A 140,681-nucleotide genomic window follows, 5' to 3' on the forward strand; every position below is an offset into this window, starting at 1 on the left:
TATTACATTTTTATGTGGTGTTAAATGGTATAGAAGTGAGATTTCGGACATTTGGGCACTATTTTCTGTTATGGAATTCACAGTCGGGAATAACAGTTTTTATATTTCGATAGATCGGGAATTTAGGAAGCAGCGATACCCAACATGTTTGTGATTTTTACTGTTTCAGAGAAAGAGGGGTGATTTGAATTTTGAATTTATTTTTTTTTAACTATTTTTTTTTAGGGTACTTTAACCCTAGTTAACCCGAGTTTTAACACATTATTATTAAATGTGCCACTGGTACGCTGTAACGACTCTGCAGAAACCATACAGCTTCGGGACTTGTGCGTGCAGGTGTTAGGATTGGGTGTTTGCTGCAATATAAAACACACTGCCATGCAATGTAAAAATGAACTGAAGAATGCAAGTGTTTTTACATGTTATAATATCCAACAAGAACAACGGCACCACCTAGTGTCTTCTCTGAAGAACTGTTCAGCAACCATATGCTCAAAATATAGTGTCCTGTAAAACGACCTGCTTGTGGTGACCAGAAAATATATATCGAATAGGCGGTGCTCTAGTCCTAGGCATACAGTTCAACAATAATTCGATGTGGGAGAAGGAATGGACAGCACTCACCAATCTTCAATAAAATCTTCTTACTCTTTATTCATATCACAGGAACAATTGCATACTCACAATGATGCGTGCAAGAGAGGGGGGAGATTGAGGCAGAATGCCTGTGGTCGGTGGCAACGATCGTTTTGCGCAAAGTCGCGCTTCTTCCGGCCATGTATAGTATGTGACTGTAACCTGAAGAGTTTACGGATGAAGGCTGAGTGCTCCCACATGTTCACCCAATGAAACAACAAATCCAAAAACAAAAAAAGGTTTGCGTCATTTTTATTTGGGAAAACCATCATTACAGTATAACAAAATGTTGTTTTTTTCCCCCTATTTTGTGCAAAGATGATTCCCTGCAAACACATCTGATGCAGTAGTAGTTTACACAAAGTTTTTTTTTTACTATAACAAAAGCAACTAAACCTCAGATAACAGAGGTATCATACGCAACACACTGCCAAAGCAGCTGACCCCTACAATAAAATAAAATACCATGGAAATCAGAAATCCTTGTGTTTTATGTAGATCCTGAGCAATGGCCTGCGGCATATTACTACTACCCTGCTTGCTCAGGAGGAACAAGATTAAAACACAACTCAAAATAAAACAAAAGCAGCGTCATGGATTTATATTAAACAAAAAAAAAAAGTTTTGATGTTTTTATACAAGTTTTTGTCTTTGTATTTACTTATCCTGTACTCATCCTGAATTACATCCTTCAGGATCATGTGTTATGCTCCAGAGCTGCACTCACTATTCCATCGGTGAAGTCACTGTACGTACCCTGCACTATTTCACAGCTACTTCAACAGAATAGCGAGTGCCGAGTGGAATCTCAAGATTAATACAGGATATGTAATGCACTTACAAATATGTAGATGTTTGTAGAAGATGTGGTTCACAGATGAAAAACATTACACATTACCCTGATCAAGATATCATCTTCAAAGAAAGTCAGCCCTTCAACAAATGTGGCTGCACCCTCATGTTATATACGTACAAAGCTGTACAATTCAGTTACATCACATGCACTCAACTTCCCAGCTCCGTGATGCAAAATTTATAAATTTTATATAAGGAAAAAAATGTCAAATGAAGTTCTTTCTTTTGAGGTGTCCAGGTATGAGCTCACACAGATCATGTCCAGTAAACGTGGCTCATACAATTGCATACTGTGAATATAAAAGTTCTCTTATCTTGTAGAAGTCCTCACATATGCAGCCCTCCAAACCAATACGGCCCGTTTCAGTCTGCAAACAGAGAAAGAACACACAGGGTCAATAAAATCTACTTTCTTGCTTCAAAGCCACAGCCATGACTTGGAGCTTACATTTCAGATAAAAAAAACTTCCCTTCATGCTATGCACCACATGTATATGTGTTTTGACCTCGCCACTCAAGAGAGTGATTGCATTGTCAGAAAGGGGAACCAGGGGGGTGCACACTACACCTAGCACGTCCTCGGCCACCTCTGATGGAGCTCAGCCGCAGATGACCACCAGAGCGGCAGGAGCTGGAACAGCCTCCACAGCCAGCACTGCAGGAGCAGGTACGAAGGGGAGAGAAGCTGCAGCAGCCGCCATCTTGCCTGAGGGTCCCTCATTGCAGGATATATTTGAGGTAGTCACACAGAGTGGGGCTGCTATAAGTGCCTTGGTCACCCAGATTGGTGGTCTATCTGAAGATGTGGGCCATATTAGGCATGATTTACGGAAAGTTAATGAAAGAGTGCGGGAGGTGGAGGACCGAGTAGGGGTCCTGGAAGATAAGATACCGCCAATACAGTCCAAAGCAGATGATTTGGAAAATCGCTTACGGAGGAATAATCTGCGTTTGATTGGAATACCTGAAAAAGCGGAGGGGCAGCGACCTGCTGAGTTCTTAGAGGAGTGGTTTACTACCCAGTTTGGCAAAGATACCCTGATCCCTCTATTTGCTATTGAGAGAGCTCATCGGGTACCGGCCCATGCACCTCCTGTTGGCGCCCCTCCGCGGCCGCTTATTCTCCGGCTTCTCCATTATCGGGATAGAGATATAATTCTGCGGGCAGCTAGAGATAATCCTGCTCTTAAGATTGGAGGACGTCGGGTGTCAATATTTCCGGATTTTTCAGCGGAGGTCCAGAAGAAAAGGGCACAGTATTTAGATATCAAGAAGCGGTTGAGAAGTCTGCAGCTACCCTATGCTATGTTATACCCGGCACGTCTGAGGGTTGTGGCTCTTGATGAAACGCATGTGTTTACTACACCGGAGGATGCGCTGAATTGGCTGGATAATAATGAGAACAGATTGAGGTGCAGAGATCCTGAGTAAGAACTCTGGCAACACCTGCTGGTCATTGTGGATAAAACCCTCCTTTTTACTCTTTTGCTATGGAATATAAAGGAAAAGATCAAGAGGGCGTTGGAAAAAGTTGTCTTTCAGTTCTTTGTTCACTACGGGACTTGCTGTTGAATACCCGGGGGCTATGATATGTTCGGGAGAAGAAACTACTTGTGGTTGTGTCATTTGAAGACCCCTTGATTTTGGTTGCGGAGCTGAGAATCGGCTTCAGGTTTTATACATCATCAATACCCCATTCCCTCTTACGGGGGGAAATGTCTAGAATGTGTATGTGTATCTATGTTTATATGTTTTTTGTTACAAGTTTAGTTGTGGGGAAAATGTTTAAAGCAGACATAGAGACTACAAGTATATATAAGATTTGTGTACCTATGGATCAACTGTTTACTTGTGATAGAGAGTGGAATGTTTCAATGTTATTTTTACATATTGGAAAATGGCAAATGTATTTAATGTGCTGTTTTGGAATGTGCGGGGATTAGGAGACGCTGCCAAGAGATGTGCGGTATTTTCTACACTGCAACGATATCAACCTGCAATTTGGTGTTTAGCAGAAACCCATCTAGTAAAAGATAATGTGTCCACTGTTCATAAAGCATGGATGTCTCACGAATTTCATTCTACATATACCACCCACTCTCGTGGAGTTAGTATATTGATACATCGCTCCATCCCATTCACCTGCTTGGAAAAAATGATTGATTCAGAAGGCCGCTTTGTGTGCCTTAAGTGTAAGCTATACGGAACATTGCTGTACCTAACTGCCATATACATCCCTCCTCCTTTCTCTAGTGTTATCTTGAAAAGGGTAATATCTTTTATGGCAGCGTCTCCTGATCTTCCGGTTTTAATAGTGGGGGATTTTAATAATTATCTGAATCCTTATTTAGATAAACATCATACAGGGTCAATACAGCCAGATGCTCCCCCTACAATGTTAGCGAGATTGTTGCAAAAATGTGGTCTAAATGATATTTGGAGGATTCACAATCCCTCAACAAAACAGTACTCGTGTTACTCGAGCTCCTATAGATCATTATCAAGGATAGATCTGGCAGTTGGATCTGACCATCTGCTTGCTGTTAAGGGAACTGTAGAGTACCTCCCACGTAGCGTGTCCGATCACAGCCCATTAAAAGTGAGCCTTAAAATGGGGGAGAGGGAATCAAGACACAGTCTACTTTGGCGGTTGAATCCTTTTTGGTTGCAGCTGGTGGAAGGAGCTGCGGGCACGGCAAAACTTATAGAAGAGTTTCTATGCCTTAATACTAACTCGGCATCGCAAGAAGCGGTGTGGGAGTGTTTAAAAGGGATGTTGAGAGACCACTACTTCTATAAAGTATGCGCACATAAGGCGGCCAGTGCCACTGTCACTAAATCCCTATCACAGGCAGTTGTGGTGGCAGAATCAGCATATGTGACAGATCCATCCACAGATAAAGAGAAAAAGTGGGTTGAGGCTCAGGAGCACTACACGGAGCACATCCGACTGATGGCGGAAAATAAACGGTTGTTCTCCAAACAGAAATTCTTTGTAGAAGGGGAGAGTGCAGGTCATTTGCTGGCAACGATTATACGGTCCCAACAGGGTACATCTCATATAGCGGGATTGAAAGATAGAGCTGGTACTATTCTGACTTCAGACACGGACATTGCAAATAGATTCTATGAGTACTATAAAGGAATTTACCAATCCCAACTGACAATATCAAGAGAGGAGTTGAGGACGTATGTTGCAGGTGTATCCCTACCTAGACTCACTTCGGAGGTTAGAGATCAACTAGAGGGTCAGGTCACTTTAGAGGAGCTGGAAGAGGCTCTGGCAGACTCAGCCAATGATAAGGCACCGGGGTGTGATGGATTGCCGGTGGAACTGTATAAGCTACATAAGGACCTACTGTTGCCGCCATTGGTGGAGTTATTTAAAGAAGCATTTATCACAGGCTGCTTACCAAGATCAATGAGAGAGGCCATGATTGTTCTGATATTGAAACCAGGGAAGGAAAGTACAGACCCTGATTCTTATAGACCTATATCTTTATTGACGGTCGATGTTAAACTGTTGGCGAAAGTGCTTGCTAGGCGTCTACTACCGGTGATCTCAGCCTTAATTCATGAGGACCAGTCAGGCTTCATGCCTGAAAGATCTACAGCAATTAATCTTAGACGCCTATATTTGAATATTCAGAGAGGGGTCGAGTGTCAGGGTGTTCCAGCTGTGGTCTCACTCGACGCTGCCAAGGCTTTTGACAGCGTCGAGTGGGAATATCTATGGGTGGTGATGGAGAAGGTGGGCTTTGGACCACAATTTATGACATGGGTACGTCTTTTATATTCACAACCAAGTGCAAGAATTAGGGCGAATGGATGCTTGTCAGATGCGTTCCAATTAGGAAGAGGCACAAGGCAGGGCTGCCCCCTTTCTCTGCTCCTTTTTGCGATAGCTATAGAGCCCCTGGCTAGTTTAATAAGGAGTTCGCCTAATATACAGGGCTTCCCTATAGGCTCTGGAGAGGAGCGCATCTCACTGTATGCTGATGATGCCCTGTTATATTTGGGAGATGTGGACAGCTCTATAAGCCCAGTTATGGAGGTGATTAAACAGTTTGGGGATAGGTCGGGCTTGAGAATTAATTGGGATAAGTCTTATATTCTCCCATTGGCGGTGCTGTCGCTGGAGTCTCCGGTCCACGCGCTGCCCCTTCGGGTAGTTCAAAAATTCAAATACCTTGGAGTTACGGTGTCCCCGAACCCCAGGGATTACATTGAGGATAATATAGCGCCCCTAATGAATAGGTGTAGGGATAAGGTTAACACATGGTGTAGGCTACCCTTGTCCATGATAGGTAGGGGTAATTTAATAAAAATGGTGCTTATGCCTCAGCTGCTTTATATCCTCCATAATACGCCCGTATGGATACCATTTAGGGTATTCTACAGTATACAGAGTATGTTCCGCGAATTGCTCTGGAAAAAGGGTACTCCTAGGATTAAAATTGAAACCCTGCAGAGAGCCAAGGATAATGGAGGTCTGGCTATCCCAAACACATGGGTCTATTTCTTAGCAGCACAAGCACAACATTTAAGAGGTTGGGAACAGGGAGGGGATGGTTCGGTACCTAGCGGGAGACTGGTGGCATCTATAACTGGCATGACACCGCCAATAGCGGCGATAGAAATAGGAAGTACAGGAGCGCATGGAGGATTGAGATGCCCGACTTTGGTCCTTATGTCAAAGATATGGTCCAAGATTAAGGATATGGTGGGGGTTCAGGGTCATAGTGAGTATTTTCCTATATGGCATAATCCCCGGTTACCTGAGATGTTCAAATTAGAGGGTTTCTCGCCATGGGAGGGTAAAGGAATATGGTTTGTGCAGCAGTTATTAGATGGAGATAATCTCAAATCTTTTGAACAACTAAGAGAAACCTTCAATCTGCCACACACACAATTCTATAAATTTTTACAACTGAGACATGCATATGAGAAGACTGTAAAGGATGGGATGCTTCAATTGTCAAATCACAGTACACTGAGGTTGATAGTGGGAAGGGGCCCGAATAAAGGAATTATATCTAACATTTATTCTAGTCTCCTGGGAGAATACCTAAAAGGACATCCCCTCACGATAAAAGGAAAGTGGGAAGCAGAGGTAGGGGAAATCTCAGATTCCCAATGGGAAGAAATCTTAGAGGGAACACCATTATTATCTCCATCAGAGGCCCAAAGATTATCTCAAATCTATCTCCTGCATAGGGTATACAAGACACCAAGCCTGCTCCATAGGATAGGGGTACGACCTGACTCTTGTTGTCCTAGATGTTCGTCCCCAGATGCCAAATTATTCCATATGCTATGGGAGTGTAAGGAGCTGGAGGAATTTTGGAGACAAGTCTTACATGTAATCCGGAAAGTGCTGTCGGTGGACCTAGAGCCGGATCCGAGGACCTGCTTGTTAGGATTAATCGAAAATGATAATATGGCGGGATTACTATGCTATGTATACAAAAATTATTATATATGGCACGCAAGTCCATAGCGGCTCGATGGATCCAGACTTCGGCACCCACGATACAGGAATTTATAAATAAGGTTAACAGTATAATTAGATTGGAGTGGGGGGTATATTTGAAAAGAAAATGCCCCAAAAAATGTGATAAGTTATGGGGAAGGTGGATGAACACGACTGGAATTCCGAATAGGGCCCTGATAGACTTACGCAATAGCTCTCAATACCAATTGATGACTGTGGCTGTCTGAAGATATCTATGACAATCTCTTAAAGGGGAAAATAACTATCGTAGGTACTTGTTTGTGGGATGAAAAAAATCCCTGCTCTCTAGGCATGACTTGTGTAGAAGATCCAATTGGTCATTAGACTTGATTAATAAATGTGGTCTCTATATGTCTGCTGTGGGGAAGGTGGGCGGGGGAGGGGGGAGGGGGTTGTTTCTTATTGTTTTTAGTCCTTGCAACAGTGCGTTGTTATAATGTTGTAAAAAAAAAAAAAATTACAATAAAAATGTTTTGATCAAAAAAAAGAAAGGGGAACCAGGCACCAGAGAGCTATTTTTACTAGGGGATATTCTGGCAACATCTGCTCCTTTAGCTTCTTATGCCTAGGGCTCCATAGGTGTTAATGGATCCAGGCACAGGAAGCTTAAAGTAGAGCATATCCTGCCAGAGGAAGGGGGGGGGGGGGTAAACATCAGTATGTAAGTGTGCTTGGTTTGCAATCCTTCATCCTGGTGCTAGCTTTCCTTTAATGTGCTACAATTTGGACCAACTTAAGGTATAAAGAATACCAATTTAAGGTGGTGTACACTTACATTCTAAATATACATCAAGGACACTTACTCATAGATCTAGACACTGCAACTGTGGTAATTTTCTTATATTTGTGAAACATGGCCTGCTAAAATCAACTTTTAAAATTATGCTTATAAGCCAGAAAAGCCACTGATGGGTGTTACCAGAGCTCCTCCATGCTACACTTTCACCATGTCACCCTTCCCTCTCTGCCTGATGTAATCTCACAGCAGCAAAGGATGTTTCAGAACACAATGGGGGAGTGTAACAGCCTGTAAAACTATAGCACAGTGGGGCTTCTTAGAAAATCAACATTTCAAATTCTGCTAAGGAAAGAGGCCGTGGATAACAAATATAAAACAATTACCACATCTTCCTGGTTTATCACGTTGTGGTATATGTTTTTTTTTTTTATGTTAACATTAGACAGGATTAGCAAAATATGTATATGTGAAGTAATAGAGAACCTTTAAGGAGCTTCTGTGTAATCTGACACGGTGAGTTTTTGTTTTGTTAGCAAGATAGAATTCTAAACAGATGCTTAGTAAAAAGCAGATTAGGCAGAAAAGCGTGGGCCAAGGAAGCACGTGCTATAATAATTACCTATAAACTACCGATTTATGCAAAATTAGTAGAAACCATTGTTACCATTTAAATATATCCTACACTTAACACCCCAGGTTTAAGTCTTAGGTCTTTTAAATAATAGCCCCCACACACTACTTACCCTCCGAACGGCAACCACATTGTTGCAGACGAGGACACCCCCCACAAATTCTGCCTGGATTCCTTCACGGAGAAGTACTTGCTTGAAATCAGACAGTCTGGGCTCATTCATAAACACAGACTGATGGCCAGGAACCTGGGAAGTCATATGACACATATTAGTTGCCTTTATTACCTACTTAAAAGAAATCTACCATCAAAATCATAAACAAGGGGCACTTACTCATAGATCCAGACACTGGGACTGTGGAAATCTTATATTTGATATGACTTTCTTACTTCTAAAATGAACTTTCAAAATCATTCCAATGGGCCTCTGGGGCTCTGGTGGGCGTTTCCACAGCCCCCCAGTGCTGCAGCTTCACAGACTGTTACAATACGCAGAACATGGGGAGGGGAGCCCTGCTCTGCTCATTGTAAGAGCCTCTGAAAAGACATCCCTGAGGGGCTCTGGAAACAACCCACAGAACCCCTCAGGCTGATTAGTTTAATGTAAAAAAAATTATTTTACAAGGAGTAAGGCCATTGATAACAAGTATAAGAAGATTACTACAGTCACAGTGTCTGGATCTATGAGTACGTTTCCCTGGTTTATCTTGATGGATTTTGATGGTAGATTTTCTTTAATGATTACTCTGTTTAGCTGAATGTTTCATGAACACTGAAAAGCTGGTGTTAAACTATCTGCACATGTTGCCGATTGACATGTGGAAAAATTGCATGAAAATCTGCATCAAATATGCAGTTTTTAATGTCCATTTAAGTTTTAATTTTTTTTTACCCATTTTGTCTCACCTGACATCATTTCAAGCAAAAATCTGCAAATAAACCATATCATGGTGCGGTTTTGTAGCAGATGTCATATTTTCAGATGTCCACAGACTTCAATCCATGAGGATGCAGAAGAAAAGTGACTAGAACATTATAAGATTTTCCGCATGGAAAATTTACTACATTACATTTTTCAAATCACATTCACTTTAATTTTAGTTTATGATGGAGCTTTTCTGCAAAAATATCAGTGCGTTATCCACAACATGTGCAGATAGCTTCAAGGATATAACCAGCGTTGACTATTTAGCAAATTTTTGTAAGCAGAAGCCTGTATATTAATATACATTTAAGAAAAAATACTTTTAAATATACTTTACTAAATGTACATACTATGCATTCCATTTATAACCAGGACCTTTATTTGCCAACGTGAAAACGTTAAAAAGACATAATACATTCAAAGACAGGAAGTACAGATTTTAAAACTAAGCTATATAGAATGTCTGTGTACCTCAATACTTGGTAATGGTTCTAGAGTGGGAATGACTTCACTTTCCTCTGAAAATTCTTTCTCATCATCATCAAACAGGCTCTTAATGGCTTTCTGCTGAGCGATGGTGCTGGCATCAATGGCTGGAGTATCCACTTGCATTTCAGAGTCTTCAACTTCCTCTTTTAACTCACCATCTTCCAGAATAACTCCTGTATCTACTTTTGAAACCCGCATATCCAGAACACCATCAATCCAGGCCAGCTCAGTGTCTTTTGCTTTGCAGAACTTGAGGGAACTGACAAGGGAGTCCTTTAATCTGACCTGTATGGAAACAGAAATCAAAACAATAAGCAAATAGTACTCTATACGTGGAAATTACATTCAGGTCTGGGTGGGTCTCTAACATATTGATATACCATTACACCATCTAAATGGCATTGCTGGTGATCTTTCATACACAAACTAGAATACCAAGAAGGGTTACAATCATGCTTAGAGATATTGAATATTGCGCTATTTTTTCTCTTTTATACCCTAAAATTGACACATTGAGATAGATCTGCATCCTTTTTTCCTAGGCAACCTACAGTATTTTTCAGATTATAAGGCGCGCCGGAGTATAAGGCGCACCATCAATAAATGCCTGCTGAAACGTCTAGGTTCATATATAAAGGCGCACCGGTGTATAAGGTGCACCAACAATAAATGCCTGCTGAAACTTCTAGGTTCATATATAAGGCCCAACGGAGTATAGGGCGCACCGGAGTATAAGGCGCACCGGAGTATAAGGATGAATGACCAGCAGGTGGCAGACCTGTGCACAGTTCAAGGCAGCTGTTGTCTGTAAGTACGGTTTATATATAAGGCGCACTGGACTATAAGGCGCACCTTTGATTTCTGAGAAAATCAAAGGATTTTTGGTGCGCCTTATAGTCCGAAAAATATGGTAAATAGTTATCGCAACTGTTTTTTTTTTTTTTAAATTATACATATATATTTATTACAAAAATGTTTCAATTGATCAGATCAAAACCAAGCTTAACTGGATAATGGTTTGTATAAACTATGTTGTTTATACACAGCTAAAACAGTTCCTTACACTGTACTGAAGAGACAACCAGGTTGAAACAGCACTGTCTACAGTTGGGAATCTGTTCCTTCTGGAATAGATATACTGGTTTGGTTTTAATCCCGCATCATGTTATTAGGCTTCCTGAAAGTCATGCTTGATGTTTAGGGGGCTGCCTTACAAGGCAGAAAAGGGGGGAAATGTTTTACTTGTCCCATCCTGGAAAATGTATTTGCATAATTCCCAGAATCCCCTAGTGGAGCATCAATGGTTATAAGCCTCCACACGCCTGCAAGGCAGCCTTGATGGGCAAAGTCTCTGGAAGGAGAACTGTTACTTCCCAATGTTATGTCATTGCTGGATTTATAAAATGTAAAATAAAAGGTGTTAAAATTGTAGGAAATTAAAAATGCAAAATACATACAGAATTTTTTATTTTGTGGTGCAATGTCCCTTTAAACCGCAAAACAATCCAAATGTACAGACATAACTAAAATTAACACATTACCTGGTAAATGTGTGTTTCACTTGTTGCATCCACGGTCTCATGAAGCTTAGGGGTGTAAACTTTAATATCTTTGCCTCCGAAAGCTCGGCAAGCCTCAGCAAGGTCCTGGCTTGCTTTAGGTGGCCCATGGACAATTACAAGTTGACGGGGCTTCATTTGGTTGATAATTTTCTTGATGGAGTCTCCATCTGAGCGGCCTTCATAATCAATGTATGTGACCCTGGCTCTGGATACAAAATTAAAATCTATCTGGATAAAACAGAAATCTGTATGGTATCCACAACACTCTTTAATACATTGAAAAAAAATGTGTAAATCACCGGTTACGGGTCATAGCATTACACTTCTGTTTTAGGATACAAAGACGAGAGATATTGCAAGATTTTAACCTGCACTGTAAGCATTAGGAAGCTTTACCCATGAAACCATTTTTTACTATCACAACGCCCCTTTTACTTTAAAATAAAGCAACCACGTAGACTACAAATCTCTTACTGTGTCTACTACAAGTCATGTTTGTAGAAGTCTTAAAAGGTGTATTCCCTTAAAGGGAACCCGTCACTTCAATTTTCACAAATACAGCTAGTGACAGGTTTCAATAGAGCCCCATTAATCAACTGATACCCTTCTTTTAGCTAAACATTGTTTCCCTCACATCCCCATAAAACTTTATAATCCTGCTTTCAGCTCTAGAAGTGGATTTTATGGGGATGTGAAGTAAACAATTTTAGCTTAACCTGCCACTAGCTGTATTCTTGAAAAGTGTGGTGAGGGGTTCCTTTTATAGGCTGAATAAAGAATTGCTCTGACACAGCACCAAAAAAAATAAAATAAAATTCACTGGGCTACTTTGGAATCTTTAAATTGAATGGAGAGTAGGCACACATGAGAAACTCTACATTCAGACTTGCTATGGGAAAGGTATCAGCAGACCCCCATTCTCAAGATGAAGTTACTCATTACAAATCCAGAATGATTGGAGATCACATACAGTGGGTTCTGAATGTCCCTTATAAGCCTTCGGAACTCCACTTTCTCTCACTCATTAAAATTACAGCCCTTAACTGAATGACTCACTTGATCTCCATTGCCTCTGTTGCGGAAACACATTTTGTAGGAACATCCGATAAATCTTGGTCCATTGGTTCCTCCCCATTGGTCATCCCGGATTCCAGTTTGTTCTTCTCTTCCTCTGTGGCTTGGAGTTCAGGAACTAAAAAGTCTTCAGGTCTATATTAAAATATTGAAGAGATGAACAAAACATTTCACAAATCAAATTAGATCGCACAGGAAGAGTAGCAAGTGGTCCCTTACTTTATAATTTCTCCATATTCATCCCATTTTATTCTTTCTTCAGGGGCAGGGAACATGGGATGAGACTTTTTTGCCTGCTTAAAAAAGCTGCCTTTCCTGCTGCCCTCATTCTTCATCATCAAGTCATGTTTGGTCTTGTGGGTCATGGGCTGGTCAATGTCTTCTTCTGCATCGCTCTCATCACTAGAATCAATGTCTGCTCTACATAAAGAGGCAGAAGATGATTAGAAAGATGAAGCTGGAAAGCAACTTTAAATCTACAGGTCTGACAAGCAGTACATACTCCTTGGACTGTTCCAGTTTTTTGGCAGCCTCCTTTTTCAGTTTTTCTTTTTCCAGGTATTCTTCAAGCTCTCTGCCTTCCAGTTTTACTCGTTTCCTAAGCTGCATGAAAAATGTACATGCTTATTTATAACAGGAGCATGCGTAACAAACAGTAAAGCGAGATAAAGATAATTCGAAGTAGAGAATCACCGCCCTCTGGTGGCACACAACATCCATGTATCACTCAGAGAAAACTCAATTAACACCTTAGTTAATTTCTAATTGAGCTATATTACCTCCATATCTATGATCTTTTCTGTAGGGTTGTCAATCAGAAACCGAGTAAGAGTCCCTGGAGTGGTCCTATACGTAAGTATGACAGAGTTTTTGGGGTCTTGGCACCACTGGATGAACAGCTCTCTGGAGAAACCACACTCAAGGTCAGGCTGGCTGGCAAGTACAACCTTAGGACTAGGGACACGAGCAAGATCAGCAAAGCCATGACAAAGGGACAAGTGACGGAACTGAAAGGGATTGTTTCTCTTATCTTCAAAACATCTCATGAGCTTATCACTCATCCACTCCACCTGTTAAGAGAGCAAACATTGTAATAAGAAAGTAAAAAAAACAACAGTCTAGGGAAAACTTGTATAGAAAAAGAGTTTCAACATTTTGTTCATTATGTACATTAATATAGATATACAAATAACTCTGGATAAAAGAGTTTAACTTTTGTTTCATATTTTAATGCAAAATATGTAGTACTGTAATATTTGGTGCAAATTACTTTTACACCTTTTAAAAAGTGTTTTTATTTTAATTATTCTATTTGTTTGGTTCCAGTAAGAGACCAGAACAAGCAAACTCGTAATTGCTGATGCAATTGCTGTATTGCAGTGTACTGTGTTGGAGGGTGCCCTACAGAGAAGAATGGCGTTACTCAAACAATCCTAGAAATAAATATATTTGCAACATATTTAATTATTTGTGGCCGTGAATATAGATTAAAAAATAATAATAAATCATAATTTATGGAAAATGTATACAGTATTAATAACCTGCAAATCTTCCTTCTTTGCAACTATGGATAGAAGATAACCTAACCATAATACCCCTTTAATGACTGGCATAATAAGGGGTATCAGCAATCAGCAAGGGCTTTAATAACATAACTTCTATTATGGTGAGAATTACGGAAAACATTTGTCAAAAAGCCACAACAGTTTATATACCTAATGATTCATTTAGATCAAAATATAATGTTTTGTCTGTTCAGCTTTATACTTCTGGGAAAAATGTAAATATGTTTGCCGGGATAGGACAAAATAAACAATGCGTCTTTTTGTAACCTTGAAAGGCAGCACTCTTAAAAACAGAACCTGTCACCACATTTTCACAAATACACATAGTGAAAGGTTCCCATAGAGCCCTAGTAACTAACAGAAATCATTCTTTTAGCTAAAAATTGTTTCCCTCACATCGCCATAACATCAACTTTATGTTATATTTGCTGGCATCAGTGGGGATGTGTCCTACGTGGCTATCCAACTACTCCTCCCCTTCCATGCCTCAAAGTTTGCACCACTTCATGTCATGTGACAAGGGTTTCATCTAAGGCCCTGTTAAATCTGCAATGTCTACCCCATGTATGTATCTGATCACATGAAATCACAGCATGCCTCCAGGGAGGCTCTGGAGGAGTAGAAGTCCATAGAGGCATGCTGTGATCAGATACATACATGTTGCAGATGTAACAATATTTTAGAGGACATCACCCTGGCTACATTACTTTAAGTGCTGTAAAATTACTTTAAATGATGTAATAGAGCTCTTGCTCTCAATGGTCCATACATCAGCACATCATAGTACTTTGAATAATAATAATCTTTATTTATATAGCCCCATCAAATTTCGCAGTGCTTTACAAATCACTGAGACCTGTCAATCAGGAACAGGGAGGCGTGCAATGCAAGTAACCACTTAAAATGCAGGGCCTCATTGGACGCGCATCAGTTGAGTTGCATTTAAGTTTACAAACTAATTTTGCAAGGAAAGGAACCATTTAAAAAGCATTGTTTTTCTCCCTAATCATAGTTTTTTAAAAAAAGTATTTATCTTGGGTGGGTTTATTTCAATGCCAAGTTCTCTTGAACACCATGCATGGCTTTCAAGAAGCCTAATGACACGATGTGGGATTAAAACCCAAATCAGTATATCTATTCCTGAAGGAACAGATCCCCAACTGTAGACATCGCTGTACAATGTTTCGACATGGTGTGTCTCTTCAGTACAGTGTAGGGAACTTGTTTGGCTGAGTGAGAGGCTATTGACTAGTGTCAGCTTGCCACTCACCTGAGACTTTGAGAACTCCACCACATTGTAGCTGACATTATTGAGAAGGGCTAAAGAATAGACTCCAAGGCCAGCATCTTTAGTTCTCCAAATCTGGTCAAGAAGCTGTGCAAGCTCCAAGACTCTTCCAGCAGTGTCAACTGCAATTAACACATTTCCATCTCCTCGCAAGGTCTCCAGTACATTTGCTGCAAGAAAAAAAAAACATGCAGTGTATACAATATTATGACCAAATTATACTCCAGTGATATCCACTTTAATATTACAAAATACAATGAGAAACCTACCAATCATAATCAAGTGGGCCTCTGTATTTAAAACATCTCTGCATTTACTGTTTACCCACATACTTTAAAAGGACCACTACTATGTTTATTTTCTATAGAATAACCATTTTATATCCTGCAGTCATCATGTAGCTCCAGCATTATGCATGTACTAGTAGGTTACACAAAGCTTTAAATAGATAACACAGATAACCAACAGAACAAAATTAAGTCCATACTGAATATGTAACAAATTAAGGATTTATTGACAAGAACAGTAATAACAAGGTTTATACATACTGAGCAGTTGTTCATCACGTTGTTTTCTTCTCGGTTGTACATAAGTGGCATTAAAGCAGTCAGTGATGAGCAGGGATGGCCGACTGATCATCTCCAAAGAACAACCATTTAAGTGTCTGAGAAAGAGACAAGACAATGTTTTATAATCTGTGCAGCTGCAATAAAACCTTGTTACACTCTTAACAGTTATGGCTTACATCTCCCTCTTGTGATTAAAGTCCACTGCATAAACAATCTCTTCCTCTCCATCCTTCACAATTTTCCATATTGTTCCTCCTATCATATGACCAGCTGGTAACGGAGTAATAGACAAGCCATGACCTTTCCCTGCACAAAAATAGTTTTAAATTATAAGATTACAAAAACAAATAGAATAGAAAGGGATGTCCAATGAATATGCATCTACCAGGCTGATGTTCATAAAATTGCTCTCCTTTCACTTTACCAGCCAGCACTTTGTGTTGAGAAAAACACTTCAAATGCAGCGATTGGCTAAGGTCAGCTGATCAGTCTGGGTTCAAGTGTCAGCATCTTACCCAGCAGATCCTGAGGCTAGGTGATCAATCAAAACCTGCTACCATATATGTGAGATCTCGCCCATCTACCTATAAAAATTAAAAAAAATCACCTCCAAAGTCATATGAAAATTAACAGAGAAGAATTACATTTATCCTCAGAGGAGTCAAGTTTAGAGGCTGCAGGGAGAGTGTCATTTCAGATGCCCATAGCTTCGGTTCTATATCACCTAGAACCATGCTTTTCATATGAAAAGTAAGAACCTCATCTTTCAGAACGCATCAGGTTGTATGGTTCTGTGATCTAACAAACTGGATATACAGGTTGCCAGCTATTTCTTTCTCTGTCTAGCTCACAGAAACACAAATCTAAAGTGATCTGAAATATCAAAGGAAAGGGGCATCTGAAGTGATGGAGCAGCTTCTAAATTTGACTTATCTGAGGCAATTCTGACTCATCTCTGCTCATCATCATATTTACTTAAGAGGTAAATGGGTGAGATAACATGAAACATGGAATTCTAAAGACAATTCATATCCTATCTGAGGAAGATAGTAGCTTAAAGGGGTAAAATCTGTTTACAGTACAAAAGATAAGAGCTTTACCTTTTAAGTGTACAATTTGAGAAAATTTTAGTTGTTGTATTTTATCAAATGCGGAGTCCACATCATCCAGAGTGTACAGGTTGAAATCTTCTGTGTTATGTCGAGACTGAAACAAGAGACTGCAGTTTTCATCTTGCACATGTGAGCAGAACAAGTCATAAAGACAAAGAAAACACAGATGCTTTATTAACCTGATACAGATCATACATGAACATCTGACCCATCTTGTACACAGGGATGGTGGCGTAGATAGCGCAGTTTAAGCCCAGTTTACCAACTGCATATGGGAGCGCTCCTAGGTGAAGGGGATCTGGATGAGAGAGCAGGACTGCATCTACTTGGTGGACATATCTAGAGATCAAACAGAAAAAAAAATAGGTAAAAGGGCTAGTCCACCTTTATGCAAATGCATAATTATAGCAATTTGTAACTATTGTTTTAAATCAATTATAGTTAAAGGTTTTCCCATTAATGACATGTACCCCCTTCCGTCAGGACAGTGCATAAGTATCAGATTTGGGCAGGGGGTTCCCCTAATGGACACTGAGCTGGAAGTGTAATAATAGTGCCAATATTTATAGTGTGGGCCACCCACAATCAGACATTTATCCCGTATTCTATAAAAAGAGGGATAAGGGTAATTTATGGGAAATCCCTTTAAAGGAAATCTACCATCCAAATTAAAGGGAACCTGTCACCAGGAACCTCATTTTTCACTAAAGACAGGTTGCAGAAGCTTATTACACTCGCAGTGCAAATCTGCCTTTCTGCCTTTTCTATGCATTTGAATTACAATGTAATTGTGAGTTATAACTTACTCTTGCTCCAGGACTTTGGACACTAAACCTAAGTGTCAATTAGGTTTAGATGCATTTCAAAAAACAACATGTGCCTTGTCTGTTATTTACTCCTCAGAGCTTTGTGCTCCTGTCTAGCTCCTCCTGCTTCTTCTCAGAGGTCACAGCCTGGTCAGTCTGACATCAGTGGGGGAGGGACAAACTGTACAGGAGCACAAACATGGAGACAGCCTGCAGCTCAGACAAGATACATGTTTTTTTGAAATGCATCCAAACCAAAGTCCAGCCCCTGTGACTACCCCAGGATTTTGTCAGCATGCAAGAGTAAGTTATAATTGTATTGTAATACAAATGCTTAGAAAAAGCAGAGGCGCATGTTTGCACTGCAGGTGTCATGGGCTTTTACAATCTGTGTTTAGTGAAAAATGAGGTCCCTGGTGACAGGTTCCCTTTCAGCATGGATAAACCACGGGCACTTACTCACAGATACAGGCATTGTGACTTGTGATAATTTATTTAAAGACTTACAAACAAATTTAAAATGGTACTGTCTTTGGGATTGGGGTTGTTTAATGTGGTTCAGGTCCCTGGAGGGAATCTAAGCACATTTTGCATTATGTGCAGATTTGCCTCACAGCATTTCCACACTGCATATCAGAGATTTATGACATTTCCCCACACAATATGTGGAAATGTCTGCAGCAGATTAGCTTTATTGCTGCAGACTTTTGTATCTGTAGCAAAAAAGTGATCTGTAACTTATTAATGCAGAAACTAAATTCTCCAATGTAAAGGTATCAATGCAAGTTCACTGGACGGGTACAGGAAAAGTAATGTATGCATGTAGATTTGCTGTTTGTTATTTATCTACACCTTAAACGTGCAATAGATTGAGAAAAAAAAAAAGAAAATTAAGCAGTCTTTATTCTAACACATCAGTTAAAAGGAGAAACATACTTTTTGATGGATTCAATAATGTCCATGGAGAAGTTCTCATCCCAGCCACAATCAAGGAGAAAGCGAAACTCGTCAACCTGTAGCAAGTAGCAGAGAGCAGACTCCTCCTGTGCTCCGGAGAGCGTTGTCAGTTTGATGATGGACGTCATTCTTCAGGATCCTGAAATATATATGTATAATTTTTTTATAAACGATTACATTGAATCTTCACAGCTCCTGCATTCTCTATGGAAAACAGTAACATTCATCTATGGCTAAGAGCATAACATATAAACTGCTCCTAGTGCCACCTTTACATTGCTAGGTATGGCTCATATTGTATATAAATGTGATTACATTAGAGTTTTGTGAGATTTTGGAAAACCGCAAGGGGTTGTAAAATTTGTTTTCCTTTTATAAAAAAAAAAAAAAGATTCTCAAGTGTCAATTAGCCTGGGTTCACCGCTGTGCTTGGCAGGTTCGGTTACACATCCAATTTTAATAACATCACATTTCAGTCTTCGGATCACCGTTTCAATTAACGTTAACTATCTCTAGGTCTATCCATAAGTTTAACAGTTTTGCAACACTTTAACAAACCTACTTCCCAATATTAACTCTGCTTGCTGGCAGAGAAGAGGAATCTGTTTTTAATTCCTGCCTTTATAGTTTCCCCGCCTCATGATAGCCTTATTCACCAACAGCAAGAAAACTACATGGTTAGGGGCTGAAATACAGAGATATGACTCCGTCCCCCACACTGACCAGTCCCCGCCTGACAATGGCCTTCTTCTGACTCCATATTGTTACCATTGTGATAGTGCCCTCAGATGCACCCGCAGCCTTGATGCCAGGATACAACACACTGTACCTGTCACACAGACAAGAGAGGAGAATCCCCGGTATCACGGCCCTCAACCCCCCATTCACCGGCCTCCCAGGCTACAGCACGAAACACAAGCTCCCGCCAGCCCCCTGGCCGCCACTGCGCATGACCGGATCTAGCCCCGGGCAGTCCATGTCACATGAAAGGGGAAGTGTGAAACGCAAACTACCACGAAAGGAACTTTACTGGTAAATCCGTCCTATCCCGCGCAGTGTCTCGCTTTATCTGGAAACATATTATCCCGATTCCATGCTGAGAGTGCTAGTACTATGCTATAACAGTCCGCCCCTCTAGGCTTAACAGTGGTCTCGTCCAGTGTCCTCTCTGGTGTTCCGGTCGCACAGTGACAGGTGAGGACTGACCTGAACGGCGGAGCGGGGGAGGGGATACCGGAGAAAGAACACTAAGCGGAGGTTAGTTAAACTAAGGTTTATGACTGAAGGGGGGTCCTGGGCCTGTATCAAATTTTGTAGATTATAAAGTGTTAATAGATCTGTTTACAATGGTTCTCTGGCTTGAGGAATTCCCGAGGATTCATTTCAGGGAAATACTTCGGGGAATGTATCAGCGGGGGTCTTGAGAAACATGTAATGCTGGGAAGGAGACCTCAGATGTGGAGGAAAACGCTGGGGCAGAGGTAACCATAAGGCCGTGTGCACACATTCCATTTAGAACCTCGGTTCTAATACCCAGGGGAGGCGCTCAGCTTTTAGAAAACCGCAAGTGACTGCATTTCAGCTGAAGAGGATGGCATGAGTGGCATGTGAAGAATACAAAACACTTTGTGTTTGGAAGGCCAAATTCCCATGCTGTGTTCTGAGGCGAAATGTAAATGCAATGTTACCTCAGCATGTGGTAATTGTGGAAGCTTTTGAATTGCATCTCAATATGCATCACTGGAAACGCACATGTGATTGGGCCAAGCCCATCTATGGACGTTTGCGCTGCGTTTATAAATTAAAATGGAGCTCGTGAAAGCAGCCTTACAATGTATTTACCTACTCTTGTTTCAGAGTTGCGTCTTTCTCCTGTGTTTTGGTGCGCCCCAGATGTTGCTGAGGCACTGGCTGAAGCAGGTTCCAATGGCCCAGTTGCAGTGCCAAAAATCTCTCGAGACACTGGCAGCTGGTGTAAGAAATTCAATCGTGGTCTGTGTTGCATTTTAAAATGCAATAAAATTGGAGGAGCTTGGCCTGATCGCATTGCATCTACGTTTCTTTTACATAAACACAATGTTTACACTGTTACCAAATGTTAATACACTGAAATAAGGCCAATCTCCTCCTTACAACCTTTAAATTGTGTGTGAACAGATCTACAGCATATAACCGTGTAACCACTTCAGCAAAGAGAGCAGTGCCAAGAAGCTGGGCAGAATGAGAGGCATTTATCAGGACTTCTATACCAGAAACTGGCATAGAATCCCTGAAATAATTGAAATGCCTTTTATGCAAGCTCCACGCCAATGGGGCGTGAAGGGGTTACGGGTTGTGGTGGGTTGGACTACTGCGGGGCAGGTATGGGAACCACCTTTGCGTTGCCTAGTGGTATTTTCACAAAATGACACCAGCTAGCAGCTTGTGTCGTTTTGGCCACCCACTGCATCTATCAATAGGCCTAAACCAGCGTATGATAAATCTCCCCCAATATGAGCATATGGTAGAGTTATGCAACTTTATTCTTTTATTACTTTTCCACACAATGGTGGACAGTTTCACAGTTGATTAATGTATTTACCTTTCTTCCCAGCCACCATGGTGAATATTATTACACATATCCGAGAAGGGTGGACGTATGCACTGGTGCCCCTAGGAGCTGTTGTTGGATACTATCTTGATAGATGGAATGATTCCAGGATGAGTCTTTTCAAGAATAAAAGTAAACTTTTCCAGAGGTAAGGCCATCCTTGTTTTCTTTGGGGTCTGGCAATGTGCATAGTACTGGTATGCTGGAAGTGTTGTACCACAGAAAAATAATATCATACACATAAAATATAGTCTTTGTGTAATGAAAACTTCATCAAATTTCTGAGGCTTGACATTTCATATTGCAACACTACAGTAATATATATATCATATTCAATTAAAAACACTCTTGTAATGATTCATAGATTTTGTTACAGTTGTATGCAGTTTAGACAACCCTCTCGGAGGTGAACAGAGCAGACACACTTTACTTGCACACCTACATTGTAACATACTACAGACCCTATTCTTGATTTACTGTTTTTTTGTTTTCTTATTCCTTTTTTTTTTCTTCTCTCTGCAGGGAACTGAAACACAATGAAGAGGCATGGAAGTAAAACTAGGAGGCTGCTACAGCAATATTGTAATGATCAAAAGTCATGTTCTTCAAAGTTTAAAGCACACAATATAATAAATGGTATTTGGAGTAAAAGTATATCCTCAATATTACTTGGTGAAGATAGACAATGTTCACCTGGTTCTTGTCTAGGTCTCCTGCAATGTGCTGTTTTGATGCCACATGAGGGGGGCAACCTGGGCTCAAATAAAGAAAAAATGTTTATCATTCAATGTTTTTTGTTTGTTTGTTTTTTTTCTGGGTGGTCTAGAATCCACTCTTACCCTAATAAGAGCTTTTCTTAGTACTGACCTTCGCTCTACCTGGGCCTCAAGATTTGATAATACTTGGAGCTCCAATCTTGGCTCATAGTGTCATACCCCGATACGGTGGTGTTGCACACTGGGATGTTTGGAGTTAACATGTTTTTAACATGTAACATGACTTTGTTTTCTTTGAAGTCACTAAGATCTCTCATAAATTGGTATTTTTTCCAATTTTGTATAAATGTAAGTTAATAAATTATGTACATCGACTTTTGTAAAATCTTTTCTTTCAACTCAAACAAAGCTTGCTCCCACAATAGCCAACATAGAAACGGTGATCTTACAGTAGGAAATATTGTTATAGTAGTACCACAGTAGCCAATATAGTAACTGTGCCTCCATATTAACAAATAAAGAGGGTGTAAGAAAAAGTGTGGAATGGTGGAATACATAGCAAAATACACATTGGATTGAAAAAATTAAAAAATGTGTCATATATTTTTCAAAAATCTATCCAATGAAACCAAGCACCTCATCTGCCCATCCCTTAGGCGGGGGCAACTTAAAAACCTTAAAGGAAACCTACCATTTCAAATGGTAGGTTTAAGCTGTAAACACCGAGCACCAGCTCAGGGTGAGCTGGTGCCGGTGCTTAGTTTCGTTAAGCTTTTTAAACTTTATAGCAGAAGCCGCTTCGGCTTGCGGCATTTCCTATGTAGGCGCGCGCACGATCGTGCGCACGCAGCGCCGAAGCAGTTTATGCTATAAAGTTTAAAAAGTGTTAAAACCGCGATACCGCGGTTTTAACACTAACGAAACTAAGCACCGGCACCAGCTCACCCTGAGCTGGTGCTCGGTGTTTACAGCTTAAACCTACCATTTGAAACGGTAGGTTTCCTTTAAAGGGTATCTACTACTAGGATGAAGGATTGTATGCAAATGAACCTGAGGGGCTCCAGGTTCCATAGGTATTAATGGAGCGTGGAGCCCCACAGACTCATTTCTATACAGTTTTTCATCCTGGTGGTAGATGTCCTTTAAATGGGAACCCCCATTTTTATCACAGTTTCAGATTCCCCAGGAAAAATTACATTGATTTAACCTAGAGCTTTTTCAATTTTGGTGACGGCTGGCACTCCCAACGCCAAAAGTCCAAATGTGTTGAAAAAGGGGTTATTTCGATAAATACACGAGATTCAAAATCTGAAAATAGACATATGCAATTCTTTTTCTAAGAGCCATGTTACCAAATTTAAGCACTTATAGAAAATCCCCATCTTCAGAAGGGAGGAAATTTAAAGTGTAACCGTCATTCTGAGCAAAAAAAAAAACTAAAATACATAATTCTGCTCTAGGTGTCCCTGGGAATCATTCCTCAAAGTATTTTGCCTCTCGGTCCTCATTTAGTACCTTTTTTTGGCCCATAACAACCAGGGTTTCCAGCTCTCAAAAAAAAACTACAATCGGCAAGATGGAGGACTTCTCCCGAGCTGCACCAATTCCATGGAATACCGAACCCCCAAAGCTTCAAACGTGCTCTTAAAACCCATTTATTGAGGCAGGCCTATCACACTCGCTAACCGCATGCAACCTGTAACTCTCTTTATTAACCAATTCTAGGTACTTCTCATGTCTGTTTTCCAGAAAATGTCAGGTTCCTATTGTTTCATATGACGGTTTGTACTCAGTAATGTCTTGTTTTATTTGAATATGCTCCCCAGAATCTGTCACTTTCTAAAGATTCTTATAGTGTCCAGTCATACAAGAGAATAGAACACATATGTATTGCATTAGGAGGTGGCGGTATTGGGGGTTCTATGGCGATTATGTGAGCCTCACGGTTTTATAGTTCAGGTGCAGTACTGCCGACAACCAACACCCCGATTTATTTGTTGTGCCATAAGGATGTACATACATCCCCACAATTGTTGTGTGAATGCAGCTTAATTGTGAAGGCCCAGTTTTATCCTCTTAATGCGTTATTACCTTCACGTATATCATAATTCCATTAAAGGGAACCTACCACCACGATTCTACCTATAAAAGGTAGAACAGGTGGTAGGTGGATGTAAGGGTCGTGAGGATAGCTCTTTTTAGAGCTAATCCTCACGTCCCCGCTAACTTTTGGTAAACTTTATTGAACTAATATGGAAATTTAGTTATGCGGCTACTGGGGCGTACAGTAGCCGGGCACGAGGCTACACAGCGCGGCTACTACACGCCCCAGTAGCGACATTACTCCTCCTACCCTGTTGTGTGCGGCGCACAGCTCCTCGTAGCTGCGCGCCCTCATCCGTCATGATGGCGTTCTGCGCATGCGCAGGGTAGGAGGAGTAACGTCGCTACTGGGGCGTGGAGTAGCCGCACTGTGTAGCATCCTGCCCAGCTACTCCACGCCCCAGTAGCCGCAAAACTAAATTTACATATTACTTCAATAAAGTTTACCAAAAGTTAGCGGGGACGTGAGGATTAACTCTAAAAAGAGCTATCCTCGCGTCCCTTACATCCACCTACCACCCGTTCTACCTTTATAGGTAGAATCGTGGTGGTAGGTTCCCTTTAAATATGTATGAAGAGGGTTGACAAGCGGTACCCTCTCCATACACGGTGAGCAGTGGTGGATTAAGTGTCCCATTGCCTTTTCACACAACTAGGGCCCCCTCCCCACCGCCCAAACCAACATGTGCCCAGATGTTAGGACTTTGAATACTACTCTATATCCTTAATCCTACAATGTTCATAAAAGTAATTTAATGATGAACTTCAAACCTGCCCTTATAACCCGTCTACTTAGGAAAGCCAATCACATGTATTAGATATGGACTTTTGCTGTGTGCCAAGGTTGATGCCACACATGGCATTTTTGCTCTGTTTGTAAGCATCTTAATAGATGAACAGATTCAAAGCTGCCAAATGCATGGTATGGTTTTTAAAACGCATGCTTAACCCCTTTCCGATTTTAGGGCACTTCTATAAAGAAAAGAGGAGACTCAATAAGGAAGACACTTTAATATAACAGATTTTATTACACATTTTGTTAATAGAGTCAGTAATTGATTATTTTACATAGTAAAACAATTCCTGCTCTGCTACATGGAACTACAAGTCCCAGCATGACTTGTAGTTACATCCTGGACAGATCTCCAGAAAGCTAAATGCAATGATGTACAAGTGATTGCTTTAGAGAAATGTTTTCTCCCAATATGAGGGCTCCATAAGGTTTTTGGCCATTTTAAAACTCCATTGCAGTGATCCTTATTTTTCAATACCTCATTTCAATCCCCCACAAAGTAGATAACCCCATACAAGGGCCATTACACTCCTCCTGTTCAGCCATATGTAAGTTGAGGCAGGCCCCGCTGGTCAGATCTTCCCAACGTCCATGGACCTATTAGAACACTGAGCATCTTAAAAAAAGAAACTTTATAAGATATAAAATCACATAAACAGCATAAAGGAGAGTTCACTGTATAATGCAAACATCCACTATAAACAATCTGGCGGGACAGGAGGGGCGTAGAAATTTGCTGGACAAGCAGGTCTCTGGATGATGCTGTTCCGGGCGCTTGAACCACTTGCCCCTACAGGTCAGGCACCACACGGGTTGGCAGTAGAACTGCTGGCACTCTCCTTTGTTGGGCACGTAGCAGTACTTCACAAGCTTGATGTTGGCGTTAGTCTGCATACAGCCGATACAGGGCTCCAGTTCCCGGAATGAGTAGTTACAGGTATAACTTGTACGTACCTGATGACAAAGGGGATATGCAACACCCCTGCCAATATATGGGCAGAGGAGTAGCGAATAAGGCCCTCAACCTGTTAGAACCCATCTAGTGAGTCTGATCAACTCATAAAGAGGGAATGCAGTAAGTCTCAGGTAATCAGCAGCTGTAGATTCTGCCTGAACAGGCAAGGGTTAAATGGATGCGATTCTGTCTACCAATTGTATTGCACCATGTACACTGGAGTGTCATTGGAGAGTTAGCCACCGCCTGACCAGGATAACAAAACCCCTGAAAAGGGAGGGGCAAGTCCTCTTTTCCAGCCACCTCTGACCAGAGAGGTCAGTCAGTTCCAGAGATCTTAGCGCACATGCTCTTACCACAGGCCTCAGCTCTCACTATAGAGCACATCATGTCAGAGGAGAGAAACTGTCTGCGCACCATCAGCACTAACACTCAGCTAAACCCAGGATAAAAGCTGCACCTTCCACAACTGAACACAGCTCCATCCCAGCCTGCATCTGCTACCAGGCTGGTGACCAAATTCCTGAGGACCACTCCAGTAGTCTGTAATGTACCAATGGGGGGGTATTGGTGCTAATGTACCAATGGGGGGGTATTGGTGCTAATGTACCAATGGGGGGGTATTGGTGCTAATGTACCAATGGGGGGGTATTGGTGCTAATGTACCAATGGGGGGGTATTGGTGCTAATGTACCAATGGGGGGGTATTGGTGCTAATGTACCAATGGGGGGGTATTGGTGCTAATGTACCAATGGGGGGGTATTGGTGCTAATGTACCAATGGGGGGGTATTGGTGCTAATGTACCAATGGGGGGGTATTGGTGCTAATGTACCAATGGGGGGGTATTGGTGCTAATGTACCAATGGGAGGGTATTGGTGCTAATGTACCAATGGGGGGGTATTGGTGCTAATGTACCAATGGGGGGTATTGGTGCTAATGTACCAATGGGGGGGTATTGGTGCTAATGTACCAATGGGGGGGTATTGGTGCTAATGTACCAATGGGGGGTATTGGTGCTAATGTACCAATGGGGGGGTATTGGTGCTAATGTACCAATGGGGGGGTATTGGTGCTAATGTACCAATGGGGGGGTATTGGTGCTAATGTACCAATGGGGGGGTATTGGTGCTAATGTACCAATGGGGGGGTATTGGTGCTAATGTACCAATGGGGGGGTATTGGTGCTAATGTACCAATGGGGGGGTATTGGTGCTAATGTACCAATGGGGGGGTATTGGTGCTAATGTACCAATGGGGGGTATTGGTGCTAATGTACCAATGGGGGGTATTGTGCTAATGTACCAATGGTGGGGTATTGGTGCTAATGTACCAATGGGGGGGTATTGGGGCTAATGTACCAATGGGGGGTATGGTGCTAATGTACCAATGGGGGGTATTGGTGCTAATGTACCAATGGGGGGGTATTGGTGCTAATGTACCAATGGGGGGTATTGGTGCTAATGTACCAATGGGGGGGTATTGGTGCTAATGTACCAATGGGGGGGTATTGGTGCTAATGTACCAATGGGGGGGTATTGGTGCTAATGTACCAATGGGGGGGTATTGGTGCTAATGTACCAATGGGGGGTATTGGTGCTAATGTACCAATGGGGGGGTATTGGTGCTAATGTACCAATGGGGGGGTATTGGTGCTAATGTACCAATGGGGGGTATTGGTGCTAATGTACCAATGGGGGGTATTGGTGCTAATGTACCAATGGGGGGGGTATTGGTGCTAATGTACCAATGGGGGGTATTGGTGATAATGTACCAATGGGGGGGTATTGGTGCTAATGTACCAATGGGGGGTATTGGTGCTAATGTACCAATGGGGGGGTATTGGTGCTAATGTACCAATGGGGGGTATTGGTGCTAATGTACCAATGGGGGGGTATTGGTGCTAATGTACCAATGGGGGGTATTGGTGCTAATGTACCAATGGGGGGGTATTGGTGCTAATGTACCAATGGGGGGGTATTGGTGCTAATGTACCAATGGGGGGGTATTGGTGCTAATGTACCAATGGGGGGGTATTGGTGCTAATGTACCAATGGGGGGGTATTGGTGCTAATGTACCAATGGGGGGGTATTGGTGCTAATGTACCAATGGGGGGGTATTGGTGCTAATGTACCAATGGGGGGGTATTGGTGCTAATGTACCAATGGGGGGGTATTGGTGCTAATGTACCAATGGGGGGGTATTGGTGCTAATGTACCAATGGGGGGGTATTGGTGCTAATGTACCAATGGGGGGGTATTGGTGCTAATGTACCAATGGGGGGGTATTGGTGCTAATGTACCAATGGGGGGGTATTGGTGCTAATGTACCAATGGGGGGGTATTGGTGCTAATGTACCAATGGGGGGGTATTGGTGCTAATGTACCAATGGGGGGGTATTGGTGCTAATGTACCAATGGGGGGGTATTGGTGCTAATGTACCAATGGGGGGGTATTGGTGCTAATGTACCAATGGGGGGGTATTGGTGCTAATGTACCAATGGGGGGGTATTGGTGCTAATGTACCAATGGGGGGGTATTGGTGCTAATGTACCAATGGGGGGGTATTGGTGCTAATGTACCAATGGGGGGGTATTGGTGCTAATGTACCAATGGGGGGGTATTGGTGCTAATGTACCAATGGGGGGGTATTGGTGCTAATGTACCAATGGGGGGGTATTGGTGCTAATGTACCAATGGGGGGGTATTGGTGCTAATGTACCAATGGGGGGGTATTGGTGCTAATGTACCAATGGGGGGGTATTGGTGCTAATGTACCAATGGGGGGGTATTGGTGCTAATGTACCAATGGGGGGGTATTGGTGCTAATGTACCAATGGGGGGGTATTGGTGCTAATGTACCAATGGGGGGGTATTGGTGCTAATGTACCAATGGGGGGGTATTGGTGCTAATGTACCAATGGGGGGGTATTGGTGCTAATGTACCAATGGGGGGGTATTGGTGCTAATGTACCAATGGGGGGGTATTGGTGCTAATGTACCAATGGGGGGGTATTGGTGCTAATGTACCAATGGGGGGGTATTGGTGCTAATGTACCAATGGGGGGGTATTGGTGCTAATGTACCAATGGGGGGGTATTGGTGCTAATGTACCAATGGGGGGGTATTGGTGCTAATGTACCAATGGGGGGGTATTGGTGCTAATGTACCAATGGGGGGGTATTGGTGCTAATGTACCAATGGGGGGGTATTGGTGCTAATGTACCAATGGGGGGGTATTGGTGCTAATGTACCAATGGGGGGGTATTGGTGCTAATGTACCAATGGGGGGGTATTGGTGCTAATGTACCAATGGGGGGGTATTGGTGCTAATGTACCAATGGGGGGGTATTGGTGCTAATGTACCAATGGGGGGGTATTGGTGCTAATGTACCAATGGGGGGGTATTGGTGCTAATGTACCAATGGGGGGGTATTGGTGCTAATGTACCAATGGGGGGGTATTGGTGCTAATGTACCAATGGGGGGGTATTGGTGCTAATGTACCAATGGGGGGGTATTGGTGCTAATGTACCAATGGGGGGGTATTGGTGCTAATGTACCAATGGGGGGGTATTGGTGCTAATGTACCAATGGGGGGGTATTGGTGCTAATGTACCAATGGGGGGGTATTGGTGCTAATGTACCAATGGGGGGGTATTGGTGCTAATGTACCAATGGGGGGTATTGGTGCTAATGTACCAATGGGGGGGTATTGGTGCTAATGTACCAATGGGGGGGTATTGGTGCTAATGTACCAATGGGGGGGTATTGGTGCTAATGTACCAATGGGGGGGTATTGGTGCTAATGTACCAATGGGGGGGTATTGGTGCTAATGTACCAATGGGGGGGTATTGGTGCTAATGTACCAATGGGGGGGTATTGGTGCTAATGTACCAATGGGGGGTTATTGGTGCTAATGTACCAATGGGGGGGTATTGGTGCTAATGTACCAATGGGGGGGGTATTGGTGCTAATGTACCAATGGGGGGTATTGGTGCTAATGTACCAATGGGGGTATTGGTGCTAATGTACCAATGGGGGGTATTGGTGCTAATGTACCAATGGGGGGGTATTGGTGCTAATGTACCAATGGGGGGGTATTGGTGCTAATGTACCAATGGGGGGGTATTGGTGCTAATGTACCAATGGGGGGGTATTGGTGCTAATGTACCAATGGGGGGTATTGGTGCTAATGTACCAATGGGGGGGTATTGGTGCTAATGTACCAATGGGGGGGTATTGGTGCTAATGTACCAATGGGGGGGTATTGGTGCTAATGTACCAATGGGGGGTATTGGTGCTAATGTACCAATGGGGGGGTATTGGTGCTAATGTACCAATGGGGGGGTATTGGTGCTAATGTACCAATGGGGGGGTATTGGTGCTAATGTACCAATGGGGGGGTATTGGTGCTAATGTACCAATGGGGGGTATTGGTGCTAATGTACCAATGGGGGGTATGGTGCTAATGTACCAATGGGGGGGTATTGGTGCTAATGTACCAATGGGGGGGTATTGGTGCTAATGTACCAATGGGGGGGTATTGGTGCTAATGTACCAATGGGGGGGTATTGGTGCTAATGTACCAATGGGGGGGTATTGGTGCTAATGTACCAATGGGGGGGTATTGGTGCTAATGTACCAATGGGGGGGTATTGGTGCTAATGTACCAATGGGGGGGTATTGGTGCTAATGTACCAATGGGGGGTATTGGTGCTAATGTACCAATGGGGGGGTATTGGTGCTAATGTACCAATGGGGGGGTATTGGTGCTAATGTACCAATGGGGGGGTATTGTGCTAATGTACCAATGGGGGGGTATTGGTGCTAATGTACCAATGGGGGGGTATTGGTGCTAATGTACCAATGGGGGGGTATTGGTGCTAATGTACCAATGGGGGGGTATTGGTGCTAATGTACCAATGGGGGGTATTGGTGCTAATGTACCAAGGGGGGGGTATTGGTGCTAATGTACCAATGGGGGGGTATTGGTGCTAATGTACCAATGGGGGGGTATTGGTGCTAATGTACCAATGGGGGGTATTGGTGCTAATGTACCAATGGGGGGGTATTGGTGCTAATGTACCAATGGGGGGGTATTGGTGCTAATGTACCAATGGGGGGGTATTGGTGCTAATGTACCAATGGGGGGGTATTGGTGCTAATGTACCAATGGGGGGGTATTGGTGCTAATGTACCAATGGGGGGGTATTGGTGCTAATGTACCAATGGGGGGGTATTGGTGCTAATGTACCAATGGGGGGGTATTGGTGCTAATGTACCAATGGGGGGGTATTGGTGCTAATGTACCAATGGGGGGTATTGGTGCTAATGTACCAATGGGGGGGTATTGGTGCTAATGTACCAATGGGGGGGTATTGGTGCTAATGTACCAATGGGGGGTATTGGTGCTAATGTACCAATGGGGGGGTATTGGTGCTATGTACCAATGGGGGGGTATTGGTGCTAATGTACCAATGGGGGGTATTGGTGCTAAATGTACCAATGGGGGGGTATTGGTGCTAATGTACCAATGGGGGGGTATTGGTGCTAATGTACCAATGGGGGGGTATTGGTGCTAATGTACCAATGGGGGGGTATTGGTGCTAATGTACCAATGGGGGGGTATTGGTGCTAATGTACCAATGGGGGGTATTGGTGCTAATGTACCAATGGGGGGTATTGGTGCTAATGTACCAATGGGGGGTATTGGTGCTAATGTACCAATGGGGGGGTATTGGTGCTAATGTACCAATGGGGGGTATTGGTGCTATGTACCAATGGGGGGTATTGGTGCTAATGTACCAATGGGGGGGTATTGGTGCTAATGTACCAATGGGGGGGTATTGGTGCTAATGTACCAATGGGGGGGTATTGGTGCTAATGTACCAATGGGGGGGTATTGGTGCTAATGTACCAATGGGGGGGTATTGGTGCTAATGTACCAATGGGGGGGTATTGGTGCTAATGTACCAATGGGGGGTATTGGTGCTAATGTACCAATGGGGGGGTATTGGTGCTAAGGTACAATGGGGGGTATTGGTGCTAATGTACCAATGGGGGGGTATTGGTGCTAATGTACCAATGGGGGGGTATTGGTGCTAATGTACCAATGGGGGGGTATTGGTGCTAATGTACCAATGGGGGGGTATTGGTGCTAATGTACCAATGGGGGGTATTGGTGCTAATGTACCAATGGGGGGGTATTGGTGCTAATGTACAATGGGGGGGTATTGGTGCTAATGTACCAATGGGGGGTATTGGTGCTAATGTACCAATGGGGGGGTATTGGTGCTAATGTACCAATGGGGGGGTATTGGTGCTAATGTACCAATGGGGGGGTATTGGTGCTAATGTACCAATGGGGGGGTATTGGTGCTAATGTACAATGGGGGGGTATTGGTGCTAATGTACCAATGGGGGGGTTGGTGCTAATGTACCAATGGGGGGGTATTGGTGCTAATGTACCAATGGGGGGGTATTGGTGCTAATGTACCAATGGGGGGGTATTGGTGCTAATGTACCAATGGGGGGGTATTGGTGCTAATGTACCAATGGGGGGGTATTGGTGCTAATGTACCAATGGGGGGTATTGGTGCTAATGTACCAATGGGGGGGTATTGGTGCTAATGTACCAATGGGGGGGTATTGGTGCTAATGTACCAATGGGGGGGTATTGGTGCTAATGTACCAATGGGGGGGTATTGGTGCTAATGTACCAATGGGGGGGTATTGGTGCTAATGTACCAATGGGGGGGTATTGGTGCTAATGTACCAATGGGGGGGTATTGGTGCTAATGTACCAATGGGGGGGTATTGGTGCTAATGTACCAATGGGGGGGTATTGGTGCTAATGTACCAATGGGGGGGTATTGGTGCTAATGTACCAATGGGGGGGTATTGGTGCTAATGTACCAATGGGGGGGTATTGGTGCTAATGTACCAATGGGGGGGTATTGGTGCTAATGTACCAATGGGGGGGTATTGGTGCTAATGTACCAATGGGGGGGTATTGGTGCTAATGTACCAATGGGGGGGTATTGGTGCTAATGTACCAATGGGGGGGTATTGGTGCTAATGTACCAATGGGGGGGTATTGGTGCTAATGTACCAATGGGGGGGTATTGGTGCTAATGTACCAATGGGGGGGTATTGGTGCTAATGTACCAATGGGGGGGTATTGGTGCTAATGTACCAATGGGGGGGTATTGGTGCTAATGTACCAATGGGGGGGTATTGGTGCTAATGTACCAATGGGGGGGTATTGGTGCTAATGTACCAATGGGGGGGTATTGGTGCTAATGTACCAATGGGGGGGTATTGGTGCTAATGTACCAATGGGGGGGTATTGGTGCTAATGTACCAATGGGGGGGTATTGGTGCTAATGTACCAATGGGGGGGTATTGGTGCTAATGTACCAATGGGGGGGTATTGGTGCTAATGTACCAATGGGGGGGTATTGGTGCTAATGTACCAATGGGGGGGTATTGGTGCTAATGTACCAATGGGGGGGTATTGGTGCTAATGTACCAATGGGGGGGTATTGGTGCTAATGTACCAATGGGGGGGTATTGGTGCTAATGTACCAATGGGGGGGTATTGGTGCTAATGTACCAATGGGGGGGTATTGGTGCTAATGTACCAATGGGGGGGTATTGGTGCTAATGTACCAATGGGGGGGTATTGGTGCTAATGTACCAATGGGGGGGTATTGGTGCTAATGTACCAATGGGGGGGTATTGGTGCTAATGTACCAATGGGGGGGTATTGGTGCTAATGTACCAATGGGGGGGTATTGGTGCTAATGTACCAATGGGGGGGTATTGGTGCTAATGTACCAATGGGGGGGTATTGGTGCTAATGTACCAATGGGGGGGTATTGGTGCTAATGTACCAATGGGGGGGTATTGGTGCTAATGTACCAATGGGGGGGTATTGGTGCTAATGTACCAATGGGGGGGTATTGGTGCTAATGTACCAATGGGGGGGTATTGGTGCTAATGTACCAATGGGGGGGTATTGGTGCTAATGTACCAATGGGGGGGTATTGGTGCTAATGTACCAATGGGGGGGTATTGGTGCTAATGTACCAATGGGGGGGTATTGGTGCTAATGTACCAATGGGGGGGTATTGGTGCTAATGTACCAATGGGGGGGTATTGGTGCTAATGTACCAATGGGGGGGTATTGGTGCTAATGTACCAATGGGGGGGTATTGGTGCTAATGTACCAATGGGGGGGTATTGGTGCTAATGTACCAATGGGGGGGTATTGGTGCTAATGTACCAATGGGGGGGTATTGGTGCTAATGTACCAATGGGGGGGTATTGGTGCTAATGTACCAATGGGGGGGTATTGGTGCTAATGTACCAATGGGGGGGTATTGGTGCTAATGTACCAATGGGGGGGTATTGGTGCTAATGTACCAATGGGGGGGTATTGGTGCTAATGTACCAATGGGGGGGTATTGGTGCTAATGTACCAATGGGGGGGTATTGGTGCTAATGTACCAATGGGGGGGTATTGGTGCTAATGTACCAATGGGGGGGTATTGGTGCTAATGTACCAATGGGGGGGTATTGGTGCTAATGTACCAATGGGGGGGTATTGGTGCTAATGTACCAATGGGGGGGTATTGGTGCTAATGTACCAATGGGGGGGTATTGGTGCTAATGTACCAATGGGGGGGTATTGGTGCTAATGTACCAATGGGGGGGTATTGGTGCTAATGTACCAATGGGGGGGTATTGGTGCTAATGTACCAATGGGGGGGTATTGGTGCTAATGTACCAATGGGGGGGTATTGGTGCTAATGTACCAATGGGGGGGTATTGGTGCTAATGTACCAATGGGGGGGTATTGGTGCTAATGTACCAATGGGGGGGTATTGGTGCTAATGTACCAATGGGGGGGTATTGGTGCTAATGTACCAATGGGGGGGTATTGGTGCTAATGTACCAATGGGGGGGTATTGGTGCTAATGTACCAATGGGGGGGTATTGGTGCTAATGTACCAATGGGGGGGTATTGGTGCTAATGTACCAATGGGGGGGTATTGGTGCTAATGTACCAATGGGGGGGTATTGGTGCTAATGTACCAATGGGGGGGTATTGGTGCTAATGTACCAATGGGGGGGTATTGGTGCTAATGTACCAATGGGGGGGTATTGGTGCTAATGTACCAATGGGGGGGTATTGGTGCTAATGTACCAATGGGGGGGTATTGGTGCTAATGTACCAATGGGGGGGTATTGGTGCTAATGTACCAATGGGGGGGTATTGGTGCTAATGTACCAATGGGGGGGTATTGGTGCTAATGTACCAATGGGGGGGTATTGGTGCTAATGTACCAATGGGGGGGTATTGGTGCTAATGTACCAATGGGGGGGTATTGGTGCTAATGTACCAATGGGGGGGTATTGGTGCTAATGTACCAATGGGGGGGTATTGGTGCTAATGTACCAATGGGGGGGTATTGGTGCTAATGTACCAATGGGGGGGTATTGGTGCTAATGTACCAATGGGGGGGTATTGGTGCTAATGTACCAATGGGGGGGTATTGGTGCTAATGTACCAATGGGGGGGTATTGGTGCTAATGTACCAATGGGGGGGTATTGGTGCTAATGTACCAATGGGGGGGTATTGGTGCTAATGTACCAATGGGGGGGTATTGGTGCTAATGTACCAATGGGGGGGTATTGGTGCTAATGTACCAATGGGGGGGTATTGGTGCTAATGTACCAATGGGGGGGTATTGGTGCTAATGTACCAATGGGGGGGTATTGGTGCTAATGTACCAATGGGGGGGTATTGGTGCTAATGTACCAATGGGGGGGTATTGGTGCTAATGTACCAATGGGGGGGTATTGGTGCTAATGTACCAATGGGGGGGTATTGGTGCTAATGTACCAATGGGGGGGTATTGGTGCTAATGTACCAATGGGGGGGTATTGGTGCTAATGTACCAATGGGGGGGTATTGGTGCTAATGTACCAATGGGGGGGTATTGGTGCTAATGTACCAATGGGGGGGTATTGGTGCTAATGTACCAATGGGGGGGTATTGGTGCTAATGTACCAATGGGGGGGTATTGGTGCTAATGTACCAATGGGGGGGTATTGGTGCTAATGTACCAATGGGGGGGTATTGGTGCTAATGTACCAATGGGGGGGTATTGGTGCTAATGTACCAATGGGGGGGTATTGGTGCTAATGTACCAATGGGGGGGTATTGGTGCTAATGTACCAATGGGGGGGTATTGGTGCTAATGTACCAATGGGGGGGTATTGGTGCTAATGTACCAATGGGGGGGTATTGGTGCTAATGTACCAATGGGGGGGTATTGGTGCTAATGTACCAATGGGGGGGTATTGGTGCTAATGTACCAATGGGGGGGTATTGGTGCTAATGTACCAATGGGGGGGTATTGGTGCTAATGTACCAATGGGGGGGTATTGGTGCTAATGTACCAATGGGGGGGTATTGGTGCTAATGTACCAATGGGGGGGTATTGGTGCTAATGTACCAATGGGGGGGTATTGGTGCTAATGTACCAATGGGGGGGTATTGGTGCTAATGTACCAATGGGGGGGTATTGGTGCTAATGTACCAATGGGGGGGTATTGGTGCTAATGTACCAATGGGGGGGTATTGGTGCTAATGTACCAATGGGGGGGTATTGGTGCTAATGTACCAATGGGGGGGTATTGGTGCTAATGTACCAATGGGGGGGTATTGGTGCTAATGTACCAATGGGGGGGTATTGGTGCTAATGTACCAATGGGGGGGTATTGGTGCTAATGTACCAATGGGGGGGTATTGGTGCTAATGTACCAATGGGGGGGTATTGGTGCTAATGTACCAATGGGGGGGTATTGGTGCTAATGTACCAATGGGGGGGTATTGGTGCTAATGTACCAATGGGGGGGTATTGGTGCTAATGTACCAATGGGGGGGTATTGGTGCTAATGTACCAATGGGGGGGTATTGGTGCTAATGTACCAATGGGGGGGTATTGGTGCTAATGTACCAATGGGGGGGTATTGGTGCTAATGTACCAATGGGGGGGTATTGGTGCTAATGTACCAATGGGGGGGTATTGGTGCTAATGTACCAATGGGGGGGTATTGGTGCTAATGTACCAATGGGGGGGTATTGGTGCTAATGTACCAATGGGGGGGTATTGGTGCTAATGTACCAATGGGGGGGTATTGGTGCTAATGTACCAATGGGGGGGTATTGGTGCTAATGTACCAATGGGGGGGTATTGGTGCTAATGTACCAATGGGGGGGTATTGGTGCTAATGTACCAATGGGGGGGTATTGGTGCTAATGTACCAATGGGGGGGTATTGGTGCTAATGTACCAATGGGGGGGTATTGGTGCTAATGTACCAATGGGGGGGTATTGGTGCTAATGTACCAATGGGGGGGTATTGGTGCTAATGTACCAATGGGGGGGTATTGGTGCTAATGTACCAATGGGGGGGTATTGGTGCTAATGTACCAATGGGGGGGTATTGGTGCTAATGTACCAATGGGGGGGTATTGGTGCTAATGTACCAATGGGGGGGTATTGGTGCTAATGTACCAATGGGGGGGTATTGGTGCTAATGTACCAATGGGGGGGTATTGGTGCTAATGTACCAATGGGGGGGTATTGGTGCTAATGTACCAATGGGGGGGTATTGGTGCTAATGTACCAATGGGGGGGTATTGGTGCTAATGTACCAATGGGGGGGTATTGGTGCTAATGTACCAATGGGGGGGTATTGGTGCTAATGTACCAATGGGGGGGTATTGGTGCTAATGTACCAATGGGGGGGTATTGGTGCTAATGTACCAATGGGGGGGTATTGGTGCTAATGTACCAATGGGGGGGTATTGGTGCTAATGTACCAATGGGGGGGTATTGGTGCTAATGTACCAATGGGGGGGTATTGGTGCTAATGTACCAATGGGGGGGTATTGGTGCTAATGTACCAATGGGGGGGTATTGGTGCTAATGTACCAATGGGGGGGTATTGGTGCTAATGTACCAATGGGGGGGTATTGGTGCTAATGTACCAATGGGGGGGTATTGGTGCTAATGTACCAATGGGGGGGTATTGGTGCTAATGTACCAATGGGGGGGTATTGGTGCTAATGTACCAATGGGGGGGTATTGGTGCTAATGTACCAATGGGGGGGTATTGGTGCTAATGTACCAATGGGGGGGTATTGGTGCTAATGTACCAATGGGGGGGTATTGGTGCTAATGTACCAATGGGGGGGTATTGGTGCTAATGTACCAATGGGGGGGTATTGGTGCTAATGTACCAATGGGGGGGTATTGGTGCTAATGTACCAATGGGGGGGTATTGGTGCTAATGTACCAATGGGGGGGTATTGGTGCTAATGTACCAATGGGGGGGTATTGGTGCTAATGTACCAATGGGGGGGTATTGGTGCTAATGTACCAATGGGGGGGTATTGGTGCTAATGTACCAATGGGGGGGTATTGGTGCTAATGTACCAATGGGGGGGTATTGGTGCTAATGTACCAATGGGGGGGTATTGGTGCTAATGTACCAATGGGGGGGTATTGGTGCTAATGTACCAATGGGGGGGTATTGGTGCTAATGTACCAATGGGGGGGTATTGGTGCTAATGTACCAATGGGGGGGTATTGGTGCTAATGTACCAATGGGGGGGTATTGGTGCTAATGTACCAATGGGGGGGTATTGGTGCTAATGTACCAATGGGGGGGTATTGGTGCTAATGTACCAATGGGGGGGTATTGGTGCTAATGTACCAATGGGGGGGTATTGGTGCTAATGTACCAATGGGGGGGTATTGGTGCTAATGTACCAATGGGGGGGTATTGGTGCTAATGTACCAATGGGGGGGTATTGGTGCTAATGTACCAATGGGGGGGTATTGGTGCTAATGTACCAATGGGGGGGTATTGGTGCTAATGTACCAATGGGGGGGGTATTGGTGCTAATGTACCAATGGGGGGGTATTGGTGCTAATGTACCAATGGGGGGGGTATTGGTGCTAATGTACCAATGGGGGGGTATTGGTGCTAATGTACCAATGGGGGGGTATTGGTGCTAATGTACCAATGGGGGGGTATTGGTGCTAATGTACCAATGGGGGGGTATTGGTGCTAATGTACCAATGGGGGGGTATTGGTGCTAATGTACCAATGGGGGGGTATTGGTGCTAATGTACCAATGGGGGGGTATTGGTGCTAATGTACCAATGGGGGGGTATTGGTGCTAATGTACCAATGGGGGGGTATTGGTGCTAATGTACCAATGGGGGGGTATTGGTGCTAATGTACCAATGGGGGGGTATTGGTGCTAATGTACCAATGGGGGGGTATTGGTGCTAATGTACCAATGGGGGGGTATTGGTGCTAATGTACCAATGGGGGGGTATTGGTGCTAATGTACCAATGGGGGGGTATTGGTGCTAATGTACCAATGGGGGGGTATTGGTGCTAATGTACCAATGGGGGGGTATTGGTGCTAATGTACCAATGGGGGGGTATTGGTGCTAATGTACCAATGGGGGGGTATTGGTGCTAATGTACCAATGGGGGGGTATTGGTGCTAATGTACCAATGGGGGGGTATTGGTGCTAATGTACCAATGGGGGGGTATTGGTGCTAATGTACCAATGGGGGGGTATTGGTGCTAATGTACCAATGGGGGGGTATTGGTGCTAATGTACCAATGGGGGGGTATTGGTGCTAATGTACCAATGGGGGGGTATTGGTGCTAATGTACCAATGGGGGGGTATTGGTGCTAATGTACCAATGGGGGGGTATTGGTGCTAATGTACCAATGGGGGGGTATTGGTGCTAATGTACCAATGGGGGGGTATTGGTGCTAATGTACCAATGGGGGGGGTATTGGTGCTAATGTACCAATGGGGGGGTATTGGTGCTAATGTACCAATGGGGGGGTATTGGTGCTAATGTACCAATGGGGGGGGGGGGTTATTGGTGCTAATGTACCAATGGGGGGGGGGTTATTGGTGCTAATGTACCAATGGGGGGGGGGTTATTGGTGCTAATGTACCAATGGGGGGGGGGGGGGGTTATTGGTGCTAATGTACCAATGGGGGGGGGGGGGTTATTGGTGCTAATGTACCAATGGGGGGGGGGGTTTATTGGTGCTAATGTACCAATGGGGGGGGGGTTTATTGGTGCTAATGTACCAATGGGGGGGGGTTTATTGGTGCTAATGTACCAATGGGGGGGGGGGTATTGGTGCTAATGTACCAATGGGGGGGGGGGGGTAGCAACATCATGTGTGTGTGGGGGGGGGGGGGGGGAGTACCGAGAAGTTCAGATATGTAGGGGAAAACACTCACCGACGGCACAGCTGCACGAAGTGCATTAAGAACCCCGCATGGTGCGCACTCACCCCAATAACGCAGCCGTGGCCCGCGTACATGATAGTGGATGAAGCCACGTTCTCGCTCACTAACCCGCCGGACAGCAGCTTCTGCTCGGTTATCCCGGCCGAGTGGATCTCATTGGCGGGAAACATGAAGCACACGGCGAACACCACGTGTAAACGTCCCGCCAAACTCTCCATTGCTGTGAGACGGCGGGAACATGTGCACACTTCCGGCCATGAAGGCGGCCGGGCATCGTGGGAGTTTTTATGTTGACATGGCAACCAATCACAGAACCGCATTCATTTCTTTTGGAAATGAAAACTGATCTGTGATTGGTTCTTATAGACAAGGATAGTTTTGTTTTTTTAATGACAGAATGTATAAACTGTACTGTATGTATCCATGTATAAAGAAAAAGACTGCAGATCATCACTGAGTTCAGTCTTTAATAAGAGAATTGTTTTAAATAAAGGAGCCTAATCTGCTCCAAGTCTATTATAATATGGTCAGACCACTTGGACTGGTCAGTGTGAACATGATCTCTTGATGGTGCTCTGGCAATACTTGCATACTTGAAAAAATGCATCTTATTTGCATGTTGGCTTTTTTAATGGGTTTTTGGTTAAAGTGTCTTAATTTGGCATTTTTGTCTGTGTTTTTTGGAGAGGCGTTTTTATTTCGGTCGTCAAAGCAGTTGAAAACGCATGTGTTTGTGGTCTCCGTTTTGAAACGCATGCGATTACATGCACAAAGCATAGAAAAAAAGATCACTGGTCTTTTACAAAGTCCAAGAGACACAGCTGAATGCAATTAATAAACATCAAGCAATGCATTTGAACATTTGAAAAACCGCATAAGGCTGGCGCCACACGTAGCGCTTTGTCTGCGCTCGCAAACGCAGACAAAGTCGCGCCCATCGGAGCGGGCCTCGGCCCGATCGCATCGGCGTTTCTATGGAAACGCCTACCCTCGGGAACGAGCCGCCGGTGTTTTGCTTTAATTTAACGCGAAACACCGGCGGCTCGTTCCCGATCGCAGGCGTTTCCCTGGAAACGCATGTGCGTTCGGGCCGAGGACCTTCCCCTGTGCGCTAGCGTCGCGTTTTGACGGACGCCTAGCGGTACGCGTGACCGCGGCCTAAGTGTCAAGTCACACGTGGCGTTTTTAGATTGTTTTTAGGTAGTGCGTTTTCAGATCGTTAAAACACGCATTGTTTTTTTTTTAAATGCATGTGTTTTTTTGAAAACGCAGCCGTTTTTGTTCGGAAAACCAAACCAAATTCGGAAAACCAGACAAAAACAGATGCGTTTTCAAAAAACGGATGCCTTTTTTAACGATTTAACTAAAACCAACTAAAAATGTAACTTAAAAAGGCCGTTTTTGGGCCGTTTTTAAGCAGTCCGTTAAAATCCGCATGCGGTTTTTTTTTAATGCATCCATTGATCACCTTTCCTCAGCTGTTGTATATGCGTTTCAAACGCAATGAAAACGCGGGTCAAAACACAACGTATGAACGCGCCCGTACAATGAGCGGTGGCTCACTGTAATGAATGATATGCAAAAACACCATATACTGCAATACAGTAGCATTGCAGTATATGGTAGGAACAATCGAACCATCTAGGGTTAATGTACCCTAGAGGGTCTAAAAAATTGTGAAAAACAACAAGAAAAAAAAAAAATGTAGAAAATTAATAAAATATTCAAAATTCAAATCACGCCCTTTTCCCTAGAACTGATCTAAAATATAATAAACAGTAAAAAAAATCACAGACACATTAGGTATCGCCGCGTCCCAAAATGCCCAATCTATCAAAATATATAACGGTTATGACCGGCGGTGACCTCCGAAACGGGAAATGTCGCCAAATGTCTGAAATGCGACTTTTACACCTTTTAACATGACATAAAAAAATTTAATGAAAAGTGATCAAAATGTTGCACAGTCCTCAAAATGGTAGCAATGAAAACGTCGGCTCATTTCTCAAAAAATGACACCTCCCCCAGCTCCGTAAACCAAAATTAAACATTCGTTTAATTTTTGAAAATGTATTAAAACGCAATAAAACCTGTATAAATTTGGTATCACCGCGATCGTACCGAACCAAAGAATACAGTAGAGGTGTTATTTGGAGCGCAGAGTGAAAGTCGTAAAAACTGAGCCCACAAGAACATGACGCACATGCATATTTTTTTTCAATTTTTCTGCATTTTTTTTTTTGTTAATAAATAACATCACAGGAAAGTAAAGTTTGTTCCGCACAAAATAAGCCCTCACACAGCTCTGTACACGGAAAAATTAAAAAGTTGTGGATTTTTGAAGGTAGAGAACGAGAAATGAGCAAAAAAATCCTGCGTCCTTAAAGGGGTATTCCCATCTGGGCATTTACATTTAATTAAATTCATTTGCCATATGTAAACATTTCTTCAATTGGATGTTATTAAAAAAAAATGTTCCTGTGTGAAGATAATTTCTCATAAATGTAGTTATTCTGTCCCTTAGAAACGAGATAGCTTCCTCGGATACGACCACGTCACACTCTGGCAGCGGTGGCCAGACTTGCGCTATAGAGCCCTGCCAGACCACCAGGATTCAGCAATCATTACCACAGGACGGCTGTAGGACCTGCAGCAACTCCCCAGACATTTCATATACAATAAGCTTTTTTTTCTTTGTGCACTCAATCTATCAGACGTGGCCGTATCCGAGGAAGCTATCTCGTTTCTAAGGGACAACATGGTTACATTTATGAGAAATTATCTTCACACAGGAACATTTCTTTTAATAACATCCAATTGAAGAAATGTTTATATTTGGCCGATTAATGAAACTGAATGTAAGTGCCCAGATGAGAATACCCCTTTAAGGGGTTAAAATAGCGTTAACACATATGTTTGTGAAACACGTGTGTTAACACTGTGTTAAGGCCGGTGATGCATGTGGCATTTATGTTGCGATATTGAAAACGCATGTGCTTGATGTAGGTTATTTGCATGCAGTTGTGTATCTTGGAATTTGTAAAAACACAGTGATTGTGTTCTCCATGCTGTTTGAGCATGTAATCACATGAGTTCCAAAACGCAGATCACAAACACATGCGTTTTCAAAAACCAATATGAAAAGCAAGGATGCAAACATGAAAAGAAAAAAATGCACCTAAAACAGCACGTGTGTCACCGGCGTAACACATGCATTTTGTAAACACAATAGGGCACATTTACTTACACGGTTCATTCACAATCCAGCGGCGCGTTCTCCGACGCTGATTCGGGCTCTGCCAGGATTCACTAAGGTCATGCGCCCGATGTCCACCAGGTGTCGCTGCTGCTCTGAAGTACGCCGGAGTTCACCTCCTCCGTTTCGGTGTATGTGAGTGCTATTCTAGCGACACAAATTCTTTTTTAAATTCCACGTTTTTTCCTAGTGGTATTTTCACAAAATGACACCAGCTAGCAGCTTGTGTCGTTTTGGCCACCCACTGCATCTATCAATAGGCCTAAACCAGCGTATGATAAATCTCCCCCAATATGAGCATATGGTAGAGTTATGCAACTTTATTCTTTTATTACTTTTCCACACAATGGTGGACAGTTTCACAGTTGATTAATGTATTTACCTTTCTTCCCAGCCACCATGGTGAATATTATTACACATATCCGAGAAGGGTGGACGTATGCACTGGTGCCCCTAGGAGCTGTTGTTGGATACTATCTTGATAGATGGAATGATTCCAGGATGAGTCTTTTCAAGAATAAAAGTAAACTTTTCCAGAGGTAAGGCCATCCTTGTTTTCTTTGGGGTCTGGCAATGTGCATAGTACTGGTATGCTGGAAGTGTTGTACCACAGAAAAATAATATCATACACATAAAATATAGTCTTTGTGTAATGAAAACTTCATCAAATTTCTGAGGCTTGACATTTCATATTGCAACACTACAGTAATATATATATCATATTCAATTAAAAACACTCTTGTAATGATTCATAGATTTTGTTACAGTTGTATGCAGTTTAGACAACCCTCTCGGAGGTGAACAGAGCAGACACACTTTACTTGCACACCTACATTGTAACATACTACAGACCCTATTCTTGATTTACTGTTTTTTTGTTTTCTTATTCCTTTTTTTTTTCTTCTCTCTGCAGGGAACTGAAACACAATGAAGAGGCATGGAAGTAAAACTAGGAGGCTGCTACAGCAATATTGTAATGATCAAAAGTCATGTTCTTCAAAGTTTAAAGCACACAATATAATAAATGGTATTTGGAGTAAAAGTATATCCTCAATATTACTTGGTGAAGATAGACAATGTTCACCTGGTTCTTGTCTAGGTCTCCTGCAATGTGCTGTTTTGATGCCACATGAGGGGGGCAACCTGGGCTCAAATAAAGAAAAAATGTTTATCATTCAATGTTTTTTGTTTGTTTGTTTTTTTTCTGGGTGGTCTAGAATCCACTCTTACCCTAATAAGAGCTTTTCTTAGTACTGACCTTCGCTCTACCTGGGCCTCAAGATTTGATAATACTTGGAGCTCCAATCTTGGCTCATAGTGTCATACCCCGATACGGTGGTGTTGCACACTGGGATGTTTGGAGTTAACATGTTTTTAACATGTAACATGACTTTGTTTTCTTTGAAGTCACTAAGATCTCTCATAAATTGGTATTTTTTCCAATTTTGTATAAATGTAAGTTAATAAATTATGTACATCGACTTTTGTAAAATCTTTTCTTTCAACTCAAACAAAGCTTGCTCCCACAATAGCCAACATAGAAACGGTGATCTTACAGTAGGAAATATTGTTATAGTAGTACCACAGTAGCCAATATAGTAACTGTGCCTCCATATTAACAAATAAAGAGGGTGTAAGAAAAAGTGTGGAATGGTGGAATACATAGCAAAATACACATTGGATTGAAAAAATTAAAAAATGTGTCATATATTTTTCAAAAATCTATCCAATGAAACCAAGCACCTCATCTGCCCATCCCTTAGGCGGGGGCAACTTAAAAACCTTAAAGGAAACCTACCATTTCAAATGGTAGGTTTAAGCTGTAAACACCGAGCACCAGCTCAGGGTGAGCTGGTGCCGGTGCTTAGTTTCGTTAAGCTTTTTAAACTTTATAGCAGAAGCCGCTTCGGCTTGCGGCATTTCCTATGTAGGCGCGCGCACGATCGTGCGCACGCAGCGCCGAAGCAGTTTATGCTATAAAGTTTAAAAAGTGTTAAAACCGCGATACCGCGGTTTTAACACTAACGAAACTAAGCACCGGCACCAGCTCACCCTGAGCTGGTGCTCGGTGTTTACAGCTTAAACCTACCATTTGAAACGGTAGGTTTCCTTTAAAGGGTATCTACTACTAGGATGAAGGATTGTATGCAAATGAACCTGAGGGGCTCCATTGGTATTAATGGAGCGTGGAGCCCCACAGACTCACTTCTATACAGTTTTTCATCCTGGTGGTAGATGTCCTTTAAATGGGAACCCCCATTTTTATCACAGTTTCAGATTCCCCAGGAAAAATTACATTGATTTAACCTAGAGCTTTTTCAATTTTGGTGACGGCTGGCACTCCCAACGCCAAAAGTCCAAATGTGTTGAAAAAGGGGTTATTTCGATAAATACACGAGATTCAAAATCTGAAAATAGACATATGCAATTCTTTTTCTAAGAGCCATGTTACCAAATTTAAGCACTTATAGAAAATCCCCATCTTCAGAAGGGAGGAAATTTAAAGTGTAACCGTCATTCTGAGCAAAAAAAAAAACTAAAATACATAATTCTGCTCTAGGTGTCCCTGGGAATCATTCCTCAAAGTATTTTGCCTCTCGGTCCTCATTTAGTACCTTTTTTTGGCCCATAACAACCAGGGTTTCCAGCTCTCAAAAAAAAACTACAATCGGCAAGATGGAGGACTACTCCCGAGCTGCACCAATTCCATGGAATACCGAACCCCCAAAGCTTCAAACGTGCTCTTAAAACCCATTTATTGAGGCAGGCCTATCACACTCGCTAACCGCATGCAACCTGTAACTCTCTTTATTAACCAATTCTAGGTACTTCTCATGTCTGTTTTCCAGAAAATGTCAGGTTCCTATTGTTTCATATGACGGTTTGTACTCAGTAATGTCTTGTTTTATTTGAATATGCTCCCCAGAATCTGTCACTTTCTAAAGATTCTTATAGTGTCCAGTCATACAAGAGAATAGAACACATATGTATTGCATTAGGAGGTGGCGGTATTGGGGGTTCTATGGCGATTATGTGAGCCTCACGGTTTTATAGTTCAGGTGCAGTACTGCCGACAACCAACACCCCGATTTATTTGTTGTGCCATAAGGATGTACATACATCCCCACAATTGTTGTGTGAATGCAGCTTAATTGTGAAGGCCCAGTTTTATCCTCTTAATGCGTTATTACCTTCACGTATATCATAATTCCATTAAAGGGAACCTACCACCACGATTCTACCTATAAAAGGTAGAACAGGTGGTAGGTGGATGTAAGGGTCGTGAGGATAGCTCTTTTTAGAGCTAATCCTCACGTCCCCGCTAACTTTTGGTAAACTTTATTGAACTAATATGGAAATTTAGTTATGCGGCTACTGGGGCGTACAGTAGCCGGGCACGAGGCTACACAGCGCGGCTACTACACGCCCCAGTAGCGACATTACTCCTCCTACCCTGTTGTGTGCGGCGCACAGCTCCTCGTAGCTGCGCGCCCTCATCCGTCATGATGGCGTTCTGCGCATGCGCAGGGTAGGAGGAGTAACGTCGCTACTGGGGCGTGGAGTAGCCGCACTGTGTAGCCTCCTGCCCAGCTACTCCACGCCCCAGTAGCCGCAAAACTAAATTTACATATTACTTCAATAAAGTTTACCAAAAGTTAGCGGGGACGTGAGGATTAACTCTAAAAAGAGCTATCCTCGCGTCCCTTACATCCACCTACCACCCGTTCTACCTTTATAGGTAGAATCGTGGTGGTAGGTTCCCTTTAAATATGTATGAAGAGGGTTGACAAGCGGTACCCTCTCCATACACGGTGAGCAGTGGTGGATTAAGTGTCCCATTGCCTTTTCACACAACTAGGGCCCCCTCCCCACCGCCCAAACCAACATGTGCCCAGATGTTAGGACTTTGAATACTACTCTATATCCTTAATCCTACAATGTTCATAAAAGTAATTTAATGATGAACTTCAAACCTGCCCTTATAACCCGTCTACTTAGGAAAGCCAATCACATGTATTAGATATGGACTTTTGCTGTGTGCCAAGGTTGATGCCACACATGGCATTTTTGCTCTGTTTGTAAGCATCTTAATAGATGAACAGATTCAAAGCTGCCAAATGCATGGTATGGTTTTTAAAACGCATGCTTAACCCCTTTCCGAGTTTAGGGCACTTCTATAAAGAAAAGAGGAGACTCAATAAGGAAGACACTTTAATATAACAGATTTTATTACACATTTTGTTAATAGAGTCAGTAATTGATTATTTTACATAGTAAAACAATTCCTGCTCTGCTACATGGAACTACAAGTCCCAGCATGACTTGTAGTTACATCCTGGACAGATCTCCAGAAAGCTAAATGCAATGATGTACAAGTGATTGCTTTAGAGAAATGTTTTCTCCCAATATGAGGGCTCCATAAGGTTTTTGGCCATTTTAAAACTCCATTGCAGTGATCCTTATTTTTCAATACCTCATTTCAATCCCCCACAAAGTAGATAACCCCATACAAGGGCCATTACACTCCTCCTGTTCAGCCATATGTAAGTTGAGGCAGGCCCCGCTGGTCAGATCTTCCCAACGTCCATGGACCTATTAGAACACTGAGCATCTTAAAAAAAGAAACTTTATAAGATATAAAATCACATAAACAGCATAAAGGAGAGTTCACTGTATAATGCAAACATCCACTATAAACAATCTGGCGGGACAGGAGGGGCGTAGAAATTTGCTGGACAAGCAGGTCTCTGGATGATGCTGTTCCGGGCGCTTGAACCACTTGCCCCTACAGGTCAGGCACCACACGGGTTGGCAGTAGAACTGCTGGCACTCTCCTTTGTTGGGCACGTAGCAGTACTTCACAAGCTTGATGTTGGCGTTAGTCTGCATACAGCCGATACAGGGCTCCAGTTCCCGGAATGAGTAGTTACAGGTATAACTTGTACGTACCTGATGACAAAGGGGATATGCAACACCCCTGCCAATATATGGGCAGAGGAGTAGCGAATAAGGCCCTCAACCTGTTAGAACCCATCTAGTGAGTCTGATCAACTCATAAAGAGGGAATGCAGTAAGTCTCAGGTAATCAGCAGCTGTAGATTCTGCCTGAACAGGCAAGGGTTAAATGGATGCGATTCTGTCTACCAATTGTATTGCACCATGTACACTGGAGTGTCATTGGAGAGTTAGCCACCTCCTGACCAGGATAACAAAACCCCTGAAAAGGGAGGGGCAAGTCCTCTTTTCCAGCCACCTCTGACCAGAGAGGTCAGTCAGTTCCAGAGATCTTAGCGCACATGCTCTTACCACAGGCCTCAGCTCTCACTATAGAGCACATCATGTCAGAGGAGAGAAACTGTCTGCGCACCATCAGCACTAACACTCAGCTAAACCCAGGATAAAAGCTGCACCTTCCACAACTGAACACAGCTCCATCCCAGCCTGCATCTGCTACCAGGCTGGTGACCCAATTCCTGAGGACCACTCCAGTAGTCTGTAATGTACCAATGGGGGGGTATTGGTGCTAATGTACCAATGGGGGGGTATTGGTGCTAATGTACCAATGGGGGGGGGTATTGGTGCTAATGTACCAATGGGGGGGGGTATTGGTGCTAATGTACCAATGGGGGGGGGTATTGGTGCTAATGTACCAATGGGGGGGGTATTGGTGCTAATGTACCAATGGGGGGGGGTATTGGTGCTAATGTACCAATGGGGGGGGGGTATTGGTGCTAATGTACCAATGGGGGGGGGTATTGGTGCTAATGTACCAATGGGGGGGGTATTGGTGCTAATGTACCAATGGGGGGGGTATTGGTGCTAATGTACCAATGGGGGGGGTATTGGTGCTAATGTACCAATGGGGGGGGGTATTGGTGCTAATGTACCAATGGGGGGGGTATTGGTGCTAATGTACCAATGGGGGGGGTATTGGTGCTAATGTACCAATGGGGGGGGTATTGGTGCTAATGTACCAATGGGGGGGGTATTGGTGCTAATGTACCAATGGGGGGGTATTGGTGCTAATGTACCAATGGGGGGGGTATTGGTGCTAATGTACCAATGGGGGGGTATTGGTGCTAATGTACCAATGGGGGGGGTATTGGTGCTAATGTACCAATGGGGGGGGTATTGGTGCTAATGTACCAATGGGGGGGTATTGGTGCTAATGTACCAATGGGGGGGTATTGGTGCTAATGTACCAATGGGGGGGGTATTGGTGCTAATGTACCAATGGGGGGGTATTGGTGCTAATGTACCAATGGGGGGGTATTGGTGCTAATGTACCAATGGGGGGGTATTGGTGCTAATGTACCAATGGGGGGGTATTGGTGCTAATGTACCAATGGGGGGGTATTGGTGCTAATGTACCAATGGGGGGTATTGGTGCTAATGTACCAATGGGGGGGTATTGGTGCTAATGTACCAATGGGGGGGTATTGGTGCTAATGTACCAATGGGGGGGTATTGGTGCTAATGTACCAATGGGGGGGTATTGGTGCTAATGTACCAATGGGGGGGTATTGGTGCTAATGTACCAATGGGGGGGTATTGGTGCTAATGTACCAATGGGGGGGTATTGGTGCTAATGTACCAATGGGGGGTATTGGTGCTAATGTACCAATGGGGGGGTATTGGTGCTAATGTACCAATGGGGGGGTATTGGTGCTAATGTACCAATGGGGGGGTATTGGTGCTAATGTACCAATGGGGGGGTATTGGTGCTAATGTACCAATGGGGGGGTATTGGTGCTAATGTACCAATGGGGGGGTATTGGTGCTAATGTACCAATGGGGGGGTATTGGTGCTAATGTACCAATGGGGGGGTATTGGTGCTAATGTACCAATGGGGGGGTATTGGTGCTAATGTACCAATGGGGGGGTATTGGTGCTAATGTACCAATGGGGGGGTATTGGTGCTAATGTACCAATGGGGGGGTATTGGTGCTAATGTACCAATGGGGGGGTATTGGTGCTAATGTACCAATGGGGGGGTATTGGTGCTAATGTACCAATGGGGGGGTATTGGTGCTAATGTACCAATGGGGGGGTATTGGTGCTAATGTACCAATGGGGGGGTATTGGTGCTAATGTACCAATGGGGGGGTATTGGTGCTAATGTACCAATGGGGGGGTATTGGTGCTAATGTACCAATGGGGGGGTATTGGTGCTAATGTACCAATGGGGGGGTATTGGTGCTAATGTACCAATGGGGGGGTATTGGTGCTAATGTACCAATGGGGGGGTATTGGTGCTAATGTACCAATGGGGGGGTATTGGTGCTAATGTACCAATGGGGGGGTATTGGTGCTAATGTACCAATGGGGGGGTATTGGTGCTAATGTACCAATGGGGGGGTATTGGTGCTAATGTACCAATGGGGGGGTATTGGTGCTAATGTACCAATGGGGGGGTATTGGTGCTAATGTACCAATGGGGGGGTATTGGTGCTAATGTACCAATGGGGGGGTATTGGTGCTAATGTACCAATGGGGGGGTATTGGTGCTAATGTACCAATGGGGGGGTATTGGTGCTAATGTACCAATGGGGGGGTATTGGTGCTAATGTACCAATGGGGGGGTATTGGTGCTAATGTACCAATGGGGGGGTATTGGTGCTAATGTACCAATGGGGGGGTATTGGTGCTAATGTACCAATGGGGGGGTATTGGTGCTAATGTACCAATGGGGGGGTATTGGTGCTAATGTACCAATGGGGGGGTATTGGTGCTAATGTACCAATGGGGGGGTATTGGTGCTAATGTACCAATGGGGGGGTATTGGTGCTAATGTACCAATGGGGGGGTATTGGTGCTAATGTACCAATGGGGGGGTATTGGTGCTAATGTACCAATGGGGGGGTATTGGTGCTAATGTACCAATGGGGGGGTATTGGTGCTAATGTACCAATGGGGGGGTATTGGTGCTAATGTACCAATGGGGGGGTATTGGTGCTAATGTACCAATGGGGGGGTATTGGTGCTAATGTACCAATGGGGGGGTATTGGTGCTAATGTACCAATGGGGGGGTATTGGTGCTAATGTACCAATGGGGGGGTATTGGTGCTAATGTACCAATGGGGGGGTATTGGTGCTAATGTACCAATGGGGGGGTATTGGTGCTAATGTACCAATGGGGGGGTATTGGTGCTAATGTACCAATGGGGGGGTATTGGTGCTAATGTACCAATGGGGGGGTATTGGTGCTAATGTACCAATGGGGGGGTATTGGTGCTAATGTACCAATGGGGGGGTATTGGTGCTAATGTACCAATGGGGGGGTATTGGTGCTAATGTACCAATGGGGGGGTATTGGTGCTAATGTACCAATGGGGGGGTATTGGTGCTAATGTACCAATGGGGGGGTATTGGTGCTAATGTACCAATGGGGGGGTATTGGTGCTAATGTACCAATGGGGGGGTATTGGTGCTAATGTACCAATGGGGGGGTATTGGTGCTAATGTACCAATGGGGGGGTATTGGTGCTAATGTACCAATGGGGGGGTATTGGTGCTAATGTACCAATGGGGGGGTATTGGTGCTAATGTACCAATGGGGGGGTATTGGTGCTAATGTACCAATGGGGGGGTATTGGTGCTAATGTACCAATGGGGGGGTATTGGTGCTAATGTACCAATGGGGGGGTATTGGTGCTAATGTACCAATGGGGGGGTATTGGTGCTAATGTACCAATGGGGGGGTATTGGTGCTAATGTACCAATGGGGGGGTATTGGTGCTAATGTACCAATGGGGGGGTATTGGTGCTAATGTACCAATGGGGGGGTATTGGTGCTAATGTACCAATGGGGGGGTATTGGTGCTAATGTACCAATGGGGGGGTATTGGTGCTAATGTACCAATGGGGGGGTATTGGTGCTAATGTACCAATGGGGGGGTATTGGTGCTAATGTACCAATGGGGGGGTATTGGTGCTAATGTACCAATGGGGGGGTATTGGTGCTAATGTACCAATGGGGGGGTATTGGTGCTAATGTACCAATGGGGGGGTATTGGTGCTAATGTACCAATGGGGGGGTATTGGTGCTAATGTACCAATGGGGGGGTATTGGTGCTAATGTACCAATGGGGGGGTATTGGTGCTAATGTACCAATGGGGGGGTATTGGTGCTAATGTACCAATGGGGGGGTATTGGTGCTAATGTACCAATGGGGGGGTATTGGTGCTAATGTACCAATGGGGGGGTATTGGTGCTAATGTACCAATGGGGGGGTATTGGTGCTAATGTACCAATGGGGGGGTATTGGTGCTAATGTACCAATGGGGGGGTATTGGTGCTAATGTACCAATGGGGGGGTATTGGTGCTAATGTACCAATGGGGGGGTATTGGTGCTAATGTACCAATGGGGGGGTATTGGTGCTAATGTACCAATGGGGGGGTATTGGTGCTAATGTACCAATGGGGGGGTATTGGTGCTAATGTACCAATGGGGGGGTATTGGTGCTAATGTACCAATGGGGGGGTATTGGTGCTAATGTACCAATGGGGGGGTATTGGTGCTAATGTACCAATGGGGGGGTATTGGTGCTAATGTACCAATGGGGGGGTATTGGTGCTAATGTACCAATGGGGGGGTATTGGTGCTAATGTACCAATGGGGGGGTATTGGTGCTAATGTACCAATGGGGGGGTATTGGTGCTAATGTACCAATGGGGGGGTATTGGTGCTAATGTACCAATGGGGGGGTATTGGTGCTAATGTACCAATGGGGGGGTATTGGTGCTAATGTACCAATGGGGGGGTATTGGTGCTAATGTACCAATGGGGGGGTATTGGTGCTAATGTACCAATGGGGGGGTATTGGTGCTAATGTACCAATGGGGGGGTATTGGTGCTAATGTACCAATGGGGGGGTATTGGTGCTAATGTACCAATGGGGGGGTATTGGTGCTAATGTACCAATGGGGGGGTATTGGTGCTAATGTACCAATGGGGGGGTATTGGTGCTAATGTACCAATGGGGGGGTATTGGTGCTAATGTACCAATGGGGGGGTATTGGTGCTAATGTACCAATGGGGGGGTATTGGTGCTAATGTACCAATGGGGGGGTATTGGTGCTAATGTACCAATGGGGGGGTATTGGTGCTAATGTACCAATGGGGGGGTATTGGTGCTAATGTACCAATGGGGGGGTATTGGTGCTAATGTACCAATGGGGGGGTATTGGTGCTAATGTACCAATGGGGGGGTATTGGTGCTAATGTACCAATGGGGGGGTATTGGTGCTAATGTACCAATGGGGGGGTATTGGTGCTAATGTACCAATGGGGGGGTATTGGTGCTAATGTACCAATGGGGGGGTATTGGTGCTAATGTACCAATGGGGGGGTATTGGTGCTAATGTACCAATGGGGGGGTATTGGTGCTAATGTACCAATGGGGGGGTATTGGTGCTAATGTACCAATGGGGGGGTATTGGTGCTAATGTACCAATGGGGGGGTATTGGTGCTAATGTACCAATGGGGGGGTATTGGTGCTAATGTACCAATGGGGGGGTATTGGTGCTAATGTACCAATGGGGGGGTATTGGTGCTAATGTACCAATGGGGGGGTATTGGTGCTAATGTACCAATGGGGGGGTATTGGTGCTAATGTACCAATGGGGGGGTATTGGTGCTAATGTACCAATGGGGGGGTATTGGTGCTAATGTACCAATGGGGGGGTATTGGTGCTAATGTACCAATGGGGGGGTATTGGTGCTAATGTACCAATGGGGGGGTATTGGTGCTAATGTACCAATGGGGGGGTATTGGTGCTAATGTACCAATGGGGGGGTATTGGTGCTAATGTACCAATGGGGGGGTATTGGTGCTAATGTACCAATGGGGGGGTATTGGTGCTAATGTACCAATGGGGGGGTATTGGTGCTAATGTACCAATGGGGGGGTATTGGTGCTAATGTACCAATGGGGGGGTATTGGTGCTAATGTACCAATGGGGGGGTATTGGTGCTAATGTACCAATGGGGGGGTATTGGTGCTAATGTACCAATGGGGGGGTATTGGTGCTAATGTACCAATGGGGGGGTATTGGTGCTAATGTACCAATGGGGGGGTATTGGTGCTAATGTACCAATGGGGGGGTATTGGTGCTAATGTACCAATGGGGGGGTATTGGTGCTAATGTACCAATGGGGGGGTATTGGTGCTAATGTACCAATGGGGGGGTATTGGTGCTAATGTACCAATGGGGGGGTATTGGTGCTAATGTACCAATGGGGGGGTATTGGTGCTAATGTACCAATGGGGGGGTATTGGTGCTAATGTACCAATGGGGGGGGTATTGGTGCTAATGTACCAATGGGGGGGGTATTGGTGCTAATGTACCAATGGGGGGGTATTGGTGCTAATGTACCAATGGGGGGGGTATTGGTGCTAATGTACCAATGGGGGGGGTATTGGTGCTAATGTACCAATGGGGGGGTATTGGTGCTAATGTACCAATGGGGGGGTATTGGTGCTAATGTACCAATGGGGGGGGTATTGGTGCTAATGTACCAATGGGGGGGGTATTGGTGCTAATGTACCAATGGGGGGGGTATTGGTGCTAATGTACCAATGGGGGGGGTATTGGTGCTAATGTACCAATGGGGGGGGGTATTGGTGCTAATGTACCAATGGGGGGGGGTATTGGTGCTAATGTACCAATGGGGGGGGTATTGGTGCTAATGTACCAATGGGGGGGGGGATTGGTGCTAATGTACCAATGGGGGGGTATTGGTGCTAATGTACCAATGGGGGGGTATTGGTGCTAATGTACCAATGGGGGGGTATTGGTGCTAATGTACCAATGGGGGGGTATTGGTGCTAATGTACCAATGGGGGGGTATTGGTGCTAATGTACCAATGGGGGGGTATTGGTGCTAATGTACCAATGGGGGGGTATTGGTGCTAATGTACCAATGGGGGGGGTATTGGTGCTAATGTACCAATGGGGGGGGGTATTGGTGCTAATGTACCAATGGGGGGGGGTATTGGTGCCAATGTACCAATGGGGGGTATTGGTGCCAATGTACCAATGGGGGGTATTGGTGCCAATGTACCAATGGGGGGGGGGGGAGCAACATCATGTGTGTGTGGGGGGGGGGGGTGAGTACCGAGAAGTTCAGATATGTAGGGATAAACACTTACCGACGGCACAGCTGCACGAAATGCATTAAGAACCCCGCATGGTGCGCACTCACCCCAATAACGCAGCCGTGGCCCGCGTACATGATAGTGGATGAAGCCACGTTCTCGCTCACTAACCCGCCGGACAGCAGCTTCTGCTCGGTTATCCCGGCCGAGTGGATCTCATTGGCGGGAAACATGAAGCACACGGCGAACACCACGTGTAAACGTCCCGCCAAACTCTCCAGTGCTGTGAGACGGCGGGAACATGTGCACACTTCCGGCCATGAAGGCGGCCGGGCATCGTGGGAGTTTTTATGTTGACATGGCAACCAATCACAGAACCGCTTTAATTTCTTTTGGAAATGAAAACTGGTCTGTGATTGGTTCTTATAGACAACAAGGATAGTTTTTTTTTTTAATGACAGAATGTATAAACTGTACTGTATGTATCCATGTATAAAGAAAAAGACTGCAGATCATCACTGAGTTCAGTCTTTAATAACAGAATTGTTTTAAATAAAGGAGCCTAATCTGCTCCAAGTCTATTATAATATGGTCAGACCACTTGGACTGGTCAGTGTGAACATGATCTCTTGATGGTGCTCTGGCAATACTTGCATACTTGAAAAAATGCATCTTATTTGCATGTTGGCTTTTTTAATGGGTTTTTGGTTAAAGTGTCTTAATTTGGCATTTTTGTCTGTGTTTTTTGGAGAGGCGTTTTTATTTCGGTCGTCAAAGCAGTTGAAAACGCATGTGTTTGTGGTCTCCGTTTTGAAACGCATGCGATTACATGCACAAAGCATAGAAAAAAAGATCACTGGTCTTTTACAAAGTCCAAGAGACACAGCTGAATGCAATTAATAAACATCAAGCAATGCATTTGAACATTTGAAAAACCGCATAAGGCTGGCGCCACACGTAGCGCTTTGTCTGCGCTCGCAAACGAAGACAAAGTCGCGCCCATCGGAGCGGGCCTCGGCCCGATCGCATCGGCGTTTCCATGGAAACGCCTACCCTCGGGAACGAGCCGCCGGTGTTTTGCTTTAATTTAACGCGAAACACCGGCGGCTCGTTCCCGATCGCAGGCGTTTCCCTGGAAACGCATGTGCGTTCGGGCCGAGGACCTCCCCCTGTGCGCTAGCGTCGCGTTTTGACGGACGCCTAGCGGTACGCGTGACCGCGGCCTAAGGGTCAAGTCACACGTGGCGTTTTTAGATTGTTTTTAGGTAGTGCGTTTTCAGATCGTTAAAACACGCATTGGGTTTTTTTTAAATGCATGTGTTTTTTTGAAAACGCAGCCGTTTTTGTTCGGAAAACCAAACCAAATTCGGAAAACCAGACAAAAACAGATGCGTTTTCAAAAAACGGATGCCTTTTTTAACGATTTAACTAAAACCAACTAAAAATTTAACTTAAAAAGGCCGTTTTTGGGCCGTTTTTAAGCAGTCCGTTAAAATCTGCATGCGTTTTTTTTTTTACTGCATCCATTGATCACCTTTCCTCAGCTGTTGTATATGCGTTTCAAACGCAATGAAAACGCGGGTCAAAACACAACGTATGAACGCGCCCTTACAATGAGCCGTGGCTCATTGTAATGAATGATATGCAAAAACACCATATACTGCAATACAGTAGCATTGCAGTATATGGTAGGAACAATCGAACCATCTAGGGTTAATGTACCCTAGAGCAGTGTTCCCCAACCACCGGTCCATGGCCCAAGACCGGGCCATGGAACACCTGGTTCCAGGCCGCGCTGGACCTCTGTAAAAACAAACAAAAGAAAATATACTCACCTTCCCCGTTCCCCTGCAGCAGTCTTCTCTCCCATTACTTAATTTCCATGTAAATGCACTGTTCTATTGACGGTGAGCGAAGAGAAGACTGCTGCAGGGGAACAGGGAAGGTGAGTATTTTTTTTGTTTTTAGTTCAGCTGGGATAGTAGAAGGTGGGGGGGGGGCTTCTTCAGGAAATTGGACAATATAAGCTAGGCACACAGGGAGTTATGTGGGGCATGCAAACTTACATTTTTGGCTATGAAACAGAAACCAGACTGTATCCCCCCACCTACTGGTCCCTGGAGAAAATATATGTTTACAGCCGGTCCCTGGGCAAAAAAAGGTTGGGGACCACTGCCCTAGAGGGTCTAAAAAATAGTGAAAAACAAAAAGAAAAAAAAAAAATGTAGAAAATTAATAAAATATTCAAAATTCAAATCACGCCCTTTTCCCTAGAACTGATCTAAAATATAATAAACAGTAAAAAAAATCACAGACACATTAGGTATCGCCGCGTCCCAAAATGCCCAATCTATCAAAATATATAACGGTTATGACCGGCGGTGACCTCCGAAACGGGAAATGTCGCCAAATGTCTGAAATGCGACTTTTACACCTTTTAACATGACATAAAAAAATGTAATGAAAAGTGATCAAAATGTTGCACAGTCCTCAAAATGGTAGCAATGAAAACGTCGGCTCATTTCTCAAAAAATGACACCTCCCCCAGCTCCGTAAACCAAAATTAAACATTCGTTTAATTTTTGAAAATGTATTAAAACGCAATAAAACCTGTATAAATTTGGTATCACCGCGATCGTACCAAACCAAAGAATACAGTAGAGGTGTTATTTGGAGCGCAGAGTGAAAGTCGTAAAAACTGAGCCCACAAGAACATGACGCACATGCATATTTTTTTTTCAATTTTTCTGCATTTTTTTTGTTAATAAATAACATCACAGGCAAGTAAAGTTTGTTCCGCACAAAATAAGCCCTCACACAGCTCTGTACACGGAAAAATTAAAAAGTTGTGGATTTTTGAAGGTAGAGAACGAGAAATGAGCAAAAAAATCCTGCGTCCTTAAGGGGTTAAAATAGCGTTAACACATATGTTTGTGAAACACGTGTGTTAACACTGTGTTAAGGCCGGTGATGCATGTGGCATTTATGTTGCGATATTGAAAATGCATGTGCTTGATTTGCATGCAGTTGTGTATCTTGGAATTTGTAAAAACACAGTGATTGTGTTCTCCATGCTGTTTGAGCATGTAATCACATGAGTTCCAAAACGCAGATCTCAAACACATGCGTTTTCAAAAACCAATATGAAAAGCAAGGATGCAAACATGAAAAGAAAAAAATGCACCTAAAACAGCACGTGTGTCACCGGCGTAACACATGCATTTTGTAAACACAATAGGGCACATTTACTTACACGGTCCATTCACAATCCAGCGGCGCGTTCTCCGACGCTGATTTGGGCTCTGCCAGGATTCACTAAGGTCATGCGCCCGATGTCCACCAGGTGTCGCTGCTGCTCTGAAGTACGCCGGAGTTCACCTCCTCCGTTTCGGTGTATGTGAGTGCTATTCTAGCGACACAAATTCTTTTTTAAATTCCACGTTTTTTCCTAGTGGTATTTTCACAAAATGACACCAGCTAGCAGCTTGTGTCGTTTTGGCCACCCACTGCATCTATCAATAGGCCTAAACCAGCGTATGATAAATCTCCCCCAATATGAGCATATGGTAGAGTTATGCAACTTTATTCTTTTATTACTTTTCCACACAATGGTGGACAGTTTCACAGTTGATTAATGTATTTACCTTTCTTCCATGCCACCATGGTGAATATTATTACACATATCCGAGAAAGGTGGACGTATGCACTGGTGCCCCTAGGAGCTGTTGTTGGATACTATCTTGATAGATGGAATGATTCCAGGATGAGTCTTTTCAAGAATAAAAGTAAACTTTTCCAGAGGTAAGGCCATCCTTGTTTTCTTTGGGGTCTGGCAATGTGCATAGTACTGGTATGCTGGAAGTGTTGTACCACAGAAAAATAATATCATACACATAAAATATAGTCTTTGTGTAATGAAAACTTCATCAAATTTCTGAGGCTTGACATTTCATATTGCAACACTACAGTAATATATATATATCATATTCAATTAAAAACACTCTTGTAATGATTCATAGATTTTATTACAGTTGTATGCAGTTTAGACAACCCTCTCGGAGGTGAACAGAGCAGACACACTTTACTTGCACACCTACATTGTAACATACTACAGACCCTATTCTTGATTTACTGTTTTTTTGTTTTCTTATTCCTTTTTTTTTTCTTCTCTCTGCAGGGAACTGAAACACAATGAAGAGGCATGGAAGTAAAACTAGGAGGCTGCTACAGCAATGTTGTAATGATCAAAAGTCATGTTCTTCAAAGTTTAAAGCACACAATATAATAAATGGTATTTGGAGTAAAAGTATATCCTCAATATTACTTGGTGAAGATAGACAATGTTCACCTGGTTCTTGTCTAGGTCTCCTGCAATGTGCTGTTTTGATGCCACATGAGGGGGGCAACCTGGGCTCAAATAAAGAAAAAATGTTTATCATTCAATGTTTTTTGTTTGTTTGTTTTTTTTCTGGGTGGTCTAGAATCCACTCTTACCCTAATAAGAGCTTTTCTTAGTACTGACCTTCGCTCTACCTGGGCCTCAAGATTTGATAATACTTGGAGCTCCAGTCTTGGCTCATAGTGTCATACCCTGATACGGTGGTGTTGCACACTGGGATGTTTGGAGTTAACATGTTTTTAACATGTAACATGACTTTGTTTTCTTTGAAGTCACTAAGTTCTCTCATAAATTGGTATTTTTTCCAATTTTGTATAAATGTAAGTTAATAAATTATGTACATCGACTTTTGTAAAATCTTTTCTTTCAACTCAAACAAAGCTTGCTCCCACAATAGCCAACATAGAAACGGTGATCTTACAGTAGGAAATATTGTTATAGTAGTACCACAGTAGCCAATATAGTAACTGTGCCTCCATATTAACAAATAAAGAGGGTGTAAGAGAAAGTGTGGAATGGTGGAATACATAGCAAAATACACATTGGATTGAAAAAATTAAAAAATGTGTCATATTTTTCAAAAATCTATCCAATGAAACCAAGCACCTCATCTGCCCATCCCTTAGGCGGGGGCAACTTAGAAACCTTAAAGGAAACCTACCATTTCAAATGGTAGGTTTAAGCTGTAAACGGTGAGCTGGTGCCGGTGCTTAGTTTCGTTAGTGTTAAAACCGCGGTATCGCGGTTTTAACACTTTTTAAACTTTATAGCAGAAGCCGCTTCGGCGCTGCGCGCAACGCCTGCGGCATTTCCTATGTAGGCGCGCGCACGATCGTGCGCACGCAGCGCTGAAGCAGTTTATGCTTTAAAGTTTAAAAAGTGTTAAAACCGCGATACCGCGGTTTTAACACTAACGAAACTAAGCACCGGCACCAGCTCACCCTGAGCTGGTGCTCGGTGTTTACAGCTTAAACCTACCATTTGAAATGGTAGGTTTCCTTTAAAGGGTATCTACTACTAGGATGAAGGATTGTATGCAAATGAACCTGAGGGGCTCCAGGTTCCATAGGTATTAATGGAGCGTGGAGCCCCACAGACTCATTTCTATACAGTTTTTCATCCTGGTGGTAGATGTCCTTTAAATGGGAACCCCCATTTTTATCACAGTTTCAGATTCCCCAGGAAAAATTACATTGATTTAACCTAGAGCTTTTTCAATTTTGGTGACGGCTGGCACTCCCAACGCCAAAAGTCCAAATGTGTTGAAAAAGGGGTTATTTCGATAAATACACGAGATTCAAAATCTGAAAATAGACATATGCAATTCTTTTTCTAAGAGCCATGTTACCAAATTTAAGCACTTATAGAAAATCCCCATCTTCAGAAGGGAGGAAATTTAAAGTGTAACCGTCATTCTGAGCAAAAAAAAAAAACTAAAATACATAATTCTGCTCTAGGTGTCCCTGGGAATCATTCCTCAAAGTATTTTGCCTCTCGGTCCTCATTTAGTACCTTTTTTTGGCCCATAACAACCAGGGTTTCCAGCTCTAAAAAAAAAACTACAATCGGCAAGATGGAGGACTTCTCCCGAGCTGCACCAATTCCATGGAATACCGAACCCCCAAAGCTTCAAACGTGCTCTTAAAACCCATTTATTGAGGCAGGCCTATCACACTCGCTAACCGCATGCAACCTGTAACTCTCTTTATTAACCAATTCTAGGTACTTCTCATGTCTGTTTTCCAGAAAATGTCAGGTTCCTATTGTTTCATATGACGGTTTGTACTCAGTAATGTCTTGTTTTATTTGAATATGCTCCCCAGAATCTGTCACTTTCTAAAGATTATTATAGTGTCCAGTCATACAAGAGAATAGAACACATATGTATTGCATTAGGAGGTGGCGGTATTGGGGGTTCTATGGCGATTATGTGAGCCTCACGGTTTTATAGTTCAGGTGCAGTACTGCCGACAACCAACACCCCGATTTATTTGTTGTGCCATAAGGATGTACATACATCCCCACAATTGTTGTGTGAATGCAGCTTAATTGTGAAGGCCCAGTTTTATCCTCTTAATGCGTTATTACCTTCACGTATATCATAATTCCATTAAAGGGAACCTACCACCACGATTCTACCTATAAAAGGTAGAACAGGTGGTAGGTGGATGTAAGGGTCGTGAGGATAGCTCTTTTTAGAGCTAATCCTCACATCCCCGCTAACTTTTGGTAAACTTTATTGAACTAATATGGAAATTTAGTTATGCGGCTACTGGGGCGTACAGTAGCCGGGCACGAGGCTACACAGCGCGGCTACTCCACCTACCCTGTTGTGTAGCCGGGCACGAGGCTACACAGCGCGGCTACTCCTCCTACCCTGTTGTGTGCGGCGCACAGCTCCTCGTAGCTGCGCGCCCTGATCCGTAGCCGGCTTGTCCAACAGGGTAGGAGGAGTAACGTCGCTACTGGGGCGTGGAGTAGCCGCACAACTACATTTACATATTAGTTCAATAAAGTTTACCAAAAGTTAGCGGGGACGTGAGGATTAACTCTAAAAAGAGCTATCCTCGCGTCCCTTACATCCACCTACCACCCGTTCTACCTTTATAGGTAGAATCGTGGTGGTAGGTTCCCTTTAAATATGTATGAAGAGGGTTGACAAGCGGTACCCTCTCCATACACGGTGAGCAGTGGTGGATTAAGTGTCCCATTGCCTTTTCACACAACTAGGGCCCCCTCCCCACCGCCCAAACCAACATGTGCCCAGATGTTAGGACTTTGAATACTACTCTATATCCTTAATCCTACAATGTTCATAAAAGTAATTTAATGATGAACTTCAAACCTGCCCTTATAACCCATCTACTTAGGAAAGCCAATCACATGTATTAGATATGGACTTTTGCTGTGTGCCAAGGTTGATGCCACACATGGCATTTTTGCTCCGTTTGTAAGCATCTTAATAGATGAACAGATTCAAAGCTGCCAAATGCATGGTATGGTTTTTAAAACGCATGCTTAACCCCTTTCCGATTTTAGGGCACTTCTATAAAGAAAAGAGGAGACTCAATAAGGAAGACACTTTAATATAACAGATTTTATTACACATTTTGTTAATAGAGTCAGTAATTGATTATTTTACATAGTAAAACAGTTGATCACTTGTCACTTCATGTATAATCTAATGAAAAATTCCTGCTCTGCTACATGGAACTACAAGTCCCAGCATGACTTGTAGTTACATCCTGGACAGATCTCCAGAAAGCTAAATGCAATGATGTACAAGTGATTGCTTTAGAGAAATGTTTTCTCCCAATATGAGGGCTCCATAAGGTTTTTGGCCATTTTAAAACTCCATTGCAGTGATCCTTATTTTTCAATACCTCATTTCAATCCCCCACAAAGTAGATAACCCCATACAAGGGCCATTACACTCCTCCTGTTCAGCCATATGTAAGTTGAGGCAGGCCCCGCTTGTCAGATCTTCCCAACGTCCATGGACCTATTAGAACACTGAGCATCTTAAAAAAAGAAACTTTATAAGATATAAAATCACATAAACAGCATAAAGGAGAGTTCACTGTATAATGCAAACATCCACTATAAACAATCTGGCGGGACAGGAGGGGCGTAGAAATTTGCTGGACAAGCAGGTCTCTGGATGATGCTGTTCCTGGCGCTTGAACCACTTGCCCCTACAGGTCAGGCACCACACGGGTTGGCAGTAGAACTGCTGGCACTCTCCTTTGTTGGGCACGTAGCAGTACTTCACAAGCTTGATGTTGGCGTTAGTCTGCATACAGCCGATACAGGGCTCCAGTTCCCGGAATGAGTAGTTACAGGTATAACTTGTACGTACCTGATGACAAAGGGGATATGCAACACCCCTGCCAATATATGGGCAGAGGAGTAGCGAATAAGGCCCTCAACCTGTTAGAACCCATCTAGTGAGTCTGATCAACTCATAAAGAGGGAATGCAGTAAGTCTCAGGTAATCAGCAGCTGTAGATTCTGCCTGAACAGGCAAGGGTTAAATGGATGCGATTCTGTCTACCAATTGTATTGCACCATGTACACTGGAGTGTCATTGGAGAGTTAGCCACCCCCTGACCAGGATAACAAAACCCCTGAAAAGGGAGGGGCAAGTCCTCTTTTCCAGCCACCTCTGACCAGAGAGGTCAGTCAGTTCCAGAGATCTTAGCGCACATGCTCTTACCACAGGCCTCAGCTCTCACTATAGAGCACATCATGTCAGAGGAGAGAAACTGTCTGCGCACCATCAGCACTAACACTCAGCTAAACCCAGGATAAAAGCTGCACCTTCCACAACTGAACACAGCTCCATCCCAGCCTGCATCTGCTACCAGGCTGGTGACCCAATTCCTGAGGACCACTCCAGTAGTCGCTAATGTACCAATGGGGGGGGGGGGGGGGGGGGGGGGGGGTATTGGTGCTAATGTACCAATGGGGGGGGGGTATTGGTGCTAATGTACCAATGGGGGGGGGGGGGTATTGGTGCTAATGTACCAATGGGGGGGGGGGGTATTGGTGCTAATGTACCAATGGGGGGGGGGGGGTATTGGTGCTAATGTACCAATGGGGGGGGGGGGGTATTGGTGCTAATGTACCAATGGGGGGGGGGGGTATTGGTGCTAATGTACCAATGGGGGGGGGGGGGTATTGGTGCTAATGTACCAATGGGGGGGGGGGGGGGGGTATTGGTGCTAATGTACCAATGGGGGGGGGGGGGGGGTATTGGTGCTAATGTACCAATGGGGGGGGGGGGTATTGGTGCTAATGTACCAATGGGGGGGGGGGGATTGGTGCTAATGTACCAATGGGGGGGGGGGGTTGGTGCTAATGTACCAATGGGGGGGGGGGGTTGGTGCTAATGTACCAATGGGGGGGTATTGGTGCTAATGTACCAATGGGGGGGGGGGTATTGGTGCTAATGTACCAATGGGGGGGGGGGTATTGGTGCTAATGTACCAATGGGGGGGGGGGTATTGGTGCTAATGTACCAATGGGGGGGGGGTATTGGTGCTAATGTACCAATGGGGGGGGGGGTATTGGTGCTAATGTACCAATGGGGGGGGGGGTATTGGTGCTAATGTACCAATGGGGGGGGGGGTATTGGTGCTAATGTACCAATGGGGGGGGGGGTATTGGTGCTAATGTACCAATGGGGGGGGGGGTATTGGTGCTAATGTACCAATGGGGGGGGGGGTATTGGTGCTAATGTACCAATGGGGGGGGGGGTATTGGTGCTAATGTACCAATGGGGGGGGGGGTATTGGTGCTAATGTACCAATGGGGGGGGGGGTATTGGTGCTAATGTACCAATGGGGGGGGGGGTATTGGTGCTAATGTACCAATGGGGGGGGGGGGTATTGGTGCTAATGTACCAATGGGGGGGGGGGGTATTGGTGCTAATGTACCAATGGGGGGGGGGTATTGGTGCTAATGTACCAATGGGGGGGGGGGTATTGGTGCTAATGTACCAATGGGGGGGGGGTATTGGTGCTAATGTACCAATGGGGGGGTATTGGTGCTAATGTACCAATGGGGGGGTATTGGTGCTAATGTACCAATGGGGGGGTATTGGTGCTAATGTACCAATGGGGGGGTATTGGTGCTAATGTACCAATGGGGGGGTATTGGTGCTAATGTACCAATGGGGGGGTATTGGTGCTAATGTACCAATGGGGGGGTATTGGTGCTAATGTACCAATGGGGGGGTATTGGTGCTAATGTACCAATGGGGGGGTATTGGTGCTAATGTACCAATGGGGGGGTATTGGTGCTAATGTACCAATGGGGGGGTATTGGTGCTAATGTACCAATGGGGGGGTATTGGTGCTAATGTACCAATGGGGGGGTATTGGTGCTAATGTACCAATGGGGGGGTATTGGTGCTAATGTACCAATGGGGGGGTATTGGTGCTAATGTACCAATGGGGGGGTATTGGTGCTAATGTACCAATGGGGGGGTATTGGTGCTAATGTACCAATGGGGGGGTATTGGTGCTAATGTACCAATGGGGGGGTATTGGTGCTAATGTACCAATGGGGGGGTATTGGTGCTAATGTACCAATGGGGGGGTATTGGTGCTAATGTACCAATGGGGGGGTATTGGTGCTAATGTACCAATGGGGGGGTATTGGTGCTAATGTACCAATGGGGGGGTATTGGTGCTAATGTACCAATGGGGGGGTATTGGTGCTAATGTACCAATGGGGGGGTATTGGTGCTAATGTACCAATGGGGGGGTATTGGTGCTAATGTACCAATGGGGGGGTATTGGTGCTAATGTACCAATGGGGGGGTATTGGTGCTAATGTACCAATGGGGGGGTATTGGTGCTAATGTACCAATGGGGGGGTATTGGTGCTAATGTACCAATGGGGGGGTATTGGTGCTAATGTACCAATGGGGGGGTATTGGTGCTAATGTACCAATGGGGGGGTATTGGTGCTAATGTACCAATGGGGGGGTATTGGTGCTAATGTACCAATGGGGGGGTATTGGTGCTAATGTACCAATGGGGGGGTATTGGTGCTAATGTACCAATGGGGGGGTATTGGTGCTAATGTACCAATGGGGGGGTATTGGTGCTAATGTACCAATGGGGGGGTATTGGTGCTAATGTACCAATGGGGGGGTATTGGTGCTAATGTACCAATGGGGGGGTATTGGTGCTAATGTACCAATGGGGGGGTATTGGTGCTAATGTACCAATGGGGGGGTATTGGTGCTAATGTACCAATGGGGGGGTATTGGTGCTAATGTACCAATGGGGGGGTATTGGTGCTAATGTACCAATGGGGGGGTATTGGTGCTAATGTACCAATGGGGGGGTATTGGTGCTAATGTACCAATGGGGGGGTATTGGTGCTAATGTACCAATGGGGGGGTATTGGTGCTAATGTACCAATGGGGGGGTATTGGTGCTAATGTACCAATGGGGGGGTATTGGTGCTAATGTACCAATGGGGGGGTATTGGTGCTAATGTACCAATGGGGGGGTATTGGTGCTAATGTACCAATGGGGGGGTATTGGTGCTAATGTACCAATGGGGGGGTATTGGTGCTAATGTACCAATGGGGGGGTATTGGTGCTAATGTACCAATGGGGGGGTATTGGTGCTAATGTACCAATGGGGGGGTATTGGTGCTAATGTACCAATGGGGGGGTATTGGTGCTAATGTACCAATGGGGGGGTATTGGTGCTAATGTACCAATGGGGGGGTATTGGTGCTAATGTACCAATGGGGGGGTATTGGTGCTAATGTACCAATGGGGGGGTATTGGTGCTAATGTACCAATGGGGGGGTATTGGTGCTAATGTACCAATGGGGGGGTATTGGTGCTAATGTACCAATGGGGGGGTATTGGTGCTAATGTACCAATGGGGGGGTATTGGTGCTAATGTACCAATGGGGGGGTATTGGTGCTAATGTACCAATGGGGGGGTATTGGTGCTAATGTACCAATGGGGGGGTATTGGTGCTAATGTACCAATGGGGGGGTATTGGTGCTAATGTACCAATGGGGGGGTATTGGTGCTAATGTACCAATGGGGGGGTATTGGTGCTAATGTACCAATGGGGGGGTATTGGTGCTAATGTACCAATGGGGGGGTATTGGTGCTAATGTACCAATGGGGGGGTATTGGTGCTAATGTACCAATGGGGGGGTATTGGTGCTAATGTACCAATGGGGGGGTATTGGTGCTAATGTACCAATGGGGGGGTATTGGTGCTAATGTACCAATGGGGGGGTATTGGTGCTAATGTACCAATGGGGGGGTATTGGTGCTAATGTACCAATGGGGGGGTATTGGTGCTAATGTACCAATGGGGGGGTATTGGTGCTAATGTACCAATGGGGGGGTATTGGTGCTAATGTACCAATGGGGGGGTATTGGTGCTAATGTACCAATGGGGGGGTATTGGTGCTAATGTACCAATGGGGGGGTATTGGTGCTAATGTACCAATGGGGGGGTATTGGTGCTAATGTACCAATGGGGGGGGGGGATTGGTGCTAATGTACCAATGGGGGGGGATTGGTGCTAATGTACCAGTGGGGGGGGGGGGGTTGGTGCTAATGTACCAATGGGGGGGTATTGGTGCTAATGTACCAGTGGGGGGGGGGGAATTGGTGCTAATGTACCAATGGGGGGGGGGAGGTATTGGTGCTAATGTACCAATGGGGGGGGGGATTGGTGCTAATGTACCAATGGGGGGGGGGATTGGTGCTAATGTACCAATGGGGGGGTATTGGTGCTAATGTACCAATGGGGGGGGGATTGGTGCTAATGTACCAATGGGGGGGGGGATTGGTGCTAATGTACCAATGGGGGGGATTGGTGCTAATGTACCAATGGGGGGGGGGAGCAACATCATGTGTGTGTGTGTGGGGGGGGGTGAGTACCGAGAAGTTCAGATATGTAGGGATAAACACTTACCGACGGCACAGCTGCACGAAGTGCATTAAGAACCCCGCATGGTGCGCACTCACCCCAATAACGCAGCCGTGGCCCGCGTACATGATAGTGGATGAAGCCACGTTCTCGCTCACTAACCCGCCGGACAGCAGCTTCTGCTCGGTTATCCCGGCCGAGTGGATCTCATTGGCGGGAAACATGAAGCACACGGCGAACACCACGTGTAAACGTCCCGCCAAACTCTCCATTGCTGTGAGACGGCGGGAACATGTGCACACTTCCGGCCATGAAGGCGGCCGGGCATCGTGGGAGTTTTTATGTTGACATGGCAACCAATCACAGAACCGCTTTAATTTCTTTTGGGAATGAAAACTGGTCTGTGATTGGTTCTTATAGACAACAAGGATAGTTTTTTTTTTTAATGACAGAATGTATAAACTGTACTGTATGTATCCATGTATAAAGAAAAAGACTGCAGATCATCACTGAGTTCAGTCTTTAATAACAGAATTGTTTTAAATAAAGGAGCCTAATCTGCTCCAAGTCTATTATAATATGGTCAGACCACTTGGACTGGTCAGTGTGAACATGATCTCTTGATGGTGCTCTGGCAATACTTGCATACTTGAAAAAATGCATCTTATTTGCATGTTGGCTTTTTTAATGGGTTTTTGGTTAAAGTGTCTTAATTTGGCATTTTTGTCTGTGTTTTTTGGAGAGGCGTTTTTATTTCGGTCGTCAAAGCAGTTGAAAACGCATGTGTTTGTGGTCTCCGTTTTGAAACGCATGCGATTACATGCACAAAGCATAGAAAAAAAGATCACTGGTCTTTTACAAAGTCCAAGAGACACAGCTGAATGCAATTAATAAACATCAAGCAATGCATTTGAACATTTGAAAAACCGCATAAGGCTGGCGCCACACGTAGCGCTTTGTCTGCGCTCGCAAACGAAGACAAAGTCGCGCCCATCGGAGCCCGACTGTGTTTTGCTTTAATTTAACGCGAAACACCGGCGGCTCGTTCCCGATCGCAGGCGTTTCCCTGGAAACGCATGTGCGTTCGGGCCGAGGACCTCCCCCTGTGCGCTAGCGTCGCGTTTTGACGGACGCCTAGCGGTACGCGTGACCGCGGCCTAAGGGTCAAGTCACACGTGGCGTTTTTAGATTGTTTTTAGGTAGTGCGTTTTCAGATCGTTAAAACACGCATTGGGTTTTTTTTAAATGCATGTGTTTTTTTGAAAACGCAGCCGTTTTTGTTCGGAAAACCAAACCAAATTCGGAAAACCAGACAAAAACAGATGCGTTTTCAAAAAACGGATGCCTTTTTTAACGATTTAACTAAAACCAACTAAAAATTTAACTTAAAAAGGCCGTTTTTGGGCCGTTTTTAAGCAGTCCGTTAAAATCCGCATGCGGTTTTTTTTTTACTGCATCCATTGATCACCTTTCCTCAGCTGTTGTATATGCGTTTCAAACGCAATGAAAACGCGGGTCAAAACACAACGTATGAACGCGCCCTTACAATGAGCCGTGGCTCATTGTAATGAATGATATGCAAAAACACCATATACTGCAATACAGTAGCATTGCAGTATATGGTAGGAACAATCGAACCATCTAGGGTTAATGTACCCTAGAGCAGTGTTCCCCAACCACCGGTCCATGGCCCAAGACCGGGCCATGGAACACCTGGTTCCAGGCCGCGCTGGACCTCTGTAAAAACAAACAAAAGAAAATATACTCACCTTCCCCGTTCCCCTGCAGCAGTCTTCTCTCCCATTACTTAATTTCCATGTAAATGCACTGTTCTATTGACGGTGAGCGAAGAGAAGACTGCTGCAGGGGAACAGGGAAGGTGAGTATTTTTTTTGTTTTTAGTTCAGCTGGGATAGTAGAAGGTGGGGGGGGGGCTTCTTCAGGAAATTGGACAATATAAGCTAGGCACACAGGGAGTTATGTGGGGCATGCAAACTTACATTTTTGGCTATGAAACAGAAACCAGACTGTATCCCCCCACCTACTGGTCCCTGGAGAAAATATATGTTTACAGCCGGTCCCTGGGCAAAAAAAGGTTGGGGACCACTGCCCTAGAGGGTCTAAAAAATAGTGAAAAACAAAAAGAAAAAAAAAAAATGTAGAAAATTAATAAAATATTCAAAATTCAAATCACGCCCTTTTCCCTAGAACTGATCTAAAATATAATAAACAGTAAAAAAAATCACAGACACATTAGGTATCGCCGCGTCCCAAAATGCCCAATCTATCAAAATATATAACGGTTATGACCGGCGGTGACCTCCGAAACGGGAAATGTCGCCAAATGTCTGAAATGCGACTTTTACACCTTTTAACATGACATAAAAAAATGTAATGAAAAGTGATCAAAATGTTGCACAGTCCTCAAAATGGTAGCAATGAAAACGTCGGCTCATTTCTCAAAAAATGACACCTCCCCCAGCTCCGTAAACCAAAATTAAACATTCGTTTAATTTTTGAAAATGTATTAAAACGCAATAAAACCTGTATAAATTTGGTATCACCGCGATCGTACCAAACCAAAGAATACAGTAGAGGTGTTATTTGGAGCGCAGAGTGAAAGTCGTAAAAACTGAGCCCACAAGAACATGACGCACATGCATATTTTTTTTTCAATTTTTCTGCATTTTTTTTGTTAATAAATAACATCACAGGCAAGTAAAGTTTGTTCCGCACAAAATAAGCCCTCACACAGCTCTGTACACGGAAAAATTAAAAAGTTGTGGATTTTTGAAGGTAGAGAACGAGAAATGAGCAAAAAAATCCTGCGTCCTTAAGGGGTTAAAATAGCGTTAACACATATGTTTGTGAAACACGTGTGTTAACACTGTGTTAAGGCCGGTGATGCATGTGGCATTTATGTTGCGATATTGAAAATGCATGTGCTTGATTTGCATGCAGTTGTGTATCTTGGAATTTGTAAAAACACAGTGATTGTGTTCTCCATGCTGTTTGAGCATGTAATCACATGAGTTCCAAAACGCAGATCTCAAACACATGCGTTTTCAAAAACCAATATGAAAAGCAAGGATGCAAACATGAAAAGAAAAAAATGCACCGAAAACAGCACGTGTGTCACCGGCGTAACACATGCATTTTGTAAACACAATAGGGCACATTTACTTACACGGTCCATTCACAATCCAGCGGCGCGTTCTCCGACGCTGATTTGGGCTCTGCCAGGATTCACTAAGGTCATGCGCCCGATGTCCACCAGGTGTCGCTGCTGCTCTGAAGTACGCCGGAGTTCACCTCCTCCGTTTCGGTGTATGTGAGTGCTATTCTAGCGACACAAATTCTTTTTTAAATTCCACGTTTTTTCCTAGTGGTATTTTCACAAAATGACACCAGCTAGCAGCTTGTGTCGTTTTGGCCACCCACTGCATCTATCAATAGGCCTAAACCAGCGTATGATAAATCTCCCCCAATATGAGCATATGGTAGAGTTATGCAACTTTATTCTTTTATTACTTTTCCACACAATGGTGGACAGTTTCACAGTTGATTAATGTATTTACCTTTCTTCCATGCCACCATGGTGAATATTATTTCACATATCCGAGAAAGGTGGACGTATGCACTGGTGCCCCTAGGAGCTGTTGTTGGATACTATCTTGATAGATGGAATGATTCCAGGATGAGTCTTTTCAAGAATAAAAGTAAACTTTTCCAGAGGTAAGGCCATCCTTGTTTTCTTTGGGGTCTGGCAATGTGCATAGTACTGGTATGCTGGAAGTGTTGTACCACAGAAAAATAATATCATACACATAAAATATAGTCTTTGTGTAATGAAAACTTCATCAAATTTCTGAGGCTTGACATTTCATATTGCAACACTACAGTAATATATATATATCATATTCAATTAAAAACACTCTTGTAATGATTCATAGATTTTGTTACAGTTGTATGCAGTTTAGACAACCCTCTCGGAGGTGAACAGAGCAGACACACTTTACTTGCACACCTACATTGTAACATACTACAGACCCTATTCTTGATTTACTGTTTTTTTGTTTTCTTATTCCTTTTTTTTTTCTTCTCTCTGCAGGGAACTGAAACACAATGAAGAGGCATGGAAGTAAAACTAGGAGGCTGCTACAGCAATGTTGTAATGATCAAAAGTCATGTTCTTCAAAGTTTAAAGCACACAATATAATAAATGGTATTTGGAGTAAAAGTATATCCTCAATATTACTTGGTGAAGATAGACAATGTTCACCTGGTTCTTGTCTAGGTCTCCTGCAATGTGCTGTTTTGATGCCACATGAGGGGGGCAACCTGGGCTCAAATAAAGAAAAAATGTTTATCATTCAATGTTTTTTGTTTGTTTGTTTTTTTTCTGGGTGGTCTAGAATCCACTCTTACCCTAATAAGAGCTTTTCTTAGTACTGACCTTCGCTCTACCTGGGCCTCAAGATTTGATAATACTTGGAGCTCCAGTCTTGGCTCATAGTGTCATACCCTGATACGGTGGTGTTGCACACTGGGATGTTTGGAGTTAACATGTTTTTAACATGTAACATGACTTTGTTTTCTTTGAAGTCACTAAGTTCTCTCATAAATTGGTATTTTTTCCAATTTTGTATAAATGTAAGTTAATAAATTATGTACATCGACTTTTGTAAAATCTTTTCTTTCAACTCAAACAAAGCTTGCTCCCACAATAGCCAACATAGAAACGGTGATCTTACAGTAGGAAATATTGTTATAGTAGTACCACAGTAGCCAATATAGTAACTGTGCCTCCATATTAACAAATAAAGAGGGTGTAAGAGAAAGTGTGGAATGGTGGAATACATAGCAAAATACACATTGGATTGAAAAAATTAAAAAATGTGTCATATTTTTCAAAAATCTATCCAATGAAACCAAGCACCTCATCTGCCCATCCCTTAGGCGGGGGCAACTTAGAAACCTTAAAGGAAACCTACCATTTCAAATGGTAGGTTTAAGCTGTAAACACCGAGCACCAGCTCAGGGTGAGCTGGTGCCGGTGCTTAGTTTCGTTAGTGTTAAAACCGCGGTATCGCGGTTTTAACACTTTTTAAACTTTATAGCAGAAGCCGCTTCGGCGCTGCGCGCAACGCCTGCGGCATTTCCTATGTAGGCGCGCGCACGATCGTGCGCACGCAGCGCCGAAGCAGTTTATGCTTTAAAGTTTAAAAAGTGTTAAAACCGCGATACCGCGGTTTTAACACTAACGAAACTAAGCACCGGCACCAGCTCACCCTGAGCTGGTGCTCGGTGTTTACAGCTTAAACCTACCATTTGAAATGGTAGGTTTCCTTTAAAGGGTATCTACTACTAGGATGAAGGATTGTATGCAAATGAACCTGAGGGGCTCCAGGTTCCATAGGTATTAATGGAGCGTGGAGCCCCACAGACTCATTTCTATACAGTTTTTCATCCTGGTGGTAGATGTCCTTTAAATGGGAACCCCCATTTTTATCACAGTTTCAGATTCCCCAGGAAAAATTACATTGATTTAACCTAGAGCTTTTTCAATTTTGGTGACGGCTGGCACTCCCAACGCCAAAAGTCCAAATGTGTTGAAAAAGGGGTTATTTCGATAAATACACGAGATTCAAAATCTGAAAATAGACATATGCAATTCTTTTTCTAAGAGCCATGTTACCAAATTTAAGCACTTCTCTCTCTTAAGGACTTCTCCCGAGCTGCACCAATTCCATGGAATACCGAACCCCCAAAGCTTCAAACGTGCTCTTAAAACCCATTTATTGAGGCAGGCCTATCACACTCGCTAACCGCATGCAACCTGTAACTCTTTATTAACCAATTCTAGGTACTTCTCATGTCTGTTTTCCAGAAAATGTCAGGTTCCTATTGTTTCATATGACGGTTTGTACTCAGTAATGTCTTGTTTTATTTGAATATGCTCCCCAGAATCTGTCACTTTCTAAAGATTATTATAGTGTCCAGTCATACAAGAGAATAGAACACATATGTATTGCATTAGGAGGTGGCGGTATTGGGGGTTCTATGGCGATTATGTGAGCCTCACGGTTTTATAGTTCAGGTGCAGTACTGCCGACAACCAACACCCCGATTTATTTGTTGTGCCATAAGGATGTACATACATCCCCACAATTGTTGTGTGAATGCAGCTTAATTGTGAAGGCCCAGTTTTATCCTCTTAATGCGTTATTACCTTCACGTATATCATAATTCCATTAAAGGGAACCTACCACCACGATTCTACCTATAAAAGGTAGAACAGGTGGTAGGTGGATGTAAGGGTCGTGAGGATAGCTCTTTTTAGAGCTAATCCTCACGTCCCCGCTAACTTTTGGTAAACTTTATTGAACTAATATGGAAATTTAGTTATGCGGCTACTGGGGCGTACAGTAGCCGGGCACGAGGCTACACAGCGCGGCTACTCCACGCCCCAGTAGCGACATTACTCCTCCTACCCTGTTGTGTGCGGCGCACAGCTCCTCGTAGCTGCGCGCCCTCATCCGTAGCCGGCTTGTCCAACAGGGTAGGAGGAGTAACGTCGCTACTGGGGCGTGGAGTAGCCGCACAACTACATTTACATATTAGTTCAATAAAGTTTACCAAAAGTTAGCGGGGACGTGAGGATTAACTCTAAAAAGAGCTATCCTCGCGTCCCTTACATCCACCTACCACCCGTTCTACCTTTATAGGTAGAATCGTGGTGGTAGGTTCCCTTTAAATATGTATGAAGAGGGTTGACAAGCGGTACCCTCTCCATACACGGTGAGCAGTGGTGGATTAAGTGTCCCATTGCCTTTTCACACAACTAGGGCCCCCTCCCCACCGCCCAAACCAACATGTGCCCAGATGTTAGGACTTTGAATACTACTCTATATCCTTAATCCTACAATGTTCATAAAAGTAATTTAATGATGAACTTCAAACCTGCCCTTATAACCCATCTACTTAGGAAAGCCAATCACATGTATTAGATATGGACTTTTGCTGTGTGCCAAGGTTGATGCCACACATGGCATTTTTGCTCCGTTTGTAAGCATCTTAATAGATGAACAGATTCAAAGCTGCCAAATGCATGGTATGGTTTTTAAAACGCATGCTTAACCCCTTTCCGATTTTAGGGCACTTCTATAAAGAAAAGAGGAGACTCAATAAGGAAGACACTTTAATATAACAGATTTTATTACACATTTTGTTAATAGAGTCAGTAATTGATTATTTTACATAGTAAAACAGTTGATCACTTGTCACTTCATGTATAATCTAATGAAAAATTCCTGCTCTGCTACATGGAACTACAAGTCCCAGCATGACTTGTAGTTACATCCTGGACAGATCTCCAGAAAGCTAAATGCAATGATGTACAAGTGATTGCTTTAGAGAAATGTTTTCTCCCAATATGAGGGCTCCATAAGGTTTTTGGCCATTTTAAAACTCCATTGCAGTGATCCTTATTTTTCAATACCTCATTTCAATCCCCCACAAAGTAGATAACCCCATACAAGGGCCATTACACTCCTCCTGTTCAGCCATATGTAAGTTGAGGCAGGCCCCGCTTGTCAGATCTTCCCAACGTCCATGGACCTATTAGAACACTGAGCATCTTAAAAAAAGAAACTTTATAAGATATAAAATCACATAAACAGCATAAAGGAGAGTTCACTGTATAATGCAAACATCCACTATAAACAATCTGGCGGGACAGGAGGGGCGTAGAAATTTGCTGGACAAGCAGGTCTCTGGATGATGCTGTTCCTGGCGCTTGAACCACTTGCCCCTACAGGTCAGGCACCACACGGGTTGGCAGTAGAACTGCTGGCACTCTCCTTTGTTGGGCACGTAGCAGTACTTCACAAGCTTGATGTTGGCGTTAGTCTGCATACAGCCGATACAGGGCTCCAGTTCCCGGAATGAGTAGTTACAGGTATAACTTGTACGTACCTGATGACAAAGGGGATATGCAACACCCCTGCCAATATATGGGCAGAGGAGTAGCGAATAAGGCCCTCAACCTGTTAGAACCCATCTAGTGAGTCTGATCAACTCATAAAGAGGGAATGCAGTAAGTCTCAGGTAATCAGCAGCTGTAGATTCTGCCTGAACAGGCAAGGGTTAAATGGATGCGATTCTGTCTACCAATTGTATTGCACCATGTACACTGGAGTGTCATTGGAGAGTTAGCCACCCCCTGACCAGGATAACAAAACCCCTGAAAAGGGAGGGGCAAGTCCTCTTTTCCAGCCACCTCTGACCAGAGAGGTCAGTCAGTTCCAGAGATCTTAGCGCACATGCTCTTACCACAGGCCTCAGCTCTCACTATAGAGCACATCATGTCAGAGGAGAGAAACTGTCTGCGCACCATCAGCACTAACACTCAGCTAAACCCAGGATAAAAGCTGCACCTTCCACAACTGAACACAGCTCCATCCCAGCCTGCATCTGCTACCAGGCTGGTGACCCAATTCCTGAGGACCACTCCAGTAGGTGCTAATGTACCAATGGGGGGGGTATTGGTGCTAATGTACCAATGGGGGGGGGGGGGGGTATTGGTGCTAATGTACCAATGGGGGGGGGGGGGGGTATTGGTGCTAATGTACCAATGGGGGGGGGGGGGGTATTGGTGCTAATGTACCAATGGGGGGGGGGGGGTATTGGTGCTAATGTACCAATGGGGGGGGGGGGTATTGGTGCTAATGTACCAATGGGGGGGAGGGGGGGGGTATTGGTGCTAATGTACCAATGGGGGGGGGGGGGGGGGTATTGGTGCTAATGTACCAATGGGGGGGTATTGGGCGATGTGGGGGGGGGGGTATTGGTGCTAATGTACCAATGGGGGGGGGGGGGGGTATTGGTGCTAATGTACCAATGGGGGGGGTGTTGTGCGAAGGGGGGGTATTGGTGCTAAGGTACCAATGGGGGGGTATTGGTGCTAAGGTACCAATGGGGGGGTATTGGTGCTAAGGTACCAATGGGGGGGTATTGGTGCTAAGGTACCAATGGGGGGGTATTGGTGCTAAGGTACCAATGGGGGGGTATTGGTGCTAAGGTACCAATGGGGGGGTATTGGTGCTAAGGTACCAATGGGGGGGTATTGGTGCTAAGGTACCAATGGGGGGGTATTGGTGCTAAGGTACCAATGGGGGGGTATTGGTGCTAAGGTACCAATGGGGGGGTATTGGTGCTAAGGTACCAATGGGGGGGTATTGGTGCTAAGGTACCAATGGGGGGGTATTGGTGCTAAGGTACCAATGGGGGGGTATTGGTGCTAAGGTACCAATGGGGGGGTATTGGTGCTAAGGTACCAATGGGGGGGTATTGGTGCTAAGGTACCAATGGGGGGGTATTGGTGCTAAGGTACCAATGGGGGGGTATTGGTGCTAAGGTACCAATGGGGGGGTATTGGTGCTAAGGTACCAATGGGGGGGTATTGGTGCTAAGGTACCAATGGGGGGGTATTGGTGCTAAGGTACCAATGGGGGGGTATTGGTGCTAAGGTACCAATGGGGGGGTATTGGTGCTAAGGTACCAATGGGGGGGTATTGGTGCTAAGGTACCAATGGGGGGGTATTGGTGCTAAGGTACCAATGGGGGGGTATTGGTGCTAAGGTACCAATGGGGGGGTATTGGTGCTAAGGTACCAATGGGGGGGTATTGGTGCTAAGGTACCAATGGGGGGGTATTGGTGCTAAGGTACCAATGGGGGGGTATTGGTGCTAAGGTACCAATGGGGGGGTATTGGTGCTAAGGTACCAATGGGGGGGTATTGGTGCTAAGGTACCAATGGGGGGGTATTGGTGCTAAGGTACCAATGGGGGGGTATTGGTGCTAAGGTACCAATGGGGGGGTATTGGTGCTAAGGTACCAATGGGGGGGTATTGGTGCTAAGGTACCAATGGGGGGGTATTGGTGCTAAGGTACCAATGGGGGGGTATTGGTGCTAAGGTACCAATGGGGGGGTATTGGTGCTAAGGTACCAATGGGGGGGTATTGGTGCTAAGGTACCAATGGGGGGGTATTGGTGCTAAGGTACCAATGGGGGGGTATTGGTGCTAAGGTACCAATGGGGGGGTATTGGTGCTAAGGTACCAATGGGGGGGTATTGGTGCTAAGGTACCAATGGGGGGGTATTGGTGCTAAGGTACCAATGGGGGGGTATTGGTGCTAAGGTACCAATGGGGGGGTATTGGTGCTAAGGTACCAATGGGGGGGTATTGGTGCTAAGGTACCAATGGGGGGGTATTGGTGCTAAGGTACCAATGGGGGGGTATTGGTGCTAAGGTACCAATGGGGGGGTATTGGTGCTAAGGTACCAATGGGGGGGTATTGGTGCTAAGGTACCAATGGGGGGGTATTGGTGCTAAGGTACCAATGGGGGGGTATTGGTGCTAAGGTACCAATGGGGGGGTATTGGTGCTAAGGTACCAATGGGGGGGTATTGGTGCTAAGGTACCAATGGGGGGGTATTGGTGCTAAGGTACCAATGGGGGGGTATTGGTGCTAAGGTACCAATGGGGGGGTATTGGTGCTAAGGTACCAATGGGGGGGTATTGGTGCTAAGGTACCAATGGGGGGGTATTGGTGCTAAGGTACCAATGGGGGGGTATTGGTGCTAAGGTACCAATGGGGGGGTATTGGTGCTAAGGTACCAATGGGGGGGTATTGGTGCTAAGGTACCAATGGGGGGGTATTGGTGCTAAGGTACCAATGGGGGGGTATTGGTGCTAAGGTACCAATGGGGGGGTATTGGTGCTAAGGTACCAATGGGGGGGTATTGGTGCTAAGGTACCAATGGGGGGGTATTGGTGCTAAGGTACCAATGGGGGGGTATTGGTGCTAAGGTACCAATGGGGGGGTATTGGTGCTAAGGTACCAATGGGGGGGTATTGGTGCTAAGGTACCAATGGGGGGGTATTGGTGCTAAGGTACCAATGGGGGGGTATTGGTGCTAAGGTACCAATGGGGGGGTATTGGTGCTAAGGTACCAATGGGGGGGTATTGGTGCTAAGGTACCAATGGGGGGGTATTGGTGCTAAGGTACCAATGGGGGGGTATTGGTGCTAAGGTACCAATGGGGGGGTATTGGTGCTAAGGTACCAATGGGGGGGTATTGGTGCTAAGGTACCAATGGGGGGGTATTGGTGCTAAGGTACCAATGGGGGGGTATTGGTGCTAAGGTACCAATGGGGGGGTATTGGTGCTAAGGTACCAATGGGGGGGTATTGGTGCTAAGGTACCAATGGGGGGGTATTGGTGCTAAGGTACCAATGGGGGGGTATTGGTGCTAAGGTACCAATGGGGGGGTATTGGTGCTAAGGTACCAATGGGGGGGTATTGGTGCTAAGGTACCAATGGGGGGGTATTGGTGCTAAGGTACCAATGGGGGGGTATTGGTGCTAAGGTACCAATGGGGGGGTATTGGTGCTAAGGTACCAATGGGGGGGTATTGGTGCTAAGGTACCAATGGGGGGGTATTGGTGCTAAGGTACCAATGGGGGGGTATTGGTGCTAAGGTACCAATGGGGGGGTATTGGTGCTAAGGTACCAATGGGGGGGTATTGGTGCTAAGGTACCAATGGGGGGGTATTGGTGCTAAGGTACCAATGGGGGGGTATTGGTGCTAAGGTACCAATGGGGGGGTATTGGTGCTAAGGTACCAATGGGGGGGTATTGGTGCTAAGGTACCAATGGGGGGGTATTGGTGCTAAGGTACCAATGGGGGGGTATTGGTGCTAAGGTACCAATGGGGGGGTATTGGTGCTAAGGTACCAATGGGGGGGTATTGGTGCTAAGGTACCAATGGGGGGGTATTGGTGCTAAGGTACCAATGGGGGGGTATTGGTGCTAAGGTACCAATGGGGGGGTATTGGTGCTAAGGTACCAATGGGGGGGTATTGGTGCTAAGGTACCAATGGGGGGGTATTGGTGCTAAGGTACCAATGGGGGGGTATTGGTGCTAAGGTACCAATGGGGGGGTATTGGTGCTAAGGTACCAATGGGGGGGTATTGGTGCTAAGGTACCAATGGGGGGGTATTGGTGCTAATGTACCAATGGGGGGGTATTGGTGCTAATGTACCAATGGGGGGGTATTGGTGCTAATGTACCAATGGGGGGGTATTGGTGCTAATGTACCAATGGGGGGGTATTGGTGCTAATGTACCAATGGGGGGGTATTGGTGCTAATGTACCAATGGGGGGGTATTGGTGCTAATGTACCAATGGGGGGGTATTGGTGCTAATGTACCAATGGGGGGGTATTGGTGCTAATGTACCAATGGGGGGGTATTGGTGCTAATGTACCAATGGGGGGGTATTGGTGCTAATGTACCAATGGGGGGGTATTGGTGCTAATGTACCAATGGGGGGGTATTGGTGCTAATGTACCAATGGGGGGGTATTGGTGCTAATGTACCAATGGGGGGGTATTGGTGCTAATGTACCAATGGGGGGGTATTGGTGCTAATGTACCAATGGGGGGGTATTGGTGCTAATGTACCAATGGGGGGGTATTGGTGCTAATGTACCAATGGGGGGGTATTGGTGCTAATGTACCAATGGGGGGGTATTGGTGCTAATGTACCAATGGGGGGGTATTGGTGCTAATGTACCAATGGGGGGGTATTGGTGCTAATGTACCAATGGGGGGGTATTGGTGCTAATGTACCAATGGGGGGGTATTGGTGCTAATGTACCAATGGGGGGGTATTGGTGCTAATGTACCAATGGGGGGGTATTGGTGCTAATGTACCAATGGGGGGGTATTGGTGCTAATGTACCAATGGGGGGGTATTGGTGCTAATGTACCAATGGGGGGGTATTGGTGCTAATGTACCAATGGGGGGGTATTGGTGCTAATGTACCAATGGGGGGGTATTGGTGCTAATGTACCAATGGGGGGGTATTGGTGCTAATGTACCAATGGGGGGGTATTGGTGCTAATGTACCAATGGGGGGGTATTGGTGCTAATGTACCAATGGGGGGGTATTGGTGCTAATGTACCAATGGGGGGGTATTGGTGCTAATGTACCAATGGGGGGGTATTGGTGCTAATGTACCAATGGGGGGGTATTGGTGCTAATGTACCAATGGGGGGGTATTGGTGCTAATGTACCAATGGGGGGGTATTGGTGCTAATGTACCAATGGGGGGGTATTGGTGCTAATGTACCAATGGGGGGGTATTGGTGCTAATGTACCAATGGGGGGGTATTGGTGCTAATGTACCAATGGGGGGGTATTGGTGCTAATGTACCAATGGGGGGGTATTGGTGCTAATGTACCAATGGGGGGGTATTGGTGCTAATGTACCAATGGGGGGGTATTGGTGCTAATGTACCAATGGGGGGGTATTGGTGCTAATGTACCAATGGGGGGGTATTGGTGCTAATGTACCAATGGGGGGGTATTGGTGCTAATGTACCAATGGGGGGGTATTGGTGCTAATGTACCAATGGGGGGGTATTGGTGCTAATGTACCAATGGGGGGGTATTGGTGCTAATGTACCAATGGGGGGGTATTGGTGCTAATGTACCAATGGGGGGGTATTGGTGCTAATGTACCAATGGGGGGGTATTGGTGCTAATGTACCAATGGGGGGGTATTGGTGCTAATGTACCAATGGGGGGGTATTGGTGCTAATGTACCAATGGGGGGGTATTGGTGCTAATGTACCAATGGGGGGGTATTGGTGCTAATGTACCAATGGGGGGGTATTGGTGCTAATGTACCAATGGGGGGGTATTGGTGCTAATGTACCAATGGGGGGGTATTGGTGCTAATGTACCAATGGGGGGGTATTGGTGCTAATGTACCAATGGGGGGGTATTGGTGCTAATGTACCAATGGGGGGGTATTGGTGCTAATGTACCAATGGGGGGGTATTGGTGCTAATGTACCAATGGGGGGGTATTGGTGCTAATGTACCAATGGGGGGGTATTGGTGCTAATGTACCAATGGGGGGGTATTGGTGCTAATGTACCAATGGGGGGGTATTGGTGCTAATGTACCAATGGGGGGGTATTGGTGCTAATGTACCAATGGGGGGGTATTGGTGCTAATGTACCAATGGGGGGGTATTGGTGCTAATGTACCAATGGGGGGGTATTGGTGCTAATGTACCAATGGGGGGGTATTGGTGCTAATGTACCAATGGGGGGGTATTGGTGCTAATGTACCAATGGGGGGGTATTGGTGCTAATGTACCAATGGGGGGGTATTGGTGCTAATGTACCAATGGGGGGGTATTGGTGCTAATGTACCAATGGGGGGGTATTGGTGCTAATGTACCAATGGGGGGGTATTGGTGCTAATGTACCAATGGGGGGGTATTGGTGCTAATGTACCAATGGGGGGGTATTGGTGCTAATGTACCAATGGGGGGGTATTGGTGCTAATGTACCAATGGGGGGGTATTGGTGCTAATGTACCAATGGGGGGGTATTGGTGCTAATGTACCAATGGGGGGGTATTGGTGCTAATGTACCAATGGGGGGGTATTGGTGCTAATGTACCAATGGGGGGGTATTGGTGCTAATGTACCAATGGGGGGGTATTGGTGCTAATGTACCAATGGGGGGGTATTGGTGCTAATGTACCAATGGGGGGGTATTGGTGCTAATGTACCAATGGGGGGGTATTGGTGCTAATGTACCAATGGGGGGGTATTGGTGCTAATGTACCAATGGGGGGGTATTGGTGCTAATGTACCAATGGGGGGGTATTGGTGCTAATGTACCAATGGGGGGGTATTGGTGCTAATGTACCAATGGGGGGGTATTGGTGCTAATGTACCAATGGGGGGGTATTGGTGCTAATGTACCAATGGGGGGGTATTGGTGCTAATGTACCAATGGGGGGGTATTGGTGCTAATGTACCAATGGGGGGGTATTGGTGCTAATGTACCAATGGGGGGGTATTGGTGCTAATGTACCAATGGGGGGGTATTGGTGCTAATGTACCAATGGGGGGGTATTGGTGCTAATGTACCAATGGGGGGGTATTGGTGCTAATGTACCAATGGGGGGGTATTGGTGCTAATGTACCAATGGGGGGGTATTGGTGCTAATGTACCAATGGGGGGGTATTGGTGCTAATGTACCAATGGGGGGGTATTGGTGCTAATGTACCAATGGGGGGGTATTGGTGCTAATGTACCAATGGGGGGGTATTGGTGCTAATGTACCAATGGGGGGGTATTGGTGCTAATGTACCAATGGGGGGGTATTGGTGCTAATGTACCAATGGGGGGGTATTGGTGCTAATGTACCAATGGGGGGGTATTGGTGCTAATGTACCAATGGGGGGGTATTGGTGCTAATGTACCAATGGGGGGGTATTGGTGCTAATGTACCAATGGGGGGGTATTGGTGCTAATGTACCAATGGGGGGGTATTGGTGCTAATGTACCAATGGGGGGGTATTGGTGCTAATGTACCAATGGGGGGGTATTGGTGCTAATGTACCAATGGGGGGGTATTGGTGCTAATGTACCAATGGGGGGGTATTGGTGCTAATGTACCAATGGGGGGGTATTGGTGCTAATGTACCAATGGGGGGGTATTGGTGCTAATGTACCAATGGGGGGGTATTGGTGCTAATGTACCAATGGGGGGGTATTGGTGCTAATGTACCAATGGGGGGGTATTGGTGCTAATGTACCAATGGGGGGGTATTGGTGCTAATGTACCAATGGGGGGGTATTGGTGCTAATGTACCAATGGGGGGGTATTGGTGCTAATGTACCAATGGGGGGGTATTGGTGCTAATGTACCAATGGGGGGGTATTGGTGCTAATGTACCAATGGGGGGGTATTGGTGCTAATGTACCAATGGGGGGGTATTGGTGCTAATGTACCAATGGGGGGGTATTGGTGCTAATGTACCAATGGGGGGGTATTGGTGCTAATGTACCAATGGGGGGGTATTGGTGCTAATGTACCAATGGGGGGGTATTGGTGCTAATGTACCAATGGGGGGGTATTGGTGCTAATGTACCAATGGGGGGGTATTGGTGCTAATGTACCAATGGGGGGGTATTGGTGCTAATGTACCAATGGGGGGGTATTGGTGCTAATGTACCAATGGGGGGGTATTGGTGCTAATGTACCAATGGGGGGGTATTGGTGCTAATGTACCAATGGGGGGGTATTGGTGCTAATGTACCAATGGGGGGGTATTGGTGCTAATGTACCAATGGGGGGGTATTGGTGCTAATGTACCAATGGGGGGGTATTGGTGCTAATGTACCAATGGGGGGGTATTGGTGCTAATGTACCAATGGGGGGGTATTGGTGCTAATGTACCAATGGGGGGGTATTGGTGCTAATGTACCAATGGGGGGGGTATTGGTGCTAATGTACCAATGGGGGGGGTATTGGTGCTAATGTACCAATGGGGGGGGTATTGGTGCTAATGTACCAATGGGGGGGGTATTGGTGCTAATGTACCAATGGGGGGGGTATTGGTGCTAATGTACCAATGGGGGGGTATTGGTGCTAATGTACCAATGGGGGGGTATTGGTGCTAATGTACCAATGGGGGGGGTATTGGTGCTAATGTACCAATGGGGGGGGGGTATTGGTGCTAATGTACCAATGGGGGGGGTATTGGTGCTAATGTACCAATGGGGGGGGGGTATTGGTGCTAATGTACCAATGGGGGGGGTATTGGTGCTAATGTACCAATGGGGGGGGTATTGGTGCTAATGTACCAATGGGGGGGGTATTGGTGCTAATGTACCAATGGGGGGGGTATTGGTGCTAATGTACCAATGGGGGGGGGTATTGGTGCTAATGTACCAATGGGGGGGATTGGTGCTAATGTACCAATGGGGGGGTATTGGTGCTAATGTACCAATGGGGGGGTATTGGTGCTAATGTACCAATGGGGGGGTATTGGTGCTAATGTACCAATGGGGGGGGGTATTGGTGCTAATGTACCAATGGGGGGGGGGTATTGGTGCCAATGTACCAATGGGGGGTATTGGTGCCAATGTACCAATGGGGGGTATTGGTGCCAATGTACCAATGGGGGGGGGGGAGCAACATCATGTGTGTGTGGGGGGGGGGGGTGAGTACCGAGAAGTTCAGATATGTAGGGATAAACACTTACCGACGGCACAGCTGCACGAAATGCATTAAGAACCCCGCATGGTGCGCACTCACCCCAATAACGCAGCCGTGGCCCGCGTACATGATAGTGGATGAAGCCACGTTCTCGCTCACTAACCCGCCGGACAGCAGCTTCTGCTCGGTTATCCCGGCCGAGTGGATCTCATTGGCGGGAAACATGAAGCACACGGCGAACACCACGTGTAAACGTCCCGCCAAACTCTCCAGTGCTGTGAGACGGCGGGAACATGTGCACACTTCCGGCCATGAAGGCGGCCGGGCATCGTGGGAGTTTTTATGTTGACATGGCAACCAATCACAGAACCGCTTTAATTTCTTTTGGAAATGAAAACTGGTCTGTGATTGGTTCTTATAGACAACAAGGATAGTTTTTTTTTTAATGACAGAATGTATAAACTGTACTGTATGTATCCATGTATAAAGAAAAAGACTGCAGATCATCACTGAGTTCAGTCTTTAATAACAGAATTGTTTTAAATAAAGGAGCCTAATCTGCTCCAAGTCTATTATAATATGGTCAGACCACTTGGACTGGTCAGTGTGAACATGATCTCTTGATGGTGCTCTGGCAATACTTGCATACTTGAAAAAATGCATCTTATTTGCATGTTGGCTTTTTTAATGGGTTTTTGGTTAAAGTGTCTTAATTTGGCATTTTTGTCTGTGTTTTTTGGAGAGGCGTTTTTATTTCGGTCGTCAAAGCAGTTGAAAACGCATGTGTTTGTGGTCTCCGTTTTGAAACGCATGCGATTACATGCACAAAGCATAGAAAAAAAGATCACTGGTCTTTTACAAAGTCCAAGAGACACAGCTGAATGCAATTAATAAACATCAAGCAATGCATTTGAACATTTGAAAAACCGCATAAGGCTGGCGCCACACGTAGAGCTTTGTCTGCGCTCGCAAACGAAGACAAAGTCGCGCCCATCGGAGCGGGCCTCGGCCCGATCGCATCGGCGTTTCCATGGAAACGCCTACCCTCGGGAACGAGCCGACGGTGTTTTGCTTTAATTTAACGCGAAACACCGGCGGCTCGTTCCCGATCGCAGGCGTTTCCCTGGAAACGCATGTGCGTTCGGGCCGAGGACCTCCCCCTGTGCGCTAGCGTCGCGTTTTGACGGACGCCTAGCGGTACGCGTGACCGCGGCCTAAGGGTCAAGTCACACGTGGCGTTTTTAGATTGTTTTTAGGTAGTGCGTTTTCAGATCGTTAAAACACGCATTGGGTTTTTTTTAAATGCATGTGTTTTTTTGAAAACGCAGCCGTTTTTGTTCGGAAAACCAAACCAAATTCGGAAAACCAGACAAAAACAGATGCGTTTTCAAAAAACGGATGCCTTTTTTAACGATTTAACTAAAACCAACTAAAAATTTAACTTAAAAAGGCCGTTTTTGGGCCGTTTTTAAGCAGTCCGTTAAAATCTGCATGCGTTTTTTTTTTTACTGCATCCATTGATCACCTTTCCTCAGCTGTTGTATATGCGTTTCAAACGCAATGAAAACGCGGGTCAAAACACAACGTATGAACGCGCCCTTACAATGAGCCGTGGCTCATTGTAATGAATGATATGCAAAAACACCATATACTGCAATACAGTAGCATTGCAGTATATGGTAGGAACAATCGAACCATCTAGGGTTAATGTACCCTAGAGGGTCTAAAAAATAGTGAAAAACAAAAAGAAAAAAAAAAATGTAGAAAATTAATAAAATATTCAAAATTCAAATCACGCCCTTTTCCCTAGAACTGATCTAAAATATAATAAACAGTAAAAAAAATCACAGACACATTAGGTATCGCCGCGTCCCAAAATGCCCAATCTATCAAAATATATAACGGTTATGACCGGCGGTGACCTCCGAAACGGGAAATGTCGCCAAATGTCTGAAATGCGACTTTTACACCTTTTAACATGACATAAAAAAATGTAATGAAAAGTGATCAAAATGTTGCACAGTCCTCAAAATGGTAGCAATGAAAACGTCGGCTCATTTCTCAAAAAATGACACCTCCCCCAGCTCCGTAAACCAAAATTAAACATTCGTTTAATTTTTGAAAATGTATTAAAACGCAATAAAACCTGTATAAATTTGGTATCACCGCGATCGTACCAAACCAAAGAATACAGTAGAGGTGTTATTTGGAGCGCAGAGTGAAAGTCGTAAAAACTGAGCCCACAAGAACATGACGCACATGCATATTTTTTTTTCAATTTTTCTGCATTTTTTTTGTTAATAAATAACATCACAGGCAAGTAAAGTTTGTTCCGCACAAAATAAGCCCTCACACAGCTCTGTACACGGAAAAATTAAAAAGTTGTGGATTTTTGAAGGTAGAGAACGAGAAATGAGCAAAAAAATCCTGCGTCCTTAAGGGGTTAAAATAGCGTTAACACATATGTTTGTGAAACACGTGTGTTAACACTGTGTTAAGGCCGGTGATGCATGTGGCATTTATGTTGCGATATTGAAAATGCATGTGCTTGATTTGCATGCAGTTGTGTATCTTGGAATTTGTAAAAACACAGTGATTGTGTTCTCCATGCTGTTTGAGCATGTAATCACATGAGTTCCAAAACGCAGATCTCAAACACATGCGTTTTCAAAAACCAATATGAAAAGCAAGGATGCAAACATGAAAAGAAAAAAATGCACCTAAAACAGCACGTGTGTCACCGGCGTAACACATGCATTTTGTAAACACAATAGGGCACATTTACTTACACGGTCCATTCACAATCCAGCGGCGCGTTCTCCGACGCTGATTTGGGCTCTGCCAGGATTCACTAAGGTCATGCGCCCGATGTCCACCAGGTGTCGCTGCTGCTCTGAAGTACGCCGGAGTTCACCTCCTCCGTTTCGGTGTATGTGAGTGCTATTCTAGCGACACAAATTCTTTTTTAAATTCCACGTTTTTTCCTAGTGGTATTTTCACAAAATGACACCAGCTAGCAGCTTGTGTCGTTTTGGCCACCCACTGCATCTATCAATAGGCCTAAACCAGCGTATGATAAATCTCCCCCAATATGAGCATATGGTAGAGTTATGCAACTTTATTCTTTTATTACTTTTCCACACAATGGTGGACAGTTTCACAGTTGATTAATGTATTTACCTTTCTTCCATGCCACCATGGTGAATATTATTACACATATCCGAGAAAGGTGGACGTATGCACTGGTGCCCCTAGGAGCTGTTGTTGGATACTATCTTGATAGATGGAATGATTCCAGGATGAGTCTTTTCAAGAATAAAAGTAAACTTTTCCAGAGGTAAGGCCATCCTTGTTTTCTTTGGGGTCTGGCAATGTGCATAGTACTGGTATGCTGGAAGTGTTGTACCACAGAAAAATAATATCATACACATAAAATATAGTCTTTGTGTAATGAAAACTTCATCAAATTTCTGAGGCTTGACATTTCATATTGCAACACTACAGTAATATATATATATCATATTCAATTAAAAACACTCTTGTAATGATTCATAGATTTTATTACAGTTGTATGCAGTTTAGACAACCCTCTCGGAGGTGAACAGAGCAGACACACTTTACTTGCACACCTACATTGTAACATACTACAGACCCTATTCTTGATTTACTGTTTTTTTGTTTTCTTATTCCTTTTTTTTTTCTTCTCTCTGCAGGGAACTGAAACACAATGAAGAGGCATGGAAGTAAAACTAGGAGGCTGCTACAGCAATGTTGTAATGATCAAAAGTCATGTTCTTCAAAGTTTAAAGCACACAATATAATAAATGGTATTTGGAGTAAAAGTATATCCTCAATATTACTTGGTGAAGATAGACAATGTTCACCTGGTTCTTGTCTAGGTCTCCTGCAATGTGCTGTTTTGATGCCACATGAGGGGGGCAACCTGGGCTCAAATAAAGAAAAAATGTTTATCATTCAATGTTTTTTGTTTGTTTGTTTTTTTTCTGGGTGGTCTAGAATCCACTCTTACCCTAATAAGAGCTTTTCTTAGTACTGACCTTCGCTCTACCTGGGCCTCAAGATTTGATAATACTTGGAGCTCCAGTCTTGGCTCATAGTGTCATACCCTGATACGGTGGTGTTGCACACTGGGATGTTTGGAGTTAACATGTTTTTAACATGTAACATGACTTTGTTTTCTTTGAAGTCACTAAGTTCTCTCATAAATTGGTATTTTTTCCAATTTTGTATAAATGTAAGTTAATAAATTATGTACATCGACTTTTGTAAAATCTTTTCTTTCAACTCAAACAAAGCTTGCTCCCACAATAGCCAACATAGAAACGGTGATCTTACAGTAGGAAATATTGTTATAGTAGTACCACAGTAGCCAATATAGTAACTGTGCCTCCATATTAACAAATAAAGAGGGTGTAAGAGAAAGTGTGGAATGGTGGAATACATAGCAAAATACACATTGGATTGAAAAAATTAAAAAATGTGTCATATTTTTCAAAAATCTATCCAATGAAACCAAGCACCTCATCTGCCCATCCCTTAGGCGGGGGCAACTTAGAAACCTTAAAGGAAACCTACCATTTCAAATGGTAGGTTTAAGCTGTAAACGGTGAGCTGGTGCCGGTGCTTAGTTTCGTTAGTGTTAAAACCGCGGTATCGCGGTTTTAACACTTTTTAAACTTTATAGCAGAAGCCGCTTCGGCGCTGCGCGCAACGCCTGCGGCATTTCCTATGTAGGCGCGCGCACGATCGTGCGCACGCAGCGCTGAAGCAGTTTATGCTTTAAAGTTTAAAAAGTGTTAAAACCGCGATACCGCGGTTTTAACACTAACGAAACTAAGCACCGGCACCAGCTCACCCTGAGCTGGTGCTCGGTGTTTACAGCTTAAACCTACCATTTGAAATGGTAGGTTTCCTTTAAAGGGTATCTACTACTAGGATGAAGGATTGTATGCAAATGAACCTGAGGGGCTCCAGGTTCCATAGGTATTAATGGAGCGTGGAGCCCCACAGACTCATTTCTATACAGTTTTTCATCCTGGTGGTAGATGTCCTTTAAATGGGAACCCCCATTTTTATCACAGTTTCAGATTCCCCAGGAAAAATTACATTGATTTAACCTAGAGCTTTTTCAATTTTGGTGACGGCTGGCACTCCCAACGCCAAAAGTCCAAATGTGTTGAAAAAGGGGTTATTTCGATAAATACACGAGATTCAAAATCTGAAAATAGACATATGCAATTCTTTTTCTAAGAGCCATGTTACCAAATTTAAGCACTTATAGAAAATCCCCATCTTCAGAAGGGAGGAAATTTAAAGTGTAACCGTCATTCTGAGCAAAAAAAAAAAACTAAAATACATAATTCTGCTCTAGGTGTCCCTGGGAATCATTCCTCAAAGTATTTTGCCTCTCGGTCCTCATTTAGTACCTTTTTTTGGCCCATAACAACCAGGGTTTCCAGCTCTAAAAAAAAAACTACAATCGGCAAGATGGAGGACTTCTCCCGAGCTGCACCAATTCCATGGAATACCGAACCCCCAAAGCTTCAAACGTGCTCTTAAAACCCATTTATTGAGGCAGGCCTATCACACTCGCTAACCGCATGCAACCTGTAACTCTCTTTATTAACCAATTCTAGGTACTTCTCATGTCTGTTTTCCAGAAAATGTCAGGTTCCTATTGTTTCATATGACGGTTTGTACTCAGTAATGTCTTGTTTTATTTGAATATGCTCCCCAGAATCTGTCACTTTCTAAAGATTATTATAGTGTCCAGTCATACAAGAGAATAGAACACATATGTATTGCATTAGGAGGTGGCGGTATTGGGGGTTCTATGGCGATTATGTGAGCCTCACGGTTTTATAGTTCAGGTGCAGTACTGCCGACAACCAACACCCCGATTTATTTGTTGTGCCATAAGGATGTACATACATCCCCACAATTGTTGTGTGAATGCAGCTTAATTGTGAAGGCCCAGTTTTATCCTCTTAATGCGTTATTACCTTCACGTATATCATAATTCCATTAAAGGGAACCTACCACCACGATTCTACCTATAAAAGGTAGAACAGGTGGTAGGTGGATGTAAGGGTCGTGAGGATAGCTCTTTTTAGAGCTAATCCTCACATCCCCGCTAACTTTTGGTAAACTTTATTGAACTAATATGGAAATTTAGTTATGCGGCTACTGGGGCGTACAGTAGCCGGGCACGAGGCTACACAGCGCGGCTACTCCACCTACCCTGTTGTGTAGCCGGGCACGAGGCTACACAGCGCGGCTACTCCTCCTACCCTGTTGTGTGCGGCGCACAGCTCCTCGTAGCTGCGCGCCCTGATCCGTAGCCGGCTTGTCCAACAGGGTAGGAGGAGTAACGTCGCTACTGGGGCGTGGAGTAGCCGCACAACTACATTTACATATTAGTTCAATAAAGTTTACCAAAAGTTAGCGGGGACGTGAGGATTAACTCTAAAAAGAGCTATCCTCGCGTCCCTTACATCCACCTACCACCCGTTCTACCTTTATAGGTAGAATCGTGGTGGTAGGTTCCCTTTAAATATGTATGAAGAGGGTTGACAAGCGGTACCCTCTCCATACACGGTGAGCAGTGGTGGATTAAGTGTCCCATTGCCTTTTCACACAACTAGGGCCCCCTCCCCACCGCCCAAACCAACATGTGCCCAGATGTTAGGACTTTGAATACTACTCTATATCCTTAATCCTACAATGTTCATAAAAGTAATTTAATGATGAACTTCAAACCTGCCCTTATAACCCATCTACTTAGGAAAGCCAATCACATGTATTAGATATGGACTTTTGCTGTGTGCCAAGGTTGATGCCACACATGGCATTTTTGCTCCGTTTGTAAGCATCTTAATAGATGAACAGATTCAAAGCTGCCAAATGCATGGTATGGTTTTTAAAACGCATGCTTAACCCCTTTCCGATTTTAGGGCACTTCTATAAAGAAAAGAGGAGACTCAATAAGGAAGACACTTTAATATAACAGATTTTATTACACATTTTGTTAATAGAGTCAGTAATTGATTATTTTACATAGTAAAACAGTTGATCACTTGTCACTTCATGTATAATCTAATGAAAAATTCCTGCTCTGCTACATGGAACTACAAGTCCCAGCATGACTTGTAGTTACATCCTGGACAGATCTCCAGAAAGCTAAATGCAATGATGTACAAGTGATTGCTTTAGAGAAATGTTTTCTCCCAATATGAGGGCTCCATAAGGTTTTTGGCCATTTTAAAACTCCATTGCAGTGATCCTTATTTTTCAATACCTCATTTCAATCCCCCACAAAGTAGATAACCCCATACAAGGGCCATTACACTCCTCCTGTTCAGCCATATGTAAGTTGAGGCAGGCCCCGCTTGTCAGATCTTCCCAACGTCCATGGACCTATTAGAACACTGAGCATCTTAAAAAAAGAAACTTTATAAGATATAAAATCACATAAACAGCATAAAGGAGAGTTCACTGTATAATGCAAACATCCACTATAAACAATCTGGCGGGACAGGAGGGGCGTAGAAATTTGCTGGACAAGCAGGTCTCTGGATGATGCTGTTCCTGGCGCTTGAACCACTTGCCCCTACAGGTCAGGCACCACACGGGTTGGCAGTAGAACTGCTGGCACTCTCCTTTGTTGGGCACGTAGCAGTACTTCACAAGCTTGATGTTGGCGTTAGTCTGCATACAGCCGATACAGGGCTCCAGTTCCCGGAATGAGTAGTTACAGGTATAACTTGTACGTACCTGATGACAAAGGGGATATGCAACACCCCTGCCAATATATGGGCAGAGGAGTAGCGAATAAGGCCCTCAACCTGTTAGAACCCATCTAGTGAGTCTGATCAACTCATAAAGAGGGAATGCAGTAAGTCTCAGGTAATCAGCAGCTGTAGATTCTGCCTGAACAGGCAAGGGTTAAATGGATGCGATTCTGTCTACCAATTGTATTGCACCATGTACACTGGAGTGTCATTGGAGAGTTAGCCACCCCCTGACCAGGATAACAAAACCCCTGAAAAGGGAGGGGCAAGTCCTCTTTTCCAGCCACCTCTGACCAGAGAGGTCAGTCAGTTCCAGAGATCTTAGCGCACATGCTCTTACCACAGGCCTCAGCTCTCACTATAGAGCACATCATGTCAGAGGAGAGAAACTGTCTGCGCACCATCAGCACTAACACTCAGCTAAACCCAGGATAAAAGCTGCACCTTCCACAACTGAACACAGCTCCATCCCAGCCTGCATCTGCTACCAGGCTGGTGACCCAATTCCTGAGGACCACTCCAGTAGTCGCTAATGTACCAATGGGGGGGGGGGGGGGGGGGGGTATTGGTGCTAATGTACCAATGGGGGGGGGGTATTGGTGCTAATGTACCAATGGGGGGGGGGGGGGTATTGGTGCTAATGTACCAATGGGGGGGGGGGGGGTATTGGTGCTAATGTACCAATGGGGGGGGGGGGGGTATTGGTGCTAATGTACCAATGGGGGGGGGGGGGGGTATTGGTGCTAATGTACCAATGGGGGGGGGGGGTATTGGTGCTAATGTACCAATGGGGGGGGGGGGGTATTGGTGCTAATGTACCAATGGGGGGGGGGGGGGTATTGGTGCTAATGTACCAATGGGGGGGGGGGGGGGGGGTATTGGTGCTAATGTACCAATGGGGGGGGGGGGGGGTATTGGTGCTAATGTACCAATGGGGGGGGGGGGGTATTGGTGCTAATGTACCAATGGGGGGGGGGGGTATTGGTGCTAATGTACCAATGGGGGGTGGTATTGGTGCTAATGTACCAATGGGGGGGGGGGTATTGGTGCTAATGTACCAATGGGGGGGGGGGTATTGGTGCTAATGTACCAATGGGGGGGGGGGGTATTGGTGCTAATGTACCAATGGGGGGGGGGTATTGGTGCTAATGTACCAATGGGGGGGGGGTATTGGTGCTAATGTACCAATGGGGGGGGGGGTATTGGTGCTAATGTACCAATGGGGGGGGGGGTATTGGTGCTAATGTACCAATGGGGGGGGGGGTATTGGTGCTAATGTACCAATGGGGGGGGGGGTATTGGTGCTAATGTACCAATGGGGGGGGGGGTATTGGTGCTAATGTACCAATGGGGGGGGGGTATTGGTGCTAATGTACCAATGGGGGGGGGGGTATTGGTGCTAATGTACCAATGGGGGGGGGGGTATTGGTGCTAATGTACCAATGGGGGGGGGGGTATTGGTGCTAATGTACCAATGGGGGGGGGGGTATTGGTGCTAATGTACCAAGGGGGGGGGGGTATTGGTGCTAATGTACCAATGGGGGGGTATTGGTGCTAATGTACCAATGGGGGGGTATTGGTGCTAATGTACCAATGGGGGGGTATTGGTGCTAATGTACCAATGGGGGGGTATTGGTGCTAATGTACCAATGGGGGGGTATTGGTGCTAATGTACCAATGGGGGGGTATTGGTGCTAATGTACCAATGGGGGGGTATTGGTGCTAATGTACCAATGGGGGGGTATTGGTGCTAATGTACCAATGGGGGGGTATTGGTGCTAATGTACCAATGGGGGGGTATTGGTGCTAATGTACCAATGGGGGGGTATTGGTGCTAATGTACCAATGGGGGGGTATTGGTGCTAATGTACCAATGGGGGGGTATTTGGTGCTAATGTACCAATGGGGGGGTATTGGTGCTAATGTACCAATGGGGGGGTATTGGTGCTAATGTACCAATGGGGGGGTATTGGTGCTAATGTACCAATGGGGGGGGTATTGGTGCTAATGTACCAATGGGGGGGTATTGGTGCTAATGTACCAATGGGGGGGTATTGGTGCTAATGTACCAATGGGGGGGTATTGGTGCTAATGTACCAATGGGGGGGTATTGGTGCTAATGTACCAATGGGGGGGTATTGGTGCTAATGTACCAATGGGGGGGTATTGGTGCTAATGTACCAATGGGGGGGTATTGGTGCTAATGTACCAATGGGGGGGTATTGGTGCTAATGTACCAATGGGGGGGTATTGGTGCTAATGTACCAATGGGGGGGTATTGGTGCTAATGTACCAATGGGGGGGTATTGGTGCTAATGTACCAATGGGGGGGTATTGGTGCTAATGTACCAATGGGGGGGTATTGGTGCTAATGTACCAATGGGGGGGTATTGGTGCTAATGTACCAATGGGGGGGTATTGGTGCTAATGTACCAATGGGGGGGTATTGGTGCTAATGTACCAATGGGGGGGTATTGGTGCTAATGTACCAATGGGGGGGTATTGGTGCTAATGTACCAATGGGGGGGTATTGGTGCTAATGTACCAATGGGGGGGTATTGGTGCTAATGTACCAATGGGGGGGTATTGGTGCTAATGTACCAATGGGGGGGTATTGGTGCTAATGTACCAATGGGGGGGTATTGGTGCTAATGTACCAATGGGGGGGTATTGGTGCTAATGTACCAATGGGGGGGTATTGGTGCTAATGTACCAATGGGGGGGTATTGGTGCTAATGTACCAATGGGGGGGTATTGGTGCTAATGTACCAATGGGGGGGTATTGGTGCTAATGTACCAATGGGGGGGTATTGGTGCTAATGTACCAATGGGGGGGTATTGGTGCTAATGTACCAATGGGGGGGTATTGGTGCTAATGTACCAATGGGGGGGTATTGGTGCTAATGTACCAATGGGGGGGTATTGGTGCTAATGTACCAATGGGGGGGTATTGGTGCTAATGTACCAATGGGGGGGTATTGGTGCTAATGTACCAATGGGGGGGTATTGGTGCTAATGTACCAATGGGGGGGTATTGGTGCTAATGTACCAATGGGGGGGTATTGGTGCTAATGTACCAATGGGGGGGTATTGGTGCTAATGTACCAATGGGGGGGTATTGGTGCTAATGTACCAATGGGGGGGTATTGGTGCTAATGTACCAATGGGGGGGTATTGGTGCTAATGTACCAATGGGGGGGTATTGGTGCTAATGTACCAATGGGGGGGTATTGGTGCTAATGTACCAATGGGGGGGTATTGGTGCTAATGTACCAATGGGGGGGTATTGGTGCTAATGTACCAATGGGGGGGTATTGGTGCTAATGTACCAATGGGGGGGTATTGGTGCTAATGTACCAATGGGGGGGTATTGGTGCTAATGTACCAATGGGGGGGTATTGGTGCTAATGTACCAATGGGGGGGTATTGGTGCTAATGTACCAATGGGGGGGTATTGGTGCTAATGTACCAATGGGGGGGTATTGGTGCTAATGTACCAATGGGGGGGTATTGGTGCTAATGTACCAATGGGGGGGTATTGGTGCTAATGTACCAATGGGGGGGTATTGGTGCTAATGTACCAATGGGGGGGTATTGGTGCTAATGTACCAATGGGGGGGTATTGGTGCTAATGTACCAATGGGGGGGTATTGGTGCTAATGTACCAATGGGGGGGTATTGGTGCTAATGTACCAATGGGGGGGGGGGATTGGTGCTAATGTACCAATGGGGGGGTATTGGTGCTAATGTACCAATGGGGGGGTATTGGTGCTAATGTACCAATGGGGGGGGGGGATTGGTGCTAATGTACCAATGGGGGGGTATTGGTGCTAATGTACCAGTGGGGGGGGGGGGGGTTGGTGCTAATGTACCAATGGGGGGGTATTGGTGCTAATGTACCAGTGGGGGGGGGGAATTGGTGCTAATGTACCAATGGGGGGGGGAGGTATTGGTGCTAATGTACCAATGGGGGGGGGATTGGTGCTAATGTACCAATGGGGGGGTATTGGTGCTAATGTACCAATGGGGGGGGGATTGGTGCTAATGTACCAATGGGGGGGGGGATTGGTGCTAATGTACCAATGGGGGGGATTGGTGCTAATGTACCAATGGGGGGGGGGAGCAACATCATGTGTGTGTGTGTGGGGGGGGGGTGAGTACCGAGAAGTTCAGATATGTAGGGATAAACACTTACCGACGGCACAGCTGCACGAAGTGCATTAAGAACCCCGCATGGTGCGCACTCACCCCAATAACGCAGCCGTGGCCCGCGTACATGATAGTGGATGAAGCCACGTTCTCGCTCACTAACCCGCCGGACAGCAGCTTCTGCTCGGTTATCCCGGCCGAGTGGATCTCATTGGCGGGAAACATGAAGCACACGGCGAACACCACGTGTAAACGTCCCGCCAAACTCTCCATTGCTGTGAGACGGCGGGAACATGTGCACACTTCCGGCCATGAAGGCGGCCGGGCATCGTGGGAGTTTTTATGTTGACATGGCAACCAATCACAGAACCGCTTTAATTTCTTTTGGGAATGAAAACTGGTCTGTGATTGGTTCTTATAGACAACAAGGATAGTTTTTTTTTTTAATGACAGAATGTATAAACTGTACTGTATGTATCCATGTATAAAGAAAAAGACTGCAGATCATCACTGAGTTCAGTCTTTAATAACAGAATTGTTTTAAATAAAGGAGCCTAATCTGCTCCAAGTCTATTATAATATGGTCAGACCACTTGGACTGGTCAGTGTGAACATGATCTCTTGATGGTGCTCTGGCAATACTTGCATACTTGAAAAAATGCATCTTATTTGCATGTTGGCTTTTTTAATGGGTTTTTGGTTAAAGTGTCTTAATTTGGCATTTTTGTCTGTGTTTTTTGGAGAGGCGTTTTTATTTCGGTCGTCAAAGCAGTTGAAAACGCATGTGTTTGTGGTCTCCGTTTTGAAACGCATGCGATTACATGCACAAAGCATAGAAAAAAAGATCACTGGTCTTTTACAAAGTCCAAGAGACACAGCTGAATGCAATTAATAAACATCAAGCAATGCATTTGAACATTTGAAAAACCGCATAAGGCTGGCGCCACACGTAGCGCTTTGTCTGCGCTCGCAAACGAAGACAAAGTCGCGCCCATCGGAGCGGGCCTCGGCCCGATCGCATCGGCGTTTCCATGGAAACGCCTACCCTCGGGAACGAGCCGACTGTGTTTTGCTTTAATTTAACGCGAAACACCGGCGGCTCGTTCCCGATCGCAGGCGTTTCCCTGGAAACGCATGTGCGTTCGGGCCGAGGACCTCCCCCTGTGCGCTAGCGTCGCGTTTTGACGGACGCCTAGCGGTACGCGTGACCGCGGCCTAAGGGTCAAGTCACACGTGGCGTTTTTAGATTGTTTTTAGGTAGTGCGTTTTCAGATCGTTAAAACACGCATTGGGTTTTTTTTAAATGCATGTGTTTTTTTGAAAACGCAGCCGTTTTTGTTCGGAAAACCAAACCAAATTCGGAAAACCAGACAAAAACAGATGCGTTTTCAAAAAACGGATGCCTTTTTTAACGATTTAACTAAAACCAACTAAAAATTTAACTTAAAAAGGCCGTTTTTGGGCCGTTTTTAAGCAGTCCGTTAAAATCCGCATGCGGTTTTTTTTTTACTGCATCCATTGATCACCTTTCCTCAGCTGTTGTATATGCGTTTCAAACGCAATGAAAACGCGGGTCAAAACACAACGTATGAACGCGCCCTTACAATGAGCCGTGGCTCATTGTAATGAATGATATGCAAAAACACCATATACTGCAATACAGTAGCATTGCAGTATATGGTAGGAACAATCGAACCATCTAGGGTTAATGTACCCTAGAGCAGTGTTCCCCAACCACCGGTCCATGGCCCAAGACCGGGCCATGGAACACCTGGTTCCAGGCCGCGCTGGACCTCTGTAAAAACAAACAAAAGAAAATATACTCACCTTCCCCGTTCCCCTGCAGCAGTCTTCTCTCCCATTACTTAATTTCCATGTAAATGCACTGTTCTATTGACGGTGAGCGAAGAGAAGACTGCTGCAGGGGAACAGGGAAGGTGAGTATTTTTTTTGTTTTTAGTTCAGCTGGGATAGTAGAAGGTGGGGGGGGGGCTTCTTCAGGAAATTGGACAATATAAGCTAGGCACACAGGGAGTTATGTGGGGCATGCAAACTTACATTTTTGGCTATGAAACAGAAACCAGACTGTATCCCCCCACCTACTGGTCCCTGGAGAAAATATATGTTTACAGCCGGTCCCTGGGCAAAAAAAGGTTGGGGACCACTGCCCTAGAGGGTCTAAAAAATAGTGAAAAACAAAAAGAAAAAAAAAAATGTAGAAAATTAATAAAATATTCAAAATTCAAATCACGCCCTTTTCCCTAGAACTGATCTAAAATATAATAAACAGTAAAAAAAATCACAGACACATTAGGTATCGCCGCGTCCCAAAATGCCCAATCTATCAAAATATATAACGGTTATGACCGGCGGTGACCTCCGAAACGGGAAATGTCGCCAAATGTCTGAAATGCGACTTTTACACCTTTTAACATGACATAAAAAAATGTAATGAAAAGTGATCAAAATGTTGCACAGTCCTCAAAATGGTAGCAATGAAAACGTCGGCTCATTTCTCAAAAAATGACACCTCCCCCAGCTCCGTAAACCAAAATTAAACATTCGTTTAATTTTTGAAAATGTATTAAAACGCAATAAAACCTGTATAAATTTGGTATCACCGCGATCGTACCAAACCAAAGAATACAGTAGAGGTGTTATTTGGAGCGCAGAGTGAAAGTCGTAAAAACTGAGCCCACAAGAACATGACGCACATGCATATTTTTTTTTCAATTTTTCTGCATTTTTTTTGTTAATAAATAACATCACAGGCAAGTAAAGTTTGTTCCGCACAAAATAAGCCCTCACACAGCTCTGTACACGGAAAAATTAAAAAGTTGTGGATTTTTGAAGGTAGAGAACGAGAAATGAGCAAAAAAATCCTGCGTCCTTAAGGGGTTAAAATAGCGTTAACACATATGTTTGTGAAACACGTGTGTTAACACTGTGTTAAGGCCGGTGATGCATGTGGCATTTATGTTGCGATATTGAAAATGCATGTGCTTGATTTGCATGCAGTTGTGTATCTTGGAATTTGTAAAAACACAGTGATTGTGTTCTCCATGCTGTTTGAGCATGTAATCACATGAGTTCCAAAACGCAGATCTCAAACACATGCGTTTTCAAAAACCAATATGAAAAGCAAGGATGCAAACATGAAAAGAAAAAAATGCACCTAAAACAGCACGTGTGTCACCGGCGTAACACATGCATTTTGTAAACACAATAGGGCACATTTACTTACACGGTCCATTCACAATCCAGCGGCGCGTTCTCCGACGCTGATTTGGGCTCTGCCAGGATTCACTAAGGTCATGCGCCCGATGTCCACCAGGTGTCGCTGCTGCTCTGAAGTACGCCGGAGTTCACCTCCTCCGTTTCGGTGTATGTGAGTGCTATTCTAGCGACACAAATTCTTTTTTAAATTCCACGTTTTTTCCTAGTGGTATTTTCACAAAATGACACCAGCTAGCAGCTTGTGTCGTTTTGGCCACCCACTGCATCTATCAATAGGCCTAAACCAGCGTATGATAAATCTCCCCCAATATGAGCATATGGTAGAGTTATGCAACTTTATTCTTTTATTACTTTTCCACACAATGGTGGACAGTTTCACAGTTGATTAATGTATTTACCTTTCTTCCATGCCACCATGGTGAATATTATTTCACATATCCGAGAAAGGTGGACGTATGCACTGGTGCCCCTAGGAGCTGTTGTTGGATACTATCTTGATAGATGGAATGATTCCAGGATGAGTCTTTTCAAGAATAAAAGTAAACTTTTCCAGAGGTAAGGCCATCCTTGTTTTCTTTGGGGTCTGGCAATGTGCATAGTACTGGTATGCTGGAAGTGTTGTACCACAGAAAAATAATATCATACACATAAAATATAGTCTTTGTGTAATGAAAACTTCATCAAATTTCTGAGGCTTGACATTTCATATTGCAACACTACAGTAATATATATATATCATATTCAATTAAAAACACTCTTGTAATGATTCATAGATTTTGTTACAGTTGTATGCAGTTTAGACAACCCTCTCGGAGGTGAACAGAGCAGACACACTTTACTTGCACACCTACATTGTAACATACTACAGACCCTATTCTTGATTTACTGTTTTTTTGTTTTCTTATTCCTTTTTTTTTTCTTCTCTCTGCAGGGAACTGAAACACAATGAAGAGGCATGGAAGTAAAACTAGGAGGCTGCTACAGCAATGTTGTAATGATCAAAAGTCATGTTCTTCAAAGTTTAAAGCACACAATATAATAAATGGTATTTGGAGTAAAAGTATATCCTCAATATTACTTGGTGAAGATAGACAATGTTCACCTGGTTCTTGTCTAGGTCTCCTGCAATGTGCTGTTTTGATGCCACATGAGGGGGGCAACCTGGGCTCAAATAAAGAAAAAATGTTTATCATTCAATGTTTTTTGTTTGTTTGTTTTTTTTCTGGGTGGTCTAGAATCCACTCTTACCCTAATAAGAGCTTTTCTTAGTACTGACCTTCGCTCTACCTGGGCCTCAAGATTTGATAATACTTGGAGCTCCAGTCTTGGCTCATAGTGTCATACCCTGATACGGTGGTGTTGCACACTGGGATGTTTGGAGTTAACATGTTTTTAACATGTAACATGACTTTGTTTTCTTTGAAGTCACTAAGTTCTCTCATAAATTGGTATTTTTTCCAATTTTGTATAAATGTAAGTTAATAAATTATGTACATCGACTTTTGTAAAATCTTTTCTTTCAACTCAAACAAAGCTTGCTCCCACAATAGCCAACATAGAAACGGTGATCTTACAGTAGGAAATATTGTTATAGTAGTACCACAGTAGCCAATATAGTAACTGTGCCTCCATATTAACAAATAAAGAGGGTGTAAGAGAAAGTGTGGAATGGTGGAATACATAGCAAAATACACATTGGATTGAAAAAATTAAAAAATGTGTCATATTTTTCAAAAATCTATCCAATGAAACCAAGCACCTCATCTGCCCATCCCTTAGGCGGGGGCAACTTAGAAACCTTAAAGGAAACCTACCATTTCAAATGGTAGGTTTAAGCTGTAAACACCGAGCACCAGCTCAGGGTGAGCTGGTGCCGGTGCTTAGTTTCGTTAGTGTTAAAACCGCGGTATCGCGGTTTTAACACTTTTTAAACTTTATAGCAGAAGCCGCTTCGGCGCTGCGCGCAACGCCTGCGGCATTTCCTATGTAGGCGCGCGCACGATCGTGCGCACGCAGCGCCGAAGCAGTTTATGCTTTAAAGTTTAAAAAGTGTTAAAACCGCGATACCGCGGTTTTAACACTAACGAAACTAAGCACCGGCACCAGCTCACCCTGAGCTGGTGCTCGGTGTTTACAGCTTAAACCTACCATTTGAAATGGTAGGTTTCCTTTAAAGGGTATCTACTACTAGGATGAAGGATTGTATGCAAATGAACCTGAGGGGCTCCAGGTTCCATAGGTATTAATGGAGCGTGGAGCCCCACAGACTCATTTCTATACAGTTTTTCATCCTGGTGGTAGATGTCCTTTAAATGGGAACCCCCATTTTTATCACAGTTTCAGATTCCCCAGGAAAAATTACATTGATTTAACCTAGAGCTTTTTCAATTTTGGTGACGGCTGGCACTCCCAACGCCAAAAGTCCAAATGTGTTGAAAAAGGGGTTATTTCGATAAATACACGAGATTCAAAATCTGAAAATAGACATATGCAATTCTTTTTCTAAGAGCCATGTTACCAAATTTAAGCACTTCTCTCTCTTAAGGACTTCTCCCGAGCTGCACCAATTCCATGGAATACCGAACCCCCAAAGCTTCAAACGTGCTCTTAAAACCCATTTATTGAGGCAGGCCTATCACACTCGCTAACCGCATGCAACCTGTAACTCTTTATTAACCAATTCTAGGTACTTCTCATGTCTGTTTTCCAGAAAATGTCAGGTTCCTATTGTTTCATATGACGGTTTGTACTCAGTAATGTCTTGTTTTATTTGAATATGCTCCCCAGAATCTGTCACTTTCTAAAGATTATTATAGTGTCCAGTCATACAAGAGAATAGAACACATATGTATTGCATTAGGAGGTGGCGGTATTGGGGGTTCTATGGCGATTATGTGAGCCTCACGGTTTTATAGTTCAGGTGCAGTACTGCCGACAACCAACACCCCGATTTATTTGTTGTGCCATAAGGATGTACATACATCCCCACAATTGTTGTGTGAATGCAGCTTAATTGTGAAGGCCCAGTTTTATCCTCTTAATGCGTTATTACCTTCACGTATATCATAATTCCATTAAAGGGAACCTACCACCACGATTCTACCTATAAAAGGTAGAACAGGTGGTAGGTGGATGTAAGGGTCGTGAGGATAGCTCTTTTTAGAGCTAATCCTCACGTCCCCGCTAACTTTTGGTAAACTTTATTGAACTAATATGGAAATTTAGTTATGCGGCTACTGGGGCGTACAGTAGCCGGGCACGAGGCTACACAGCGCGGCTACTCCACGCCCCAGTAGCGACATTACTCCTCCTACCCTGTTGTGTGCGGCGCACAGCTCCTCGTAGCTGCGCGCCCTCATCCGTAGCCGGCTTGTCCAACAGGGTAGGAGGAGTAACGTCGCTACTGGGGCGTGGAGTAGCCGCACTGTGTAGCCTCCTGCCCAGCTACTCCACGCCCCAGTAGCCGCAAAACTACATTTACATATTAGTTCAATAAAGTTTACCAAAAGTTAGCGGGGACGTGAGGATTAACTCTAAAAAGAGCTATCCTCGCGTCCCTTACATCCACCTACCACCCGTTCTACCTTTATAGGTAGAATCGTGGTGGTAGGTTCCCTTTAAATATGTATGAAGAGGGTTGACAAGCGGTACCCTCTCCATACACGGTGAGCAGTGGTGGATTAAGTGTCCCATTGCCTTTTCACACAACTAGGGCCCCCTCCCCACCGCCCAAACCAACATGTGCCCAGATGTTAGGACTTTGAATACTACTCTATATCCTTAATCCTACAATGTTCATAAAAGTAATTTAATGATGAACTTCAAACCTGCCCTTATAACCCATCTACTTAGGAAAGCCAATCACATGTATTAGATATGGACTTTTGCTGTGTGCCAAGGTTGATGCCACACATGGCATTTTTGCTCCGTTTGTAAGCATCTTAATAGATGAACAGATTCAAAGCTGCCAAATGCATGGTATGGTTTTTAAAACGCATGCTTAACCCCTTTCCGATTTTAGGGCACTTCTATAAAGAAAAGAGGAGACTCAATAAGGAAGACACTTTAATATAACAGATTTTATTACACATTTTGTTAATAGAGTCAGTAATTGATTATTTTACATAGTAAAACAGTTGATCACTTGTCACTTCATGTATAATCTAATGAAAAATTCCTGCTCTGCTACATGGAACTACAAGTCCCAGCATGACTTGTAGTTACATCCTGGACAGATCTCCAGAAAGCTAAATGCAATGATGTACAAGTGATTGCTTTAGAGAAATGTTTTCTCCCAATATGAGGGCTCCATAAGGTTTTTGGCCATTTTAAAACTCCATTGCAGTGATCCTTATTTTTCAATACCTCATTTCAATCCCCCACAAAGTAGATAACCCCATACAAGGGCCATTACACTCCTCCTGTTCAGCCATATGTAAGTTGAGGCAGGCCCCGCTTGTCAGATCTTCCCAACGTCCATGGACCTATTAGAACACTGAGCATCTTAAAAAAAGAAACTTTATAAGATATAAAATCACATAAACAGCATAAAGGAGAGTTCACTGTATAATGCAAACATCCACTATAAACAATCTGGCGGGACAGGAGGGGCGTAGAAATTTGCTGGACAAGCAGGTCTCTGGATGATGCTGTTCCTGGCGCTTGAACCACTTGCCCCTACAGGTCAGGCACCACACGGGTTGGCAGTAGAACTGCTGGCACTCTCCTTTGTTGGGCACGTAGCAGTACTTCACAAGCTTGATGTTGGCGTTAGTCTGCATACAGCCGATACAGGGCTCCAGTTCCCGGAATGAGTAGTTACAGGTATAACTTGTACGTACCTGATGACAAAGGGGATATGCAACACCCCTGCCAATATATGGGCAGAGGAGTAGCGAATAAGGCCCTCAACCTGTTAGAACCCATCTAGTGAGTCTGATCAACTCATAAAGAGGGAATGCAGTAAGTCTCAGGTAATCAGCAGCTGTAGATTCTGCCTGAACAGGCAAGGGTTAAATGGATGCGATTCTGTCTACCAATTGTATTGCACCATGTACACTGGAGTGTCATTGGAGAGTTAGCCACCCCCTGACCAGGATAACAAAACCCCTGAAAAGGGAGGGGCAAGTCCTCTTTTCCAGCCACCTCTGACCAGAGAGGTCAGTCAGTTCCAGAGATCTTAGCGCACATGCTCTTACCACAGGCCTCAGCTCTCACTATAGAGCACATCATGTCAGAGGAGAGAAACTGTCTGCGCACCATCAGCACTAACACTCAGCTAAACCCAGGATAAAAGCTGCACCTTCCACAACTGAACACAGCTCCATCCCAGCCTGCATCTGCTACCAGGCTGGTGACCCAATTCCTGAGGACCACTCCAGTAGTCGCTAATGTACCAATGGGGGGAGGGGGGGGTATTGGTGCTAATGTACCAATGGGGGGGGGGGGGGGGTATTGGTGCTAATGTACCAATGGGGGGAGGGGGGGGTATTGGTGCTAATGTACCAATGGGGGGAGGGGGGGGTATTGGTGCTAATGTACCAATGGGGGGGGGGGGGGGGGGTATTGGTGCTAATGTACCAATGGGGGGGTATTGGTGCTAATGTACCAATGGGGGGGGGGGGGGGGTATTGGTGCTAATGTACCAATGGGGGGAGGGGGGGGTATTGGTGCTAATGTACCAATGGGGGGGGGGGGTATTGGTGCTAATGTACCAATGGGGGGGGGGGGGGGGGTATTGGTGCTAATGTACCAATGGGGGGGGGGGTATTGGTGCTAAGGTACCAATGGGGGGGGGGGGTATTGGTGCTAAGGTACCAATGGGGGGGTATTGGTGCTAAGGTACCAATGGGGGGGGTATTGGTGCTAAGGTACCAATGGGGGGGGTATTGGTGCTAAGGTACCAATGGGGGGGGTATTGGTGCTAAGGTACCAATGGGGGGGGTATTGGTGCTAAGGTACCAATGGGGGGGGTATTGGTGCTAAGGTACCAATGGGGGGGGTATTGGTGCTAAGGTACCAATGGGGGGGGTATTGGTGCTAAGGTACCAATGGGGGGGGTATTGGTGCTAAGGTACCAATGGGGGGGGTATTGGTGCTAAGGTACCAATGGGGGGGGTATTGGTGCTAAGGTACCAATGGGGGGGGTATTGGTGCTAAGGTACCAATGGGGGGGGTATTGGTGCTAAGGTACCAATGGGGGGGGTATTGGTGCTAAGGTACCAATGGGGGGGGTATTGGTGCTAAGGTACCAATGGGGGGGTATTGGTGCTAAGGTACCAATGGGGGGGTATTGGTGCTAAGGTACCAATGGGGGGGTATTGGTGCTAAGGTACCAATGGGGGGGTATTGGTGCTAAGGTACCAATGGGGGGGTATTGGTGCTAAGGTACCAATGGGGGGGTATTGGTGCTAAGGTACCAATGGGGGGGTATTGGTGCTAAGGTACCAATGGGGGGGTATTGGTGCTAAGGTACCAATGGGGGGGTATTGGTGCTAAGGTACCAATGGGGGGGTATTGGTGCTAAGGTACCAATGGGGGGGTATTGGTGCTAAGGTACCAATGGGGGGGTATTGGTGCTAAGGTACCAATGGGGGGGTATTGGTGCTAAGGTACCAATGGGGGGGGTATTGGTGCTAAGGTACCAATGGGGGGGTATTGGTGCTAAGGTACCAATGGAGGGGTATTGGTGCTAAGGTACCAATGGGGGGGTATTGGTGCTAAGGTACCAATGGGGGGGTATTGGTGCTAAGGTACCAATGGGGGGGTATTGGTGCTAAGGTACCAATGGGGGGGTATTGGTGCTAAGGTACCAATGGGGGGGTATTGGTGCTAAGGTACCAATGGGGGGGTATTGGTGCTAAGGTACCAATGGGGGGGTATTGGTGCTAAGGTACCAATGGGGGGGTATTGGTGCTAAGGTACCAATGGGGGGGTATTGGTGCTAAGGTACCAATGGGGGGGTATTGGTGCTAAGGTACCAATGGGGGGGTATTGGTGCTAAGGTACCAATGGGGGGGGTATTGGTGCTAAGGTACCAATGGGGGGGTATTGGTGCTAAGGTACCAATGGGGGGGTATTGGTGCTAAGGTACCAATGGGGGGGTATTGGTGCTAAGGTACCAATGGGGGGGTATTGGTGCTAAGGTACCAATGGGGGGGTATTGGTGCTAAGGTACCAATGGGGGGGTATTGGTGCTAAGGTACCAATGGGGGGGTATTGGTGCTAAGGTACCAATGGGGGGGTATTGGTGCTAAGGTACCAATGGGGGGGTATTGGTGCTAAGGTACCAATGGGGGGGTATTGGTGCTAAGGTACCAATGGGGGGGTATTGGTGCTAATGTACCAATGGGGGGGTATTGGTGCTAATGTACCAATGGGGGGGTATTGGTGCTAATGTACCAATGGGGGGGTATTGGTGCTAATGTACCAATGGGGGGGTATTGGTGCTAATGTACCAATGGGGGGGTATTGGTGCTAATGTACCAATGGGGGGGTATTGGTGCTAATGTACCAATGGGGGGGTATTGGTGCTAATGTACCAATGGGGGGGTATTGGTGCTAATGTACCAATGGGGGGGTATTGGTGCTAATGTACCAATGGGGGGGTATTGGTGCTAATGTACCAATGGGGGGGTATTGGTGCTAATGTACCAATGGGGGGGTATTGGTGCTAATGTACCAATGGGGGGGTATTGGTGCTAATGTACCAATGGGGGGGTATTGGTGCTAATGTACCAATGGGGGGGTATTGGTGCTAATGTACCAATGGGGGGGTATTGGTGCTAATGTACCAATGGGGGGGTATTGGTGCTAATGTACCAATGGGGGGGTATTGGTGCTAATGTACCAATGGGGGGGTATTGGTGCTAATGTACCAATGGGGGGGTATTGGTGCTAATGTACCAATGGGGGGGTATTGGTGCTAATGTACCAATGGGGGGGTATTGGTGCTAATGTACCAATGGGGGGGTATTGGTGCTAATGTACCAATGGGGGGGTATTGGTGCTAATGTACCAATGGGGGGGTATTGGTGCTAATGTACCAATGGGGGGGTATTGGTGCTAATGTACCAATGGGGGGGTATTGGTGCTAATGTACCAATGGGGGGGTATTGGTGCTAATGTACCAATGGGGGGGTATTGGTGCTAATGTACCAATGGGGGGGTATTGGTGCTAATGTACCAATGGGGGGGTATTGGTGCTAATGTACCAATGGGGGGGTATTGGTGCTAATGTACCAATGGGGGGGTATTGGTGCTAATGTACCAATGGGGGGGTATTGGTGCTAATGTACCAATGGGGGGGTATTGGTGCTAATGTACCAATGGGGGGGTATTGGTGCTAATGTACCAATGGGGGGGTATTGGTGCTAATGTACCAATGGGGGGGTATTGGTGCTAATGTACCAATGGGGGGGTATTGGTGCTAATGTACCAATGGGGGGGTATTGGTGCTAATGTACCAATGGGGGGGTATTGGTGCTAATGTACCAATGGGGGGGTATTGGTGCTAATGTACCAATGGGGGGGTATTGGTGCTAATGTACCAATGGGGGGGTATTGGTGCTAATGTACCAATGGGGGGGTATTGGTGCTAATGTACCAATGGGGGGGTATTGGTGCTAATGTACCAATGGGGGGGTATTGGTGCTAATGTACCAATGGGGGGGTATTGGTGCTAATGTACCAATGGGGGGGTATTGGTGCTAATGTACCAATGGGGGGGTATTGGTGCTAATGTACCAATGGGGGGGTATTGGTGCTAATGTACCAATGGGGGGGTATTGGTGCTAATGTACCAATGGGGGGGTATTGGTGCTAATGTACCAATGGGGGGGGTATTGGTGCTAATGTACCAATGGGGGGGGTATTGGTGCTAATGTACCAATGGGGGGGGTATTGGTGCTAATGTACCAATGGGGGGGGTATTGGTGCTAATGTACCAATGGGGGGGGTATTGGTGCTAATGTACCAATGGGGGGGGTATTGGTGCTAATGTACCAATGGGGGGGTATTGGTGCTAATGTACCAATGGGGGGGTATTGGTGCTAATGTACCAATGGGGGGGGTATTGGTGCTAATGTACCAATGGGGGGGGGGTATTGGTGCTAATGTACCAATGGGGGGGGGGTATTGGTGCTAATGTACCAATGGGGGGGTATTGGTGCTAATGTACCAATGGGGGGGGTATTGGTGCTAATGTACCAATGGGGGGGGTATTGGTGCTAATGTACCAATGGGGGGGGTATTGGTGCTAATGTACCAATGGGGGGGGTATTGGTGCTAATGTACCAATGGGGGGGGTATTGGTGCTAATGTACCAATGGGGGGGGGTATTGGTGCTAATGTACCAATGGGGGGGGGTATTGGTGCTAATGTACCAATGGGGGGGATTGGTGCTAATGTACCAATGGGGGGGTATTGGTGCTAATGTACCAATGGGGGGGTATTGGTGCTAATGTACCAATGGGGGGGTATTGGTGCTAATGTACCAATGGGGGGGGGTATTGGTGCTAATGTACCAATGGGGGGGGGGTATTGGTGCCAATGTACCAATGGGGGGTATTGGTGCCAATGTACCAATGGGGGGTATTGGTGCCAATGTACCAATGGGGGGGGGGGAGCAACATCATGTGTGTGTGGGGGGGGGGGGTGAGTACCGAGAAGTTCAGATATGTAGGGATAAACACTTACCGACGGCACAGCTGCACGAAATGCATTAAGAACCCCGCATGGTGCGCACTCACCCCAATAACGCAGCCGTGGCCCGCGTACATGATAGTGGATGAAGCCACGTTCTCGCTCACTAACCCGCCGGACAGCAGCTTCTGCTCGGTTATCCCGGCCGAGTGGATCTCATTGGCGGGAAACATGAAGCACACGGCGAACACCACGTGTAAACGTCCCGCCAAACTCTCCAGTGCTGTGAGACGGCGGGAACATGTGCACACTTCCGGCCATGAAGGCGGCCGGGCATCGTGGGAGTTTTTATGTTGACATGGCAACCAATCACAGAACCGCTTTAATTTCTTTTGGAAATGAAAACTGGTCTGTGATTGGTTCTTATAGACAACAAGGATAGTTTTTTTTTTAATGACAGAATGTATAAACTGTACTGTATGTATCCATGTATAAAGAAAAAGACTGCAGATCATCACTGAGTTCAGTCTTTAATAACAGAATTGTTTTAAATAAAGGAGCCTAATCTGCTCCAAGTCTATTATAATATGGTCAGACCACTTGGACTGGTCAGTGTGAACATGATCTCTTGATGGTGCTCTGGCAATACTTGCATACTTGAAAAAATGCATCTTATTTGCATGTTGGCTTTTTTAATGGGTTTTTGGTTAAAGTGTCTTAATTTGGCATTTTTGTCTGTGTTTTTTGGAGAGGCGTTTTTATTTCGGTCGTCAAAGCAGTTGAAAACGCATGTGTTTGTGGTCTCCGTTTTGAAACGCATGCGATTACATGCACAAAGCATAGAAAAAAAGATCACTGGTCTTTTACAAAGTCCAAGAGACACAGCTGAATGCAATTAATAAACATCAAGCAATGCATTTGAACATTTGAAAAACCGCATAAGGCTGGCGCCACACGTAGAGCTTTGTCTGCGCTCGCAAACGAAGACAAAGTCGCGCCCATCGGAGCGGGCCTCGGCCCGATCGCATCGGCGTTTCCATGGAAACGCCTACCCTCGGGAACGAGCCGACGGTGTTTTGCTTTAATTTAACGCGAAACACCGGCGGCTCGTTCCCGATCGCAGGCGTTTCCCTGGAAACGCATGTGCGTTCGGGCCGAGGACCTCCCCCTGTGCGCTAGCGTCGCGTTTTGACGGACGCCTAGCGGTACGCGTGACCGCGGCCTAAGGGTCAAGTCACACGTGGCGTTTTTAGATTGTTTTTAGGTAGTGCGTTTTCAGATCGTTAAAACACGCATTGGGTTTTTTTTAAATGCATGTGTTTTTTTGAAAACGCAGCCGTTTTTGTTCGGAAAACCAAACCAAATTCGGAAAACCAGACAAAAACAGATGCGTTTTCAAAAAACGGATGCCTTTTTTAACGATTTAACTAAAACCAACTAAAAATTTAACTTAAAAAGGCCGTTTTTGGGCCGTTTTTAAGCAGTCCGTTAAAATCTGCATGCGTTTTTTTTTTTACTGCATCCATTGATCACCTTTCCTCAGCTGTTGTATATGCGTTTCAAACGCAATGAAAACGCGGGTCAAAACACAACGTATGAACGCGCCCTTACAATGAGCCGTGGCTCATTGTAATGAATGATATGCAAAAACACCATATACTGCAATACAGTAGCATTGCAGTATATGGTAGGAACAATCGAACCATCTAGGGTTAATGTACCCTAGAGGGTCTAAAAAATAGTGAAAAACAAAAAGAAAAAAAAAAATGTAGAAAATTAATAAAATATTCAAAATTCAAATCACGCCCTTTTCCCTAGAACTGATCTAAAATATAATAAACAGTAAAAAAAATCACAGACACATTAGGTATCGCCGCGTCCCAAAATGCCCAATCTATCAAAATATATAACGGTTATGACCGGCGGTGACCTCCGAAACGGGAAATGTCGCCAAATGTCTGAAATGCGACTTTTACACCTTTTAACATGACATAAAAAAATGTAATGAAAAGTGATCAAAATGTTGCACAGTCCTCAAAATGGTAGCAATGAAAACGTCGGCTCATTTCTCAAAAAATGACACCTCCCCCAGCTCCGTAAACCAAAATTAAACATTCGTTTAATTTTTGAAAATGTATTAAAACGCAATAAAACCTGTATAAATTTGGTATCACCGCGATCGTACCAAACCAAAGAATACAGTAGAGGTGTTATTTGGAGCGCAGAGTGAAAGTCGTAAAAACTGAGCCCACAAGAACATGACGCACATGCATATTTTTTTTTCAATTTTTCTGCATTTTTTTTGTTAATAAATAACATCACAGGCAAGTAAAGTTTGTTCCGCACAAAATAAGCCCTCACACAGCTCTGTACACGGAAAAATTAAAAAGTTGTGGATTTTTGAAGGTAGAGAACGAGAAATGAGCAAAAAAATCCTGCGTCCTTAAGGGGTTAAAATAGCGTTAACACATATGTTTGTGAAACACGTGTGTTAACACTGTGTTAAGGCCGGTGATGCATGTGGCATTTATGTTGCGATATTGAAAATGCATGTGCTTGATTTGCATGCAGTTGTGTATCTTGGAATTTGTAAAAACACAGTGATTGTGTTCTCCATGCTGTTTGAGCATGTAATCACATGAGTTCCAAAACGCAGATCTCAAACACATGCGTTTTCAAAAACCAATATGAAAAGCAAGGATGCAAACATGAAAAGAAAAAAATGCACCTAAAACAGCACGTGTGTCACCGGCGTAACACATGCATTTTGTAAACACAATAGGGCACATTTACTTACACGGTCCATTCACAATCCAGCGGCGCGTTCTCCGACGCTGATTTGGGCTCTGCCAGGATTCACTAAGGTCATGCGCCCGATGTCCACCAGGTGTCGCTGCTGCTCTGAAGTACGCCGGAGTTCACCTCCTCCGTTTCGGTGTATGTGAGTGCTATTCTAGCGACACAAATTCTTTTTTAAATTCCACGTTTTTTCCTAGTGGTATTTTCACAAAATGACACCAGCTAGCAGCTTGTGTCGTTTTGGCCACCCACTGCATCTATCAATAGGCCTAAACCAGCGTATGATAAATCTCCCCCAATATGAGCATATGGTAGAGTTATGCAACTTTATTCTTTTATTACTTTTCCACACAATGGTGGACAGTTTCACAGTTGATTAATGTATTTACCTTTCTTCCATGCCACCATGGTGAATATTATTTCACATATCCGAGAAAGGTGGACGTATGCACTGGTGCCCCTAGGAGCTGTTGTTGGATACTATCTTGATAGATGGAATGATTCCAGGATGAGTCTTTTCAAGAATAAAAGTAAACTTTTCCAGAGGTAAGGCCATCCTTGTTTTCTTTGGGGTCTGGCAATGTGCATAGTACTGGTATGCTGGAAGTGTTGTACCACAGAAAAATAATATCATACACATAAAATATAGTCTTTGTGTAATGAAAACTTCATCAAATTTCTGAGGCTTGACATTTCATATTGCAACACTACAGTAATATATATATATCATATTCAATTAAAAACACTCTTGTAATGATTCATAGATTTTGTTACAGTTGTATGCAGTTTAGACAACCCTCTCGGAGGTGAACAGAGCAGACACACTTTACTTGCACACCTACATTGTAACATACTACAGACCCTATTCTTGATTTACTGTTTTTTTGTTTTCTTATTCCTTTTTTTTTTCTTCTCTCTGCAGGGAACTGAAACACAATGAAGAGGCATGGAAGTAAAACTAGGAGGCTGCTACAGCAATGTTGTAATGATCAAAAGTCATGTTCTTCAAAGTTTAAAGCACACAATATAATAAATGGTATTTGGAGTAAAAGTATATCCTCAATATTACTTGGTGAAGATAGACAATGTTCACCTGGTTCTTGTCTAGGTCTCCTGCAATGTGCTGTTTTGATGCCACATGAGGGGGGCAACCTGGGCTCAAATAAAGAAAAAATGTTTATCATTCAATGTTTTTTGTTTGTTTGTTTTTTTTCTGGGTGGTCTAGAATCCACTCTTACCCTAATAAGAGCTTTTCTTAGTACTGACCTTCGCTCTACCTGGGCCTCAAGATTTGATAATACTTGGAGCTCCAGTCTTGGCTCATAGTGTCATACCCTGATACGGTGGTGTTGCACACTGGGATGTTTGGAGTTAACATGTTTTTAACATGTAACATGACTTTGTTTTCTTTGAAGTCACTAAGTTCTCTCATAAATTGGTATTTTTTCCAATTTTGTATAAATGTAAGTTAATAAATTATGTACATCGACTTTTGTAAAATCTTTTCTTTCAACTCAAACAAAGCTTGCTCCCACAATAGCCAACATAGAAACGGTGATCTTACAGTAGGAAATATTGTTATAGTAGTACCACAGTAGCCAATATAGTAACTGTGCCTCCATATTAACAAATAAAGAGGGTGTAAGAGAAAGTGTGGAATGGTGGAATACATAGCAAAATACACATTGGATTGAAAAAATTAAAAAATGTGTCATATTTTTCAAAAATCTATCCAATGAAACCAAGCACCTCATCTGCCCATCCCTTAGGCGGGGGCAACTTAGAAACCTTAAAGGAAACCTACCATTTCAAATGGTAGGTTTAAGCTGTAAACACCGAGCACCAGCTCAGGGTGAGCTGGTGCCGGTGCTTAGTTTCGTTAGTGTTAAAACCGCGGTATCGCGGTTTTAACACTTTTTAAACTTTATAGCAGAAGCCGCTTCGGCGCTGCGCGCAACGCCTGCGGCATTTCCTATGTAGGCGCGCGCACGATCGTGCGCACGCAGCGCCGAAGCAGTTTATGCTTTAAAGTTTAAAAAGTGTTAAAACCGCGATACCGCGGTTTTAACACTAACGAAACTAAGCACCGGCACCAGCTCACCCTGAGCTGGTGCTCGGTGTTTACAGCTTAAACCTACCATTTGAAATGGTAGGTTTCCTTTAAAGGGTATCTACTACTAGGATGAAGGATTGTATGCAAATGAACCTGAGGGGCTCCAGGTTCCATAGGTATTAATGGAGCGTGGAGCCCCACAGACTCATTTCTATACAGTTTTTCATCCTGGTGGTAGATGTCCTTTAAATGGGAACCCCCATTTTTATCACAGTTTCAGATTCCCCAGGAAAAATTACATTGATTTAACCTAGAGCTTTTTCAATTTTGGTGACGGCTGGCACTCCCAACGCCAAAAGTCCAAATGTGTTGAAAAAGGGGTTATTTCGATAAATACACGAGATTCAAAATCTGAAAATAGACATATGCAATTCTTTTTCTAAGAGCCATGTTACCAAATTTAAGCACTTCTCTCTCTTAAGGACTTCTCCCGAGCTGCACCAATTCCATGGAATACCGAACCCCCAAAGCTTCAAACGTGCTCTTAAAACCCATTTATTGAGGCAGGCCTATCACACTCGCTAACCGCATGCAACCTGTAACTCTTTATTAACCAATTCTAGGTACTTCTCATGTCTGTTTTCCAGAAAATGTCAGGTTCCTATTGTTTCATATGACGGTTTGTACTCAGTAATGTCTTGTTTTATTTGAATATGCTCCCCAGAATCTGTCACTTTCTAAAGATTATTATAGTGTCCAGTCATACAAGAGAATAGAACACATATGTATTGCATTAGGAGGTGGCGGTATTGGGGGTTCTATGGCGATTATGTGAGCCTCACGGTTTTATAGTTCAGGTGCAGTACTGCCGACAACCAACACCCCGATTTATTTGTTGTGCCATAAGGATGTACATACATCCCCACAATTGTTGTGTGAATGCAGCTTAATTGTGAAGGCCCAGTTTTATCCTCTTAATGCTTTATTACCTTCACGTATATCATAATTCCATTAAAGGGAACCTACCACCACGATTCTACCTATAAAAGGTAGAACAGGTGGTAGGTGGATGTAAGGGTCGTGAGGATAGCTCTTTTTAGAGCTAATCCTCACGTCCCCGCTAACTTTTGGTAAACTTTATTGAACTAATATGGAAATTTAGTTATGCGGCTACTGGGGCGTACAGTAGCCGGGCACGAGGCTACACAGCGCGGCTACTCCACGCCCCAGTAGCGACATTACTCCTCCTACCCTGTTGTGTGCGGCGCACAGCTCCTCGTAGCTGCGCGCCCTCATCCGTAGCCGGCTTGTCCAACAGGGTAGGAGGAGTAACGTCGCTACTGGGGCGTGGAGTAGCCGCACTGTGTAGCCTCCTGCCCAGCTACTCCACGCCCCAGTAGCCGCAAAACTACATTTACATATTAGTTCAATAAAGTTTACCAAAAGTTAGCGGGGACGTGAGGATTAACTCTAAAAAGAGCTATCCTCGCGTCCCTTACATCCACCTACCACCCGTTCTACCTTTATAGGTAGAATCGTGGTGGTAGGTTCCCTTTAAATATGTATGAAGAGGGTTGACAAGCGGTACCCTCTCCATACACGGTGAGCAGTGGTGGATTAAGTGTCCCATTGCCTTTTCACACAACTAGGGCCCCCTCCCCACCGCCCAAACCAACATGTGCCCAGATGTTAGGACTTTGAATACTACTCTATATCCTTAATCCTACAATGTTCATAAAAGTAATTTAATGATGAACTTCAAACCTGCCCTTATAACCCATCTACTTAGGAAAGCCAATCACATGTATTAGATATGGACTTTTGCTGTGTGCCAAGGTTGATGCCACACATGGCATTTTTGCTCCGTTTGTAAGCATCTTAATAGATGAACAGATTCAAAGCTGCCAAATGCATGGTATGGTTTTTAAAACGCATGCTTAACCCCTTTCCGATTTTAGGGCACTTCTATAAAGAAAAGAGGAGACTCAATAAGGAAGACACTTTAATATAACAGATTTTATTACACATTTTGTTAATAGAGTCAGTAATTGATTATTTTACATAGTAAAACAGTTGATCACTTGTCACTTCATGTATAATCTAATGAAAAATTCCTGCTCTGCTACATGGAACTACAAGTCCCAGCATGACTTGTAGTTACATCCTGGACAGATCTCCAGAAAGCTAAATGCAATGATGTACAAGTGATTGCTTTAGAGAAATGTTTTCTCCCAATATGAGGGCTCCATAAGGTTTTTGGCCATTTTAAAACTCCATTGCAGTGATCCTTATTTTTCAATACCTCATTTCAATCCCCCACAAAGTAGATAACCCCATACAAGGGCCATTACACTCCTCCTGTTCAGCCATATGTAAGTTGAGGCAGGCCCCGCTTGTCAGATCTTCCCAACGTCCATGGACCTATTAGAACACTGAGCATCTTAAAAAAAGAAACTTTATAAGATATAAAATCACATAAACAGCATAAAGGAGAGTTCACTGTATAATGCAAACATCCACTATAAACAATCTGGCGGGACAGGAGGGGCGTAGAAATTTGCTGGACAAGCAGGTCTCTGGATGATGCTGTTCCTGGCGCTTGAACCACTTGCCCCTACAGGTCAGGCACCACACGGGTTGGCAGTAGAACTGCTGGCACTCTCCTTTGTTGGGCACGTAGCAGTACTTCACAAGCTTGATGTTGGCGTTAGTCTGCATACAGCCGATACAGGGCTCCAGTTCCCGGAATGAGTAGTTACAGGTATAACTTGTACGTACCTGATGACAAAGGGGATATGCAACACCCCTGCCAATATATGGGCAGAGGAGTAGCGAATAAGGCCCTCAACCTGTTAGAACCCATCTAGTGAGTCTGATCAACTCATAAAGAGGGAATGCAGTAAGTCTCAGGTAATCAGCAGCTGTAGATTCTGCCTGAACAGGCAAGGGTTAAATGGATGCGATTCTGTCTACCAATTGTATTGCACCATGTACACTGGAGTGTCATTGGAGAGTTAGCCACCCCCTGACCAGGATAACAAAACCCCTGAAAAGGGAGGGGCAAGTCCTCTTTTCCAGCCACCTCTGACCAGAGAGGTCAGTCAGTTCCAGAGATCTTAGCGCACATGCTCTTACCACAGGCCTCAGCTCTCACTATAGAGCACATCATGTCAGAGGAGAGAAACTGTCTGCGCACCATCAGCACTAACACTCAGCTAAACCCAGGATAAAAGCTGCACCTTCCACAACTGAACACAGCTCCATCCCAGCCTGCATCTGCTACCAGGCTGGTGACCCAATTCCTGAGGACCACTCCAGTAGTCGCTAATGTACCAATGGGGGGGGGGGGGTGTATTGGTGCTAATGTACCAATGGGGGGGGGGGGGTATTGGTGCTAATGTACCAATGGGGGGGGGGGGTATTGGTGCTAATGTACCAATGGGGGGGGGGGGGTATTGGTGCTAAGGTACCAATGGGGGGGGGGGGGTATTGGTGCTAAGGTACCAATGGGGGGGGGGGGGGTATTGGTGCTAAGGTACCAATGGGGGGGGGGTATTGGTGCTAAGGTACCAATGGGGGGGGGGGTATTGGTGCTAAGGTACCAATGGGGGGGGGTATTGGTGCTAAGGTACCAATGGGGGGGGGGGTATTGGTGCTAAGGTACCAATGGGGGGGGGTATTGGTGCTAAGGTACCAATGGGGGGGTATTGGTGCTAAGGTACCAATGGGGGGGTATTGGTGCTAAGGTACCAATGGGGGGGTATTGGTGCTAAGGTACCAATGGGGGGGGTATTGGTGCTAAGGTACCAATGGGGGGGGGGGTATTGGTGCTAAGGTACCAATGGGGGGGTATTGGTGCTAAGGTACCAATGGGGGGGTATTGGTGCTAAGGTACCAATGGGGGGGTATTGGTGCTAAGGTACCAATGGGGGGGTATTGGTGCTAAGGTACCAATGGGGGGGTATTGGTGCTAAGGTACCAATGGGGGGGTATTGGTGCTAAGGTACCAATGGGGGGGTATTGGTGCTAAGGTACCAATGGGGGGGTATTGGTGCTAAGGTACCAATGGGGGGGTATTGGTGCTAAGGTACCAATGGGGGGGTATTGGTGCTAAGGTACCAATGGGGGGGTATTGGTGCTAAGCAGAGGTCGCGTTAACATTTTTCCAGAAGGGTAAAAATACTCCTCTCACCATTTTTGAGGAGTATTTTTACCCGAGGAGGAGTATGAAAATTTCGGTAGCACACTGCGCACACAGCACACACTACACTCACACACTGCGCACACTACACTCACACACTGCGCACACAGCACACACTACACTCGCACACACTACACTCACACACACTACACTCACACACACTACACTCACACACACTACACTCACACACACTACACTCACACACACTACACTCACACACACTACACTCACACACACTACACTCACACACACTACACTCACACACACTACACTCACACACACTACACTCACACACACTACACTCACACACACTACACTCACACACACTACACTCACACACACTACACTCACACACACTACACTCACACACACTACACTCACACACACTACACTCACACACACTACACTCACACACACTACACTCACACACACTACACTCACACACACTACACTCACACACACTACACTCACACACACTACACTCACACACACTACACTCACACACACTACACTCACACACACTACACTCACACACACTACACTCACACACACTACACTCACACACACTACACTCACACACACTACACTCACACACACTACACTCACACACACTACACTCACACACACTACACTCACACACACTACACTCACACACACTACACTCACACACACTACACTCACACACACTACACTCACACACACTACACTCACACACACTACACTCACACACACTACACTCACACACACTACACTCACACACACTACACTCACACACACTACACTCACACACACTACACTCACACACACTACACTCACACACACTACACTCACACACACTACACTCACACACACTACACTCACACACACTACACTCACACACACTACACTCACACACTGCGCACACAGCACACACTACACTCACACACTGCGCACACAGCACACACTACGCACACAGCACACACTACGCACACAGCACACACTACACTCACACACTGCGCACACAGCACACACTACACACAGCACACACTACACACAGCACACACTACACACACACTGCGCACACAGCACACACTACACTCACACACTGCGCACACAGCACACACTACACACAGAACACTACACTCACTGCACACACAGAACATTACACTCACACTGCACACACAGAACATTACACTCACACTGCACACACAGAACATTACACTACACTGCACACACAGAACATTACACTAGACTGCACACACAGAACATTACACTAGACTGCACACACAGAACATTACACTAGACTGCACACACAGAACATTACACTACACTGCACACACAGAACATTACACTAGACTGCACACACAGAACATTACACTAGACTGCACACACAGAACATTACACTAGACTGCACACACAGAACATTACACTAGACTGCACACACAGAACATTACACTAGACTGCACACACAGAACACTACACCTACAATCACACAGAACATTACACTACACTGCACACACAGAACATTACACTACACTGCACACACAGAACATTACACTACACTGCACACACAGAACACTACACCTACAATCACACACTCACCCGTCCGGATCTGCGGGCAGGTAGAGATGGAGCAGGACAGGGAGCAGCAGCCCCGCTGTCCACAGGTATCGCGGGGCCTGCGCTCTCGCTCCGGAGCGCTGCTGACACAGATCACTGTGTCAAGTGTCGCGCTGAGCGGTCCGGCGCGCGCTGTGATCGCGCGACATTTACCTCTTTTGCAGTGCGCGCCGAGCCGCTCAGCCTGCGCGCTGCAAGGAATAATTGCCAAGCGTAACTTTACGCATGGCAATTATTTTGGGGGGTAATGGCGCCTCATCACGCGTCTATGACGCGTGGTGAGGCGTTAATGCGACCTCTGGTGCTAAGGTACCAATGGGGGGGTATTGGTGCTAAGGTACCAATGGGGGGGTATTGGTGCTAAGGTACCAATGGGGGGGTATTGGTGCTAAGGTACCAATGGGGGGGTATTGGTGCTAAGGTACCAATGGGGGGGTATTGGTGCTAAGGTACCAATGGGGGGGTATTGGTGCTAAGGTACCAATGGGGGGGTATTGGTGCTAAGGTACCAATGGGGGGGTATTGGTGCTAAGGTACCAATGGGGGGGTATTGGTGCTAAGGTACCAATGGGGGGGTATTGGTGCTAAGGTACCAATGGGGGGGTATTGGTGCTAAGGTACCAATGGGGGGGTATTGGTGCTAAGGTACCAATGGGGGGGTATTGGTGCTAAGGTACCAATGGGGGGGTATTGGTGCTAAGGTACCAATGGGGGGGTATTGGTGCTAAGGTACCAATGGGGGGGTATTGGTGCTAAGGTACCAATGGGGGGGTATTGGTGCTAAGGTACCAATGGGGGGGTATTGGTGCTAAGGTACCAATGGGGGGGTATTGGTGCTAAGGTACCAATGGGGGGGTATTGGTGCTAAGGTACCAATGGGGGGGTATTGGTGCTAAGGTACCAATGGGGGGGTATTGGTGCTAAGGTACCAATGGGGGGGTATTGGTGCTAAGGTACCAATGGGGGGGTATTGGTGCTAAGGTACCAATGGGGGGGTATTGGTGCTAAGGTACCAATGGGGGGGTATTGGTGCTAAGGTACCAATGGGGGGGTATTGGTGCTAAGGTACCAATGGGGGGGTATTGGTGCTAAGGTACCAATGGGGGGGTATTGGTGCTAAGGTACCAATGGGGGGGTATTGGTGCTAAGGTACCAATGGGGGGGTATTGGTGCTAAGGTACCAATGGGGGGGTATTGGTGCTAAGGTACCAATGGGGGGGTATTGGTGCTAAGGTACCAATGGGGGGGTATTGGTGCTAAGGTACCAATGGGGGGGTATTGGTGCTAAGGTACCAATGGGGGGGTATTGGTGCTAAGGTACCAATGGGGGGGTATTGGTGCTAAGGTACCAATGGGGGGGTATTGGTGCTAAGGTACCAATGGGGGGGTATTGGTGCTAAGGTACCAATGGGGGGGTATTGGTGCTAAGGTACCAATGGGGGGGTATTGGTGCTAAGGTACCAATGGGGGGGTATTGGTGCTAAGGTACCAATGGGGGGGTATTGGTGCTAAGGTACCAATGGGGGGGTATTGGTGCTAAGGTACCAATGGGGGGGTATTGGTGCTAAGGTACCAATGGGGGGGTATTGGTGCTAAGGTACCAATGGGGGGGTATTGGTGCTAAGGTACCAATGGGGGGGGTATTGGTGCTAAGGTACCAATGGGGGGGTATTGGTGCTAAGGTACCAATGGGGGGGTATTGGTGCTAAGGTACCAATGGGGGGGTATTGGTGCTAAGGTACCAATGGGGGGGTATTGGTGCTAAGGTACCAATGGGGGGGTATTGGTGCTAAGGTACCAATGGGGGGGTATTGGTGCTAAGGTACCAATGGGGGGGTATTGGTGCTAAGGTACCAATGGGGGGGTATTGGTGCTAAGGTACCAATGGGGGGGTATTGGTGCTAAGGTACCAATGGGGGGGTATTGGTGCTAAGGTACCAATGGGGGGGTATTGGTGCTAAGGTACCAATGGGGGGGTATTGGTGCTAAGGTACCAATGGGGGGGTATTGGTGCTAAGGTACCAATGGGGGGGTATTGGTGCTAAGGTACCAATGGGGGGGTATTGGTGCTAAGGTACCAATGGGGGGGTATTGGTGCTAAGGTACCAATGGGGGGGTATTGGTGCTAAGGTACCAATGGGGGGGTATTGGTGCTAAGGTACCAATGGGGGGGTATTGGTGCTAAGGTACCAATGGGGGGGTATTGGTGCTAAGGTACCAATGGGGGGGTATTGGTGCTAAGGTACCAATGGGGGGGTATTGGTGCTAAGGTACCAATGGGGGGGTATTGGTGCTAAGGTACCAATGGGGGGGTATTGGTGCTAAGGTACCAATGGGGGGGTATTGGTGCTAAGGTACCAATGGGGGGGTATTGGTGCTAAGGTACCAATGGGGGGGTATTGGTGCTAAGGTACCAATGGGGGGGTATTGGTGCTAAGGTACCAATGGGGGGGTATTGGTGCTAAGGTACCAATGGGGGGGTATTGGTGCTAAGGTACCAATGGGGGGGTATTGGTGCTAAGGTACCAATGGGGGGGTATTGGTGCTAAGGTACCAATGGGGGGGTATTGGTGCTAAGGTACCAATGGGGGGGTATTGGTGCTAAGGTACCAATGGGGGGGTATTGGTGCTAAGGTACCAATGGGGGGGTATTGGTGCTAAGGTACCAATGGGGGGGTATTGGTGCTAAGGTACCAATGGGGGGGTATTGGTGCTAAGGTACCAATGGGGGGGTATTGGTGCTAAGGTACCAATGGGGGGGTATTGGTGCTAAGGTACCAATGGGGGGGTATTGGTGCTAAGGTACCAATGGGGGGGTATTGGTGCTAAGGTACCAATGGGGGGGTATTGGTGCTAAGGTACCAATGGGGGGGTATTGGTGCTAAGGTACCAATGGGGGGGTATTGGTGCTAAGGTACCAATGGGGGGGTATTGGTGCTAAGGTACCAATGGGGGGGTATTGGTGCTAATGTACCAATGGGGGGGTATTGGTGCTAATGTACCAATGGGGGGGTATTGGTGCTAATGTACCAATGGGGGGGTATTGGTGCTAATGTACCAATGGGGGGGTATTGGTGCTAATGTACCAATGGGGGGGTATTGGTGCTAATGTACCAATGGGGGGGTATTGGTGCTAATGTACCAATGGGGGGGTATTGGTGCTAATGTACCAATGGGGGGGTATTGGTGCTAATGTACCAATGGGGGGGTATTGGTGCTAATGTACCAATGGGGGGGTATTGGTGCTAATGTACCAATGGGGGGGTATTGGTGCTAATGTACCAATGGGGGGGTATTGGTGCTAATGTACCAATGGGGGGGTATTGGTGCTAATGTACCAATGGGGGGGTATTGGTGCTAATGTACCAATGGGGGGGTATTGGTGCTAATGTACCAATGGGGGGGTATTGGTGCTAATGTACCAATGGGGGGGTATTGGTGCTAATGTACCAATGGGGGGGTATTGGTGCTAATGTACCAATGGGGGGGTATTGGTGCTAATGTACCAATGGGGGGGTATTGGTGCTAATGTACCAATGGGGGGGTATTGGTGCTAATGTACCAATGGGGGGGTATTGGTGCTAATGTACCAATGGGGGGGTATTGGTGCTAATGTACCAATGGGGGGGTATTGGTGCTAATGTACCAATGGGGGGGTATTGGTGCTAATGTACCAATGGGGGGGTATTGGTGCTAATGTACCAATGGGGGGGTATTGGTGCTAATGTACCAATGGGGGGGTATTGGTGCTAATGTACCAATGGGGGGGTATTGGTGCTAATGTACCAATGGGGGGGTATTGGTGCTAATGTACCAATGGGGGGGTATTGGTGCTAATGTACCAATGGGGGGGTATTGGTGCTAATGTACCAATGGGGGGGTATTGGTGCTAATGTACCAATGGGGGGGTATTGGTGCTAATGTACCAATGGGGGGGTATTGGTGCTAATGTACCAATGGGGGGGTATTGGTGCTAATGTACCAATGGGGGGGTATTGGTGCTAATGTACCAATGGGGGGGTATTGGTGCTAATGTACCAATGGGGGGGTATTGGTGCTAATGTACCAATGGGGGGGTATTGGTGCTAATGTACCAATGGGGGGGTATTGGTGCTAATGTACCAATGGGGGGGTATTGGTGCTAATGTACCAATGGGGGGGTATTGGTGCTAATGTACCAATGGGGGGGTATTGGTGCTAATGTACCAATGGGGGGGTATTGGTGCTAATGTACCAATGGGGGGGTATTGGTGCTAATGTACCAATGGGGGGGTATTGGTGCTAATGTACCAATGGGGGGGTATTGGTGCTAATGTACCAATGGGGGGGTATTGGTGCTAATGTACCAATGGGGGGGTATTGGTGCTAATGTACCAATGGGGGGGTATTGGTGCTAATGTACCAATGGGGGGGTATTGGTGCTAATGTACCAATGGGGGGGTATTGGTGCTAATGTACCAATGGGGGGGTATTGGTGCTAATGTACCAATGGGGGGGTATTGGTGCTAATGTACCAATGGGGGGGTATTGGTGCTAATGTACCAATGGGGGGGTATTGGTGCTAATGTACCAATGGGGGGGTATTGGTGCTAATGTACCAATGGGGGGGTATTGGTGCTAATGTACCAATGGGGGGGTATTGGTGCTAATGTACCAATGGGGGGGTATTGGTGCTAATGTACCAATGGGGGGGTATTGGTGCTAATGTACCAATGGGGGGGTATTGGTGCTAATGTACCAATGGGGGGGTATTGGTGCTAATGTACCAATGGGGGGGTATTGGTGCTAATGTACCAATGGGGGGTATTGGTGCTAATGTACCAATGGGGGGGTATTGGTGCTAATGTACCAATGGGGGGGTATTGGTGCTAATGTACCAATGGGGGGGTATTGGTGCTAATGTACCAATGGGGGGGTATTGGTGCTAATGTACCAATGGGGGGGTATTGGTGCTAATGTACCAATGGGGGGGTATTGGTGCTAATGTACCAATGGGGGGGTATTGGTGCTAATGTACCAATGGGGGGGTATTGGTGCTAATGTACCAATGGGGGGGTATTGGTGCTAATGTACCAATGGGGGGGTATTGGTGCTAATGTACCAATGGGGGGGTATTGGTGCTAATGTACCAATGGGGGGGTATTGGTGCTAATGTACCAATGGGGGGGTATTGGTGCTAATGTACCAATGGGGGGGTATTGGTGCTAATGTACCAATGGGGGGGTATTGGTGCTAATGTACCAATGGGGGGGGTATTGGTGCTAATGTACCAATGGGGGGGTATTGGTGCTAATGTACCAATGGGGGGGTATTGGTGCTAATGTACCAATGGGGGGGTATTGGTGCTAATGTACCAATGGGGGGGTATTGGTGCTAATGTACCAATGGGGGGGGTATTGGTGCTAATGTACCAATGGGGGGGTATTGGTGCTAATGTACCAATGGGGGGGTATTGGTGCTAATGTACCAATGGGGGGGTATTGGTGCTAATGTACCAATGGGGGGGGTATTGGTGCTAATGTACCAATGGGGGGGTATTGGTGCTAATGTACCAATGGGGGGGTATTGGTGCTAATGTACCAATGGGGGGGTATTGGTGCTAATGTACCAATGGGGGGGGGGGATTGGTGCTAATGTACCAATGGGGGGGTATTGGTGCTAATGTACCAATGGGGGGGGGGGATTGGTGCTAATGTACCAATGGGGGGGTATTGGTGCTAATGTACCAATGGGGGGGGGGGGATTGGTGCTAATGTACCAATGGGGGGGTATTGGTGCTAATGTACCAATGGGGGGGGGGGGGGATTGGTGCTAATGTACCAATGGGGGGGTATTGGTGCTAATGTACCAGTGGGGGGGGGGGGGGGGGATTGGTGCTAATGTACCAATGGGGGGGTATTGGTGCTAATGTACCAGTGGGGGGGGGGGGGGGGATTGGTGCTAATGTACCAATGGGGGGGTATTGGTGCTAATGTACCAGTGGGGGGGGGATTGGTGCTAATGTACCAGTGGGGGGGGGAATTGGTGCTAATGTACCAGTGGGGGGGGGGGGGGGTATTGGTGCTAATGTACCAATGGGGGGGGGGATTGGTGCTAATGTACCAATGGGGGGGTATTGGTGCTAATGTACCAATGGGGGGGGGGGGATTGGTGCTAATGTACCAATGGGGAGGGGGATTGGTGCTAATGTACCAATGGGGGGTATTGGTGCCAATGTACCAATGGGGGGGGGGAGCAACATCATGTGTGTGTGTGTGGGGGGGGGGGTGAGTACCGAGAAGTTCAGATATGTAGGGATAAACACTTACCGACGGCACAGCTGCACGAAGTGCATTAAGAACCCCGCATGGTGCGCACTCACCCCAATAACGCAGCCGTGGCCCGCGTACATGATAGTGGATGAAGCCACGTTCTCGCTCACTAACCCGCCGGACAGCAGCTTCTGCTCGGTTATCCCGGCCGAGTGGATCTCATTGGCGGGAAACATGAAGCACACGGCGAACACCACGTGTAAACGTCCCGCCAAACTCTCCATTGCTGTGAGACGGCGGGAACATGTGCACACTTCCGGCCATGAAGGCGGCCGGGCATCGTGGGAGTTTTTATGTTGACATGGCAACCAATCACAGAACCGCTTTAATTTCTTTTGGAAATGAAAACTGGTCTGTGATTGGTTCTTATAGACAACAAGGATAGTTTTTTTTTTTAATGACAGAATGTATAAACTGTACTGTATGTATCCATGTATAAAGAAAAAGACTGCAGATCATCACTGAGTTCAGTCTTTAATAACAGAATTGTTTTAAATAAAGGAGCCTAATCTGCTCCAAGTCTATTATAATATGGTCAGACCACTTGGACTGGTCAGTGTGAACATGATCTCTTGATGGTGCTCTGGCAATACTTGCATACTTGAAAAAATGCATCTTATTTGCATGTTGGCTTTTTTAATGGGTTTTTGGTTAAAGTGTCTTAATTTGGCATTTTTGTCTGTGTTTTTTGGAGAGGCGTTTTTATTTCGGTCGTCAAAGCAGTTGAAAACGCATGTGTTTGTGGTCTCCGTTTTGAAACGCATGCGATTACATGCACAAAGCATAGAAAAAAAGATCACTGGTCTTTTACAAAGTCCAAGAGACGCAGCTGAATGCAATTAATAAACATCAAGCAATGCATTTGAACATTTGAAAAACCGCATAAGGCTGGCGCCACACGTAGCGCTTTGTCTGCGCTCGCAAACGAAGACAAAGTCGCGCCCATCGGAGCGGGCCTCGGCCCGATCGCATCGGCGTTTCCATGGAAACGCCTACCCTCGGGAACGAGCCGCCGGTGTTTTGCTTTAATTTAACGCGAAACACCGGCGGCTCGTTCCCGATCGCAGGCGTTTCCCTGGAAACGCATGTGCGTTCGGGCCGAGGACCTCCCCCTGTGCGCTAGCGTCGCGTTTTGACGGACGCCTAGCGGTACGCGTGACCGCGGCCTAAGGGTCAAGTCACACGTGGCGTTTTTAGATTGTTTTTAGGTAGTGCGTTTTCAGATCGTTAAAACACGCATTGGGTTTTTTTTAAATGCATGTGTTTTTTTGAAAACGCAGCCGTTTTTGTTCGGAAAACCAAACCAAATTCGGAAAACCAGACAAAAACAGATGCGTTTTCAAAAAACGGATGCCTTTTTTAACGATTTAACTAAAACCAACTAAAAATTTAACTTAAAAAGGCCGTTTTTGGGCCGTTTTTAAGCAGTCCGTTAAAATCCGCATGCGGTTTTTTTTTTACTGCATCCATTGATCACCTTTCCTCAGCTGTTGTATATGCGTTTCAAACGCAATGAAAACGCGGGTCAAAACACAACGTATGAACGCGCCCTTACAATGAGCCGTGGCTCATTGTAATGAATGATATGCAAAAACACCATATACTGCAATACAGTAGCATTGCAGTATATGGTAGGAACAATCGAACCATCTAGGGTTAATGTACCCTAGAGCAGTGTTCCCCAACCACCGGTCCATGGCCCAAGACCGGGCCATGGAACACCTGGTTCCAGGCCGCGCTGGACCTCTGTAAAAACAAACAAAAGAAAATATACTCACCTTCCCCGTTCCCCTGCAGCAGTCTTCTCTCCCATTACTTAATTTCCATGTAAATGCACTGTTCTATTGACGGTGAGCGAAGAGAAGACTGCTGCAGGGGAACAGGGAAGGTGAGTATTTTTTTTGTTTTTAGTTCAGCTGGGATAGTAGAAGGTGGGGGGGGGGGCTTCTTCAGGAAATTGGACAATATAAGCTAGGCACACAGGGAGTTATGTGGGGCATGCAAACTTACATTTTTGGCTATGAAACAGAAACCAGACTGTATCCCCCCACCTACTGGTCCCTGGAGAAAATATATGTTTACAGCCGGTCCCTGGGCAAAAAAAGGTTGGGGACCACTGCCCTAGAGGGTCTAAAAAATAGTGAAAAACAAAAAGAAAAAAAAAAATGTAGAAAATTAATAAAATATTCAAAATTCAAATCACGCCCTTTTTTTTCCCTAGAACTGATCTAAAATATAATAAACAGTAAAAAAAATCACAGACACATTAGGTATCGCCGCGTCCCAAAATGCCCAATCTATCAAAATATATAACGGTTATGACCGGCGGTGACCTCCGAAACGGGAAATGTCGCCAAATGTCTGAAATGCGACTTTTACACCTTTTAACATGACATAAAAAAATGTAATGAAAAGTGATCAAAATGTTGCACAGTCCTCAAAATGGTAGCAATGAAAACGTCGGCTCATTTCTCAAAAAATGACACCTCCCCCAGCTCCGTAAACCAAAATTAAACATTCGTTTAATTTTTGAAAATGTATTAAAACGCAATAAAACCTGTATAAATTTGGTATCACCGCGATCGTACCAAACCAAAGAATACAGTAGAGGTGTTATTTGGAGCGCAGAGTGAAAGTCGTAAAAACTGAGCCCACAAGAACATGATGCACATGCATATTTTTTTTTTCAATTTTTCTGCATTTTTTTTGTTAATAAATAACATCACAGGCAAGTAAAGTTTGTTCCGCACAAAATAAGCCCTCACACAGCTCTGTACACGGAAAAATTAAAAAGTTGTGGATTTTTGAAGGTAGAGAACGAGAAATGAGCAAAAAAATCCTGCGTCCTTAAGGGGTTAAAATAGCGTTAACACATATGTTTGTGAAACACGTGTGTTAACACTGTGTTAAGGCCGGTGATGCATGTGGCATTTATGTTGCGATATTGAAAATGCATGTGCTTGATTTGCATGCAGTTGTGTATCTTGGAATTTGTAAAAACACAGTGATTGTGTTCTCCATGCTGTTTGAGCATGTAATCACATGAGTTCCAAAACGCAGATCTCAAACACATGCGTTTTCAAAAACCAATATGAAAAGCAAGGATGCAAACATGAAAAGAAAAAAATGCACCTAAAACAGCACGTGTGTCACCGGCGTAACACATGCATTTTGTAAACACAATAGGGCACATTTACTTACACGGTCCATTCACAATCCAGCGGCGCGTTCTCCGACGCTGATTTGGGCTCTGCCAGGATTCACTAAGGTCATGCGCCCGATGTCCACCAGGTGTCGCTGCTGCTCTGAAGTACGCCGGAGTTCACCTCCTCCGTTTCGGTGTATGTGAGTGCTATTCTAGCGACACAAATTCTTTTTTAAATTCCACGTTTTTTCCTAGTGGTATTTTCACAAAATGACACCAGCTAGCAGCTTGTGTCGTTTTGGCCACCCACTGCATCTATCAATAGGCCTAAACCAGCGTATGATAAATCTCCCCCAATATGAGCATATGGTAGAGTTATGCAACTTTATTCTTTTATTACTTTTCCACACAATGGTGGACAGTTTCACAGTTGATTAATGTATTTACCTTTCTTCCATGCCACCATGGTGAATATTATTACACATATCCGAGAAAGGTGGACGTATGCACTGGTGCCCCTAGGAGCTGTTGTTGGATACTATCTTGATAGATGGAATGATTCCAGGATGAGTCTTTTCAAGAATAAAAGTAAACTTTTCCAGAGGTAAGGCCATCCTTGTTTTCTTTGGGGTCTGGCAATGTGCATAGTACTGGTATGCTGGAAGTGTTGTACCACAGAAAAATAATATCATACACATAAAATATAGTCTTTGTGTAATGAAAACTTCATCAAATTTCTGAGGCTTGACATTTCATATTGCAACACTACAGTAATATATATATATCATATTCAATTAAAAACACTCTTGTAATGATTCATAGATTTTATTACAGTTGTATGCAGTTTAGACAACCCTCTCGGAGGTGAACAGAGCAGACACACTTTACTTGCACACCTACATTGTAACATACTACAGACCCTATTCTTGATTTACTGTTTTTTTGTTTTCTTATTCCTTTTTTTTTTCTTCTCTCTGCAGGGAACTGAAACACAATGAAGAGGCATGGAAGTAAAACTAGGAGGCTGCTACAGCAATGTTGTAATGATCAAAAGTCATGTTCTTCAAAGTTTAAAGCACACAATATAATAAATGGTATTTGGAGTAAAAGTATATCCTCAATATTACTTGGTGAAGATAGACAATGTTCACCTGGTTCTTGTCTAGGTCTCCTGCAATGTGCTGTTTTGATGCCACATGAGGGGGGCAACCTGGGCTCAAATAAAGAAAAAATGTTTATCATTCAATGTTTTTTGTTTGTTTGTTTTTTTTCTGGGTGGTCTAGAATCCACTCTTACCCTAATAAGAGCTTTTCTTAGTACTGACCTTCGCTCTACCTGGGCCTCAAGATTTGATAATACTTGGAGCTCCAGTCTTGGCTCATAGTGTCATACCCTGATACGGTGGTGTTGCACACTGGGATGTTTGGAGTTAACATGTTTTTAACATGTAACATGACTTTGTTTTCTTTGAAGTCACTAAGTTCTCTCATAAATTGGTATTTTTTCCAATTTTGTATAAATGTAAGTTAATAAATTATGTACATCGACTTTTGTAAAATCTTTTCTTTCAACTCAAACAAAGCTTGCTCCCACAATAGCCAACATAGAAACGGTGATCTTACAGTAGGAAATATTGTTATAGTAGTACCACAGTAGCCAATATAGTAACTGTGCCTCCATATTAACAAATAAAGAGGGTGTAAGAGAAAGTGTGGAATGGTGGAATACATAGCAAAATACACATTGGATTGAAAAAATTAAAAAATGTGTCATATTTTTCAAAAATCTATCCAATGAAACCAAGCACCTCATCTGCCCATCCCTTAGGCGGGGGCAACTTAGAAACCTTAAAGGAAACCTACCATTTCAAATGGTAGGTTTAAGCTGTAAACGGTGAGCTGGTGCCGGTGCTTAGTTTCGTTAGTGTTAAAACCGCGGTATCGCGGTTTTAACACTTTTTAAACTTTATAGCAGAAGCCGCTTCGGCGCTGCGCGCAACGCCTGCGGCATTTCCTATGTAGGCGCGCGCACGATCGTGCGCACGCAGCGCTGAAGCAGTTTATGCTTTAAAGTTTAAAAAGTGTTAAAACCGCGATACCGCGGTTTTAACACTAACGAAACTAAGCACCGGCACCAGCTCACCCTGAGCTGGTGCTCGGTGTTTACAGCTTAAACCTACCATTTGAAATGGTAGGTTTCCTTTAAAGGGTATCTACTACTAGGATGAAGGATTGTATGCAAATGAACCTGAGGGGCTCCAGGTTCCATAGGTATTAATGGAGCGTGGAGCCCCACAGACTCATTTCTATACAGTTTTTCATCCTGGTGGTAGATGTCCTTTAAATGGGAACCCCCATTTTTATCACAGTTTCAGATTCCCCAGGAAAAATTACATTGATTTAACCTAGAGCTTTTTCAATTTTGGTGACGGCTGGCACTCCCAACGCCAAAAGTCCAAATGTGTTGAAAAAGGGGTTATTTCGATAAATACACGAGATTCAAAATCTGAAAATAGACATATGCAATTCTTTTTCTAAGAGCCATGTTACCAAATTTAAGCACTTATAGAAAATCCCCATCTTCAGAAGGGAGGAAATTTAAAGTGTAACCGTCATTCTGAGCAAAAAAAAAAAACTAAAATACATAATTCTGCTCTAGGTGTCCCTGGGAATCATTCCTCAAAGTATTTTGCCTCTCGGTCCTCATTTAGTACCTTTTTTTGGCCCATAACAACCAGGGTTTCCAGCTCTAAAAAAAAAACTACAATCGGCAAGATGGAGGACTTCTCCCGAGCTGCACCAATTCCATGGAATACCGAACCCCCAAAGCTTCAAACGTGCTCTTAAAACCCATTTATTGAGGCAGGCCTATCACACTCGCTAACCGCATGCAACCTGTAACTCTCTTTATTAACCAATTCTAGGTACTTCTCATGTCTGTTTTCCAGAAAATGTCAGGTTCCTATTGTTTCATATGACGGTTTGTACTCAGTAATGTCTTGTTTTATTTGAATATGCTCCCCAGAATCTGTCACTTTCTAAAGATTATTATAGTGTCCAGTCATACAAGAGAATAGAACACATATGTATTGCATTAGGAGGTGGCGGTATTGGGGGTTCTATGGCGATTATGTGAGCCTCACGGTTTTATAGTTCAGGTGCAGTACTGCCGACAACCAACACCCCGATTTATTTGTTGTGCCATAAGGATGTACATACATCCCCACAATTGTTGTGTGAATGCAGCTTAATTGTGAAGGCCCAGTTTTATCCTCTTAATGCGTTATTACCTTCACGTATATCATAATTCCATTAAAGGGAACCTACCACCACGATTCTACCTATAAAAGGTAGAACAGGTGGTAGGTGGATGTAAGGGTCGTGAGGATAGCTCTTTTTAGAGCTAATCCTCACATCCCCGCTAACTTTTGGTAAACTTTATTGAACTAATATGGAAATTTAGTTATGCGGCTACTGGGGCGTACAGTAGCCGGGCACGAGGCTACACAGCGCGGCTACTCCACCTACCCTGTTGTGTAGCCGGGCACGAGGCTACACAGCGCGGCTACTCCTCCTACCCTGTTGTGTGCGGCGCACAGCTCCTCGTAGCTGCGCGCCCTGATCCGTAGCCGGCTTGTCCAACAGGGTAGGAGGAGTAACGTCGCTACTGGGGCGTGGAGTAGCCGCACAACTACATTTACATATTAGTTCAATAAAGTTTACCAAAAGTTAGCGGGGACGTGAGGATTAACTCTAAAAAGAGCTATCCTCGCGTCCCTTACATCCACCTACCACCCGTTCTACCTTTATAGGTAGAATCGTGGTGGTAGGTTCCCTTTAAATATGTATGAAGAGGGTTGACAAGCGGTACCCTCTCCATACACGGTGAGCAGTGGTGGATTAAGTGTCCCATTGCCTTTTCACACAACTAGGGCCCCCTCCCCACCGCCCAAACCAACATGTGCCCAGATGTTAGGACTTTGAATACTACTCTATATCCTTAATCCTACAATGTTCATAAAAGTAATTTAATGATGAACTTCAAACCTGCCCTTATAACCCATCTACTTAGGAAAGCCAATCACATGTATTAGATATGGACTTTTGCTGTGTGCCAAGGTTGATGCCACACATGGCATTTTTGCTCCGTTTGTAAGCATCTTAATAGATGAACAGATTCAAAGCTGCCAAATGCATGGTATGGTTTTTAAAACGCATGCTTAACCCCTTTCCGATTTTAGGGCACTTCTATAAAGAAAAGAGGAGACTCAATAAGGAAGACACTTTAATATAACAGATTTTATTACACATTTTGTTAATAGAGTCAGTAATTGATTATTTTACATAGTAAAACAGTTGATCACTTGTCACTTCATGTATAATCTAATGAAAAATTCCTGCTCTGCTACATGGAACTACAAGTCCCAGCATGACTTGTAGTTACATCCTGGACAGATCTCCAGAAAGCTAAATGCAATGATGTACAAGTGATTGCTTTAGAGAAATGTTTTCTCCCAATATGAGGGCTCCATAAGGTTTTTGGCCATTTTAAAACTCCATTGCAGTGATCCTTATTTTTCAATACCTCATTTCAATCCCCCACAAAGTAGATAACCCCATACAAGGGCCATTACACTCCTCCTGTTCAGCCATATGTAAGTTGAGGCAGGCCCCGCTTGTCAGATCTTCCCAACGTCCATGGACCTATTAGAACACTGAGCATCTTAAAAAAAGAAACTTTATAAGATATAAAATCACATAAACAGCATAAAGGAGAGTTCACTGTATAATGCAAACATCCACTATAAACAATCTGGCGGGACAGGAGGGGCGTAGAAATTTGCTGGACAAGCAGGTCTCTGGATGATGCTGTTCCTGGCGCTTGAACCACTTGCCCCTACAGGTCAGGCACCACACGGGTTGGCAGTAGAACTGCTGGCACTCTCCTTTGTTGGGCACGTAGCAGTACTTCACAAGCTTGATGTTGGCGTTAGTCTGCATACAGCCGATACAGGGCTCCAGTTCCCGGAATGAGTAGTTACAGGTATAACTTGTACGTACCTGATGACAAAGGGGATATGCAACACCCCTGCCAATATATGGGCAGAGGAGTAGCGAATAAGGCCCTCAACCTGTTAGAACCCATCTAGTGAGTCTGATCAACTCATAAAGAGGGAATGCAGTAAGTCTCAGGTAATCAGCAGCTGTAGATTCTGCCTGAACAGGCAAGGGTTAAATGGATGCGATTCTGTCTACCAATTGTATTGCACCATGTACACTGGAGTGTCATTGGAGAGTTAGCCACCCCCTGACCAGGATAACAAAACCCCTGAAAAGGGAGGGGCAAGTCCTCTTTTCCAGCCACCTCTGACCAGAGAGGTCAGTCAGTTCCAGAGATCTTAGCGCACATGCTCTTACCACAGGCCTCAGCTCTCACTATAGAGCACATCATGTCAGAGGAGAGAAACTGTCTGCGCACCATCAGCACTAACACTCAGCTAAACCCAGGATAAAAGCTGCACCTTCCACAACTGAACACAGCTCCATCCCAGCCTGCATCTGCTACCAGGCTGGTGACCCAATTCCTGAGGACCACTCCAGTAGTCGCTAATGTACCAATGGGGGGGGGGGGGGGGGGGGTATTGGTGCTAATGTACCAATGGGGGGGGGGGGTATTGGTGCTAATGTACCAATGGGGGGGGGGGGGGTATTGGTGCTAATGTACCAATGGGGGGGGGGGGGTATTGGTGCTAATGTACCAATGGGGGGGGGGGGGGTATTGGTGCTAATGTACCAATGGGGGGGGGGGGGGGTATTGGTGCTAATGTACCAATGGGGGGGGGGGGGGGTATTGGTGCTAATGTACCAATGGGGGGGGGGGGGTATTGGTGCTAATGTACCAATGGGGGGGGGGGGGGGTATTGGTGCTAATGTACCAATGGGGGGGGGGGGGGTATTGGTGCTAATGTACCAATGGGGGGGGGGGGGGTATTGGTGCTAATGTACCAATGGGGGGGGGGGGGTATTGGTGCTAATGTACCAATGGGGGGGGGGGGTATTGGTGCTAATGTACCAATGGGGGGGGGGGTATTGGTGCTAATGTACCAATGGGGGGGGGGGGTATTGGTGCTAATGTACCAATGGGGGGGGGGGTATTGGTGCTAATGTACCAATGGGGGGGGGGTATTGGTGCTAATGTACCAATGGGGGGGGGGGTATTGGTGCTAATGTACCAATGGGGGGGTATTGGTGCTAATGTACCAATGGGGGGGTATTGGTGCTAATGTACCAATGGGGGGGTATTGGTGCTAATGTACCAATGGGGGGGTATTGGTGCTAATGTACCAATGGGGGGGGGTATTGGTGCTAATGTACCAATGGGGGGGTATTGGTGCTAATGTACCAATGGGGGGGTATTGGTGCTAATGTACCAATGGGGGGGTATTGGTGCTAATGTACCAATGGGGGGGTATTGGTGCTAATGTACCAATGGGGGGGTATTGGTGCTAATGTACCAATGGGGGGGTATTGGTGCTAATGTACCAATGGGGGGGTATTGGTGCTAATGTACCAATGGGGGGGTATTGGTGCTAATGTACCAATGGGGGGGTATTGGTGCTAATGTACCAATGGGGGGGTATTGGTGCTAATGTACCAATGGGGGGGTATTGGTGCTAATGTACCAATGGGGGGGTATTGGTGCTAATGTACCAATGGGGGGGTATTGGTGCTAATGTACCAATGGGGGGGTATTGGTGCTAATGTACCAATGGGGGGGTATTGGTGCTAATGTACCAATGGGGGGGTATTGGTGCTAATGTACCAATGGGGGGGTATTGGTGCTAATGTACCAATGGGGGGGTATTGGTGCTAATGTACCAATGGGGGGGTATTGGTGCTAATGTACCAATGGGGGGGTATTGGTGCTAATGTACCAATGGGGGGGTATTGGTGCTAATGTACCAATGGGGGGGTATTGGTGCTAATGTACCAATGGGGGGGTATTGGTGCTAATGTACCAATGGGGGGGTATTGGTGCTAATGTACCAATGGGGGGGTATTGGTGCTAATGTACCAATGGGGGGGTATTGGTGCTAATGTACCAATGGGGGGGTATTGGTGCTAATGTACCAATGGGGGGGTATTGGTGCTAATGTACCAATGGGGGGGTATTGGTGCTAATGTACCAATGGGGGGGTATTGGTGCTAATGTACCAATGGGGGGGTATTGGTGCTAATGTACCAATGGGGGGGTATTGGTGCTAATGTACCAATGGGGGGGTATTGGTGCTAATGTACCAATGGGGGGGTATTGGTGCTAATGTACCAATGGGGGGGTATTGGTGCTAATGTACCAATGGGGGGGTATTGGTGCTAATGTACCAATGGGGGGGTATTGGTGCTAATGTACCAATGGGGGGGTATTGGTGCTAATGTACCAATGGGGGGGTATTGGTGCTAATGTACCAATGGGGGGGTATTGGTGCTAATGTACCAATGGGGGGGTATTGGTGCTAATGTACCAATGGGGGGGTATTGGTGCTAATGTACCAATGGGGGGGTATTGGTGCTAATGTACCAATGGGGGGGTATTGGTGCTAATGTACCAATGGGGGGGTATTGGTGCTAATGTACCAATGGGGGGGTATTGGTGCTAATGTACCAATGGGGGGGTATTGGTGCTAATGTACCAATGGGGGGGTATTGGTGCTAATGTACCAATGGGGGGGTATTGGTGCTAATGTACCAATGGGGGGGTATTGGTGCTAATGTACCAATGGGGGGGTATTGGTGCTAATGTACCAATGGGGGGGTATTGGTGCTAATGTACCAATGGGGGGGTATTGGTGCTAATGTACCAATGGGGGGGTATTGGTGCTAATGTACCAATGGGGGGGTATTGGTGCTAATGTACCAATGGGGGGGTATTGGTGCTAATGTACCAATGGGGGGGTATTGGTGCTAATGTACCAATGGGGGGGTATTGGTGCTAATGTACCAATGGGGGGGTATTGGTGCTAATGTACCAATGGGGGGGTATTGGTGCTAATGTACCAATGGGGGGGTATTGGTGCTAATGTACCAATGGGGGGGTATTGGTGCTAATGTACCAATGGGGGGGTATTGGTGCTAATGTACCAATGGGGGGGTATTGGTGCTAATGTACCAATGGGGGGGTATTGGTGCTAATGTACCAATGGGGGGGTATTGGTGCTAATGTACCAATGGGGGGGTATTGGTGCTAATGTACCAATGGGGGGGTATTGGTGCTAATGTACCAATGGGGGGGTATTGGTGCTAATGTACCAATGGGGGGGTATTGGTGCTAATGTACCAATGGGGGGGTATTGGTGCTAATGTACCAATGGGGGGGTATTGGTGCTAATGTACCAATGGGGGGGTATTGGTGCTAATGTACCAATGGGGGGGTATTGGTGCTAATGTACCAATGGGGGGGTATTGGTGCTAATGTACCAATGGGGGGGTATTGGTGCTAATGTACCAATGGGGGGGTATTGGTGCTAATGTACCAATGGGGGGGTATTGGTGCTAATGTACCAATGGGGGGGTATTGGTGCTAATGTACCAATGGGGGGGTATTGGTGCTAATGTACCAATGGGGGGGTATTGGTGCTAATGTACCAATGGGGGGGTATTGGTGCTAATGTACCAATGGGGGGGTATTGGTGCTAATGTACCAATGGGGGGGTATTGGTGCTAATGTACCAATGGGGGGGTATTGGTGCTAATGTACCAATGGGGGGGTATTGGTGCTAATGTACCAATGGGGGGGTATTGGTGCTAATGTACCAATGGGGGGGTATTGGTGCTAATGTACCAATGGGGGGGTATTGGTGCTAATGTACCAATGGGGGGGTATTGGTGCTAATGTACCAATGGGGGGGTATTGGTGCTAATGTACCAATGGGGGGGTATTGGTGCTAATGTACCAATGGGGGGGTATTGGTGCTAATGTACCAATGGGGGGGTATTGGTGCTAATGTACCAATGGGGGGGTATTGGTGCTAATGTACCAATGGGGGGGTATTGGTGCTAATGTACCAATGGGGGGGTATTGGTGCTAATGTACCAATGGGGGGGTATTGGTGCTAATGTACCAATGGGGGGGTATTGGTGCTAATGTACCAATGGGGGGGTATTGGTGCTAATGTACCAATGGGGGGGTATTGGTGCTAATGTACCAATGGGGGGGTATTGGTGCTAATGTACCAATGGGGGGGTATTGGTGCTAATGTACCAATGGGGGGGTATTGGTGCTAATGTACCAATGGGGGGGTATTGGTGCTAATGTACCAATGGGGGGGTATTGGTGCTAATGTACCAATGGGGGGGTATTGGTGCTAATGTACCAATGGGGGGGTATTGGTGCTAATGTACCAATGGGGGGGTATTGGTGCTAATGTACCAATGGGGGGGTATTGGTGCTAATGTACCAATGGGGGGGTATTGGTGCTAATGTACCAATGGGGGGGTATTGGTGCTAATGTACCAATGGGGGGGTATTGGTGCTAATGTACCAATGGGGGGGTATTGGTGCTAATGTACCAATGGGGGGGTATTGGTGCTAATGTACCAATGGGGGGGTATTGGTGCTAATGTACCAATGGGGGGGTATTGGTGCTAATGTACCAATGGGGGGGTATTGGTGCTAATGTACCAATGGGGGGGTATTGGTGCTAATGTACCAATGGGGGGGTATTGGTGCTAATGTACCAATGGGGGGGTATTGGTGCTAATGTACCAATGGGGGGGTATTGGTGCTAATGTACCAATGGGGGGGTATTGGTGCTAATGTACCAATGGGGGGGTATTGGTGCTAATGTACCAATGGGGGGGTATTGGTGCTAATGTACCAATGGGGGGGTATTGGTGCTAATGTACCAATGGGGGGGTATTGGTGCTAATGTACCAATGGGGGGGTATTGGTGCTAATGTACCAATGGGGGGGTATTGGTGCTAATGTACCAATGGGGGGGTATTGGTGCTAATGTACCAATGGGGGGGTATTGGTGCTAATGTACCAATGGGGGGGTATTGGTGCTAATGTACCAATGGGGGGGTATTGGTGCTAATGTACCAATGGGGGGGTATTGGTGCTAATGTACCAATGGGGGGGTATTGGTGCTAATGTACCAATGGGGGGGGTATTGGTGCTAATGTACCAA

At 45.5% G+C, this 140,681-nt stretch overlaps 13 protein-coding genes and 3 long non-coding RNA genes across 26 annotated transcripts in view; 8 read left to right on the forward strand and 8 right to left on the reverse strand.

Annotated features, from left to right (window-relative positions):
- Window positions 1-883: 883 nt before the first annotated feature.
- CPSF2 (cleavage and polyadenylation specific factor 2) lies at window positions 884-19,711 on the reverse strand. 2 transcript variants are annotated; one of them, XM_072116556.1, is made up of 15 exons: window positions 19,553-19,711; window positions 18,703-18,862; window positions 17,140-17,299; window positions 16,949-17,054; window positions 16,025-16,154; window positions 15,828-15,943; window positions 15,262-15,449; window positions 13,206-13,496; window positions 12,929-13,029; window positions 12,646-12,846; window positions 12,409-12,561; window positions 11,332-11,557; window positions 9,773-10,075; window positions 8,489-8,623; window positions 884-1,859 (listed from the first exon to the last, which is right to left on the reverse strand). In XM_072116556.1, the coding sequence occupies exons 2-15, from the start codon at window positions 18,849-18,851 to the stop codon at window positions 1,767-1,769; spliced, it is 2,352 nt and encodes a 783-aa protein (XP_071972657.1). In that variant the 5' UTR covers window positions 18,852-18,862; window positions 19,553-19,711; the 3' UTR covers window positions 884-1,766. The 2 variants fall into 2 exon arrangements, with proteins under 2 accessions (XP_071972657.1, XP_071972658.1); XM_072116557.1 differs by lacking the exon at window positions 19,553-19,711 and adding an exon at window positions 19,492-19,508.
- Window positions 19,707-22,101, forward strand: LOC140070209 (NADH dehydrogenase [ubiquinone] 1 beta subcomplex subunit 1-like). 2 transcript variants are annotated; one of them, XM_072116559.1, is made up of 3 exons: window positions 19,707-19,917; window positions 21,317-21,461; window positions 21,836-22,101. In XM_072116559.1, exons 2-3 carry the CDS (start codon window positions 21,322-21,324, stop codon window positions 21,867-21,869), a joined length of 174 nt encoding a protein of 57 aa, XP_071972660.1. In that variant the 5' UTR covers window positions 19,707-19,917; window positions 21,317-21,321; the 3' UTR covers window positions 21,870-22,101. The 2 variants fall into 2 exon arrangements, with proteins under 2 accessions (XP_071972660.1, XP_071972659.1); XM_072116558.1 differs by having other exon boundaries at window positions 19,719-19,980.
- A 3,116-nt stretch (window positions 22,102-25,217) lies between these two features.
- LOC140068812 (E3 ubiquitin-protein ligase TM129-like) lies at window positions 25,218-40,543 on the reverse strand. Of its 3 annotated transcripts, none has more exons than XR_011848573.1 (2): window positions 40,305-40,543; window positions 25,218-25,907 (listed from the first exon to the last, which is right to left on the reverse strand). XR_011848573.1 is itself a non-coding variant. In XM_072114196.1 (2 exons), exons 1-2 carry the CDS (start codon window positions 40,476-40,478, stop codon window positions 25,598-25,600), a joined length of 456 nt encoding a protein of 151 aa, XP_071970297.1. In that variant the 5' UTR covers window positions 40,479-40,543; the 3' UTR covers window positions 25,218-25,597. The 3 variants fall into 3 exon arrangements, 1 of the variants encoding a protein (XP_071970297.1); XR_011848574.1 differs by having other exon boundaries at window positions 40,252-40,543; XM_072114196.1 differs by having other exon boundaries at window positions 25,218-25,879.
- Window positions 40,544-43,631: 3,088 nt separating this feature from the next.
- Window positions 43,632-44,695, forward strand: LOC140068813 (NADH dehydrogenase [ubiquinone] 1 beta subcomplex subunit 1-like). Its single transcript, XM_072114197.1, has 2 exons — window positions 43,632-44,055; window positions 44,430-44,695. Exons 1-2 carry the CDS (start codon window positions 43,889-43,891, stop codon window positions 44,461-44,463), a joined length of 201 nt encoding a protein of 66 aa, XP_071970298.1. The 5' UTR covers window positions 43,632-43,888; the 3' UTR covers window positions 44,464-44,695.
- A 12,888-nt stretch (window positions 44,696-57,583) lies between these two features.
- On the forward strand, window positions 57,584-60,065 carry LOC140070211 (NADH dehydrogenase [ubiquinone] 1 beta subcomplex subunit 1-like). Its single transcript, XM_072116561.1, has 2 exons — window positions 57,584-59,423; window positions 59,800-60,065. Exons 1-2 carry the CDS (start codon window positions 59,257-59,259, stop codon window positions 59,831-59,833), a joined length of 201 nt encoding a protein of 66 aa, XP_071972662.1. The 5' UTR covers window positions 57,584-59,256; the 3' UTR covers window positions 59,834-60,065.
- Window positions 60,066-63,103: 3,038 nt separating this feature from the next.
- Window positions 63,104-68,814, reverse strand: LOC140070212 (E3 ubiquitin-protein ligase TM129-like). 3 transcript variants are annotated; one of them, XR_011848885.1, is made up of 2 exons: window positions 68,545-68,814; window positions 63,104-63,908 (listed from the first exon to the last, which is right to left on the reverse strand). XR_011848885.1 is itself a non-coding variant. In XM_072116562.1 (2 exons), exons 1-2 carry the CDS (start codon window positions 68,716-68,718, stop codon window positions 63,599-63,601), a joined length of 456 nt encoding a protein of 151 aa, XP_071972663.1. In that variant the 5' UTR covers window positions 68,719-68,781; the 3' UTR covers window positions 63,104-63,598. The 3 variants fall into 3 exon arrangements, 1 of the variants encoding a protein (XP_071972663.1); XR_011848886.1 differs by having other exon boundaries at window positions 68,492-68,814; XM_072116562.1 differs by having other exon boundaries at window positions 63,104-63,880; window positions 68,545-68,781.
- Window positions 68,815-71,582: 2,768 nt separating this feature from the next.
- Window positions 71,583-72,823, forward strand: LOC140070213 (NADH dehydrogenase [ubiquinone] 1 beta subcomplex subunit 1-like). Its single transcript, XM_072116563.1, has 2 exons — window positions 71,583-72,181; window positions 72,558-72,823. Exons 1-2 carry the CDS (start codon window positions 72,015-72,017, stop codon window positions 72,589-72,591), a joined length of 201 nt encoding a protein of 66 aa, XP_071972664.1. The 5' UTR covers window positions 71,583-72,014; the 3' UTR covers window positions 72,592-72,823.
- A 2,823-nt stretch (window positions 72,824-75,646) lies between these two features.
- LOC140070214 (uncharacterized) lies at window positions 75,647-85,915 on the reverse strand. Its single transcript, XR_011848887.1, has 2 exons — window positions 85,646-85,915; window positions 75,647-76,451 (listed from the first exon to the last, which is right to left on the reverse strand). It is a non-coding gene; the product is annotated as an uncharacterized lncRNA (long non-coding RNA).
- A 740-nt stretch (window positions 85,916-86,655) lies between these two features.
- Window positions 86,656-89,525, forward strand: LOC140070215 (NADH dehydrogenase [ubiquinone] 1 beta subcomplex subunit 1-like). The gene is made up of 2 exons (XM_072116564.1): window positions 86,656-88,883; window positions 89,260-89,525. The coding sequence occupies exons 1-2, from the start codon at window positions 88,717-88,719 to the stop codon at window positions 89,291-89,293; spliced, it is 201 nt and encodes a 66-aa protein (XP_071972665.1). The 5' UTR covers window positions 86,656-88,716; the 3' UTR covers window positions 89,294-89,525.
- Window positions 89,526-92,563: 3,038 nt separating this feature from the next.
- LOC140070216 (E3 ubiquitin-protein ligase TM129-like) lies at window positions 92,564-97,875 on the reverse strand. 3 transcript variants are annotated; one of them, XR_011848888.1, is made up of 2 exons: window positions 97,606-97,875; window positions 92,564-93,368 (listed from the first exon to the last, which is right to left on the reverse strand). XR_011848888.1 is itself a non-coding variant. In XM_072116566.1 (2 exons), exons 1-2 carry the CDS (start codon window positions 97,777-97,779, stop codon window positions 93,059-93,061), a joined length of 456 nt encoding a protein of 151 aa, XP_071972667.1. In that variant the 5' UTR covers window positions 97,780-97,842; the 3' UTR covers window positions 92,564-93,058. The 3 variants fall into 3 exon arrangements, 1 of the variants encoding a protein (XP_071972667.1); XR_011848889.1 differs by having other exon boundaries at window positions 97,553-97,875; XM_072116566.1 differs by having other exon boundaries at window positions 92,564-93,340; window positions 97,606-97,842.
- Window positions 97,876-99,433: 1,558 nt separating this feature from the next.
- Window positions 99,434-101,940, forward strand: LOC140070217 (NADH dehydrogenase [ubiquinone] 1 beta subcomplex subunit 1-like). The gene is made up of 2 exons (XM_072116567.1): window positions 99,434-101,298; window positions 101,675-101,940. The coding sequence occupies exons 1-2, from the start codon at window positions 101,132-101,134 to the stop codon at window positions 101,706-101,708; spliced, it is 201 nt and encodes a 66-aa protein (XP_071972668.1). The 5' UTR covers window positions 99,434-101,131; the 3' UTR covers window positions 101,709-101,940.
- Window positions 101,941-104,807: 2,867 nt separating this feature from the next.
- On the reverse strand, window positions 104,808-110,762 carry LOC140070218 (uncharacterized). Its single transcript, XR_011848890.1, has 2 exons — window positions 110,493-110,762; window positions 104,808-105,612 (listed from the first exon to the last, which is right to left on the reverse strand). It is a non-coding gene; the product is annotated as an uncharacterized lncRNA (long non-coding RNA).
- Window positions 110,763-111,497: 735 nt separating this feature from the next.
- On the forward strand, window positions 111,498-114,372 carry LOC140070219 (NADH dehydrogenase [ubiquinone] 1 beta subcomplex subunit 1-like). The gene is made up of 2 exons (XM_072116568.1): window positions 111,498-113,730; window positions 114,107-114,372. The coding sequence occupies exons 1-2, from the start codon at window positions 113,564-113,566 to the stop codon at window positions 114,138-114,140; spliced, it is 201 nt and encodes a 66-aa protein (XP_071972669.1). The 5' UTR covers window positions 111,498-113,563; the 3' UTR covers window positions 114,141-114,372.
- A 2,867-nt stretch (window positions 114,373-117,239) lies between these two features.
- Window positions 117,240-127,725, reverse strand: LOC140070221 (E3 ubiquitin-protein ligase TM129-like). Of its 3 annotated transcripts, none has more exons than XR_011848891.1 (2): window positions 127,400-127,725; window positions 117,240-118,044 (listed from the first exon to the last, which is right to left on the reverse strand). XR_011848891.1 is itself a non-coding variant. In XM_072116571.1 (2 exons), exons 1-2 carry the CDS (start codon window positions 127,571-127,573, stop codon window positions 117,735-117,737), a joined length of 456 nt encoding a protein of 151 aa, XP_071972672.1. In that variant the 5' UTR covers window positions 127,574-127,639; the 3' UTR covers window positions 117,240-117,734. The 3 variants fall into 3 exon arrangements, 1 of the variants encoding a protein (XP_071972672.1); XR_011848892.1 differs by having other exon boundaries at window positions 127,347-127,725; XM_072116571.1 differs by having other exon boundaries at window positions 117,240-118,016; window positions 127,400-127,639.
- A 1,567-nt stretch (window positions 127,726-129,292) lies between these two features.
- Window positions 129,293-131,740, forward strand: LOC140070220 (NADH dehydrogenase [ubiquinone] 1 beta subcomplex subunit 1-like). Its single transcript, XM_072116570.1, has 2 exons — window positions 129,293-131,098; window positions 131,475-131,740. Exons 1-2 carry the CDS (start codon window positions 130,932-130,934, stop codon window positions 131,506-131,508), a joined length of 201 nt encoding a protein of 66 aa, XP_071972671.1. The 5' UTR covers window positions 129,293-130,931; the 3' UTR covers window positions 131,509-131,740.
- A 3,038-nt stretch (window positions 131,741-134,778) lies between these two features.
- LOC140070223 (uncharacterized) overlaps window positions 134,779-140,681 on the reverse strand; it is a 7,064-nt gene continuing 1,161 nt past the window's right edge. Inside the window, exon 2 of the long non-coding RNA XR_011848893.1 lies at window positions 134,779-135,583. This is a non-coding gene — a long non-coding RNA (uncharacterized lncRNA). The remainder of the gene's footprint in view (window positions 135,584-140,681) is intronic.

Source organism: Engystomops pustulosus, chromosome 7 (assembly GCF_040894005.1).
Source record: "Engystomops pustulosus chromosome 7, aEngPut4.maternal, whole genome shotgun sequence".
NCBI lineage: Eukaryota > Metazoa > Chordata > Amphibia > Anura > Leptodactylidae > Engystomops > Engystomops pustulosus.

What these genes read in the sequence shown, in the direction of transcription:
- CPSF2 (XM_072116556.1), bottom strand. Translation starts at nt 18,851, where the DNA reads ATGACGTCCATCATCAAACTGACAACGCTCTCCGGAGCACAGGAGGAG. An exon ending in TTTAATCACAAGAGGGAGAT is followed by an intron (nt 15,944 to 16,024) that starts GTAAGCCATAAC and finishes TCTCTTTCTCAG; the next exon opens with ACACTTAAATGGTTGTTCTT. An exon ending in AAAAGATCATAGATATGGAG is followed by an intron (nt 13,030 to 13,205) that starts GTAATATAGCTC and finishes TTTTTCATGCAG; the next exon opens with CTTAGGAAACGAGTAAAACT.
- LOC140070209 (XM_072116559.1), top strand. Translation starts at nt 21,322, where the DNA reads ATGGTGAATATTATTACACATATCCGAGAAGGGTGGACGTATGCACTG. An exon ending in AAAAGTAAACTTTTCCAGAG is followed by an intron (nt 21,462 to 21,835) that starts GTAAGGCCATCC and finishes TTCTCTCTGCAG; the next exon opens with GGAACTGAAACACAATGAAG.
- LOC140068812 (XM_072114196.1), bottom strand. Translation starts at nt 40,478, where the DNA reads ATGGAGAGTTTGGCGGGACGTTTACACGTGGTGTTCGCCGTGTGCTTC. An exon ending in GCCACGGCTGCGTTATTGGG is followed by an intron (nt 25,880 to 40,304) that starts GTGAGTGCGCAC and finishes CTTTGTCATCAG; the next exon opens with GTACGTACAAGTTATACCTG.
- LOC140068813 (XM_072114197.1), top strand. Translation starts at nt 43,889, where the DNA reads ATGTATTTACCTTTCTTCCCAGCCACCATGGTGAATATTATTACACAT. An exon ending in AAAAGTAAACTTTTCCAGAG is followed by an intron (nt 44,056 to 44,429) that starts GTAAGGCCATCC and finishes TTCTCTCTGCAG; the next exon opens with GGAACTGAAACACAATGAAG.
- LOC140070211 (XM_072116561.1), top strand. Translation starts at nt 59,257, where the DNA reads ATGTATTTACCTTTCTTCCATGCCACCATGGTGAATATTATTACACAT. An exon ending in AAAAGTAAACTTTTCCAGAG is followed by an intron (nt 59,424 to 59,799) that starts GTAAGGCCATCC and finishes TTCTCTCTGCAG; the next exon opens with GGAACTGAAACACAATGAAG.
- LOC140070212 (XM_072116562.1), bottom strand. Translation starts at nt 68,718, where the DNA reads ATGGAGAGTTTGGCGGGACGTTTACACGTGGTGTTCGCCGTGTGCTTC. An exon ending in GCCACGGCTGCGTTATTGGG is followed by an intron (nt 63,881 to 68,544) that starts GTGAGTGCGCAC and finishes CTTTGTCATCAG; the next exon opens with GTACGTACAAGTTATACCTG.
- LOC140070213 (XM_072116563.1), top strand. Translation starts at nt 72,015, where the DNA reads ATGTATTTACCTTTCTTCCATGCCACCATGGTGAATATTATTTCACAT. An exon ending in AAAAGTAAACTTTTCCAGAG is followed by an intron (nt 72,182 to 72,557) that starts GTAAGGCCATCC and finishes TTCTCTCTGCAG; the next exon opens with GGAACTGAAACACAATGAAG.
- LOC140070215 (XM_072116564.1), top strand. Translation starts at nt 88,717, where the DNA reads ATGTATTTACCTTTCTTCCATGCCACCATGGTGAATATTATTACACAT. An exon ending in AAAAGTAAACTTTTCCAGAG is followed by an intron (nt 88,884 to 89,259) that starts GTAAGGCCATCC and finishes TTCTCTCTGCAG; the next exon opens with GGAACTGAAACACAATGAAG.
- LOC140070216 (XM_072116566.1), bottom strand. Translation starts at nt 97,779, where the DNA reads ATGGAGAGTTTGGCGGGACGTTTACACGTGGTGTTCGCCGTGTGCTTC. An exon ending in GCCACGGCTGCGTTATTGGG is followed by an intron (nt 93,341 to 97,605) that starts GTGAGTGCGCAC and finishes CTTTGTCATCAG; the next exon opens with GTACGTACAAGTTATACCTG.
- LOC140070217 (XM_072116567.1), top strand. Translation starts at nt 101,132, where the DNA reads ATGTATTTACCTTTCTTCCATGCCACCATGGTGAATATTATTTCACAT. An exon ending in AAAAGTAAACTTTTCCAGAG is followed by an intron (nt 101,299 to 101,674) that starts GTAAGGCCATCC and finishes TTCTCTCTGCAG; the next exon opens with GGAACTGAAACACAATGAAG.
- LOC140070219 (XM_072116568.1), top strand. Translation starts at nt 113,564, where the DNA reads ATGTATTTACCTTTCTTCCATGCCACCATGGTGAATATTATTTCACAT. An exon ending in AAAAGTAAACTTTTCCAGAG is followed by an intron (nt 113,731 to 114,106) that starts GTAAGGCCATCC and finishes TTCTCTCTGCAG; the next exon opens with GGAACTGAAACACAATGAAG.
- LOC140070221 (XM_072116571.1), bottom strand. Translation starts at nt 127,573, where the DNA reads ATGGAGAGTTTGGCGGGACGTTTACACGTGGTGTTCGCCGTGTGCTTC. An exon ending in GCCACGGCTGCGTTATTGGG is followed by an intron (nt 118,017 to 127,399) that starts GTGAGTGCGCAC and finishes CTTTGTCATCAG; the next exon opens with GTACGTACAAGTTATACCTG.
- LOC140070220 (XM_072116570.1), top strand. Translation starts at nt 130,932, where the DNA reads ATGTATTTACCTTTCTTCCATGCCACCATGGTGAATATTATTACACAT. An exon ending in AAAAGTAAACTTTTCCAGAG is followed by an intron (nt 131,099 to 131,474) that starts GTAAGGCCATCC and finishes TTCTCTCTGCAG; the next exon opens with GGAACTGAAACACAATGAAG.